At 44.3% G+C, this 122,929-nt stretch overlaps 3 protein-coding genes, 1 non-coding gene and 3 pseudogenes across 10 annotated transcripts; 4 read left to right on the top strand and 3 right to left on the bottom strand.

Moving 5' to 3' along the window:
- Nucleotides 1-6,005: 6,005 nt before the first annotated feature.
- LOC112207229 (small nucleolar RNA U13) lies at nucleotides 6,006-6,109 on the top strand. Its single transcript, XR_002941680.1, has one exon. It is a non-coding gene; the product is annotated as a small nucleolar RNA U13 (small nucleolar RNA).
- Nucleotides 6,110-31,777: 25,668 nt separating this feature from the next.
- Nucleotides 31,778-44,074, top strand: SSX1 (SSX family member 1). 5 transcript variants are annotated; one of them, XR_010154771.1, is made up of 9 exons: nucleotides 31,778-32,035; nucleotides 33,837-33,925; nucleotides 34,361-34,475; nucleotides 35,147-35,242; nucleotides 38,393-38,442; nucleotides 40,425-40,545; nucleotides 42,915-43,019; nucleotides 43,203-43,298; nucleotides 43,482-44,074. XR_010154771.1 is itself a non-coding variant. In XM_016944029.2 (8 exons), exons 2-7 carry the CDS (start codon nucleotides 33,857-33,859, stop codon nucleotides 43,013-43,015), a joined length of 552 nt encoding a protein of 183 aa, XP_016799518.1. In that variant the 5' UTR covers nucleotides 31,778-32,035; nucleotides 33,837-33,856; the 3' UTR covers nucleotides 43,016-43,019; nucleotides 43,482-44,074. The 5 variants fall into 5 exon arrangements, 3 of the variants coding, with proteins under 3 accessions (XP_016799518.1, XP_016799520.1, XP_016799519.1); XR_010154772.1 differs by lacking the exon at nucleotides 40,425-40,545; XM_016944029.2 differs by lacking the exon at nucleotides 43,203-43,298.
- A 7,267-nt stretch (nucleotides 44,075-51,341) lies between these two features.
- On the bottom strand, nucleotides 51,342-51,642 carry LOC101058470 (protein S100-A11-like; annotated as a pseudogene).
- Nucleotides 51,643-60,640: 8,998 nt separating this feature from the next.
- Nucleotides 60,641-69,774, bottom strand: LOC737502 (protein SSX2). 3 transcript variants are annotated; one of them, XM_054676804.1, is made up of 8 exons: nucleotides 69,706-69,774; nucleotides 69,155-69,269; nucleotides 68,901-68,996; nucleotides 66,998-67,047; nucleotides 64,915-65,050; nucleotides 62,982-63,068; nucleotides 62,086-62,246; nucleotides 60,641-61,228 (listed from the first exon to the last, which is right to left on the bottom strand). In XM_054676804.1, exons 1-7 carry the CDS (start codon nucleotides 69,772-69,774, stop codon nucleotides 62,146-62,148), a joined length of 654 nt encoding a protein of 217 aa, XP_054532779.1. In that variant the 3' UTR covers nucleotides 60,641-61,228; nucleotides 62,086-62,145. The 3 variants fall into 3 exon arrangements, with proteins under 3 accessions (XP_054532779.1, XP_016799516.1, XP_054532780.1); XM_016944027.2 differs by lacking the exon at nucleotides 60,641-61,228 and having other exon boundaries at nucleotides 62,120-62,246; nucleotides 62,938-63,068; XM_054676805.1 differs by lacking the exons at nucleotides 60,641-61,228; nucleotides 62,982-63,068; nucleotides 64,915-65,050 and having other exon boundaries at nucleotides 62,120-62,246.
- Nucleotides 69,775-71,616: 1,842 nt separating this feature from the next.
- Nucleotides 71,617-73,984, top strand: LOC107970985 (ornithine aminotransferase, mitochondrial-like; annotated as a pseudogene).
- A 14,987-nt stretch (nucleotides 73,985-88,971) lies between these two features.
- LOC100608018 (putative protein SSX9) lies at nucleotides 88,972-96,976 on the bottom strand. Its single transcript, XM_009439029.2, is given in 7 exon segments — nucleotides 88,972-89,072; nucleotides 90,164-90,241; nucleotides 91,740-91,875; nucleotides 93,847-93,896; nucleotides 95,738-95,833; nucleotides 96,355-96,469; nucleotides 96,908-96,976. Coding segments are annotated over 7 exon segments (645 nt in total).
- A 1,211-nt stretch (nucleotides 96,977-98,187) lies between these two features.
- On the top strand, nucleotides 98,188-101,131 carry LOC107972720 (ornithine aminotransferase, mitochondrial-like; annotated as a pseudogene).
- Nucleotides 101,132-122,929: the final 21,798 nt, after the last annotated feature.

Consider the following 122,929-nt stretch of genomic DNA (forward strand, 5'->3'; position numbering starts at 1 on the left):
CAAGAACCCATCTCTACAAATAAAAAAATAATTAGCTGGGTGCAGTGGTACATGCCTGTAATCTCAGCTACTCCAGAAGCTGAGGCAGGAGGATCGCTTGAGCCCAGGACTTCGAGGCTGCAGTGGGCTGATTGTGATACTGCACTTCAGCCTGGGTGACAGAGCAAGACCCCTAAAAAAAAATTTAACAGCCAGCCAGATTCAATATCAAAAAATGGGAGCATTAATGCTAAAATCTATAACTGAGCTCTAGGTTTAATATATAAATCAGAGTGGGAAAACTAATGGTGTTAAGAAACCTGGATTTAATTCACAGATCAGAAGAGGCATTGATGGAGGAAAAATAAAAAGAAGTCAGGTTTGGTTTTCATGCTAGAAATGAGTTGATGATGAAATAGTTAACAGAGACGCCCCAACAAGTGGGGCATTAGGGGTGGAAGCATTAACAGAAGTAGGCATAAAGAGAAAACTGAACAGTCCAGGCACAGTGGCTCACGCCTGTAATCCCAACACTTTGGGAGGCTGAGGCAGATCACTTGAGGTCAGGAGTTTGAGACCAGCCTGGCCAACATGGTGAAACCCCATCTCTATTAAAAATACAAAAATTAGCTAGGCGTGGTGGCACATGCCTGTAATCCTAGGTACTCAGGAGGCTGAGGCATAAGAATCACTTGAAACCGGGAGGGGGAGGTTGCAGTGAGCAGAGATCGCACCACTGCACTCCAGCCTGGGCAACAGAGTGGAACTCCATCTCAAAAAAAAAAAAAAAAAGGAAGAAAGAAAGAGAGAAAACTGAACAGAGAACCAGGTGCAAGGTCAGGCCTGAGTGGCAGTGAAAGTGGAAGAGTTAACACAGGACCAAGATCAAGGCTCAGATCTGAAGGCCATAGATGGCAGAAATGTGACCCAAGGCCTAGATTCAGTGTGGAGAAGAGAGGACACATAATCTGCTGTGTAGCCCTAACTAAAGCCACAATCATGTCTAGACTTCATCAGTGTTATGCAGTAGCTGCTGTGCACTGAATTGTGTTCCCTCAAAATTTGTATGTTGAAGACCTAACACCCTACATGACTGCATGGGAGATACGGCCTATAAGAAGATGATTAAGGTTAATGATGTCAGAAGGTGGAACCCTGATTGGAGACAAGTGTAAGAGACCCAAGAGATTCTCTCTCCGCCATGTGATGACACAGCATGAAGGCAGCCATCGGCAAGCCAGAAAGAGAGGCTTCACCAGAAACCAAACCTTTCTGGAACCTTGATCTTGGACTTTCCAGCCTCCAGAACTGTGAGAAAATAAATTTCTATTGTTTAAGCCATCTAGTCTATGGTATTTTGTTATGGCAACCTAAGCAGACTAATACAGTAGCTATGTACATCTTTAAGATTTCTCTCAAATATGTGGGAAACTATGTATGACAGGACCCCTGGAAGTTAAGAATTTTCATGATGATCAAAGCCCTTCTCAGTAATTTTTTGATGCTTCTCTCTAGACATGTCCACAGGAATTTTTAAAAATAAAATGTTTAGGCAGAGCACAGTGGCTCAGGCCTATAATTCCAACTCTTTGGGAGCCCAGGGCAGGAGGATAGCGTGAGCCCAGGAATTGGAGACCAGCCTGGGCAACCTAGTGAGATCCCATCTCTACAAAAAATGTAAAAATAATAATAATAAAAAATAAAATAATCTTTACAAAAATTTCTGATGCAGTAAGTAATGCCTTTCATGCATACTCCTGGACTCTAGACCCAGAGCTTCTGATCCAATAAGTCAAGGATGAGGTCCAATACTCTGCATTTATTTTAATGCTTTATTTGGAAATAATTTCAAACTTACAGAAAAAGTTGCAAAAATAGTACAAAGAACTCTCATATACCCTTCATCCAGATTCTCCAAATGTGATTATTTTATCCTATTTTATTTACATATATATAACATATATGTACATATATATGGTGCATATTATATATATATACACATAATTTTTTCTGAATCATTTAAATATAAATGTCTGTTGCAGGAAGTCAGGGACCCCAAACGGAGGGACTGGCTGAAGCCATGGCAGAAGAACGTGAATTGTGAAGATTTCATGGACATTTATTAGTTCCCCAAATTAATACTTTTATAATTTCTTATGCCTGTCTTTACTGCAATCTCTAAACATAAATTGTAAAGATTTCATGGACACTTATCACTTCTCCAATCAATACCCTTGTGATTTCCTATGCCTGTCTTTACTTTAACCTCTTAATCCTGTCAGCTGAGGAGGATGTATGTCGCCTCAGGACAATATGATAATTGCGTTAACTGCACAAATTGTACAGCATGTGTGTTTGAGCAATATGAAATGTGGGCACCTTGAAAAAAGAACAGGATAACAGCAATTGTTCGGGGAATAAGAGAGATAACCTTAAACTCTGACTGCCGATGAGCCGGATTGAACAGAGCCATATTTCTCTTCTTTCAAAAGCAAATGGGAGAAATATGGCTGAATTCTTTTTCTCAGCAAGGAACATCCCTGAGAAAGAGAATACGCACCTGGAGATATAGGCCTATGAACGGCCCCCCCCAGGTGCACCTGTCTCTTATGGTCAAGACTGCAGGGGTGAAATAAACCCCAGTCTCCCATAGCACTCCCAGGCTTATTAGGAAGAGGAAATTCCCACCTAATAATTTTGGTCAGACCGGTTGCTCTCAAAACCCTGTCTCCTGATAAGATGTTATCAATGACTATGGTGCCCGAATCTTCATTAGCAATTTTAATTTCACCTTGGTCCTGTGGTCCTGTGATCTCACCCTGCCTCCACTTGCCTTGTGATATTCTATTACCTTGTAAAGTACTTGATGTCTGTGACCCACACCCTATTCATATACTCCCTCCCCTTTTGAAACTCCCTAATAAAAACTTGCTGGTTTAACGGCTTGTGGGGCATCACAGAATCTACCGACATGTGATGTCTCCCCCGGACGCCCAGCTTTAAAATTTCTCTCTTTTGTACTCTGTCCCTTTATTTCTCAAGCTGGCCAATGCTTAAGGAAAATAGAAAAGAACCTATGTGAATATCGGGATAGGTTCCCCAATAAATGTCAGCCTGGCAAGGTGGCTTAGGCCTATAATTGCAGCACTTTGGGAAGTCAAGGTGGGATGATCACTTGAACTAAGGAGTTCGAGACAAGCCTGGGCAACATGGCAAAATCCCATCTCTACCAAAAATACAAAAAATTAGCCAGGTATGGTGGCACACACCTGTGGTCCCAGCTACTCAGGAGGCTGAGGTGGGGGGATTGCTTGAACCTGGGAGGTGGAGGATGCAGTAAGCCGAGATCATGCCTCTGTACTCCAGTCTGGGCAACAGAGTGAGACTCTGTCTCAAAAAACAAACAAACAAACAGAAACAATAAATGTCCCTAAATACTAGTGTGTTTTTGCTAAAGAAAAACAGAGAAAACAGGACATTGCCTTATATAACCACAATATAATAATCAAAGTCAAGAAATTAACATTGATACAGCACAATTATCTAATCTTTAAACCTTTTTGGGCTGGGTGCGGTGGCTTGAGCCTGTAATCCTAGCATTTTGGGAGGCCGAGGTGGGTGGATCACTTGAGGTCGGGAGTTGGAGACCAGCCTGGCCAACGTGGTGAAATCCCATCTCTGCTAAAAATGCAAAACTTAGCTGGGTGTGGTGGTGGGTGCCTGTGATCCCAGCTGCTTGGGAGGCTGAGACAGGAGAATTGCTTGAACCCGGGAAGCAGAGAGGTTGCAGTGAGCCAAGATCATGCCATTGCTCTCCAGGCTGGGTGACAAGAGTGAAACTCTGTCTCAAAAAACAAAAACAAAACAAAAACAAAACCTTTTCAAAATATGCCAATAGTCCCAATAATGTTCTTTACAGCAAAAGACAACTTTTTTTCTGTTCCTGGATCCAGTCTAGATTCTGCTTTGCATTTATCTGTCTCATCTCTTCAGTCTCCCTTAATCTGTCCTTTCTTCATCTTTTATGACATTGGCCTTTTTTGAAGGACATAGGCAGGTTGTTTTGCAGAATGTACCTTGGGTTCATACTGACATCTCTGATTCCAGTTCAAGGTCTCAGGATTATTTTAGCCCTACCTCCTTTCCAGATTTGTAATGCCTTTCTCAGACAGTGAGAAACATGGCTCTCATTATCTCTATTTTACTCATTTGTTCAATCCTCATATACACATAAAGTAGTCTCAGAATTCCTAACCATACCCCTGTGTTAAAAAAAAAATCACTAACTAAATTACAAAATTTGGCTGGGCATGGTGGCTCATGCCTGTAATCCGAGCACTTTGGGAGGCCGAGGTGGGAGGACCACTTGAGCACAAGAGTTAAAGATTAGCCTGGGCAACATAGGGAAACCCCATCACTATTTAAAAAATAAAAATAAAAAAGTACAATATTTGCATACAGTCATTTTTGCTTTTTGTCTTATAGTATCCAGTCAAAATAACTGTTTCCCAAAGTTACTCAGATTAGCTATTTTCTTCCTCACGCCCATTAGCGTGGTTATGTTATTCATTTGTAATATGCTTAGGTTCCTTTGTTTCTATTTATGTTCCATTTTGGGTCCCCCCAAGCCTAGTTTATTTTAATGTATTTATTTTTTCACCTACTTCCTCACTTTTCTATATCTATTTTTGCAATATGTGAAACACTACTATGCTTTTAAAAGAGGCAAAACTATACCAAAAGAATAAAAGTGTTCCTCCCTGCTCATCCCTACTTCCCATCCCCTCCTTTCCACCATGTTCCTACCCATCCCCTTTAGGTAAAAATCTCATTCATTATTGTTTCATGTGCAAGCTCAGGATGAAAGTGTTGGGCCTTGGGAGGTGCATTCCCATGATCCCATGCTCCGGTTCCCTTCTGCAGTAAATGTATCCAAAGGCCTGACCGTGCTTCTTAGATTTCCTGGGTGTAATGTATTGAAGAGGGTGGGGGAATTCACCTGAGCTCATGGTTGTGGGATCACCCAGAAATTGAGGAGTTTCACTATTTTATTTAATTTAGGGTTTAAAAAGGTAAAGTGTGTTCCATATACCTGCAAGAAAACAGCCAGTTTATGGCAAAAACGGTGCTATCTTGAAGCAAATCCACCATCATGATCAACGTTTGACTCCTGCATACCGAAGTGTTCTGCAGTAAGGTTTTTAAACAGTTCCTGCAGTATAGATAACCTTAATAATAAGCTTGTTTAACCTGCCCAGTTTTCTTTCTCTTTTCTTTTCTTTTTTTTCTTTTCTTTCCTTTCTCTCTCTCTTTCTCTCTTTCTCTCTCTCTCTCTTTCCTTCCTTCCTTCCTTTCTTTCTTTCTTTCTTTCTTTCTTTCTTTCTTTCTTTCTTTCTCTCTCTCTCTCTCTCTCTCTCTCTTTCTTTCTTTCTTTCTTTCTCTTCCAGAGTCTCGCTCTGTCACCCAGGCTGGAGTGCAGTGGTGCGATCCTGGCTCACTGCAACCTCTGCCTCTCGGGTTCAAGCAATTCTCCTGCCTCAGCCTCCAGAGTAGCTGGGATTACAGGTGCCTGCCACCCACACCTGGCTAATTTTTACATTTTTAGTAGAGACAGGGTTTCACCATGTTGGCCAGGCTGGTCTCAAACTCTTGACCTCAAGTGATTTGCTCGCCTCGGCCTCCCAGTGTTGGGATTACAGGTGTGAGCCACTGTGCCCGGCCTCCCCAGTTTTCCAGAGTTTTGGCAAGCAAGTCTAAGACCAGACTGGCTGGACGTGTCTTTACTCTAAAAGCATGCTATAGAAAGAATACTTTCTGATGGGTGGGTGTGGGGTTCCACCCTCTTAGAGCTCCCTGAGATGGCTTGCATTCCTAAGTCCCTATTAAATATTCCTTTCTGAGAACTGGGTTTGTCAGTCTTATTCTTCTGCCTTTCAGTTCCCTTGGCCTTTAGGGGTGGGTTTGCATATACCAGCTACTGTGGAACATTTGCTGAGCCAGGCAGGAGCTGAAGAACTAAGAAATTGATCCTTTTGTAGTTCCTAAGCATGATGATTAGGTGTTCATGTGCTTATGTGAGATGTGCCTTTCTCGAACCTTGTTATGACATCAGCACATTATTCATCTGATATGAAAAAAAAAAAAGAAATGGGTAAGGGGAATGAAGCATCTGTGCGTGAAACTCCAGGGTGGCCAGGAACATCTATGTGGGGTGGTGTGACACCTCTGTTAGCTGCTTGTGGACCTCCGCATGAGTAATGGGACATCCCGAAAACTCAAAAGGAGTTATTAACTGAAAGCCATATAGTGCACTGCGATAGGGAAGGGTGGTGGATAACCTATCCAGTGGGCTGGCCACTTCTCTGGGCTGTTCATTTGGCATTGGAGGCCCAGCTAGCAGCAGAGATGAAAATTAAATGGCTGGGGAAGGAATTGCAACAAGAAAAAGACACGTGACTTTTGACTTTTCTCCTTGCATCCAACATAATGAAGAAAATTGACGACCAAGAGAACAAAAATTGAAACCTTAGCATGTAGATAGATTGGTCCGCCTAGGGGGAATGAAATGGAAATGACCAGAAATTAAAGCTGTCATAACTAAGCCTGATTGGGATATGAAAATTTGGAATCCCTGGGAATGTTGTGGAGAGGAATATTTCGATGACATAGAAGTCATAGCTGAAGAGGGGAATGAAGATCTTTGGCAAGCTCGCCCCTCGTGCACAGGAAAGTGAAAGCTGAACAACTCCAGCAAAATTGGAGTTGGCCGATCCAGGAGAATCTCACAATCAGTGTATATCACTCTCACTATCACTATCTCACTGCTACAGAACTCTTAAAGATTGCAAAGACGTTTAAACAACCACCTAAGGAACCACTGACCTCTTAGATGGTCCAATTGTGGGACACAGGGTTTTTCTTTAGCTGGGAATCAAGCAGAGAAAAATGATTAATATCATCACCCACCTGGTCCTGCAGCAATGCCTTCATAACCCAGGAAGAATAGCCTTATGGAATGGATTATTCTAGCTATGAGAGAGGCTTGGCCTAATGAGAAAGATTTACCAGGAGGGACAACCTGCTGGTGGTCAATCAAAGAGGCCCTGGGGCTTCTCTGGGAATTAGGAATGAGGCAAGCCATCTATACCTGGGTTTTCACAGGAACTGATATAGCAGTTTTTACTGCCAGGGTGAAAAATAAATTGCTACAGCACGCATGAAGAGAATGGCAGGGCCCTTTTCTGTCTTTGTTGCGGCCTGGAGTGGAACAAGATGTATATGATGTGGGACAAGGCATTGCAAATTTGGAAAAAACTGAGCAAACCAGGGACAGGGTAAGCTTGGGAACCCGACGAGGGTTAGCAAAAGGGAAAAAGAAAATCCCACAGAAAGAAGGAGGAAAAAAAGGGAAAGGGATAGATAAGAGGCACATGTAAGTAAATGTGGCATGATTTATTGGGAGCAGAAACACCCCAATAAAAAATAGACAAACAACCTAACGCTGTATTAGCAGTCACATAGAGGGAACTACCGCCTAAACAGCAATTTTGTTGCTTCCTTTCTGCCCCTCCTGCAGAAGAGGAAGACTAGACCCCTTCTTGTAATGCCCCAGCCTATCAGGGTGGCTCCCATCCGGGCTCCGAAATTACTAGGGCCGAGGTTAATCCCATGTTTGAACAATAGAGGGCGACCAGAGGCCCCATATTGAGTTCATCACTTACTGGTACTGAGAATTAAGACTATTGCCTTACTAGGGACAGAATGTACTTTAATCCATGGACACATTCAGAAAGACCCTTTGGTCAATGGTCTGCCATTGATGGTTATGGGGGACAAATGATCCCGGTAAAAAGAACTTTAATACATCTCGGTTTGGGGAAAGTGTCCTCTGCCCCATATATGGTGCTTATTTCCTCTATTCCATAAAATATTTTAGGCATGGATATTCTGTTAGGAAAGACTGTAAACTTCAGTGGAAGAATTCAGATTAAAGGTGGGTATAGTACAGGTATTCTCAGGAGAGGTCAAAATGGAAACCCTTACAATTCTCTAGCCCCAGGTAGGTTGTCAACGTTAAACAATACAAATTGCCTGAGGGGCATGCTGTAATAAGTGCAGCTATTGAGGAACTTAAAAGGTACATATTATCTGGCCAACTCAAAGCAAGATTATCAGTTCCATCTGGCCTGCATGCAAACCTGACCAGGCCTGGCTGATGACTGCGGGTTACCAGAAATTGAACAAGGTAACCCTGGCCATACAAGCTGCAGTTTCTTAAATTACTTAGGTAGTCAACCACATCGTGTCTGTCCTGGGTACACATCATGCTGTCTTAGGTTTGGCTAATACCTTTTTCTGCATTCTACTGTCCAAATAATCACAAAACCAATTGCTTTTACCTGGCAGGGTTTCCAGTGGACCTTTCAAGTGCTGCCCTAGGGCTATTTCACACTCCTACAATTCGTCACCCAATGATAGCTAGAGACTTGTCTTTGCTCTCACTCCTGACTTCTCTTTTTTAGTCTTCTTATATTTATAATATGGTGTTAACCTCTGAGATGTTCATGTGTATTATGAAAGTCTGAGGGCATTGTGCAATCATCTTCTGGAACAAGGGTGGGAAATCAACCCTTCAGAAGATCTAGGGCGCAGGGCCTGCAGTGAAGTTTTAGGGGTTACATGGTGGGGTAAGATTCCTTTTATATTGGGTACATTAATGGACAAAATCCAGTAATATCCAACTCTGAAAACAAAAGAGAAATCCAAACATCTGTGGGTCTTTTAGGATATTAGAGAGCATTTGTCCCACCCTTAGCCCAATGTTTGAGGCCACTATATGGACTTACTAGAGAAAGGAAACATTGAGACTGAGACACGTCACAGCAGGGAGCTTTGAACAGGCTAAAGTGCTAGTATAGCAGGTGCAAGCCTCAGGCACCCCTTTAGAGGGAGTAGAGATGACTTTGGATGTTACTGCTACTCCTGTGGGCAGGAGTTGGGCCTTATGGCAACCACGGTATGGTAAATCAATCCCTTTAAGATTTTGGTTGCAATTATGGAAAGGAGCGAAGCCAGATACTGAAAGGAAATTTTCCCTGACCCCTTCACAGGCCTCATGACAGGGGTGCCTCGCTTACTCAGCCCACAGCTCTCAACCCCTTGTGGGATGGGAAGCATGCAGGTGAGCTCGTGTAAGAGCCAGGGAAAGTGCTTTAGGGTGCTGGCAGGAGCAAAACTCTGTGCGTGCCCCAAGGCAGCATCTAAGGAGGATAAAACTCCCGTGGGCCCCCAAAACCCCAGGGCATGCATTACAGTGAGCTCTTTTAGCTTTACTGCCCAAGGATGGCTTAAGTAAGTGTTTAACAGCTCAGTTGACCTTCTGCCTTTTCGTGAGGGCAAAGGGTCAGTGTGACAGCCTTTTTGTATTCCGAGCTCTTGTCCAGCATCCAGGAAAAATCAGATTGCACGAACCAATTGAAGGATAACAAATGCAGGGGATTTTATTGCCGATGGAAGTGGCTCTCAGCAGGAAAGGGAGCTGGAAAGAGGAAGGAGCAGGAGAGTATTCTTCCCCTGAAGTCTGGCCATCTTCAGCCAGACTGTTCTCCAAAGTCCTGCCATCAAGCCATCCCTCTGAAGTCAAACTGCACCTCTCCAATGTTCAGCTGCTTCTTTTCTTCTCTCCTTCTCTGCTCTCTGCCAGTGGAGCCTGGGGTTTTTATATGTACAGGATGGAAAGCATGGTGGGCCAGGGGTGGTTTTGGAAAAGGCAACATTCGAGCAGGAAAACAGGGATGTGAAGTTCTCACTTTGGGCTGCGGTTCCAGGCTTGAAGGTGGGGCCCTCGTCAGGGACTCCACTTCTTCTGCCTAGAATTTATCTGCCTCCTGTCCCTATCAGTACTCTCCCATTGAACAAGTGCTAGCAGTGTATGCTTTACAGAAGGTGGAATAATTAGCAAAGACCCTTCCCATGACTGTGAGAACTGGTCTACCAATCAAGGGATGGATAGAAGGATTATTTAAATCACCCACCTCCGTTTAAATCCCAAACACCTATCTTGAATAAATGGCATGCTTGTTTGCAACAATGAAGTGTCCTGGTAACCAATCCCTTAAGCCGAGAATTGCATGCTGTGTTAGGCTTTGTTATATGTGAGCAACCAAAGGACATCCCTTTGCCCCTTCCTACTCCAGTGCGTGACTCAATAAGCAAAGGAGTGTTATGCATCCCTGATCATGCTTGGTATACAGATGGCTCCAGCAAGGGAGACCCCTGTACTTGGACCGCTGTTGCTATATGACCACAAACTGATACAATCTGGCTTGATATAAGTACCCATCACAGTAGACAGTGGGCTGAGTTGCAAGCTGCTTGGTTAATAATCACACATAAGCCCTGGCCCCTGGCTCTTTGTGCTGATAGCTGGGCTACATTCAAAGGCCTAATTATGTGGCTAGCCCAGTGGCAACAAGAAAAATGGGTGTTTATGCACAAACCCATATAAGGCATGAACATGTGGCAAGACACATAGAGAAGCTGCAACACCTTGCAGCTGATGAAATAGTTGGTATTTCATGTAGTGGTACACAATAGGACTCAGTTCCAGGAAGTATAGAAGCTGACACCCTAAGAACAATTAGAAGCATTGTGCTCTGTCCCAGGCCAATGAATAGAGACCTGTGTACATAACAAAAGTAGTAGTCATAGGAGTGCAAGAGTAGGCTTGGAGATAGCCAAGAAGGCAGGATTGCCCTTAAAATATACTGACCTCCCAATAGCTGTTAAAAATGTTGATATGGTTTGGCTCTGTGTCTGCACCCAAATCTCATGTTGAATTGTAATTCACACATGTCAGGGGAGGTGGCTGGATCATGGGGGCGGTTCCCCTATGCTGTTCTCATGATAGTGAGTGAGTTCTCATGAGATCTGATGGTTTAAAGGTGTTTGGCAGTTCCCTCCTTGCTCTCTTTCTCTCCTGCCACCATGTGAAGAAGGTCCTTGCTTCCCCTTTGCCTTCTGCCATGATTGTAAGTTTGCTGAGGCCTCCCCAGCCACATGGAGCTGTGAGTCAATTAAGCTTCTTTCCTTTACACGTTACGCAGTCTTAGGTAGTTCTTTATAGCAGTGTAGAAACGGACTAATACAAATGTATACCACATTCTTGATTTCATCCACACTATATACCATACCATGCAGGACACACTCATAGGGCTGTCCACCCTATAACAGATCAGCAAATGAATTATATAGGGCTTCTTTTTGTAAGTCAAGACAAAAAGTATGTATTGGCCTGTGTAGATACTGCTACTGAACTGCTGTAAGTTTGTCCTTGTAAGTGAGCTAATCAAGCCAGTACTATTAAAGGTTTAGAGGCTCTCAGTACTATGTATGGATATCTTTGACACATTGACAGTAACCAAAAGACCCATTTTGCTGGACATGATGTGCAGGACTGGGCCAGGGAACACAACAGATCATGGCATTTTCATCTCCCATGTAACCTCCAAACAGCAGGGCTCACTAAAAAGAAAACTGGTCTTCTGAAAGCACAAATTCAGTTTCCTGGGGAGGCTGAGCATGGTGGCTCACACTTGTAATCCCAGCACTTTGGGAGGCTGAGGTGGGAGGATCGCTTGAGGTCAGGAGTTCGAGACTAGCCTGGCCAACATGGCGAAACCCCATCTCTATTTAAAAAAAAAATACAAAAATTAGCTGGCCGTGGTAGCACACACCTGTAATCCCAGCTACTCTGGAGGCTGAGGCAAGAGAATTATTTGAACCTGGGAGGCAGAGGTTGCAGTGAGCCAAGAGCATACCACTGCACTCCAGCCTGGGCAACAGAGCGAGACTCTGTCTCAAAAAAAAAAAAGTTTCCTAGGGAAACCTACAGTATTAATCCGTTCTCACATTGCTACAAAGAAATACCTGAGACTGGGTAACTGGAAAAGAGGATTAATTGGCTCACCGTTCTACAGGCTATGCAGGAAGCACAGCAGCTTCTGCTTTGGGAGAGGCCTCTGAAAGCTTCTGATCATGGTGGAAGGCAAAGGGGGAACAAGCATCTCACATGGCAGGAGCAGGAGCAAAAGAGAGTCAGAGAGGAAGTGCTACACACTTTTAAACAACCTGATCTCACAAGAACTCACGCACTATTGTGAGGATAGTACGAAGGGGGTGGTGCTAAACCATTCATGAGTAATCCACCCCCTTGATCCAATCACCTCCCACCAGGCCCCACCTCCAACATTGGGGATTACAATTTGACATGAGATTTGGTGGAGATACAGATCCAAACCATATCACCTATCACCTACCTTGCTAGAGTGGATGAATGTGTTATCTGCAGGGCTTATGTATTTAACTTCAGCCAAAGCAGGATGCTTGCTCCATATGACTTGTTGGGACCACCGTACCCCAAGCCTACCACTATTTGCATATGGGTAACTGAGAAGACCGCTTTGCTTCCAGACCTGATTGACAACCAGCATATTTTGTGCATAACAACACTGACAGATATACTGTCAGGGGAGAGGACACTGCACTGGGGCTTAGAATGGCAAATACCCCCAGGCTGGATAGGCTATTTCTTGCCATAGATGGGGGAATATCCTCAACAGTTAGAGTGGTTCCCATTGCTCCTATTGAATACTGGACCCATGATCACCCGCTATAAATGGTTAGGGGAAACAGTATTATAAGCGAACTAACACAGGAACAAAAAACCAAATACTGCACGTTCTCACTTGTAAATGGGAGCAAAACATTGAGTACACATGGACACAAAGAAGGGAACAAGAGACACCAGGGCCTACTTGAGAGTGGAGGGAGGGAGGATCGAAACACTACCTATAGGATACTAAGCTTATTGCCTGGGTGATGAAATAATCTGTACGCCAAACCCCTGTGACATGCAATTTACCTATATAAGGAACCTGCACATGTACCTCTGAACCTAAAATAAAAGTTTTTTTAAAAAAAAGAAGCACAAATTCAAACTTTCCTGGAGAAACCTACCTTGCAAAGGTGGATGAATGTGTGATCTGAAGCCCTTATTTCTTTAACTTCAGCCAAAGGGATGAGGTGCCTGCCCCATGTGATAGGTTGGGACCACCATTCCCCAAGCCTACTATTTTTCACATACGGGTAACTGAGAGGACTGCTTTACTTTCAGACCTAGTTGACACCCACCATATTTTCTGCATGAAGACAGTGACAGACATTCTACCAGAGGAGGGGACACTGCACTGGGGCTTAGAATGGCAAATACACCCAGGCTGGATCGGCTATTTCCTGCCAGAGAGGGGGGAATATCCTCAACAGTTAGAGTGGTTTGCATTGATCTTATTGAATACTGGTCCCCGATCACTCGTTATAAATGGTCAGGGGAAGCACATATACCCCATGGCATGGTGGTGAGCTCTCTAATATGGTGTACTCTCAATCAAATTACTTTGACCACGGCTGCTGACACTTCATCCTTGGGCAACATGGTTGGTATATGGCCCCTTTCCCTTTACAAAAGCCAAGAGCTGACTCTATACTAACTACTCTAAATGAATGGACTGGTGTATTCTGACAGATGGAAAATAAATTTCCTTGCAAATACCCACTAAGTTTGTTTCCTTTCATCCTTCGTTGTCATGTTCTGTCAATACTATCACTAGCTGCCACCTATGAAGCAAACCTTTTCCTACAACGGGCCCAAGAGTATGCTGTTGGCTTACAGAAAAACATCTGTTGGGGCCGGGCACAGTGGCTCATACCTGTAATCCCAGCATTTTGGGAGGCTGAGGCAGGTGGATCACTGGAGCTCAGGAGTTTGAGACCAGCCTGGCCAACATGGTGAAACCCCGTCTCTACTAAAAATACAAAAATTAGCCGGGTGTGGTGGCAGGCGCCTGTAATTCCAGCTACTCAGGGGGCTGAGGCAGGAGAATCGCTTGAGCCCAGGAGGCGGAGGTTGCAGTGAGCTGAGATCACGCCACTGCACTCCAACCTGGGCAACAGAGCAAGACTCCATCTCAAAAAAAAAAAGAAAGAAAGAAAAAAAGAAAAACATTGGTTTGGTATGCGGCCTCATGCCACTCTCCCATGCTTCTGGCCTGCCGTGGTGGGTATCTCCTTTCCAAGGATGAGATTGGAGAGACTATATAACACAAATGACCAATTTCTCAGACTGAACCCCTGTGTTGAATGCTGTAGTTGTTACTGGCTTCATAGCTGGCTTCGGTCCTGGGGCACCTGGTGGCAGAAGCTGCTTCTTGGTTTAGGTGTTGTGCTCCTATGTTCCTTACTGTCCTGGTTTTGCCTTTACTGTTGCTGCAGCATTTTCCTCCAATAAAGCCAACGAGCTGCTGCTATAGCTATACAATATCAAGCACCCTCCCTCTAGACCCAGGGACTATCAAGGAACAGGTGGGCACGTGAGATTGCAAGGACCAGTACTGAGGAGTGGAGTGTAGGTATACAGCCTGCTGCGTGGCCAGAGTGATTTCATCTTGAAGGGAAAATATCATGATGACAGATGTTTGACTCCCGCATACCAAGGTATTTGGCAACAAGGTCTTTAAACATTGGCCGTAGCATAGATAATGTCTCATAAAGATGCTTATCTAACCTCTCCAGTGGTCAAGAGTTTCTGCAAGAAAGTGTGAGACATGGCCAGGTGCTCATGTTTTAGCATAAAAATTTGCTATAGAAAGTAAACCTTCTGGAGGACGGGTGTGGGTTCCACCCTCTTGCAGCCACTGGACACATAGCTTCTGTTCAAAGGTCCCCATTAATTGTTTATTTCTGAGAAACTCGATTTGTCAGCCTCTTTCTTTGGCCTCTCAGTGCCCTTGGCCTTTGAGGGTAAGTTTACATAGAACTGCTCACCATGGAACAATACCAATGTGCCCAATATATTGTCTTTCTTTCTAGAGCAATTACTACAACAGTAGGAAATAAAATGTTACGAGGTGTTGTCTTTCTTTCTTTCTTTTTTTCTCTCTTTCTTTCTCTCTTTCTCTCCCTCTCTCTTTCCTTTCTTTCTTTCTTTCCTTCTTTCCTTCTTTCTTTCTTTCTTTCTTTTCTTTCTCTCTTTCTTTCTTTCTCTCTTCTTCATTTCTTCCAACACAGAGTCTCACTTTATTGCTTAGGCTGCAGTGCAGTGCTGTGATCTCGGCTCGCTGCAACTTCCACCTCCTAGGTTCAAGTCGTTCTCCTGCCTCAACCTCCCGAGTAGCTGGGATTATAGGTGCCCACCACCATGTCCAGCCAATCTTTGTATTTTTAGTAGAGACGGTGTTTCACCATGTTGGCCAGGGTGGTCAGGAACTCCTGACCTCAGGCGATCTTCCCGCCTTGGCCTCCCAAAGTGTTGGGATTACAGGTGTGACCTACCATGTCTAGCCTGCTGATCTCTTTCTGATGCATTCTCTCCATCCCCATCTCTCTAAACCCTCTCTAACAGACTCTCAGACTTTCCTCTCCCTCCTATATTCTCTTCCTTTTCTTTTGTCTCTCTCTGCTCCTCACCTCTCGACTAAAGATGTTGGCGGCTGCATCTCTAGCCAATGTCCAAATCCTAATACTACAACAAACATGGCCAGTGACATCTGCCTTTAAGCACTTGTCACAGAGGTCACCTGTGCATCGTCCACTTCCAGCCTCCAAAGAAACAATTCACTACAAACCACTTCTGGAGACGTGGCACCAACTACCAGGGAGGCAGCCAGGGAAGGATGAGGAACTCTCATCATCATATTTCTGCTCGGGACCAAGGTTCCTGAACTGGAAAGGGCCCATCTGCTCAGCCCTCCCCATCACCCCTAACCCCTGCAATGCTGCAGGTTTTCATAAAGTTGTTTTTTTCTCTACTGACATCTACAAGCTTCTCACTTTTGGGAAACAAAGATTGTAAAGGTTTTTTTTTCATAATTAACTAAATTTAATTTAGAGCAAATTTTTTTATTAACTCATGTGTTTTAGTTAGTAAAACACCATCTTGGGCCAGGCATGGTGGCTGTAATCCCAGCAGTTTGGGAGGCCGAGGTGGGCGGATCACCTGAGGTCAGGAGTTCAAGACTAGCCTGGCCGATATGGTAAAACCCCGTCTCTACTAAAAACACAAAATTTAGCCAAGCGTGGTGGCACACGCGTGTAATCCCAGCTACTCGGGAGGCTGAGCCAGGAGAATTGCTTGAACCTGGGAGGCAGAATTCAGTGAGCCGAGTGCAGTGAGTCGAGATCGTGCCACTGCACTCTGGCCTGGGCGACAGAGTGAGACTCTGTCAAAAAAAAAAGAAGGAAAGAAAGGAAGAAAGGAAGGAAGGAAGCAAAGAAGGAAAGAAGGAAGAAAGAAGCAGATAAAAGGCAGAGACAGAGTGGGCCACTTGATGAGGCGGGGATGGAGAGTCGCCTGCCTGAGGCACACCCACCCAACTCACAGGTGAAACTGGAGCGGAATCAATGAGGAACTAAGTCAGGGATCTGGCTACTCTTGCCTCTCTCTAGAGGACCCCTTGCCCTGCCATCAGTCCCACTGAGAACCCTCACTGTGCTTCCTCCAGGACAAATTCACATGTCTAGTGGAATCCATGGAGAGCCCTCCCAAGGCAAAAAGTCAGGAACTGCAGGCTAATGCTTCCCTCCCACTGGACAGGCCTGGGGAAGACTGGGAAGGGGCTAAGGGAAGCAGAGAAACTGCCTTCTCTGCCCAAGAGCAACAGACATATCTGCAGGGCAGGAATGAGGGACCCACATCTGATACACTTGGGACCGGGCTTCAGAAAGTGTCCCCTCCCTATGTTGTTTGTGTCTCAGCAGGTGATTTTGTCCAATCAGCAGATGATTTTGTCCAGCCTTCTTCCCCCAGGTACCAGGAGGTACCAGCTGCACTAGCAGGTTCAAAGGCCTCAGGGGACGACCCTGTGTCCCAGATTTCTGAGCAGATGGCCTAAGCTACTTTGCTTTGCAGCTCTGCAGACTAAAAGGAATTAGCTCCAGAGGCCAGGGACCAATGGGGCTGTGGGAACTTCTGGGCCAAAGGTGGAAGAGCACTTCATGAATTATTCAAGATTTGATAGATAGTGGCATCTGAATTTCGCTACCAGCAGGCAGTGCAGATCTCAACATCCACCTGGAAAAGATGTTGAGCCTGAGCACCAGTGCCACCACCTTTCAAGGATGCTATGCTTGGTGGTCCGGCTGGGTTGGGCTGCTGTCATAGGAACCCAAGTTACACAGCCCCCCTAACACATCAATTTTGCCAGAAGGTTCAGGCCACAGGGCTGGGCCATCATCTGGACATTAATCCGCCAGGTGCTGAGGAAGTTGCTGAGGCAAAGAAAGGAGCAGCAAGGTCACTGCAAGTAGAGGGTGTTTCAGCCAAGGATGCTCATAAATTCCATCCTTTACTCAGCTCACCCTGCCTATCCTTCAGAGGCTCAGCTGAGAAGCTATTCACCTCCACTCCCATTCCTCCAGAGTCTCCGGACTAGCCCAGTTTCACAGAAACGCCCCTTAAAATGGAGAATCTGATTCTACACCATGAATTTATCCTAGCTTGATAAATCAGCTAGAGAGCCTGATTTATTGGCCTAGGAGCACCCAGAACAAACCTGTAATCTGGCAATGACAAGTTTATTAACCCTTTGCAATGAGAGAAACTTCACACCAGAAGGACTATAGAATGTCTCACCAAACAAGGAAAGGATAGAGATTTTATAGGATCTGAGGAAAGAATGAAACTTATGTGAAATTATACAAACCCTGCCATATTGGTCCATGCCATGTTGTCTACCAAGTATATTAACTGTGAGGAGCACATCTGTGTATCTACTTCTGACGCAGAGTTTCTCAACCTCAATGCTATTGACATTTCATGCTGGATAATTCTTTGTTGTGGGGGCTGTCTTGTGCATGGTTGGATGTTTAGCAGCAACCCTGACCTCTATCAACTAGATGCCAGTGTACTCCCAGTCCCAGCTGTGACAAATGAAAATTTCCTAGACATTGCCAAATGTCCCTTGGAAAGCAAAATTACCTCTGGTTGAGAACCACTGCTCTAATAGTTTATCGACAGTGGAAGTGAATACAAAGTAAAAGGTTTTGTGGAATGGCTTTTATTTTTAGGAAAAAAGGTATTAAATGAGGGGCACATTAAAACGACAAATCTGTGGTTAATGGTAAGCTCATTGTTAAAATTAAAAAATAATGTCAGAGGCCAGGCGCAGTGGCTCACTCCTATAATCCTAGAACTTTGGGAGGCCAAGACGGGAGGCCAAGATGGGTGGATTGCCTGAGGTCAGGAGTTTGAGACCAGCGTGGTCAACATGGGGAAACCCCCCATCTCTACTAAAATACAAAAAAATTAGCCAAGTGTGGCAGCGTGCACCTGTAATCCCAGCTACTCGGGAGGCTGAGGCATAAGAATTACTTGAACCCAGGAGGTGGAGGTTGCAGTGAGCCGAGATTGTGCCACCGCCCTCCAGCCTGGGTGACAGAACGAGACCTTGTCTCAAAAAACAAAACAAAACAAACAAACAAACAAATAAACATAGCCAGCCCAGCACAGTGGCTCACACGTGTAATCCCAATACTTTGGGAGGCCAAGACAGGTGGATCACTTGAGGTCAGGAATTTGAGACCAGCCTGGGCAACATGGTAAAACCCTGTCTCTACTAAAAATACAAAAATAAGCCAGATGCAGTGGCACTCACCTGTAGTCCCAGCTACTTGAGAGGCTGAGGCACTAGAATCACTTGAACTTGGGGGCGGAGGTTACAGTGAGCCGAGATCACGCCACTGCACTCCAGCCTGGGCCACAGAGCTAGACCCTTTCTCAAAAAAAAAAAAATAGCATTTACGATATCATAAAAAATGTTAAATATTTAAGGGTAAATTTGACAAAGGATGTGAAAGACCTGTACACTGAAAATTACAGAATTGCTGGGAGAAACTAAGACCTAAATAAATGAAGAGATATACCTTGTTCATAGATTGGAAGAGTCAATATTGTTTAGATGTCAATTCTCCCCAGATTTAATCTATAGGTTTAACACAATATCAATCAGAACTCTACCAAGATTTTTGGTAAAAAAATGGCAAGCTGATTCTAAAATTCATATGGAAATGCAAAAGATCTAGAATAGACAAAACAACTCTTAAAAAAGAAAAACAAAGCTAGAGTGCTTAACACTGTCTGTTAAACTAGTGTTTAACACTGTCTGACCCAATAATTATTATAAAGCTGCAAAGCAAAGTAGCTTAGGCCATCTGCTCAGAAATCTGGGACACAGGGTCGTCCCCTGAGGCCTTTGAACCTGCTAGTGCAGCTGGTACCTCCTGGTACCTGGGGGAAGAGGGCTGGACAAAATCATCTGCTGATTGGACAAAATCACCTGCTGAGACACAAACAACATAGGGAGGGGACACTTTCTGAAGCCCGGTCCCAAGTGTATCAGATGTGGGTCCCTCATTCCTGCCCTGCAGATATGTCTGTTGCTCTTGGGCAGAGAAGGCAGTTTCTCTGCTTCCCTTAGCCCCTTCCCAGTCTTCCCCAGGCCTGTCCAGTGGGAGGGAAGCATTAGCCTGCAGTTCCTGACTTTTTGCCTTGGGAGGGCTCTCCATGGATTCCACTAGACATGTGAATTTGTCCTGGAGGAAGCACAGTGAGGGTTCTCAGTGGGACTGATGGCAGGGCAAGGGGTCCTCTAGAGAGAGGCAAGAGTAGCCAGATCCCTGACTTAGTTCCTCATTGATTCCGCTCCAGTTTCACCTGTGAGTTGGGTGGGTGTGCCTCAGGCAGGCGACTCTCCATCCCCGCCTCATCAAGTGGCCCACTCTGTCTCTGCCTTTTATCTGCTTCTTTCTTCCTTCTTTCCTTCTTTGCTTCCTTCCTTCCTTTCTTCCTTTCTTTCCTTCTTTTTTTTTTGACAGAGTCTCACTCTGTCGCCCAGGCCAGAGTGCAGTGGCACGATCTCGACTCACTGCACTCGGCTCACTGAATTCTGCCTCCCAGGTTCAAGCAATTCTCCTGGCTCAGCCTCCCGAGTAGCTGGGATTACACGCGTGTGCCACCACGCTTGGCTAAATTTTGTGTTTTTAGTAGAGACGGGGTTTTACCATATCGGCCAGGCTAGTCTTGAACTCCTGACCTCAGGTGATCCGCCCACCTCGGCCTCCCAAACTGCTGGGATTACAGCCACCATGCCTGGCCCAAGATGGTGTTTTACTAACTAAAACACATGAGTTAATAAAAAAATTTGCTCTAAATTAAATTTAGTTAATTATGAAAAAAAAACCTTTACAATCTTTGTTTCCCAAAAGTGAGAAGCTTGTAGATGTCAGTAGAGAAAAAAACAACTTTATGAAAACCTGCAGCATTGCAGGGGTTAGGGGTGATGGGGAGGGCTGAGCAGATGGGCCCTTTCCAGTTCAGGAACCTTGGTCCCGAGCAGAAATATGATGATGAGAGTTCCTCATCCTTCCCTGGCTGCCTCCCTGGTAGTTGGTGCCACGTCTCCAGAAGTGGTTTGTAGTGAATTGTTTCTTTGGAGGCTGGAAGTGGACGATGCACAGGTGACCTCTGTGACAAGTGCTTAAAGGCAGATGTCACTGGCCATGTTTGTTGTAGTATTAGGATTTGGACATTGGCTAGAGATGCAGCCGCCAACATCTTTAGTCGAGAGGTGAGGAGCAGAGAGAGACAAAAGAAAAGGAAGAGAATATAGGAGGGAGAGGAAAGTCTGAGAGTCTGTTAGAGAGGGTTTAGAGAGATGGGGATGGAGAGAATGCATCAGAAAGAGATCAGCAGGTCGGGTGCGAATTGAAAAATTGGATTTCATCGAAACTAAAAAATCTGCTGTTTAAAGGACACCGTTAAGAGAATGAAAAAAAAATAAAAAATAAAACAAGCCACATATTAGGAAAAAAAATGTGTAAAGGATGTATCTGTTAAAGGATTTCTATCCACAATATAGAAAAGACTCTCAAAACTCAAGTATAAGAAAGTAACCCAGGGGCCAGGCACGGTGGCTCATACCTACAATCCCAGCACTTTGGGAGGCCGAGGTGGGCAGATCACCTGAGGTCGGGAGTTTGAGACCAGCCTGACCAACATGGAGAAACCCCGTCTCTGCTAAAAATACAAAATTATCCGGGCATGGTGGTGCACGCCTATAATCCCAGCTACTCAGGAGGCTGAGGGAGGAGAATCACTTGAACCCAGGAGGCAGAGTTTGCAGTGAGACGAGATTGTGCCATTGCACTCCAGCCTGGGCAACAAGAGCAAAAATTCTGTCAAAAAAAAAAAAATAGTAACCCAATGAAAAAGCCGAAAAGATATGAGCAGAAAATATGCAGATAGCAAATAAGTACATGAAGAGGTGCTCAACATCATTGTCATTAGGGATATATAAAAATATAATGATATACCACTATACACTCATTAAAATAGCTAAAATTAGGCCAGGAGAGGTGGCTCACACCCATAATCCCAGCACTTCAGGAGGCCAAGGCAGGAGGATCACTTGAGTCAAGGAGTTCAAGATCAGCCTAGAGCAACATGGTGAAATCCCATCTCTACCAAAAATACAGAAATTAGTTGGGCAAGGTGGCTCGTGCCTGTAGTCTCATCTACTTAGGAGGCTGGGATGGGAGAATCGTTTGAATCCAGTAGGGAGTGACCCACTGCACTCCAGCCTGGGTGACAGAGCGAGACTCTGTCTCAAAAAAAAAAAAAATGGCCAACCATAGCAAATGTTGGCATAGATGTGCAGGAGCTGGAATTCTCATATGCAGCTATTAGGAATGTAAAATGGTACAACTGCTTTGGAAACCAGTTTGGTAGTTTCTTTAAAAATTTAAGCATGCACCTAGCATATGAGCCAGCTATTCCACGCTGATTTTTACCTAGGAAGAAAGGAAATACATGTCCATACAAAGACCTGAACAAAAATTTGCCTAGCAACTTTATTTATAATAGCCAAAAACTGGGAAGGACTCAAATGTCCATCAGCAGGTGAATTAATAAATAAATTGGTGTATATTCATACAACATAACAACATAGATGAATCTGAAAATAGTTATGCTGAGCGAAGAAGCCAGGAAAATAAGGGCACAGACTATATGACTCTCTTACATAAAACCCTATTTATTTATTTTTTATTTTTGCGATGGGGTCTCGCTCTGTCGCCCAGGCTGGAGAGCAATGGCGCACTCTCGGCTCACCGCAACCTCCGCCTCCCAGGTTCAAGTGATTCTCATGCCTCAGTCTCCTGAGTAGCTAGGATTACAGGCAGGCACCACCATGCCCGCTAATTTTTGTATTTTTATTACAGACAGGGTTTCACCATGTTGCCCAGGGCGGTCTCAAACTCCTGAGCTCAGCGATCTGCCTGCCTCAGTCTCCCAAAGTGCTGGTATTACAGGCACGAGCCACTGAGCCCGGCCTCTTATTAAAACTTTATAAAATGCAACTTAATTTTTACTGACAGAGAGAAGATTGGTGGTTGCATGGAGATGGGAGAGTGGGGGTGGGGATGGGAGGAAGGGAATCATGGATATGTTTACTATCTTGATTTTAGGGAAATATATATCTATATCAATTGTATACTCTTAATATGCACAGTTTATTGTATGTCGGTTATATCTCAATAAAGTTATTAAAAAAAATCTTTATAGACAGTAACAAAGTCTCTCCAGCAATGGTCTGTTACGCCAGAAATACATACAAGAAAGTCTAAGTTGGCCAGGCGTGGTGGCTCACACCTGTAATCCCAACACTTTCAGAGGCTGAGGAGGGAAGATTCCTTGAGGCCAGGAGTTGAGATGAGCATGGGCAACATAGCAAGACCCTATCTCTACAAAAAATAAAAATTTATGTGAAAAAAAGATGAAAGTCTAAGTTATTGAACCATAAAACCAACAGATATATTTTTCTTTTACTTTTCTTTTTTTTTTTCTTTGAGACAGAGGCTTGCTCTGTGGCCCAGGCTGAGTGCAGTGGCACGACCTCGGCTCACTGCAACCTCTGCCTCCCAGGTTCAAGCAATTCTCCTACCTCAGCCTCCCGAGTAGCTGGGATTACAGGCACCCGCAACCACACCCGGCTAATTTTTATATTTTTAGTAGAGACGGGATTTTACCATGTTGGCCAGGCTGGTCTCAAACTCCTGGCCTCAAACTCCTGGCCTCAAACTCCTGGCGTCAGGTGATCTGCCCACCTCGGCGTCCCAAAGTGCTGGGATTATAGGTGTGAGCCACTGTGCCTGGCATGACAGAGATATTTTTCTGATGTCATGCTCAACAGCAATGGTTCACCTTGAGGAAGATAACACCATCTCCCACATCTTGGGTTTTCCCACTCTTTTCAAGTGATATAGTTGTGATTTGTGCAATATTTCATCAATGTAAAGTTTACTTTTTTTTTTTTTGAGACAGGGTCTTGCTCTGTCGCCTAGACTGGTGTGTAGTGGTGCGATCTCTGCTCACTGCAGCCTCTGCTTCTCGGGTTAAAGCGATTCTCCTGCTTCAGCCTCCCAAGTAGCTGGGACTACAGGCGTGCACCACCACACTGGGCTAATTTTTGTATTTTCAGTAGAGACAGTGCTTCACCATGTTGGCCAGGCTGGTCTCAAACTCCTGACTTCAGGTGATCCACCTGCTTTGGCCTCCCAAAGTGCTGGAATTACAGGTGTGAGCCACCGTGCCTGGCCAAAGTTTACTTCTTAAAAAAAAAAAAAAGAACTGAAAATATACTATGGAGTGAAATAATTTGGGGCTCAATAAACAATATTCTTGGGTAATCATGGGGAACCCCAGGAGCCACATAATGCTGGTCTTTCTTTCTTTTTTTTTTTTTTTTAAGTTGGAGTCTCGCCATGTTGGCCAGGCTGGTACCGAACTCCTGGGCTCAAGTGATCTGCCCACCTTGGCCTCTCAAAGTGCTAGGGGATTACAGGCATGAGCCACCATGCCCAGCTAATGCTGGCCTTTTCATCCACCCAACCTTGGGTCAGAAGGTCCACAGCATCCCAGGGTAGGTCCTGCCCTCACACAGAGATTTGTTGCCACCACCAGTGCAGAGGGTCTTTGCTGTTCTCCGTGAAAAAGTGCTGCACACACAGACCTCCACCATTCTGGTTCCTCACACCACAGTCTGCAGCTCTGACAGTCAGCAAGTCCCTCCATACAGCTGGCCACAGACTTTCCTGCCTGCAGATGTGTCCCTGTCATTTACACGTGTTCTCTGCAGGACTGGCATTTAGAATCTCCTATGGTGGAGAGCAGAGCTGTGGGGAAGGATCAGCCAGACAGGGTCTTTGTCCTTCCTCTATTATTTGTTGACTGTCTGACTTTGGACAAATCTTAGCCTCTGAGTCTATATCTGTGGCATGGGGCAATAAGGCCATCTACATTGCATGTTTCTGGGGAGTATGTTTTACGACTCCCTGTGAACCTGGAACAGAGCAGGCACAGAGTAAATGCGTAGTATTATTCTCATCATGTTTGTGGTTTAACAACAGCTAATTGTTTTTTGATCACTCACAATGTGCCCAGCCCTATGCTAAGTGCTTTGCAAGCACACCTTACAACAGCCCTGTGTAGGAAGTACAATCATTACCTCATTTCAGAGGAGGAATTGGAGGGCTTAGGAGGTCAGGTGACCTGTCCAAGGTCATCAAGTGTTGGGGCTGGGAAGTGAACTCAAGTCTGTGTGACTACAGAGCCCATATCCCTCCTGTATTAGTCTGTTCTCACAGTGCTATAAGGACATACCTGAGATTGGATAATTTATAAAGGAAAGAGGTTTAATTGACTCACAGTTCCACATGGCTGGGGAGGCCTCATAATCATGGTGGAAGGGGAAGGAGAAGCAAAGTCACATCTTATATGGTGGCAGGCAAGAGAGCATGTGCAGGGGAACTCCCCTATATAAAACCATCAGACCTTGTGAGACTTATTCACTATCATGGGACCAGCACAGGATAAACCTGCCCCCTTTGATTCAATTACCTCCCACTGGGTCCCTCCCACAACACATGGGGATTATGGGAGCTACAATTCCAGATGAGATTTGGATGAGGACACAGCCAAACCATATCACTTCCCAATAGGCTGGACTGCTTACCACCCCATGTGGCCTCAAAGAGCTCCAGTCACTCCTTTACGAACCCAATCACTCCAGAACTTTAGAACAAAGTTTCTGAGTTACTCCTTGTAATAGGCTAAATAATGGCTCCCAAAGATATTAGGATTTGATTCCCAGAACCTATAAATATTACCTTATTTGGAAAACGGTTCTTAGCAGATGTGATTGAGTTAAGGATATTGAGATGCAGAGATTATCTTAGATTATCTAGACTATCTGGGTGGATGTATTGGTCAGGGTTCTTCAGAGGACAGAGCCAATAGGATATATGTATATAAAAAGGGAGTTAATTAGGGAGAATTGGCTCACATGATTACAAGGTGAAGTCCCACGATAGGCCGTCTGCAAACTGGGGAAAGAGAGAAGCTAGTTGTGTGGCTCAGTCCAAATCCAAAAGCCTCAAAACTGGAGAAGCTGACAGTACAAGCCCTAGTCTGAGGCCAAAGGTCCAAGAGCCCCTGAGAGGCTGCTGGTGCAAGTTCCAGAGTCCAAAGGTCAACAAACCTGAAGTCTGGTGTCCAAAGGCAGGAGGAGAGGAAGCAGACAGGAAGAGAGAAAGCAAACAGACTCAGCAAGAAAGCTGCTGTTCTTCCACCTGCTTTGTTCTAGCCGCGCTGGCAGTCAATTGCATGGTGCCCATCCACACTGAGGGTGGATCTTCCTCTAACAGTCAAACACTGACTCAAATGTCATCTCTTCTGGCAACACCCTCACAGACACACCCAGAAACAATGCTTCACCAGCCATCTATGCAGCCCTCAATCCAGTCAAGGTGACACCTAATGGTTAATGGTTATTAACCATGGTTAATAACCATGACAGTGGGTTCTAAATGTAATCACGTGTATCCTTATAAAAAAAAGAGACAGAGGGAGATTTGAAGAGCTATACAGAGGAGAAGACAACATGAAGATGGAGGAGAGAGAAATTTGGCCATCAAGATTGGAGTCATTGATATAGTTTGGATGTTTGTCCCCTCCAAATCTCAGGCTGAAATGTGAATCTTGATGGTGGAGGTGGGGCTTAGTGGGAGGTGCTTGGGTCATGGGGGCAGATCCCTCATGACTGGCTTGGTGCCCTCCCCATGGTAATGAGTGAGTTCTCACTCTGTTAGTTCACACGAGAGCTGGTTGTTTAAAAGAGCATGGCATCTCTCTTGCTCCCTCTCTTTGCCATGTGACATGCCTCCTCCCCTTCACCTTTTACCATGATTGGAAGCTTCCTGAAGCCCTCACTAGAAGCAGATGCTGGTGCTATGCTTGCACAGTCTGCAGAACTGTGAGCATCAATAAACCTCTTTTCTTTATAAATTAACCAGTCTCAGTATTCCTTTATAACAATGCAAAATGGACTAATATGGTAATGCCACCAGAAGCCAAGGAATGCCAACAGCCATCAAAAGCTGGAAAAGGCAAGAAAGGATTCTCACCAGGCATATGGTGGCTCACACTTGTAATCCCAGCACTTTGGGAGGTGGAGGTGGGTGGATTGCCTGAGCTCAAGAGTTTGAGACCAGCCTGGGCAACATGGTAAAACCCTGTCTCTACCAAAAATACAAAAAATTAGCCTGATGTGTTTGTGCATGTCTGCGGTCCCAGGTACTCAGGAGGCTGAGGTGGGAAAATCGCTTGAGCCTGGGAGGCAGAGGTTGCAGTGAGCCGTGATTGTGCCACTGCACTCTAACCTGGGTGACAGAGTGAGACCCCCATCTCAAAAAAAATAAACAAAAAAAAATAAAAAAAGAGAAGAAAGTATTCTTCCTAGAGCCTGAGAAGGGAGCATGGCCCTTCTGACACCTTGGTTTTGGCCTAGTAATACTGTTTTCAGACCTGATCTCCAGAACTCCGAGAGAATAAATGTGTGTTGTTTTCTGCCACCAAGTTTGCGGCAATTTGTTACAACAGCCACCGGAAGTTCATACCAATTTTGGCACCTAGAGGGGGAGTGCTGCTGTAGCAAATACCTAAAAATGTGAAAGTGGCTTTAAAATTGAATAATAGGTAGGTAGGTGCCAGAAGAATGTTGAAGAACTTGATAGAAAAAGCCTCGATTTACGTGAACAGACTGTTGGGAGAAATGTAAACATTGAAGGCAATTCTGATGAGGGCTCAGAAAGAAGTGAGGAACATGGGAGAGAAAGCCAATGTCATCTTCGAGAATACATATATCATCATACCATCCTAAGCAGAATGCTGGTAGAAATATAAACATTAAAGTTACCATTAGTGGCCGGTCACTGTGGCTCACGCGTGTAATCCCAGCACTTTGGGAGGCCGAGGCAGGCGGATCACCTGAGATCGGGAGTTCAAGACCAGCCTGACCAACATGGAGAAACACCACCTCTACTAAAAATACAAAAACATTAGCCGGGCATGGTGGTGCATGCCTGTAATCCCAGCTACTTAGGAGGCTGAGGCAGGAGAATCTCTTGAACCAGGGAGGTGGAGGTTGCAGTGAGCCAAGATCATGCCATTGCACTCCAGCCTGGGCAACAAGCGCGAAACTCCATACCCCCCTAAAAAAGGTGCCATTAGTAAGAGCTCAGAAGGAAATGAGGAGTATGTTATCGGAAACTAGAGGAAATGCAATTCTAGTTACATACTGGTAGAAAACTTAACTGAATTGTGTCCTCCAGTTATGTGGAAAATAGAAATTGCAAGCAATGTGTGTTATTTATCTGAAACCCAAACTAAAAAAAAAAAAAGAGAGAGAGAGAGAGAAACAGAGATTGAGAGATTGTAAGCAATGAACTTGGATATTTACCTAAAGAGGTATTGCAAGCAAAGTGTTAAGGGTATGGCCTGATTCCATCTTACTGCTTTTAGTAAAATGTGAGAGGAAAGAGATACACTGAGGAAAAGACTGTTAAGCAAAAAGGATCCAGGACTTGATGATTTGGGAAATTCTCAGCCTATCAAGGTTGCAAAAGACACTAAAATTAGGAGAGGCACTGTCAGGAAGGTATGGGAAGGTATGCTCTAGAGACAATGTCAAGAATGTGGCTATGTTTGCTAGTACTGAGGAGATTAGGCACATGACTCAAGGAGCTCTTCCACTATGCTCAGCCATAGCTGGTAATAGAAATGATATTATCTGGGAAAGATACAGAAGGACCTGCTGATCTAAGGGTGTGAATCACTATGACATACATTCTGAGAGGAGGGCTATGGGAGAGGGGAGAGCTTCAAGCTACAGGGGATTATTCTGAGTCCTTGAAACCAAATGGAATTTGTCCCGCTAGATTTCAAAATGGTTGGGAGCAGTGACTCCTTCCTTTCTTCCAGTTTCTCTCATTTGAAATGGAAATATCTGTAACTATTATCCTACACCTGTCCCGCCACTGTATTTTTGGAACAGATAACTTGCTTTCTAGTGTCACAAATTCACAGCAGGAGAATTTTGCCCCAGGATGTTTCATAACCAGAGTCTCATCCATATCTGTTTTAGATGAGGAGACTTGGTACTTTTGAGCTGATCTTATATGGATAAGATGGACTTCAGCTAATGTTGCACGGTTTGAGACATTTGAGGATTTGGGGATGGGGTGCATGTATTTTGCATGTGGGAGAGATGTGAATACTTGGGGGTCAGAGGGCAGGCTGTGGTAGACTGAACAACGCCCCTCCAAAAGATAGCGATATAGTAACCCCTGGAACCTGTGAGTGTTAGCTTACAACAAAAAATGTGATTATGTTGGCCAGGTATGGTGGCTCACGCCTATAATCCCAGCACTTTGGGAGGCCGAGGCGGGTGGGTCACGAGATCAGGATTTCAAGACCAGCCTGGCCAAGATGGTGAAAACCCATCTCTACTGAAAATACAAAAATTAGTTGGGCATGGTGGCGGGCATCTGTAATCCCAGCTACTCAGGAGGGTGAGGCAGAGGTTGCAGTGAGCCGAGATCACGCCACTGCAATGCAGCCTGGGTGACAGAGTCAGACTCCGTCTCAAAAAAAAAAAAAAAAAGTAATTATGTTAAAAATCCTGAGATGGGGAGATTCTCCTGGATTATCTGGGTGGGCCCTAAATGTAATAATGAGTGCCTTTATCAGATTAAGGCAGGGAGATCTGACACAGACAGAAGAGAAGAAGGCAGTAAGCCTGCCATGGTTTGAACGTCCCCACCAAAACTTGTGTTGAAATTTAATTGCCATTGTTAACAATATTAAGAGGTGGGGCTGTTAGGAAGTGATTAATGCCATTATCATAAGAGTGGATTAGTTATCACGAGATTGGGTTTGTTATAAAAGGGAGCTTAGTCACATTTTCTCTGTCTGTCTCCTGCACTTGCTTTTGCCTTTCATCTTTCCATCATGACACAACCCTCACCAGATGCCAGCGCCATGTTCTTGGACTCCTAGCCTCTAGAACTGTATACCAAATGAACTTCTATCCTTTATAAATTACCCAGTTTGTGGTATTCCATTATAGTAACAGAAAACAAACGAAGGCAATGACCATGGAGGTAGAGATTAGAGTGATGCAGCCATGTATTAGTCCGTTCTCACACTGCTATAAAGAGCTGCCCGAGACTGGGTAATTTATAAAGGAAAGAGATTTAACTGACTCACAGTTCCGCATGGCTGGGGAGGCCTCAGGAAACAATCATGGCCAAAGGTGAAGAGGAAGCAAAGACTTTCTTCGCATGGTAGCAGGAGACAGAAATGCAAGCAGGGGAAATGCCAGACGCTTGTAAAACCATCAGACCTCATGAGAACTCACTGTCACAAAAACAGCATGGGGAAAACCACCCCCGTGGGGATTTGTAATCTGTGGGGATTACAATTCGAGATGAGACTTGGGTGGGGACACAGAGCCAATCCATATCAAGCTACAAGCCAAGAAATGCTGGCAATCACGGGAAGCTGGAAGAGGCAAGGAACAGGTTCTCTCCTAGAGCCTCTGGAGGTGTACAGCCCTGCCGACAACTTGATTTCAACTCAGTGAAACTGATTTCAGATTTCTGGGCTCCAGAATTGTGAGAGAATAAATTGATGTTGTTTATGCCACAAAGTTTGCGGTAATTTGTTACAGCAGTCAGAGGGAATTTGGGGTGATTGTAAGGAGTTATGTAAATTATGTTAAAGAACCTTTGCAGTTGTAAGATGCATTCATTCATTCAACAAATAGCCGAGGCAATATAGAAGAGTAATTAAAAGTACCGACTTTGAGGCCGGGCGTGGGATGGTTCACTCCTGTAATCCCAGTGCTTTGGGAAGCCAAGGCAGGAGGATTGCTTGAGGCCAGCAGTTCCTTCCAGATCAGCGGGGACAACATAGCAAGACCCCATCTCTAAAAAAAAAATTATTTTAATTAAAAATAAATAAATACATAAATAAAAGCACAGACTTTGGACTCAATTCTATCTTGGGGGTGAATCCCAGCTCTGTCACCCACTGACTATGTGACTTTGAGCAGACTGCTTAATTCTCTTGAGCCTCAGTCTCAACATCTGCATACTGGGGATGATAATAGTATTTAACTCCAGAGAAGGTTGTGAAAATTAATGGGAAGATGCACATAAAAGGCTTTGTGCTGGGTTCAAGGGCCATTGCCCTGTTCCTGCCCTAAGAGAGCTTGCTGTAATCCTGGGAGGATCTTAGAGAGATCAGGGCTGTAGATGGAAAGCCCAGAGAGGAATGGGGACTTGTTGGAGGTACTAGGGATGGGGGTAGGGGAAACTTCTTAGACAAATTGACTTATGAGCTCCTTGATGAACACAGTGGGCCCTAATTACATACTCTTTTTAATACTATTATTATAAATATTATTAATATCAATGGGTAAAATATATTTCTGCTTCTTTGGTCTTTTAGAAAAAAACATATATGGAAGTGTAGAAGTGTTTTTTTTTTGTTTAAATTTCTTTTTTAAAAATTTTTTATAGAGATGGGGGTCTCACTATGTATCCCAGATTGTTCTGTAACTCCTGGCCTCAAGTGATCCTTCCACCTCCTGCCTCAGCCTCTCAAAGTGTTGGGATTACAGGCATGAGCCACTGGGACTGGCTCATTGAAATTTTTCTTTCTTTCTCTTTCTCTCTCTCTCTCTTTTTAAAGACAAGATCTCGCTCTGTGGCCCAGGTAGGCAGGAGTAGCCAGATCATGGCTCACTGCAACCTCGTACTCCTGGGCTCAAGCGATCCTCCTACCTCAGCCTCCTGAGTAACAGACTACAGGCACACCACCCCACCTCGCTAATTTTATTTATTTTTTTTGTAGAGAAAAGAGACAGGGTATTGCTCTGTTGCCCAGGGTGGGGTGCAGTGGCATGATCATGGCTCACTGCAACCTCTGCCTCCCAGGTTCAAGTGATCCTCCAGCTGTGGCCTCCCTAAGTGCTGGGATTACAACCGTGAGCCACCGCGCCAGCCCAAATTTCTTACGTCACTACAGAGTTCCTAGGAAAAAATCCCGTACCTGAAAAAGATAGAAACTGACAGGAAGGATTTGAGATGACAACCTGCTTCATATACACTCCTTATTAAAACTGGATAACAATGCACCACCGAGGAGGTGAGGAGGGATAGGAAAAATGAAAAGAGAAAATCAGCACATGCGTACTCTGATTTGGGAAGACGCCAAAGAGAAAATCAGAGCATGCGTACTCTGAACTTGGAGTAGCCAATCCCAGGGGATGCTTTAGGCGGGAAAGTCAGAGTTTCTGCCTCCATTTTGAGAAGGTTCTGTCCCTGGAACCTAGACTGATAGACTCCTCATCAGCTTGGCTTGTCCTGCCTACTGTTCTAACTTCTGATTGGCCAGATGGAGTTCACTAACTGCCCTGATTGGTCCATCATCCTGGAGCAGTGACATTCCAGAATATTTTCTCCTCCTCCAGCCACACTTTGTCACCAACTGCTGCCAACTCGCCACCACTGCTGCCGACCTCGCAACCACTGCTTTGTCTCTGAAGTAGGTTCTCTTTAAGGGACACCCTAGATGGGCTAATCGGGGCAGATAGAAAAGGAGGAAGCCTCTGTAGGGCCGTCAAGTGCTTGGGGTTCCGAAAATCTTGAGGACTGAAAGACAACTAATGCCTTTCAGGACGATCATCATGGAGGATCCTCCCGCCTCGGCCTTGGGTCTACAGGCCTGTATTATCCCACCCCTGTTTTTTTTTTTTTTTTTTTTTTTTAGTAGAGACGGGGATTTGTTATGTTGACCAGGCTGGCCTCAACCGCCTGGGCTCAAGCAATCCTCCCGCCTTGGCCTCGGGACTACAGGCACGAACCACCCCACCCTCACTAATTTTTTTTATTTTTTATTTTTTTAGTACAGACGGTTTTGCTATGTTGGCCAGGCTGGCCTCTGCCGCCTGGGCTTAAGCAATCCTTCCGCCTCAGCCCCGGGACTACAGAAGTGCACCATCCTGCCCACGCTTTTTTTTTTTTTTTTTTTTTTTTTTTTTTTTTAGTAGAAACCAGGTTTCACTATGTTGGCCAGGCTGGCCTCAACCTCCTGGGCTCAAGCGATCCTCACACCTTGGCCTCAGGACTACAGATGTGTGCCATTCCGCCCCTGCTAGTTTTGTTGTTGTTCTTTTTAGTAGAGACAGGGTTTCCTTATGTTGGCCGAAATGGGCTTGACCTCCTCGGCTCAAGTGATCCTCCCACCTCGGCCTCGGAGCTACAGGCAAGAACCACCTCGCTGATGTTATTATTTTTGTTGTTATTATTAGTAGTAGAAATGGGGTTTTGCTATGTTGGCCAGGCTGGCCTCAACCTCCTGAGCTCAAGAGATCCTCTTGCCTCGGCCTCGGAACTACAGGCGAGCACCACCCCGCCCCCACTAATACTTTTTATTTTATTTTATTTTTTTTAGTAGAGGGTTTTTCTAGGTTAGCTAGGCTGGTATCGACCTCGTGGGCTCAAGCGATCCGCCCCCCCTTGGCCAAAGAGCTGAGATGTTACAGGCCTGTGCCACCGCCCCCAGCTAATTTTTTGTGTGGGTTTTTTTTGTTTGTTTTTTTTTTTGTAGAGATGAGGGGTTTGCTATGTTTCCCAGGCTGGTCTCAACCTCCTGGGCTCAAGAGATCTGCACGCCTCGGCCTCCCAAAATGCTGGGATTACAGGCATGAGCCACTGCGCCTGGCCGATTGCTGCAAATTGAAACACCCCACATTTTCTCTAAGTGATGGCAGGCTCTTGTAGTCTCAGAGATTCTAGCTCTCTTCCTTCTAATAATTTACAAATAACCCAGTAATAGCTTCTAAATCTGTTCATATTAGTGAAGGTCATTTCTCTTCAACAGAACAGAACCCCCCATCCCTCTGCCTGATCAGATCCATCACCAGAAAGACCACGTTATGTCTGGGACTCACTTCCCTCCCTTTATTTATTGAGTGGGGGTGTCAGAACGCCCCCATTCAATAAAATTACACAGTCACGTCCCTGCCTCCCCAGCAAGGGTCTGTACATCTTTCAGGGTAAGCCTAGCCCCAGGAAAACTACTAACAACACTAGCCAACCCCCTCCCAAAGACTCAAGGCTGCTAGGAAACCTGTCATCCCCAAGCAATACTTCTCCCAGAGACTCCAGGCTCCCTGTTTTCATCTGACTTCTCTCCATGTCCTTACCCACGGACAGATAAGCCCCGAATGGAGAAATGCAACACCTAATTCCAGGTGACTGAGTGTGGCCAGGCTTCACTGATTTCTCCCTCCATAGGACCAAGGGTCCTGTAGCTAGAAAGTCTCAGACTGTTTCTCTTGCAGGTCAGAGTGCTCCTGGTGCCATGAACGGAGACGACACCTTTGCAAAGAGACCCAGGGATGGTGCTAAAACATCAAAGAAGAGAAGCAAGGTAAGGTGACCTAGAGGGGGCATAGCAGTGGTCCAGGGGACAGAGTAGGGTGACCAGGTTTCTGAGGAAGGGAGGACAGAGGTACTGGGGACAAGGAGCAGGGTCTCAGGGGAGATCTGGACCCTTGGGAGCCTCCCACCTGTGTTCTGTCATCACCTACCATCCCTGGAGACAAGTCTGTGACCTTGCACTATATTTGGTAACTCTCAGTGCATTCTGGAAGGTGGGAAGAGAGCCAGACAGCAGCATTAAAGCCCTAATGTATGCCACGGGAGAAGCTAGGGTAGGTTCCCCATGGTCTCTCAGTTAGCCATGGCATCAACCAGGACGGATTATCATCCTCACTTCCCAGATCCAGCACACAGGAAGCGGCTCCAGCTGAATGGCAGACATACCTAGCTGAGTCACTGACAAATTTTATTTTATTTTTTTTAGGCCTTTGATGATATTGCCACATACTTCTCTAAGAAAGAGTGGAAAAAGATGAAATACTCGGAGAGAATCAGCTATGTGTATATGAAGAGAAACTATAAGGCCATGACTAAACTAGGTAACAGAAAGTTCTAGGAACAGACAAGTCTGGGGATACATGAGCATCCCTTTTCCTGCTTTGGCTACTTCTTAGGCTGCAGAAACTACCCCACATTTTCCTTTTGTGCAGGGAAAAATCGCAAGGCAGCTTCTGGGGGTTCTGCTCTTCTGTATCCTGTCAGAGCTGAGGGCAGGGACTGGCCATAGTGGAGCTTGTACCTGGACCTTGCACTTTTCTCTCCCTTAGGCGTCTGTTCTGATCAGCCCAGCTGTCTCTGTGGCATTGCAGCACACCTCCCACCCTACCTTCCTCCTCTCGGCTTGTCTCTTTCTCTCTCCCTCCCTTTTTTTTTTTTTTTTTTTTGAGTCAGAGTCTCACTCTGTCACCTAGGCTAGAGTGTAGTAGTGCAATCATAGCTCAATGCAGCCTCGAACTCCTGGGCTCAAGCAATCCTTCTGCCCAGCCGATGGAGTAGCTGAGGCTATGAGCACATGCCACCATGCCCAACTAATTTTATTTTATAATTTGTAGATATGGGGGTCTCTCTATGTTACACAGGCTCATCTTGAAATCCTGGCCTCAAACAATCCTCCTGCCTCAGCCTCCCAAAGTGCCGGTACTACAGACATGAGCCACCATGCCAGGCCTAAGTTTGTCCCTTAAGGAATAAACATTTTGCTTCTTTCTAGGTTTCAAAGTCACCCTCCCACCTTTCATGTGTAATAAACAGGCCACAGACTTCCAGGGGAATGATTTTGATAATGACCATAACCGCAGGATTCAGGGTGAGTAGATGGGAAGTGGCTGGAAAGGTCTCCTGAAGCCCAGTTGCTTTTCAGCTCAGCTACCTGGGAAAGATCCTCTGGCATTTGTTCCCTCATACACATCAGGGTTGAGTGAAAAAAAAAATTGCATACAGAAAGTTAACTACAGAGGCCATTCATAAAATTCTAAAACATGCAAAACAGTAATATGTATTTTCATGGATAATAAGTAAATGGTAAATGCATAAAAACATAAATGCGAATAAAAAGGATCAAATTGAGGAGACTGGCTGTAAATGGAGAAGGGTCGGGGGCAGGGATTGGTGAGTGCTGCACAGGCAGCTTCAGTCATGACTTGTTGATAGCGTGTTTTGTTTTGTTTTGTTTCGTTTTGTTTTGTTTTTGTTTCTGTTTTTGTTTTGAACTGGAGATTTGCTCTTGTCGCCCAGGCTGGAGTACAATGGCACAGTCTCAGCCCACTACAACCTCTGCCTCCCGGGTTCAAGCGATTCTCCTGCCTCAGCCTCCTGACTAGCTGGGATTACAGGCGCCCGCCACCATGCCCACCTAATTTTTGTATTTTTAGTAGAGATGGGGTTTCACCATGTTGACCAGGCTGGTCTCAAACTCCTGACCTCAGGTGATCCACCCTCCTCAGCCTCCAAAGTGCTGGGATTACAGGTGTGAGCTACTGCACCCAGGCCGTTTCTAGTGTTTCTAACATTCTAAATAAATAAATCAGATCTAACATAGTCATGGGGTAATGTTGAGATGCGACTGAACTCGATATTATTCCCCATACTTTTCTGTGTGTTTGAAACATTTCTTTTTTAAAAGACATGTTGTTCTTGCTAAACACTGTTTTTTTTTATTATACTTTAAGTTTTAGGGTACATGTGCACAATGTGCAGGTTAGTTACATGTGTATACATGTGCCATGCTGGTGCGCTGCACCCATTAACTCATCATCTAGCATTAGGTATATCTCCCAACGCCATCCCTTCCCCCTCTCCCCACCCCACAACAGTCCCCAGAGTGTGATGTTCCCCTTCCCGTGTCCTTGTGTTCTCATTGTTCAATTCCCACCTATGAGTGAGAATATGCGGTGTTTGGTTTTTTGTTCTTGCAATAGTTTACTGAGAATGATGATTTCCAATTTCATCCATGTCCCTGCAAAGGACATGAACTCATCATTTTTTATGGCTGCATAGTATTCCATGGTGTATATGTGCCACATTTTCTTAATCCAGTCTATCATTGTTGGACATTTGGGTTGGTTCCAAGTCTTTGCTATTGTGAATAGTGCCACAATAAACATACGTGTGCATGTGTCTTTATAGCAGCATGATTTATAGTCCTTTGGGTATATACCCAGTAATGGGATGGCTGGGTCAAATGGTATTTCTAGTTCTAGATCCCTGAGGAATCTCCACACTGACTTCCACAATGGTTGGACTAGTTTACAGTCCCACCAACAGTGTAAAAGTGTTCCTATTTCTCCACATCCTCTCCAGCATCTGTTGTTTCTTGACTTTTTAATGATTGCCATTCTAACTGGTGTGAGATGGTATCTCATTGTGGTTTTGATTTGCATTTCTCTGATGGCCAGTGATGGTGAGCATTTTTTCATGTGTTTTTTGGCTGCATAAATGTCTTCTTTTGAGAAGTGTCTGTTCATGTCCTTTGCCCACTTTTTGATGGGGTTGTTTGTTTTTTTCTTGTAAATTTGTTTGAGTTCATTGTAGATTCTGGATATTAGCCCTTTGTCAGATGAGTAGGTTGCAAAAATTTCCTCCCATTCTGTAGGTTGCCTGTTCACTCTGATGGTAGTTTCTTTTGCTGTGCAGAAGCTCTTTAGTTTAATTAGATCCCATTTGTCAATTTTGGCTTTTGTTGCCATTGCTTTTGGTGTTTTAGACATGAAGTCAGGCAGGAGAAGGAAATAAAGGGTATTCAATTAGGAAAAGAGGAAGTCAAATTGTCCCTGTTTGCAGACGACATGATCGTATACCTAGAAAACCCCATTGTCTCAGCCCAAAATCTCCTTAAGCTGATAAGCAACTTCAGCAAAATCTCAGGATACAAAATCAATGTACAAAAATCACAAGCATTCTTATACACCAACAACAGACAAACAGATAGCTAAACACTGTTAATGAATCAAAGGACAGTTAAGACAATTTTAAAAGTGAAAAAAAAAGAAACTATTAAAAGTGTAGATCCACCAAAAACTTCCAGAGATTGTTTCATTAACAGCATGTAGATATTGGATAAATATCTTAAGAGAGAGGGTGATGAACACATGTAATAAAGATTGCTGTTTCTCCATACTTTATTAAAACCAAATAGTCTTCTCATTCCCAAACAACCCCAATTCTCCATGATGAGCTTGGAAGTGAGTTTGAAAGAGTGATCCCTCATCCAACACACAGCGAGCTTTCCCAATTGTCAGTGAGCGGAGATAACATAGGATGAAAAAAAGACAGGTTCTTGGGTAGAGATCTTTGTGCATTTCAGGAATAGAAAGGGGACATATTTGTTTACTTGCTCTTCTGCTCTGACAATACAATCATAAGACAATGTCAGAGTATCTAAACTGTCTTCAATATCTCTATTACTCCCCAACTAAACAGGCCAGAATCAACCATCTCCCACAATCACTATAAGAGATCTGAAACTCCAGTGCTTGAGTATCTGCCAAGTTTTGACATTAAAGGAGTGTCTTTATACTGAAAATATTTCAGAGCCACTGGACTAAATCATCCATGGTTCATCACACATTTAACAGCTTAATTCACATACCATAAGATTCACCCATTTGAAGTGTACAGTGATTTTTAGTTGTTGCACATCTTGAGTGATTACACTTTACTTCCCAACCAATCAATTTAATTATTTGGGAAAAAGTAAAAGATATGTAATGGAATAAGATGAGACTGTGATGGGATTTAACCCCCATTTGAGAAACCATGAGATGTAAAATTCTGAATTGATGCCACAGATAAATGAACCAACCATGACTAAACATAATTCAGAAGCAAATCTCAAATAACTCCTCAACAATGAGTGGACTCATAACCTCTGCTGCAGAATGCCCTCATGCAACGGAAGTCTCTCCAGAGTTTGGAAATCTTTACCAACAAAGAAAAATTCTGATGTGTTCTCTTTCAGTTGAACATCCTCAGATGACTTTCGGCAGGCTCCACAGAATCATCCCGAAGGTGAGTATCTCTCAAATCTAAAGGACCAGAGAACCTTTTTCCCTTCATGGATGTGAACACTGATAAGACAGGGAGAATATCAAAAACGCCCTCATTGCCTCTTTCTCCCCATGTCTATCACAACAACTTATGTAGCACCGACGGCTTGATAATACTAACAGTTGTGATCCTTAATACTTCTTTTGTTTTCATAGTGATGCCAGATACTATTTTAAGCAGTTCACATGGATTAATTAATTTAATCCATAAGAAGACCTCTATGACATTGTTTCTTTTATTATCTCCAAATAGTAATGAGTCACACACTTCGGTTGTCATCCATATAAAAGCCATGTGACTTGGCACAAATCTTCTAAGTTATCGGAGCTCCAGATTCCTAGTCCATGAAATGGAAGTAAAGAATAATAGTTCATGTTATAGACCATAGTTATCAGCAACATAATAATAAAATGAGGCTATCGGGGTACAGAGATGTTAAAGAATTTTCCTGGGGTGCAGTGGCAGTGGTAGTCTAATCCAGAGCTCCAAGCCATTTAAAGCTCATTCACGTTTGTATTTGTTTATGAAGTTCAGATGTTGCTCACTAGGGCTTTACCCCATAGGGCCTACTGGTGCTTCCATTGAGACACCCACTCTGGCAACAGGAAGGACCAGCTGGCCTCTCCTGTTACCGGGGCCACTCCCATGGCTTAGGAATCGCTTTGACTGTTGGCCCCTCCTTGAGCTTCTTGAGAGCTTTGTCTGCACCTGGGGCATCCGAGAAGCCCCAGTCCCAGCCCAGGGGATCCCTCAGAGGCCCCTGAATGAGTGATTCCGGAAGTGCAGATTCAGCTCTGGTTTAGAAGGTAAAGGGATCTGGGAGTTGGGTTGCCAGTATGGAGAACGAATTCAAAGAAGGATCCAGAAAAGTATTCAATGTTATTATTATTACATTTGAACAATGTTTACAAGCTCAGAGAGGATTTTCCCTTAGCTTATTTTACATGTATTATTCACTATTTCATAAGTGAGGAAGCTGAGTAAAAAGTAGCTTAAGGGCCGGGCGCGGGGGCTCACGACTGTAATCCCAGCAATTTAGGAGGTCGAGGCGGGCAGATTACGAGGTCAAGAGATCAAGACCGTCCTGGCCAACATGGTGAAACCTCATCTCTACTAAAAATACAAAACTTAGCAGGGCGTGGTAGCGCCTGCCTGTAATCCTAGCTACTCGGGAGGCTGAGACAGGGGAATCGCTTGAACCGGGGAGGAGGAGATTTCAGTGAGCCAAGATCGCGCCACTGCACTCTAGCCTGGTGACAGAGCGAGACTTTCTCAAAAAAAAAAAAAAAGAGTAGCTTAATATTGTTGGTCAGTGACACATCCCAGTGTAACCAGAATTGGTATGGGTACCACCTCACTGAATTCCACATTCAATGTTGGTGCCTCGGTAGGGTGGTATGCCAGATCTGGTACTGCTTTATTTGCTGCCTAGATTAATTTCAGCAAACCATTTCTTTACCTCTCCCTTCCCTGTATTCATCTCCCCACACCATCTTTCCCAGCAGTGTTTTGTCCCCTCCCTATGTTTTTACATTTACTCTCCCAGCAGCTGTCTACGAGCTTATATGGGATCCCTTGTATTTTATAGAAGCTCTTCCTTTTGTAGACCTGTGAATTCTTAGAATGCTATTTTTCTCCAAATCTTCTGTGTACTACACTCTCAACTACATGGAGATTTCTGCTGTTTCCATGAATGTCAGTCTTAAAAGAGTGTGAAGATAAGCATTCTAGCCCTGGAAACTGCATTCATTTAGGCCATTCCTTTTGCTTCTAATCTCCCAGGTTTGTCTCATTTAGGCAAGTGTGTAACTCTCCCCGCGTTGTTGAGAACATTCATTAAGGTAATGCATGTGAAGACGCTTTGTAAGCTCTAAAGCACTATAGAAATGTCACTGATACTGTTTATCTGTAACCTTCACATTATAAAAATCATGCCCAAGAAGCCAGCAGAGGACGAAAATGATTCGAAGGCAGTGTCAGAAGCATCTGGCCCACAAAAGGATGGGAAACAACTGCACTCCCCAGGAAAAGCAAATATTTCTGAGAAGATTAATAAGAGATCTGGTAAGAGGAAATGATTTGGGAACAACTTCTCTGGCTTTTCTGGCTATGTTCAGGTGTGTGGACTGGGTGTGTGGCATGGATCCCAGACAAGCCTGGGTCCAGGCTGGGCTGAAGAGCTCGCCCAGCTCCAGATGAGATGTTAGACATGACTTCCAGAGATGCAGACCGGAGTTGTCATCCATATAAAAAACCACGTGACTTGGGACAAGTCTTCCAAATTTTCTCAGCTCCAGATTCCTAGTCCATAAGATGGAAATAAAGAATCATAGTTCATAAATTGTTTGGAGGCATTAAATTAAATCCTGAAGGCCTGATGACATGAAAGGTGCTCAAGCGATTCTATCTTTGATAACCTGGGATCATATCTTACTCAGCTCAATGCCTGTTACCCAATACAGGTGTACTTCAGAGATATTGCAGGTTGGGTTCCAGAGCACCGCAATAAAGTGAGTCACACACATTGTTTTTCGTTTGTTTCGCAGTGCATAAAAACATTATGTTTACACTATAGTGTACTCTACTAAGTGTGCAATAGCATTATGTCTAAAAATGTACATCACTTAATTTTAAAATAATTCATTGTTAAAAAATGCTAACAATCTTCTGAGCCTTCAGTGAGTTACACTCTTCTTGTTGGTGGAGGGTCTTGCCTCGGTGTTGATGGCTGCTGGCTGATCAAGGTGGTGGTTGCTGAAGGGTGGAGTGGCTGTGGCAGTTTCTTAAAAGAACACAACAGTGAAATTTGCCACATGGATTAGCTCTCCCTTTCATGAAAGATTTCTCTGTAGTATGTGATGCTATTCGATAGCATTTAGCCACTTTAGAACTTCTTTCAAAGTTGGAGTCAATCCACTCTAGCTATGAAAGTTTTAGATGGCATCTACTTCCAATAAAAGGCTATTTAATCTATATTGAAAATCTGTTGTTTAGTGTAGCCACATTCATCAGTGATCTTAGCTAGATCTTCTGGATAACTTGCTGCAGCTTCTCCATCAGTGTTTGCTGCTACACCTTGCACTTTTATGTTATGGGGACAGCTTCTTTCCTTAAACCTCACAAACCAACCTCTGCTAGTTTCACACGTTTCTTCACCTCTCTCAGCTTTCATGGGCTTGAAGAGAGTTCAGGTCTTGCTCTGAATTAGACTTTGGCTTAAGGGAATGTTGTGGCTGGTTTCATGTTCTATCCTGATCACTCAAACTTTCTCTATTGCAGCAGTAAGGCTGTTTTGCTTTCTTATTCTTGTGTTCACTGGGTATTAGTATTATTATTTCCTTCAAGAACTTTTCCTTTGCATTATATACTATTCTTTCTTTCAAGAACTTCTCCTTTGCATGCACAGCTTGGCTATTTGGTGCAAGAGGCCTAGCTTTCATCCTGTCTCGGCTTTCAGCATGCCTTCCTCACTAAGCTTAGCCATTTCTAGATTCTGATTTAATGTGAGAGAATGCGACTCTTCCTTTCATTTGAACAGTTAGTGGCCATTTTAGGATTGTTAACTGTCCTAATTTCAGTATCGCTGTATCTCAGGGAATAAGTAGGCCCAAGAAAAGGAAAAGAGATGGGGAAGAGCTCATTGGTGGAGCAGTCAGAATACACACAACATTGATCAATTACGTTCGTTATCTTCTCTAGGTGGAGTTCCTGTTACCCCCAAAACATTGACACACAACAGGGTGACTATAGTCAATAATAACTTAATCGTACATTTAAAAACAATGAAAAGAGTGTAATTGGATTGTTTGTAACACAAGGATAAATGCTTGATGGGATGGATACCCTATTTTCCATGATGTGATTATTACGCATTGCATACGTGTATCAAAATATCTCACGTACCCCATAAGTATATACACCTACTGTGTATCCACAAAAATAAATTATTTTAAAAGACTAAAAAACAACAAAAACAATTGCAATAATAACATCAAAGCTCACTGATCACAGATCACCATAACAGATATAATAATAATGGAAAAGTGTAAAATTGGTGAGAATTCCCCCCAAAAAATTACAGTATCTGCAAAGCACTATAAAAATGAGGTGCCATAAAACAAGGTATGCCTGTGTGCCCTTAACAAATACGTGCTGAATGAAAGGAGGTATCGGTGAATGTTCCCGTAAGTGAAGAGGTTGGTAATCTAAACGTCACAACAGAAGGAGCCAGAAGCTAAAACATTAATTGGTATTTGTCGTGTATTGGTGTGGGTCTAAGGCCTCAGCCTCTCTAAGCCAGAGAATGTGAAAAACTGGATAAAGAAGACCCATGGGCACTTGGGAGGGAGGAGGCATCTCCTTTTTTTGAGAAAACAGAGCCTAACACTCTTCAACGTACCCAACCCTCATCTTCCAACTCTTCTCCATCATAGGACCCAAAAGGGGGAAACATGCCTGGACCCACAGACTGCGTGAGAGAAAGCAGCTGGTGATTTATGAAGAGATCAGCGACCCTGAGGAAGATGACGAGTAACTCCGTAAGTGAACCTTCGGCTCACCCTCCACATCCCTGCAGATGTGCTATTCTGTTATGGTACTGGTATCCCATCTTGTCATTTGTTTCCCAAATCATTCCTTTCTCATAATTTTCTACTGTACAACATTGAGGCTGAATGATGAGATTTCCCATGCTCTTTCTACTCCCTACCCTGTATATCCAGGGATCCTCACCACCCAGGATGCTGTGGGTTCCCAAACCCCAGGTCAGCCCTGATATGTGGCCACACCTTCTTCTAGCCTAGGAATGCATAAACCAGGTGAGGAAGTCACTGTGGCATGAGCAGATGGTTCACTTCGAGGAACCATGGAAGGCGTGTCCAGGTCCTGGGGTAGGGCAGAATCAGAGTGTGCAGGGTCTGCAGGTCAGGAGGAGTTGAGGTTGAGTTATTGGGCAGTGGGAACTCGCTGTCACTTACTTTCCTTCCCTCTTCTCGCCTCAGCCTGGGGGAATACAACACATGCCCTTGATGAGAAGCAGAACGTGCTGACCTTTCACGAACATGGGCATGGCTGCGGATCCCTCGTCATCAGGTGCATAGCAAGTGAAAGCAAGTGTTCACAACAGTGAAAAGTTGAGCGTCATTTTTCTTAGTGTGCCAAGAGTTCGATGTTAGTGTTTCCATTGTATTTTCTTACAGTGTGCCATTCTGTTAGATACTATCCTTATAATTGATGAGCAAGACATACTGAATGCATATTTCGGTTTGTGTATCCATGCACCTACGTCAGAAAACAAGTATTGTCAGGTATTCTCTGCATAGAACAGCGCTATCCTCATCTCTCCCCAGATGTGACTACTGAGGGCAGTTCTGAGTGTTTAATTTCAGACTTTTTCCTCTGCATTTACACACACACACACACACACACGCACGCACACACACCAAGTACCAGTATAAACATCTCCCATCTGCTTTTCCCATTGCCATGCGTCCTGGTCAAGCCCCCCTCACTCTGTTTCCTGTTCAGCATGTACTCCCCTCATCCGATTCCCCTGTATCAGTCACTGACAGTTAATAAACCTTTGCAAACGTTCCCCAGTTGTTTGTTCCTCTCATTATTGTGCACACAGCTTTGTGCACATGTGTGAATATTTCTTTAGAAAGATTCTTAGAAGTGGAATTGATGTGTCAAAGGAGTCATTTATTCAACAAAACCCTAATGAGTGTGTCCTCGTGCTGAGCGCTGTTCTAGGTGCTGGAGAGACATCAGGGAACAAGATGGGGAGATGTTCCTGACCACCATTCCAGAGGAGGATGTTTCCAGTTGTTGGCTTTCTTTGTTTCTTTGTTTGTTTGTTTCTTCTGGAGATGGGGTCTTGCTCTGTCCAGGCAGGAGTGCAGTGGCACGATCATAGCTCAATGCAGCCTTGAACTCCTGGGCTCAAGCGATCCTCCCACCTTGGCCTCCTAAAGTACTAGGATTACAGGCATGAGCCACCGCGCCTGGCCTCCAGTTTTTATTTTGATAGGGACTATACACTTCAGTCCTGGAGCAGGATTCTGAAGCAGGTGGTTGGGCAATTTGGCCTTCGCTCTCTGAACGATTTTCGGGTTCTAGGGCTGGGATGGTCCATTTGGGAGTATGTGGGAAGAGACACAGATGAAATCGTCATCTGGGGAATGCAGAGGAATGAGGGAGATGCGTGCACTGTAGACCCTGTGATGGACAGGGAATACAAGAGTCCACTTAGTCTCCATGTAGGGGAGCAATGGTGGGAAAGTACCCTGGACAGAAGCATGAGACTGCCCATCAAGGGTCTCACCACCCAAGGGCCTGGGGGCTGGGGTGGGGACGATGATTTGGGAATGGGACAGTTCTTTCTCACAGGTACCACTGCACGGTGCAGAGGTGAAACAGTTGTGGGGAAGGGAAGGGCAGAGGGGAGTCTGTTTTAGAACAAACCATTGTGTGTGAATGGAGACATCAAAGCTCCATTCACACACCATGGACTTGAAACACCAGCCCCAGGTGGAAGCAGGATTGGAGCTGTTTTGACCGTCCATAGCCCATCACCTTGGCCTCCTGGTTCTCCCAGCCTTAGAAGGAGCACACTATCATCATTATGCCTATATGACAGATGATAGACAGAGTCCCAGAGAGATGGTCGGTGTCTTGTCACAGGTCCTACAGCTGGCAGGTGCAGGAGGAGCTGAGTTTGGAGCTCACTGACTTCAGAAACATTAAGGAGGACAGGTGTGTGTGGTGGAGGAAGGGAGAATTGAACAAGTCTCGGGTTCTGTCCCCAGTCACAAGGTAGAGGCTGTGGGTTCATTTTCCAAGACAAGGAGCCCTTAGAGATGGAGAGTGCAGGGAGGAAGAGGCAATCGTGGACATAGTGGGGACAGTGGGAGACAGAGATGTGCAGTGTGGGGAGAAGAGGGGCAGGCAAAGAAGCAGGGGATACCCAAGACCAAGTGTGGGCTGTCACAGCCACCAGAGGGAGAGGGTGCCAGGAAGGAGGTTGTGGGCCTCCAGGAGCAACAGAGATTCCCCAGATCTGTGAGCATGCCCTGCCTGGCACTGCGGGAAGAGGTGGCTGCCACCCAGGTCAGTGTGGACGTGCCTCTACCTGTGTCTCAGAGGAAACAAATTCTATTTTATCCTAATATAGTTCTGTATTACACAAATGTAACATTCGGCTACTAGATATCAGGTGCCTTATCCTCCATGCAAACAGAGGAGAGGATACCCAAAAAGAGATACTGAAGGATTTGGTTTTTCTTTCTCCCTGGGATGATGGGATCCATAAGTTGGGTCCCCCAGCCCACAAGACAGGTGCCAGGAAGGGTGACTGGAAGAGTGTGAGTCATGACAGGGAACATTTTTCCTTAGGTTCCTTGGGTATATAAAGCTCCTGACTGTCTATCATGGATAGATAAAGAGTGAACATGGTCCCCTCTCCACAAATGTGTTTCTTTCCTTCATTATTACTGTGAAGTGCCGAAGATACACCAAGTCCTGATACATTACTTTTTTTTTTTTTTTTGAGACAGAGTCTCACTCTGTTGTCCAGGCTGGAATGCAGTGGCGAGATGTCGGCTCCCTGCAACCTCTGCCTACCAGGTTCAAGCGATTCTCCTGCCTCAATCTCCAGAGTCGCTGGGAACACAGGCGCATGCCACCATTCCCAACTAATTTTTTGTATTTTTAGTAGAAACGGGGTTTCACTGTGTCAGCCAGGTTGATCTTCTGGCCTCGTGATCTGATGGCCTCAGCGTCCCAAAGTGCTGGGATTACATGCGTGAGCTAGTGCGCCCAGTGATGCATTACTTTTTTATGTCTGTGTTTTTTTATATTTATTTTTTTATTTTTTTATTTTTTTTGAGACAGGATCGCACTCTGTCTCCCAGGTTGGAGGGCAGTTCTGCAATTTCAGCTCACTGCAGCTTCGATCTCCCAGGCTCAAGGGATTCTCCTACTTCAGCTTACGAACTACCTGGGACTACAGGCACTTGCCACCACACCCAGCTAATTTTTGTATTTTCTGTAGAGACAGGATCCCACTATATTGCCCAGGCTGGTCTCTATCTACTGGCTTCAGGCAATCCTCCTGCCTCAGCCTCCCAAAGTGTTAAGATGACAAGTGTGAGCCACCTCGCCAGGCCTTCGCTTTCTTTAATGAACAATTATCAGAGTTTCATCTTAGAGGCAAAAGTGGCTACTGCCAGCCAATCTGAGTGTTGTGTTGGAGGGGAATCTGGCTGGTTCAGACGTTTCAAATGAACTTTTAAATTAACCTACCTGATGATTACCCTAAGGCCCTTTCTCGCTCCATGTTTTTTTGATTCTGGGTTTGGAGTTTTTCAGAAGCTTTCCTACAAAGAACATCTCCTGACTGGGCGCAGTGACTCACGCTGTATTCCCAGCACTTTGGGAGGCCGAGGCAGGCAGATCACTTGAGGTCAGGAGTTCGAGACCAACCTGGCCTACATTGCAAAAACCCTGCCTCTACCACAAATACAAAAATTAGCCGGCCATGGTGGTGGGCACCGGTGAATTCCAGTTACTGCGGGGGCTGAGGCATGAGAATCACTTGAACCCGGGAGACACACCGTGCAGTGAGCCGAGATCACGCCACTGTACTCCAGCCTGGGCGACAGAGTAAGTCCCTGTCTCAAAAAACAAACAGCATCTCTCGCCTACAGTGATTTGAGCTGTGGTCTTGTCTCCTCGGGTTTCTCTGTCAGTCTGATCCCATCTACTCTATCTCCCAGGAATGCCTCAATATATCTGGTGGACCACTGACACGTTTTCCTATTTTCCTCTACTGTTAAGGATTGACCCTTGAAAACATTTTCTTCCTAGTTTGATGGAACGTTGAGTGGGGCACGGGATCTAGCTGCCATCTTGCTCCAATAATCTGTTATTAGATATTTCATGTATTTTTGTTACAATATAAGTGTAATTTTTATCAATTTGGTTTTCTAAATGGCTATTATTGGCATGTAGAAACCCTATCTATTATTGTTAATAATATTTTGTTACCTGTCTGGGTACAGCTTCCCCTGTATTTTGGCACAAGACTCAATCTATTTTATTCTTCAAAACAAAACTGACAGGCTGAGTGTGGTGGCTCACACCTGTAATCCCAGCACTTAGGGAGGCCGAGGTGTGTGGATCAACTGAGGTCAGGATTTCGAGACCAGCCTGGCCAAGATGGTAAAACCCCATCTCTACTAAAAATACCAAAAAAAAAAAAATTAGCTGGGCATTGGTGGTGCACGCCTGTAGTCCCAGCTACTAGGGCAGCTGAGGCGGGAGGATCATTTGAACTCGGGAGGCGGAGATTGCAGTGAGCCAAGGTGGCACCACTGCACTTCAGCCTCGTGGACAGAAACTCTATCTCTTAATAAAAAGAAAAAGAATAAAAGAAAATTCACTTCACCGGCAATAGATAGTTATGAAAGGATAATTTATGGAAGATTTCATAGGGGAGACTGATGGAAAGAAAGGAAGTATACATTTTACAGAGCTGAGCAGAACTCACTGCAAAAATCACCAGAACTGCCTTTTTCTCCAAAAGTGCTACCCATAAGCTATTCTACTACTGGTTCTTCTAGTCCTTTTCTCTATTCCAAATCCTCAAATTGTCCATTTCCTTATTGGGGTAATTTTCCTCTGCCCAGATCTGGGTCCCCCACCACACTTAACACTGTCTGTGAGGGTGTGAATTCCCATTATTTTAGCTCAGGTTCCCAAGGAAACAGGCTTTGGGCCATACAGGACACCTCTAAACAGACTATACTGAGAAGCCATGCTTGGAACGGTGCATGGGGAGAGGAGAGGAGAGGGAATTTACGTACCTGGTTCTCAATCATGGTTTGTTTGTTTTTTAATTGTTCAAATTTTACCCCATAGGCATGAACTCCCCCACACTTCTAGATTGCATCATCTGCCCCTTTCACAGCTGTCTTGGAAGCCAGATCCCACACTTTGAAGTGTAGTGTTTCATAGAATCCAAAAGTGGTCCTAGAGGCCAGGTGTGGTGGCTCACGCCTGTAATCCCATCACTTTGGGACGCCAAGGCAGGAAGATCATGAGGTCAGGAGTTCGAGTCTAGCCTGGCGAGCATGGTGAAACCCAGTCTCTACTAAAAATACAAAAATTAGCCCGGCATGGTGGCACACACCTGTAATCTCAGCTACTCGGGAGGCTGAGGCAGGAGAATCGCTTGACCCTGGGAAGCAGAGGTTGCAGTGAGCTGAGATCGCACCACGGCACTTCAGCCTGGGCGACGGAGCAAGACTCCATCTGAAAAACAAAACAAAACAAACAAACAAACAATCAAAAAAGTGGTAGCAGAAACCAGAAAGTCCATGTATGTAGCTAATTGGCCTGGTTGTATAGCAGCAGCCAAGGGTGAAAACTAAATACTCCCAGACAAGTTCTAAGTTCACCAAGGAATTGGAGTACCCATCTGTGCTAGTTAATTGCCTTTATCTGAAGGAAAAATAAAACTCATATCTCTATGACAAGCAGGTGCTTAGAGCTTGGAGAAAGGCACCTAGGCAAACTCCCCTGGTGACAGGGAGACTGGGACGTCATCTTCCTCAATGTTCACGTTTCAAAGAGATGGCTCAAGGCCCTGAAGAAAGACCTTTCTAGGGACTGGTCATGGTGGCTCACACCTGTAATTCCAACACTTTGGGAGGCTGAGGCTGGAGTACCACTTGAGGCCTGGAGTTCAAGTCCAAGACATTCCTGGGATATATGGGGCCAGAGGCTTACACATCAAAGGAAGAATTTACCAATACAAATTTTCTGAAGGAAATGCTCTAGGGAAAGGGAAATGGGAAAAGGTCTCTTCTTCCCTTTTGGCAACAGGAAAATCTCAATTTTATGTGTAGTTAACCTTACAATTTCCCCCTTTTGTTATTCTTTTATAGTAACATTACAATTTTCTAATTATCTCCACTGCTGTTTCTATCTTTCTCTGGGTAGTGTACAGCCACATAGATATCCAACAAGTCCATAGTAAGATGCAAAGCAAAGCAATTATCAGGATTATAATAGAATGACTTTTTTTTTCGGGACAGAGTTTCACTCTCGTTGCCCAGGCTGGAATGCAATGGTGCGATCTCAGCTCGCTGCAACCTCTGTCTCCTGAGTTCAAGAGATTTTCCTTCCTCAGCCTCCCAAGTATCTGGGATTACAGGCATGCACCATAAAGCCCAGCTAACTTTGTATTTTTTGTAGAGATGGGGTTTCACCATGTTAGCCAGGATGGACATGAACTCCTCACCCCAGGTGATCCGCCCACCTCGGCCTCCCAAAGTGTGAGGATTACAGACGTGAGCCACCATGCCCAGTCTAGAATGAATTTTTAAATTCAGTATAATACTCACCTCGTCAGGGGGCGGGGCGACCATTCAACACATCATAGTGGTTAATTGTGTCAAAGACAAAATAAATTATAGAGACAAATTCCTAAATCAAATGCTGTATTTGGGAATCACAAAATTGCAATTCAGGGCATATACACGGACTTGGGTGGTCTTCAGTATGTCCAACGAACAAACAGAAGTTGGAAGCTTTATCAGAAAGAAAAATGTTACATATTGTTTTGAAATGAGGCTCACTGGCACTGCAGAAGCTGGTTCATTCGCACAATCAGTTTTAAAATTCCCTCTTTTGATGAAGATCTTTCTTTCAAAACCTCACTGATCAGCCATCTTAAAGTGAGGCTTCATTGTCACTCCATGCCAGGATGGACCTGTGCCGGTTGTCTTTGTCCCATGTCAAGGGAAAGGTAAGGGAGTCTATATCAGGAACATGGGCCACATTTGAACCACAAAGAGGCCAGAAGGAAAAAAAATCAGGCATGATTGTTTGGAGTTCAGCATCTTATTAGTTCCATCTATATTAGCATTCATCGTGAAGCACTAGGCCAACATTATCCTGTTGAGAGAACTGGCTGAACAAATATTAGACAGGCAACAAGAACAGAGCTCAAAGATCATAATACAAAAATAATTAGCAATCTTTTTTTTGTTTGTTTTATTTTATTGCAATGGAGTCTTGCTCTGTCGCCCAGGATGAAGTGCAGTGGCGTGATCCCGGCTCACCGCAACCTCCACCTCCTGGGTTCAAGCAATTCTCCTGTGTCAGCCTCCTGAGTAGCCAGGATTAAAGATGTGTGCCACGAAGCCCTGCTACATATTTTTGTATTTTTAGTAGAGATGTGGTTTCACCGTGTTGGCCAGGCTGGTCTCAAACTCCTGATCTCAAGTGATCTGCCCACCTCAGCCTCCCAAAGTGCTGGGATTACAGGTGTGAGCCACCGTGCCTGGCCCTATAACCAATGTTTTTAATTGTATCCGTCTATAAAGACAGAGCAGATTTTTGTGTGTGTGTTAAAAAAAAAGTGGGCCAGGTGCAATGGCTCACACCTATAATCCCAGAACTTTGGGAGAGTACTTGAGCCCAGGAGTTCAAGATCAGCCTGGGAAACATAACTAGACCCCCATCTCTGAAAAAAAAAAAAGAAAAAGAAAAGAAAGAGAAAAGTAAAGTATGGTTTTATTACTACCTGCATGAGGTGGTAGGTGTGCTTGAGAGAAGAGAAGAGAGGAAAGGAGGGGAGGAGAAGACAGGGCAGAGGAGGGGAGGGGGAGGAGGAGAAGAGGGGAGAGGGAGTGGGAAGCTGCAGGCAGGAAGGAATGGTTTTATTACTACCTGCAGGCAGGGCCTGCATGAGGTGGTAGGTGTGCTGGGCCCAGGGTATGTGTGGGCTGTGAGCAGATGGTGATGGTGAGGCTGGAAGGAAAGGGGGTGGCTTGGAAACCAGGCCCAGGGGATCCTCAGATCTGCTTCTTGGAATGGGCAGCCTTGAGAAAAGAGTCATGGTAAGCCACAGTCATGCCATCCATCAGATGCAGAAATTCTTGGAAATCTAACTGCCCATCACTAGTGAGGTCCAGTTTCTTCATCATGTGGTCAAGGACACTGGGGCCTTCTGGTTCTTCATGAAGGCATCTAGTTCTGTATTCATGAAGCTTGGGAACTCTGTCTTGGAGTGAATGCTATTGTAACCATCCTTTCCAGCCTATTTCTGGAAAACAGCAATCAGGGACTCTCTGTAGGGCTGGAGATTTTTGCCATGTTGGAGTAGAATGAGGCACCAAGAGCAGGTTTTTACTGGACCTGTGTAAATAACCATACTGCCGTAAGAATATTTCCAAATAGTTTCGAATTCTGGAGGAATCGAGCAGAAAGAAAAAGCAAATCTTTCCATCTTAGTTTACAAAAGTACACTTTACCAAATTGTTATAAACTATAGACAGTTTAACAGAGGAAATTTTCTCTTTTTTTTTCATTTTTTGAGAAAGGTTTGTGCCCTGTTGCACAGGCTGGAGTGCAGTGGTGCAAACATGGCTCCCTGCAACCTCTGCATCCTGACTCAAGTGATCCTCCCACCTCGGCCTCCCAAGTAGCTGGGACCACAGGCGCATGCCACCATGCCCAGCTAATTTTTTTTTTTTTGAGACAGGGTTTTGCCATGTTGTCCAGACTTGTCTTGAACTCCTGGGCTCAAGAAATCCTCCTGCCTTGGCTTCCAAAGTGAGCCACCACACCCCACCAGAAAATTTTATTAAATGTGCAAAACCAAACATTTAAGTAAAAAACAAAGCTTTTTTTTCTTAATTTCTTTTAGAAACCAGGTCTCCTATGTTGCCCAGGTTTGTCTTGAAGTCCTGCACTCAAGGGATCCTTCTGTCTTGGCCTCTGAGAATGCTAGGATTACAGGTGTGAGCCACTGTGCCCAGCTGAAGAATAAATAAAGTTTTAAATAAAGGCCATAAAAACATCAGTTATTTAGCCTCATGTAATTTTGTTCTGCTTGATCTTGATGATCAGGTGCATGAACCCATCAGTTTTCATTAGAGTTTTCAAAAATTATTTAGTTCATTTATCTGAAAGTTATTACAAATCTATATTCAATAGTACTTGTTAAAATCTTTTTTATGAATCTGATTCTGGATACATTTAGAGAAGAGTCAACACTGTAGATGATACAGCTTAGAATAGCAATGATTAAGATCTGATCAAAGGTCCATAATTGAAAAAAAATTCAATTATTTCTATTATGTAGAACATTTTAAGATAAGAACCAGAATCATGACTGATAGCATCATACCAGGACCATCAGAGCTCTGTAAAATTTATATGATCTTCAGAACATTAACATCAATAACATATTTATATAAATGTAAACAGCAATTAGTGTATTTTATTATTTGAAATTGCTTTTCATATCATCTAACATATCAAATAAGCCTAATGAGAGACACATTCTTTGAGGCTCTCCGGGGGCCTCACTGGTAAATCTCACTCAATTTTAGGTTAAAAAGACTTAAATTAGAATTTGATTAGTTTGTTCGACAGCAATAGATAAATAAAAAAGAATTGGATTTTGGGGAAGTTTGTCAAAGATGTTAAAAGGCTCAAAACACTTGTTCAAAACAGGATCACGGGTCACTGTGAAATAATAGTCACTCATTTAACCAGAGTTATAGTCAACAGACTTCAAAAGCAATACAGAAAGTTACACAGACTTAAAAACTTAACCCTTTCAAAGCTCAGTTTTCCTAAGCAAGAAGAAACCTAATTAGTAGGCTGGGCGTGTTGGCTCATGCCTGGAATACCAGCACTTTGGGAGGCTGAGGCGGATGGATCACCAGTCCAGAAGTTCAAGACCAAGCTGAGCAACATGGCAAAACCCCTTCTCTACTAAAAGGACAAAAAATTAGCTGGGCATGGTGGCTGGCGCCTGTGGTCCCAGCTACTGGAGGCACAAGAATTGCTTGAACCCAGGAGACGGTGGTTGCAGTGAGTCGAGATCCCCCCTATTGCACTCCAGCCTGGGCGACAGAGAGAGACTCCATCTCAAAACAAAACAAAACAAAACAAAACCCTAGGATCAACAGAAAGGAATGCCTGGGTTAAGATAAAGGATTGTGGAGACCCAAGTTCATATTTGCGGAGGAGGAAGCCTTCTGGTACTAGGCTTCAGAGAGAATAGGTTGTAACATGTTTCTTATTAGACTGAAAGTCTGTGTTGATGTTGATGCCAGAGAGGTATAATGAGGCATGTCTGACCCCCACTTCCTGTCATGGCCTGAAACCGTCTCTCAGGTTAAATTTTAAAAGAGCCCTGGCTGAGGAAGAAGTCCATTCAGATGGTTGTAGGGTGGTGCGGGTTAGGATTTTATTTTTGATTTACAAGTCCTATAAAAGTGCATAAATTTTAAGGAACAAAGTCTCGTGCCTGACGTATGGACCACACAAAGAGTTCTCCAAACTGTCCAATGCCATAACCAGAGACATTTGAACAAGAAATCAGGATGAGAAGTTGATGTTTCCACACTGTAGACAGTTTTTCCCAAGACATCAGAATAAGTCTTCATATCATAATGAGAGTCTTACCCCCTTAATGTCTACATTTGTCACTTGACAGAACCTGACCCCAACTTCTTTCCTTCACTTAGTGGTCCCTTTTATAGAGTTGGCACTCTGCTTTAATTCAACCCAGTCCTAAAATGCTACTCAAAGACTCAAAGACTATAAGAGGTCTCATTCAATTCTCCCATAGATTTTTTATTTGTTTAGCTGGTGGTCCTTAGGCTTGGGATCTTGGTTCAAAACCATTGTACAAACTAAATTTATTATACTATTGCTAATTATAGCTGGGTGTGGTGGCTCGCGCCTGTAATCCCAGCACTTTGGAATGCCAAGGCGGCGGATCACTTGAGGTCATGAGTTCTAGACCAGCCTGGTCAAAATGGTGAAACCCCGTCTCTACTGAAAATACAAAAATTAGCCAGGCGTGGTGGTGAGCGCCTGTAATCCCAGGTACTCAACAGGCTGAGGCAGAAGAATCGTTGTAGGTTGCAGTGAGCCAGGATCATGCCACTGTACTTCATCCTGGGCAACAGAGCAAGAGTCCATTGCAATAAAATAAAATAAAATAAAACAATTGCTAATTATTTTTGTATTATGATCTCTGAGCTCCGTTCTTGTTGCCTGTCTAATATTTGTTCAGCCAGTTCTCCCAACAGGATAACGTTAGCCCATTGGGTCAAGATGATTGCTAATACAGATGGGACAAACAAGATGAAACTTGATGCTGAACTCCAGACAAACCTGCCTGAATTTTTTTTTCCTTCTGGCCTCTTTATGGCTCAAATGTGGCTCGTGTCCCAGATATAGACTCCCTTACCTTTCCCTTGACATGGGATAAAGACAACTGGCACAGGTCCATCCTGGCATGGAGTGACAATGAAGCCTCACTTTAAGATGGCTGATCAGTGAGGTTTTCAAAGAAAGATGTTGATCAAAAGAGGGAATGTGAAAGCTGATTGTGGGAATGAACCAGCTTCTCCAGTGTCAATGAGCCTCATTTCTAAACAATATGCAACATTTTTCTTTCTAATAAAACTTCCAACTTCTGTTTGTTTGTTGGACATACTGAAGACCACCCTAGTCTGTGTGTATGCCCTGAATTGCAATTTTGTGGTTCCCAAATACAGCATTTGATTTAGGAATTTATCTCTATAATTTATTTTGTCTTTGACACAATTAACCACTATGATGTGTTTAAAGGTCGCCCCGTCCCCTGACAAGGTGAGTATTATACTGAATTTAAAAATTCATTCTAGACCGGGCATGGTGGCTCATGTATGTAATCCTCACACTTAGGGAGGCTGAGGTGGGTGGATCACCTGGGGTGAGGAGTTCAAGACCAGCCTGGCTAACATGGTGAAACCCCATCTCTACAAAAAATACAAAATTAGCTGGGTGTGGCGGCACATGCCTGTAATCCCAGCTACTCGGTAGGCTGAGGCAGGAGAATCACTAAACTCAGGAGACAGAGGTTGCAGTGAGCCAAGATTGAGCCATTGCACTCCAGCCTGGGAAACAAGAGAGAAACTCTGTCCCGAAAAAAAAAATCAGTCTATTATAATCTTGATAATTGCTTTGCTGTGCATCTTACTATGGACTTGTTGGATATCTAGGTGGCTGTAAAGTACCCAGAGAAAAATAGAAACAGCAGTGGAGATAATTAGAAAATTGTAGTGTTCCAATAAAACAATAACAAAAGGGGGAAATTGTAAGGGTAACGAAACATAAAATTGATTTTTTCCTGTTGCCAAAAGGGCAAGAAGAGACCTTTCGCCTTTTCAGTTTCTTTAGAGCATTTCCTTGTGAAAATTTGTATTTGTAAATTCTTCCTTTGGTCTGTAAGCCTCTGTCCACCCTACAACCCAGGAATGTCTTGGACTTGAACTCCAGGCCTCAAGTGATCCTCCAGCCTCAGCCTCCCAAAGTGTTGGGATTACAGGCATGAGCCACCATGCCCAGTCCCTAGAAATGTCTTTCTTCAAGGCCTTGGAGCCATCTCTTTGAAATGTGAACATCGAGGAAGATGATTTCGTTGTTTCCCTGTCACCAGGGGAGTTTAGCCTAGGTGACTTGCTCCAAACTGTAAGCACCTGCTTGTCATAGAGATATGAGTTTTATTTTTCCTTCAGATAAGGGCAGTTAACTAGCACAGATGGGTACTCCAAATACTTGGTGAACTTAGGACTTGCCTGGGAATATTTAGTTTTCAACCTTGGCTGTTGCTGTACAACCAGGCCAGTTAGCCACACACCTGAAATTTCTGGTTTCTGCTACGACTTTTTATTGTTTGTTTGGCTTTTTCTTGTTTGTTTGTTTTTGAGAGGGAGTCTCCCTCTGTTGCCCAGGCTGGAGTGCAGTGATGCGATCTCGGCTCATTGCAACATCCGCCTTCCTGGTTCAAATGATACTCCTACCTCAGCTCACGGAGTAGCTGGGATTACAAGCACGGGCCACCATGCTAGGCTAAATTTGGATTTTTAGTAGACAGGGTTTCACCATGCTCACCAGGCTCGTCTTGAACTCCTGACCTCATGATCCACCTGCTTTGGCCTCCCAAAGCGCTAGGATTATAGGATTGAGCCACCACACCTGGCCTCTATGACCACTTTTGGATTGTATGAAACACTACACTTCAAAGTGTGGGATCTGGCTTCCAAGACAGCTGCCAAAGGGGCAGGTGATGCAATCTAGAAGTGTGGGGGAGTTCGTGCCTGTGAGGTAAATCTTGACCAATAAGAAAAAGAACCAGGAGTGAGAGCCAGGTACATAAATTCCTTCTCCTCTCCTTTCCCCATGCACCGGTCCAAGCATACTTTCTCAGTATAGTCTGTCTAGAGGTGTCCTGTATGGCCCAAAGCCTGTTTCCTTGGGAACCTGAGCTAAAGTAATGGGAATTCACACACTCAAAGACAATGGTAAGTGTTGTGGAGGACCCAGATCTGGGCAGAGGAAAATTAACCCAATAAGGAAATGGACAATTTGAGGAGTTGGAATAGAGGGAAGGACTAGAAAAACCAGTAGTAGAATAGCTTATGGATAATATTTTTGGAGAAAAATGCAGTTCTGGTGATTTTTGCAGTGAACTGCCCAGCTCAGTAAAATAGATACTTTCTTTCTTTCCATCAGTCTCCTCTTTGAAATCTTCCATAAATTATCCTTTTATCACTGTCTATTGCCTGTGAAGTGAATTTTCTTTTATTCTTTTTCTTTTTTATTTAGAGATAGAGTCTCTGTCGCCCAGGCTGGAGTGCAGTGGCGCGGTCTCAACTCACTGCAGTCTCTGCCTCCCAAGTTCAAGTGGTCCTCCCGCCTCTGCTGCCCTAGTAGCTGGGACTACAGGCGCTCACCAACAATGCCCAGCTAATTTTTTTTTTTTTGTATTTTTAGTAGAGATGGGGTTTCACCATCTTGGCCAGGTTGGTCTCGAACTCCTGACCTCAGGTGGTCCACCCACCTCGGCCTACCAAAGTGCTGTGATTACAGGCGAGAGCCACTGCGCCCAGCCTGTCAGTTTTCTTTTGGAGAATAAAACAGATTGAGTCTTGTGCCAAAATGCAGAGGAAGCCGCAATCAGACAGGTAACAATATATTATATACAATAATAGATAGGTTTTCTACATACCAATATTAACCATTTAGAAAACCAAATTGAGAAAAAATACACTTATATAGTGACAAATATACATAAAATATCTAAAACCAGATGATTGGAGCAAGATGGCAGATAGATCCCGTGCCCCACTCAACATTCCATTGAACTGGGAAGAAAATGTTTTCAAGGGTCAATTCTTAACAGTAGAGGAAAATAGGAAAGCGTGTCAGCGGTCCACCAGAAATATTGAGGCATTCCTGGGAGATAGAGTAGATGGGATCAGACTGATAGAGAAACCCAAGGAGGCAAGACCACAGCTCAAATCACTGTAGGCGAGAGATGCTGTTTGTTTTTTGAGACAGAGACTTACTCTGTCGCCCAGGCTGGAGTGCAGTGGCGTGATCTCAGCTCACTGCATCCTCTATCTCCCGTGCTCAAGGGATTCTCCTGCCTCCGCCCCTGAAGTAACTGTGATTCACAGGTGCCCACCATCACGGCTGGCTAATTTTTGTATTTTTAGTAGAGATGGGGGTTTCACCATGTAGGCCAGGCTGGTCTCGAACTCCTGACCACAAGTGATCTGCTTGCCTCAGCCGCCCAAAGTGCTGAGATTACAGCATGAGTCACCATGCCCGGCCAAGAGATGCTCTTTGTAACAAAGCCTATGAAAAAATCTAAACCCAGATTCAAAATAACACGGGGCAGGAAAGGGCCTTAGGATAATCATCAGGTAGGTTAATTTAAAAGTTCATTTAAAACATCTGAATCAGCCAGATTCCCCTACAACACCACAGACAGATTGGCTGGCAGTAGCCACTTTTTTCTCTAAGATGAAACGCTGATAATTGTTCATTAAAGAAAATGAAAGCCTGGCGAGGTGGCTCACACTTGTCATCCCAGCCCTTGGGAGGCTGAGGCAGGAGGATTGCCTGAGGCCAGGAGATCGAGATCAGCCTGGGAAACATAGTGGATCCCGTCTCTACAACAAATACAAAAATTAGCTGGGTGTGGTGGCGTTTGTCTGTAATACCCGCTAGTTCGGAAGCTGAAGTGGGAGAATCCCTTGACCCTGGGAGATCGAGACTGCAGTGAGCTGTAATTGCATCACTGTACCCCAGCTTGGGCGACAGACTGCGATCCTTTCTCAAAAAAAACACAAAAAAGTAATGTATCAGAACTTCTTGTAACTTCAGCCCTTCACGGTAATAATGAAGGAGGGAAACACATTTGTGGAGAGGGGACCATGTTCACTCTTTATCTATCCATGATAGACAGATAGTCGGGAGCTTTATATACCCAAGGAACCTAAGGAAAAATGTTCCCTTTCATGATTCACGATCTTCCAGCCACTCTTCCTTGCACCTGTCTGGCGGGCTGGGGGACCCAACTTATGGACCCCATCATCCCAGGGAGAAAGAAATGTTAAATGCTTCAATATCTCTTTTGGGGAATCCTCTCCTCTGTTTGCATGGAGGATAAGGCAATCAATATCTAGCAGCCAAATGTTATATTTGTGTAATACAGAACTATATTAGGATAAAATAGAATTTGTTTCCTCTGAGACACAGGTAGAGGTACGTCCACACTGACCTGGGTGGCAGCCACCCCTTCCTGCAGTGCCAGGCAGGGCATGCTCACAGATCTGGGGAACCTCTGTTGCTCCTGGAGCCCCACAACCTCCTTACTAGCACCCTCTCCCTCTGGTGGCTGTGACAGCCCACACTTGGCCTTGGGTATCCCCTGCTTCTTTGCCTGCCCCTCTTCTGCCCACCCTGCATATCTCTGTCTCCCACTGTACCTGCTGTGACCACAACTGCCTCTCCCTCCCTGCACTCTCTCTGTCCAAGTGATCCTTGTCTTGGGAAAATGAACCGACAGCCTCTACCTTGTGATTGGGGACAGAACCCGGGACTTGTTCAATTCTCCCTCCCTCCACCACACACACTTGTCCTCCTTAATGTTTCTAGAGTCAGTGAACTCCAAACTCAGCTCCTCCTGCACCTGCCAGCTGTAGGACCTGTGACAAGATGACTACCATTTCTCTGGGACTCCATATCTTGTCTATCATATAGGCATAATGATGATAGTGTCCTCCTTCCAAGGCTGGGGAGAACCAGGAGGCCAAGGTGCTGGACCACGAACGGTCAAAACAGCTCCAATCCTGCCTCCACCTGGGGCTGGTGTTTCAAGTCCGTGGTGTGTGAATGGAGCTTTGATGTCTTCATTCACACACAATGGTTTGTTCTAAAATAGACTCCCCTCTGCCCTGCCCTTCCCCACAACTGTTTCCCCTCCACACTGTGCAATGGTACATGTGACAAAGAACTGTCCCATTCCCAAATCATCATCCCCACCCCAGCCCCCAGGCCCTTGGTTGGTGAGACCCTTGATGGGCAGTCTCATGCTTCTGTCCAGGGTACTTTCCCACCATTGCTCCCCTACATGGAGACTAAGTGGACTCTTCTATTCCCTGGCCATCACAGGGTCTACAGTGCACGCATCTTCCTCATTCCTCCACGTTCTCCAGATGATGATTTCATCTGTTGTCTCCTCCCACATACTCCCAAATGGACCGTCCCAGACCTTGAACCCGAAGATCATTCAGAGAGCAAAGGCCAAGATGCCTAACCACATGCTGCAGAATCCTGCTCCAGGACTGAAGTGTGTAGTCTCTATCAAAATAAAAACTGAAGGCCAGGTGCGGTGGCTCACGCCTGTAATCACAGCACTTTAGGAGGCCAAGGTGGGAGGATCGCTTGAGCCCAGGAGTTCAAGGCTGCATTGAGCTATGATCGTGCCACTGCACTGCAGCCTGGACAGAGCAAGACCCAATCTCTAGAAGAAACAAACAAACAAACAAACAACTGGAAACATCCTCCTCTAGAATGGTGGTCAGGAACATCTGCCCGTCTTGTTCCCTGATGTCTCTCCAGCACCTAGAACAGCACTCAGCACGAGGACGCACTCATTAGGGTTTTGTTGAATAAATGACTCCTTTGACACATCAATTCCACTTCTAAGAATCTTTCCTAAAGAAATATTCACACACGTGCACAGAGCTGTGTGCACAATAATGAGAGGAGCAAACAACTGGGGAAAGTTTGCAAAGGTTTATTAACTGGCAGTGACTGCTACAGGGGAATCGGATGAGGGGAGTACATGCTGAACAGGAAACAGAGTGAGGGGGGCTTGACCAGGACGCATGGCAATGGAGAAAAGCAGATGGGAGATGCCTATACTGGTACTTGGTGTGTTTCTGTGTGTGTGTGTGTGTGATGTGGTGTGTGTGTAAATGCAGAGGAGCAAATCGGAAATTAAACACTGAAATCTGCCCTCAGTAGTCACATCTGGGGAGAGAGGAGGGTAATGCTGTTCTATGCAGAGATACCTGACAATACTTGTTTTCTGAGGTAGGTGCATGGATACACAAACCGAAATATGCATTAAGCATGTCTTGCTCATCAATGAAAACGTTAATATCTAACAGAATGGCACACTGTAAGAAAATACAATGGAAACACTAACATCGAACTCTTGGCACACTAAGAAAAATGACGCTCAACTTTTCACTGTTGTGAACACTTGCTTTCACTTGCTATGCACCTGATGACGAGGGGTCCGCAGCCATGCCCATGTTCGTGAAAGGTCAGCACGTTCTGCTTCTCATCATGGGCATATGTCGTATCCCTGAGGCTGAGGCAAGAAGAGAGAAGGAAAGTAAGTGGCAGTGAGTTCCCACCACGTGACAACTCAATCTCAACTCCTCCTGACCTGCAGACCCTGCATACTCCGATTCTGCCCTACCTCAGGACCTGCACACACCTTCCACGGTTCCTCGAAGTGAACCATCTGTTCATGCCACAGTGACTTCTTCGCCTGGGTTATCCATTCCTAGGCTAGAGGAAAGTGTGGCCTGCATATCAGGGCTGACCTGGGGTTTGGGAAGCCACAGCATCCTGGGTAGGGAGGATCCCTGGATATACAGGGTAGGGAGTAGAAAGAGCATGGGAAGGCTGGGCGCAGTGGCTCACGCCTGTAAACCCAGCAATTTGGGAGGCCGAGGCGTGCAGATCCCAATGTCAGGAGTTCAAGAACAGCCTGACTAACATGGTGAAACCCCGTCTCTACTAAAAACACAAAGATTTGCCAGGTGTGGTGGTGCACACCTGTAATCCCAGCTACTCAGAAGGCTGAGCCAGGAGGGAGGCAGAGGTTGCAGTGAGCCAAGATCACGCCACTACACTGCAGCCTAGGTGACAGAGCAAGACTCCCTTTCAAAAAAAAAGAAAAAGAAAGAAAGAGAAAGAAAGAAAGAAAGAAAGAAAGAAAGAAAGAAAGAAAGAAAGAGAAAGAGAGAGAGATAGAAAGAAAGGAAGGAAGGAAAGAAAGAAAGAAAGAAAGAAAGAAAGAAAGAAAGAAAGAAAGAAAGAAAGAAAGAAAAAGAAAGGGCGAGCAGGGGAAATCTCTTCATTCAGCCTCAATGGGGTACCCTAGAAAATTAGGAGAAGGGAATGATTTGGGGAACAAGTGAGAAGATGGGATACCAGTACCATAACAGAATAGCACATCTGCAGGGATGTGGAGGGTGAGCCGAAGGTTCACTTATGGAGTTACTCGTCATCTTCCTCAGGGTCGCTGATCTCTTCATAAATCACCAGCTGCTTTCTCTCACGCAGTCTGTGGGTCCAGGCATGTTTCCCCCTTTTGGGTCCTATGATGGAGAAGAGTTGGAAGATGAGGGTTGGGTAGGACGGAGAGTGTTAGGCTCTGTTTTCTCAAAGAAAAGGAGATGCCCTCCCCACCACCAAGTGCCCGTGGGCCTTCTTTATCCAGTTTTTCACATTCTCTGGCTTCAAGTCTGAAACCTTAGACCCACACCAATACAGGCCAAATGCCAATGAAAGTTTTAGCTTCTGGCTCCTTCTGTTGTGAGGTTTAGATTCCCAACCTCTTCACTTATGGGAACATTCACGCATACCTCCTTTCATGCTGCACGTGTTTGTTAACAGCACACAGGCATACCTTGTTTTATTGCACCTCATTTTCATAGTGCTTCAAAGATACCGCAATATGTTTTTGGAAACTCTAACCAATTTTACACTTTTCCATTGCTATTATATCTGTTATGGTGATCTGTGATCATTGAGCTTTGAGGTTATTACTGCAATTGTTTTTTAGTCTTTTAAAATAATTTTTGTTCTTTATTTTGTGGGTACGCAGTAGGTGTATATTCTTATGGGGTACATGAGATGCTTTGATACAGGCATGCAAATGCGTAATAATCACATCATGGAAAATATGGTATCCATCCCCTCAGCCATTTATCTTTGTGTTACAAACAATCCAATTACACTCTATCTGTTTTTTTAATATACAATTAAGTTATTAGTGACAATAATCACCCTGTTGTGTGTAACTGTTTTGGGGGTAACAGGAGATGACAAACGTAATCGATTAATGTTGTGTGTGTTCTGACTGCTCCACCGATGAGCTCTTCCCCATCTCTCCTCCTTTTCTTGGGCCTCCCTATTTCCTGAGACACAGCAACACCGAAATTAGGACAATGAACAACCCTACAATGGCCACTAAGTGTTCAAATGAAAGGAAGAGTCGTATGTCTCTCACTCTAAATCACAAGCTAGAAATGGCTAAGCTTAGTGAGGAAGCATGCTGAAAGCCAAGACAGGCTGAAAGCTCGGCCTCTTGCACCAAGCAGCCAAGCTGTGAATGCAAAAAAAAAGTTCTTGAAGGAAATAATACTATATAATGCAAAGGAAAAGTTCTTGAAGGAAATAATAATACTAAGACTCCAGTGAAAACACGAATAAGAAATCAAAACTGCCTTACTGCTGAAATAGAGGAAGTTTGGGTGGTCAGGATAGAAGATGAAACCAGCCACAACATTCCCTTAAGCCAAAGTCTAATTCAGAGCAACACCCAAACTCTCTTCTAGTCCATGAAAGCTGAGAGAGGTGAAGAAGCTGCAGGAGAAACGTGTGAAGCTAGCAGAGGTTGGTTCGTGAGGTTTAAGGAAAGAAGCCGTTTCCATAACATAAAAGTGCAAGGTGTAGCAGCAAACACTGATGGAGAAGCTGCAGCAAGTTATCCAGAAGATCTAGCTAAGATCACTGATGAAGGTGGCTACACTAAACAACAGATTTTCAATATAGATTAAATAGCCTTCTATTGGAAGCAGATGCCATCTAAAACTTTCATAGCTAGAGAGGATTGACTCCAACTTTGAAAGAAGTTCTACTGTGGGTAAAATGCTATCCAATAGCATCAAATACTACCGAGAAATCTTTCATGAAAGGGAGAGCTAATCGATGTAATTCATTGTTGTGTTCTTTTAAGAAACTGCCACAGCCACTCCACCTTTCAGCAACCACCACCTTGGTCAGCCAGCAGCCATCAACACCGAGGCAAGACCCTCCACCAGCAAAAAGACTGTGATTCACTGAAAGCTCAGAAGATTGTTAGCATTTTTAACAATGAATTATTTTAAAATTAAGGTATAAATATTTTTAGACATAAAGCTATTGCACACTTAGTACACTACAGTGTAGGGTAAACATACTGGTTTTTTTTTTTTTTTTTTTTTTGAGATGGAGTCTTGCTCTTTCTCCCAGGCCAGACTGCAGTGGCGCTATCTCCGCTCACTGCAAGCTCCGCCTCCCGTGTTCACGCCATGCTCCTGCCTCAGCCTCCTGAGTAGCTGGGATTACAGGCGCCCACCACTGTGCTTGGCTAATTTTTTGTATTTTTAGTAGAGACGGGGTTTCACCATGTTAGCCAAGATGCTCTTGATCTCCTGACCTCGTGATCCACCCGCCTCGGCCTCCCAAAGTGCTGGGATTACAAGTGTGAGCCACTGCGCCTGGACAAGATAATGTTTTTATGCACTGTGAAACCAAACAAAAAAATGTGTGTGACTCTCTTTATTGCAGTGGTCTGTAACCGAACCTGCAATATCTCTGAAATACACCTGTATTGGGTATCAGGCATTGAGCTGAGTAAGATATGATCCCAGGTTATCAAAGATAGAATCGCTTGAGCACCTTTCATGTCATCAGGCCTTCTAGATTTAATTTAATGCCTCCAAACAATTTATGAACTATAATTATTTCCATCTTATGGACTAGGAATCTGGAGCTGAGAAAATTTGGAAGACTTGCCCCAAGTCACGTGGTTTTTTATATGGATGACAACTCCAGTCTGTGTTTCTGGAAATCATGTCTAGCATCTCATCTGAAGCTGGGCGAGCTCCTCAGCCCAGCCTGGACCCAGGCTTGTCTGGGATCCATGCCACACACCCAGTCCACACACCTGAACATAGCCAGGGAAGCCAGAGGGTTGGTTCCCGAATTGCTTCCTCTTACCAGATGTCTTGTTAATCTTCTCAGAGGTACTTGGTTTTCCCGGGGGGCACAGCTGTTTCCCATCTTTTTGTGGGCCAGATGCTTCTGGCACTCCCTTCGAATAATTTCCTTCCTCCGCTGACTTCTTGGGCATGATCTTTATAATGGGAACGTCACAGAGAAACAGAATCAGTGACATTTCTATAGTGCTTTAGAGCTTACAAAGCATCTTCACATGCATTATCTTAATCAATGTTCTCAACAACGCTGGGAGGGTCACATGTGCCTAAATTAGGAGAAACCTGGGAGATTAGATGGGAAATGAATGGCCTAAATGAATGGGGTTTCCAGGGCTAGAATGCTTACCTTCACACTTCTTTTAAGACTGGCATTCTTGCAAACAGCAAAAATCTCCATGTAATTGAGAGTTTCGTATATAGGAGACTTGGAGAAAAATAACATTCTAAGAATTCACAAGGTCTACAAAAGGAAGACCTTCTATAAAGTACAAGGGGTCCCACATAAGCTTGTAGACACCTTCTGGGAGAGTAAATGTAAAAACATAGGGAGACGACAAAACACTGCTGGGAAAGATGGTGTGGGGAGATGAATACAGGGACGGGAGAGGTAAAGAAATGGTTTGCTGAAGTTAATCTAGGCAGCAAAGAAAGCAGTACCAGATCTGGCATACCACCCTACCGAGGCACCAATTGAATGTGGAATTCAGTGAGGTGGTACCCATACCAATTCTGGTTGCATTGGGATGTGTCACTGACCAACAATCTTAAGCTACTTTTTTTTTTTTTTTTTTTTTTTGAGACACAGTCTTGCTCTCTTGCCAGGCTGGAGTGCACTGGCGCCATCTTGGCTCACTGCAACATCCAACTCCTGCGTTCAAGTGATTCTCCTTCTTCAGCCTCCAGAGTAGCTGGGACTACAGGCAGGCGTTACCACGCCCCGCCAAGTTTTGTATTTTTAGTAGAGATGAGGTTTCACCATGTTGGGCAGGATGGTCTCGATCTCTTGACCTCGTGATCTGCCCGCCTCAGCCTCCTACATTGCTGGGATTATAGTCGCGAACCACCGCTCCCGGCTCTTAAGCTACTTTTTATTCAGCTTCCTCACTTATGAAATAGTGAAAGATACATGTAAAATAGGCTAAGGGAAAGTCCTCTCTGAGCTTATAAACGCTGTTTATGTGGTAATAATAACAATTAATACCTTTCATGATCCATCTTCGAATTCGGTCTCCACACTGGCAACCCAACTCCCAGATTCCTTTACCCTCTAAACCAGAGTTGAATCTGCAGTTGTGGGGTCACTCACTCAGGGGCCTCTGAGGGATCCCATGGGCTGGGACTGGGGCTTCCCGGATGCCCCAGATGCAGACAGGCTCACAGTAGGGAGGGGCCAACAGTCAAATCGATTCCTAAGCCATGTGAGTTGCCCCAGTAACAGAGCAGAGGCCAGCTGGTCCTTCCTGTTGCGAGAGTGGGTGTCTCAATGGAAGCACCAGCAGGCCCTATGGGGTGAAGCCCTTGTGAGCAACATCTGAACTTCATAAATAAATGCAAACGTGAATGAGCTTTAAATGGCTTGGAGCTCTGGATTAGACTACCACTGCCACTGTGCCTCAGGAAAATTCTTTAACATCTCTGTACCCCGATAGCCTCATTTTATTATTATGTTACTGATAACTATGATTCTTTACTTCCATTTCATGGACCAGGAATTTGGAGCTCAGAGGACACAGAAGATTTGTGCTAAGTCACATGGCTTTCATGTGGATGACAACTGAAGTGTATGACTGGTTATTATTTGGAGATAATAATAGAAACAATGTCATAGAGGTCTTCTTAACGATTAAATAAATTAATCCATGTGAACTGCTCAAAACAGTGTCTGGCATCACTATGAAAACAAAAGAAGTATTATCGATCACAACTGTTAATATTATCAAGCCATCGGTGCTACATCAGGTTTTGTGATAGACACGGGAGAAGGAGGCAATGAGGGCATTTTTTATATTCTCCCACTCTTACCAGTGTTCGAATCCGTGGAGGGACAAAGGTTCTCTGGTCCTTTAGATTTGAGAGATACTCACCTTCGGGAAGATTCCCTGGAGCCTGCCGAAAGTCATCTGAGGATGTTCAACTGAAAGAGAATACATCAGAATTTTTCTTTTTGGTAAAGATTTCCAAACTCTAGAGAGACTTCTGTAGCATCAGGCTATTCTGCAACAGAGTGTTATGAGTCCACTCATTGTTGAGGAGTTATTTCAGATTTGCTTCTGAATTACGTTTTGTAATGGTTGGTGCATTTATCTGTGGCATCAATTCAGAATTTTCCATCTCATGGTTTATCACATGGGGACTAAACCCCATCACAGTCTCATCTTATTCCATTACATATCTTTTACTTATTCTCAAATAATTAAATTGATTGGTTGGGAATCTGAACTGTATCCACTCAAGATGTGCAATAACTAAAAATCATTGCACACTTAAAATGGGTGAATCTTACGGTATGTGAATTAAGCTGTTAAATGTGTGATGAACCATGGATGATTTAGTCCAGTGGCTCTGAAATATCTTCAGTATAAAGACATTCCTTTAATGTCAAAAACTTGGCAGACACTCAAGCACTGGATTTTCAGATCTCTTATAGTGATTGTGGGAGATAGTAGAACCTGGCCTGTTTAGATGGGGAGTAATAGGTCTATTGGAGACAGTTTGGACATTCTGACCTTGTCTTGTAATGGTATTGTCAGAGCAGAAGAGCAAGTAAATACATATGTCCCCTTTATATTCCTGAAATGTACAAAGATCTCTATGCAAGAACTTGTCTTTCTTCGCCCTATGTTATCTCTGCTCTCTGACAAGTGGGGAAGCTCTCTGTGTTTTCGATGAGGGATCACTCTTTCAAACTCTCTTCCAAGCTCATCACAGAGAATCAGGGTTCTTTGGGAATGAGAAGACTATTTGGTTTTGATAAAATACAGAGAAACAGCGATCTTTATTACATAATGTGTTCATCACCCTCACTCCTAAGATACCTATCCAATACCTACATGCTGTTAATGAAACAAACTCTGGAAGTTTTTGGCGGATCTACAGTTTTAACACTTTCTTTCTTTCTTTTTTTCTTTTTTTCACTTGTAGCATTTTTTTAGCAGTCCTTTGATTCATTAACGGTGCTTAGGAAGAACAACATGTCATTTAAAAAAGAAATATTTCAAACACACAGAAAAGTATGGGGAATAATACTGAGTCCAGTCGGATCTCAACATTACCCCACAGCTATGTTAGGTCTGATTTATTTATTCAGAATATTAGAAAAACTACAAACAGGCCGGGCGTGGTAGCTCACACTTGTAATCCCAGCACTTTGGGAGGCTGAGGTGGGTGGATCACCTGAGGTCAGGAAGTTTGAGACCAGCCTGGCCAACATGGTGAAACCCCGTCTCTACCATAAATTAAAAAATGAGCTGGGCGTGGGGGCACGTGCCTGTAACCGCAGCTACTCGGGAGGCTGAGGCAGGAGAATCACTTGAACCCAGGAGGTGAAAGTTGGAGTGAGCTGAGATTGCCTTATTGCACTCCACCCTGGCCGAGAAGAGTGAAACTCCATCTCAAACACAAAAACAAACAAAACACACTATCGACAAGTCACAGCTGAAGCTGTGTGTGCAGCACTCAGGAATCCCTGCCCTCCCTCCCTCCTCCACTTACAGCCAGTCACCTTAATTTGATGGCTTTTTATTCACATTCATGTTTGTATACATTTACCATTTACTTATTATCCATAAAAATATATATATTCTTCTTTTGCATGTTTTAAAATTTTATATGAATGGCCTCTGTAGTTAACTTTCTGTATGCAACTTTTTTTTCACTCAGCCCTTATGTGTATGAGGGAACAAACGGCTGAGGATCTTTCCCAGGTAGCTGAGCTGAAAAGCAGTTGGGCTTGATGAGACCCTATCCAGCCCCTTCCCATCTACTCACCCTGATGCCCACGGTTATAGTCATTATCAAAATCATTCCCCTGGAAGTCTGCGGCCCATTTATTACACATGAAAGGTGGGAGGGTGGCCTTGAAACCTAGAAAGAAGCAAAATGTTTATTCCTTAAGAGACAAGCTTGGGCCTGGTATGGTGGCTCATGTCTGTAATACTTTCTGCAGCCTAAGAAGTAGCCAGAGCTGGAAAAGGGATGCTCATGTGTCCCCAGACTTGTCTGTTCCTAGAACTTTCTGTTACCTAGTTTAGTCATGGCCTCATACTTTCTCTTCATATACACATAGAGGATTTTCTCTGAGGCTTTCATCTTTTCCCACTCTTCCTTGGAGAAGTATTTGGCAATATCATCGAAGGCCTACAAAAAAAAAAAAAGGAATTCTGGCAGTGACTCAGCTAGGCATGTCTGCCATTCAGCTGGAGCCACTTCCTGCGTGCTAGATCTGGGAAGTGGGGATGATAATCCTTCCTGGTTGATGCCACGGCTAACTGACAGAACATGGGGGACCTACCCTAGCTTCTCCCCTGCCACACAGTAGAGCTTTAATGCTGCTGGCTGGCTCTCTTCCCACCATCCAGAATGGACTGAGAGTCACCAAATGTAGTGCAAGGTCAGAGACTTGTCTCCAGGGATGCTAGATGATGACAGAGCGAGGGTGGGAGGCTCCCAAGGGTCCAGATCTCCCCTGAGACCCTGCTCCTTGTCCCCAGTACCTCTGTCCTCCCCTCCTCAGAAACCTGGTCATCCCACACTGTCCCTGGGCCACTACTGTATCTCCTCCAGGTCACCTCACCTTTTGTATCTTCTCTGGTATTTGAGCATCAACCCTGGGTCTCCTTGCAAAGGCGTCGTCTCCATTCATGGCACCAGGAGCAGTCTGACCTGCAAGAGAAACTGCCTGAGACTTTCCAGGCTCAAGACCTTTGGTCCCGTGGAGGGAGAAATCAGTGAAGTCCGGCCACACTCAGTCACCTCGAATCTGGTGCTGCATTTCTCCATCCGGGGCTTATCTGTCCCTGAGTAAGGACATGGGGAGAAATCAGATGAAAACAGGGAACCAGGGGTCTCTGGGAGAAGTATTGATAGGGGATGACAGGTTTCCTATGGGCAAAGCAGCCTTGAGTCTTTGGGAGGGGGTTGGCTAATGTTGTTAGTAGTTTCCCTGGGGCCAGGCTTACCCTGAAAGATGTACGGACCCTTGTTGGGGAGGCAGGGACGTGACTGTGCAATTTTATTGAGTGGGGGCGTTCTGACACCCCCACTCAATAAATAAAGGAAGGGATGTGAGTCCCAGACATAACGTGGTCTCTCTGGTGATGGATCTGATCAGGCAGAAGGATGGGGGTTTCTGTTCTGTTGAAGAGAAATGAGCATCGCTACTATGAATGAATTTAGAGGCTATTACTGGGTGATTTTTAAATTATTAGAAGGAAGAGAGCTAGAATTTCTGAGCCTACAAGAGCCTACCAACACTTAGAGAGAATGTGGGGGCGTTTCAAGATGTAGCATTCAGCCAGGCGCAGTGACTCACACCTGTAATCCCAGCACTTTGGGAGGCCGAGGCGTGCAGATCGCTTGAGCCCAGGAGGTCGAGATCAGGCTGGGAAACAGAGGAAAACTCCCGTGTCTACAAAAAATTAGCTGGGGGTGGTGGCGCAGGCCTGTACCATCCCAGCACTTTGGGAGGCCAAGGTGGGCAGATTGCTTGAGCCCAGGAGCTTGAGACCAGCCTGGCCAACATAGCAAAACCATCTCTACTAAAAAAACAAAAAAAAAGAAAGAAAAAAAAGAAGAAACACCTTAGCAGAAGCGGGGTGGCCTGTGCCTGTAGTCTCAAGGCCTAGGTGAGAGGATCACTTGAGCCCAGGAGGAAAGATTTGAGTGAGCTTTTTTTTTTTCTGATACATAGTCTTGCTCTGTTGCCCAGGCTGGGGTGCAATGGCATGATCTTGGCTCACTGCAACCTCTGCCTCGTGGGTTCAAGCAATCCACCAGCTGTGGCCTCCAAAAGTGCAGGGATTACAAGCGTGAGCCACTGTGCCCAGCCCAAATTTCTTAAGTTACTACAGAGTTCCCAGGAAAAATCCCATACCTGAAAAAGTTAGAAACTGACAAGAAGGATTTGAGATGGCGACCTGCCTCACATACACTCCTTATTAAAACTAGATAACAAATGCACCGCAGAGGAGAGGAGGGGTAGGAAGAATGGAAAAAGAAAATCAGTGTATGCTCACTCTGATTTTGGAAGAATCAAAAGAGAAAATCAGAGCGTGTGTACTCTGCGGAAGAATGGGAAGAGAGAGAAAGGCAGAGCATGCGTACTCTGAACTTAAAGTAGCCAATCCCGGGGGATGCTTTAGGCGGGAAAATCAGAGTCTCCGCCCCCAGTTTGAGAAGGTTCTGTCCCTGGTGGCGGGACTGATAGACGCCACATCAGCTTCGTTCCTCCCGCCTACTGTTCTGACTTCTGATTGGCCAGATGAAGTTCACTAACTGCCCTGATTGGTCCATCATCCTTGGGCAGTGACATTGCACAATATTGTCTCCTCCTCCAGCCACACTTTGTTGCCATTGCGACAGAGTCAGGAGATTTTGATCTCTCCAAAGACCTCCCCTGGATCTTGTGTTAAACATCTGGATTCTAGTCTGAACAGCCAGAAGAAAAAAATAGTCGGATCTGTGATTTTTCTACTTGAAAGACACAATGTTTTCCAAACTAGCACATTTGCAGAGCTTTGCTGTACTTAGTCGTGGCTTTCATTCTTCAGTGGCTTCTATATCTGTTGCAACTGAAAAAACAGTACAAGGCCCTCCAACCTCTGCTTACATTTTTGAAAGGGAATCTAAGTGTGGTGTGCACAATTACCATCCTTTACCTGTAGCCCTGGAGAGACGAAAATGTATTTACTTATGGGATATGATTGTGGTATTGGTTACATCCACCTTGGCCAATCCTCCCGCCTCGGTCTCGCAACTACAGGCATGAACCACCCCACCCCCACTCATATTTTTTGGTTTTTGATTTTTTAATAGAGACGGTTTCGCTATGTTGGTCAGGCTGGTCTCGACGTCCTGGACTCAAGGGATCCTCCTGCTGCAGCCTTGGGACTACAGGCGTGCACCAACCTGCCCATGATTTTTTTTTTTTAAATAGAAACCATGTTTCGCTATGTTAACCAGGCTGGCCTCAACGTCCTGGGTTCAAGGGCTCCTTCTGCCACTTCCTCAGGACTACTGGTATGTGCCACCCGGCCCATGCTTTATTTATTTGTTTGTTTGTTTGTTTCATTTTTAGTAGAAACCGGATTTTGCTATGTTGCCCAGGCTGGTCTCAATCTCCTGGACTCAAGTGACGTTTTTACCTCGGCCTCAGGACTACAGGCGTGTGCCATTCTGCCCTGCTCATTTTTATTTTATTTATTTATTTTTTTATTTTCTTTTTTTTTCGGAGAGGCAGGCTTTCGCTATGTTGGTCAGGCTGGTATCGACCTCCTGGGCTCAAGCAATCCTCCCACTTTGGCCCGGGACCTGCAGGGGTGAGCCACCCCGCCCACGCTATTTTTTTGTTGTTCTTCTTAGTAGAAATGGGGTTTCGCTATGTTGCCCAGGCTGGCCTCGACCTCCTGGACTCAAGCAATCCTCCCCCATCGGCCTTGGGACTACAGGCTCACACCACCTAGCCCCCACTAATATTTTTAATTTTTCTAGTAGAGACAGTTTTGCTATGTTGTCCAGGCTGTTCTCTACCTCCTGGGCTCAAGTGATCCTCCGGCCTCGGCCTTGGGTCTACAGGCATGCACCACCCTGCCTTTTGCTGTTTTTCCCAGGCTGGTCCTGAACTCCTGGGCTCACTCAATGATTTGAACCCAGGAATCGGAGGTTGCATTGAGCTGAGATCACACCACTGCACTCCAGCTTGGGCGACAGAGCAAGACTGTCAAATAAATAAATACACGAAAGAAAGGAAAGGAAAAAGGAAAGGAGGAGGAAAGGAAAAAGGAAAGGAAAGGAAAAAGGGAAGGGAAGGGAGGGGAGGGGAGGGGAGGGGAGGGGAAGGGAAGGGAAGGGAAGGGAAGGGAAGGGAAGGGAAGGGAAGGGAAGGGAAGGGAAGGGCGACCAGCTGACTCTCCATAAGAACAGTAAGCTTTGTGGTATTTTAAGTTATCCTCGTCCCGTCTCGTGCTCCTAGCTTGGTTCTGTTCATTGCTGATGAAATACAGATAGGATTGGCCAGAACTGGTAGATGGCTGGCTGTTGATCATGAAAATGTCAGACCTGATATAGACCTGCTTGGAAAGGCCCTTTCTGGGGGCTGACACTCTTGTGTCTGCAGTGCTGTGGGACGATGACATAATGCTGACCATTAAGCCAGGGGAACGTGGGTCCACATACGGTGGCAATCCACTAGGCTGCTGAGTGGCCACCGCAGTCCTTGAGGTTTTAGAAGAAGAAAACCTTGCTGAAAATGCAAGGTTTTTATCTCAAGGGTATTATCTTGAGAAATGAACCCATGAAGCTACCTTCTGATGCTGTGACTGCCGTAAGAGGAAAATGATTATTTTATGTATTCATTTATTTATTTTTTTGAGTCAGAGGTTCACTCTGGTTGCCCAGGCTGCAGTGCAATGCCACGATCTTGGCTCACTGCAACCTCCGCCTCCTGGGTTCAAGCCATTCTCCTGCCTCAGCCTCCTGAGTAGCTGGGATTACAGGCATGTGCCCCTATTCCCAGCTAATTTTTGAATTTTTAGTAGAGATGGGGTTTCACCATGTTGGTCAGGCTGGTCTCGAACTCCAGAACTCAGGTGATGCACCCGCCTCAGCCTCCCAAAATGTTGGGATTACAGGCGTGATCCACTCTACCCAGGAGGAAAATAATTATTAATTTCTATTGTTATTAAAGAAACCAAAGATTGTGATGCTTGGAAGGTATGTCTACAACTTCCAGATTATGGGCTTCTGGCCAAGCCAACCCATGGTGACATCATCAGGTTTCGCCTCTGCTGGTGGTCAAGGAGGGTGAGATTCGAGAGTCCAGTGAAATCAATAACAAGACCATCTTGTCATTCTGAGGGTAGCAGCTGTTTTCACTGGTCCCTGGGAGCCGGCTGGAGACAGGTGGTCCTGTAAAAGCTCTGCTCTTAATGCGGGCACATTCCACTCCCATGTGTCTTCAAAACCTTTTTCTGGAATATATGTGTTTTTCAGTTGATACAAAAATCTATGTTTTTCTCAGTTGATATATAATAGAACAACATTTTTGAACCGCCTTTTGCTTTGTAACATAAGTAAGAGAATGTAAAGGCATCTCTATTCAGTGAAAGTATTTTGATGTGCAGAACATGGCCGGGTGCAGTGGTTCATGCTTGTAATCCCAGCATTTTGGGAGGGCGAGGTGGGCAGATCACTTGAGGTCAGGAATTTGAGACCAGCCTGGCCAACATGGAGAAACCCAGTCTCTACTAAAAATACAAAAATTAGCTAGGAGAGTTGGTGGGTGCCTGTAGTCCTAGCTACATGGGAGGCCGAGAAAGGAGAATCACTTGAACCTGGGAGGCAGATGTTGCAGTGAGCTGAGATCGTGCCACTTCACTCCACCCTAGGTGACAGACTGAGAATCCCCTTGGGAAATAAAAAAAAAGGAAAACAAGGTACAGAACATTTCCATCACCACAATGCTATCCCTTGTGCTACTCATTTTTAGTAATACTCACTCTTCTCCCATCCACCACCCCTAACCCCTGGCAACCTCTAATCTGTTTTTCATTTCCACAATTTTGTCTTTTCTAGAATGTTGTACAAATGAAATCTTGTAGTATATAACGTTTTAGGGGCTTATTTCACTCAGCATAATTCCATGGAGATTCCTCCAAGATATTAATATTTATGTATCAATAGTTCATTGTTGCTGTTGTTGAGACAGAGCCTCACTCTGTCGCCCAGGCTGGAGTCCAGTGGCATGATCTCGGCTCACTGCAACCTCTGCCTCCTGGGTTCAAGTGATTTTCCTGCCTCAGCCTCCCAAGTAGCTGTGACTACAGGCGTGCGCCACCACACCCTGGTAATTTTTGTATTAGTAGTAGAAACGCGGTTTCAACATATTGGCAAGTCTGGTTTCGAACTCCCGATGTCGTGATCCACCCGCCTCGGCCTCCCAAAGTGCTGGGATTACCTATGGGAGACACTGGGGCCAGTAAATAGTTCATTTTTATTACTGAGTAGTATTCCATGGTATGGATGTACCACAGTTCTACCATTCGCTTATTGCAGGACATATTGATTATTTCCAGCTTTTGGCTATTACAAGTAAAGCTGCTATGAACAATTATGTACAGGTTTCTGGATGGACATACATTTTAATTTCTCTGAAGTGTAATTGTTGAATTGTATGGTAATTGCATGTTTAGTCTTATAAGAAACTACCAAACTGCTTTCCAGAGTGGCTGTAAGATTTTACCTTCCCAGCAGCACTAAATGAACTGTCCAGTTTCTCTGCATCCTTGTCACCATTTGGTGACTATGTTGTCACTATGTCTTTTATTTTAGCTATTGTAATAAGTGTGTAGTGATACCTCATTGTGGTCTTAATTTGCATCCAATGAAGCAAATGAGTGTTGAACATCTTTTCATGTGCTTATTTGCTTATTCCTTCTTCAGTGAAATGTATGTTCACATCTTTTCATGATTTTCTAATTGGATTATTTGTTTATATTTTTTACCATTGAGGTTTATTCTTCTTCTTATTATTATTATTTTTCTTGAGAAAGAGTCTCACTCTGTTACCCAGGCTGGGGTGCAGTGGAATGATCTTGGCTCACTCCAACCTCCACCTCCCAGGTTCAAGTGATTCTCATGCCTCAGCCTCCCGAGTAGCTGGGATTACAGGCAGGCATCATCATGCCTGTCTAATTTTTTATTTTCAGTACAGATGGTTTTTTTGCCATGTTGCCCAGGCTGGTCTCGAACTCCTGGCCTCAAGGGATCTGCCCTCCATCGACCTCGACCTTTCAATGTGCTGGGATTACAAGCCTGAGCCACCATGCTCAGCCTACCGGTGAGTTTTGAGAGTAGTATACATATCCATTATATATTCTGGATGTGAGTCCTTTCTTAGATATGTGGTTTGCAAACATTTCCCCCAGGTCATACCCTTTTTTTCATCATTTTAACAAGATTTCTTGTGGAGCAAAACTTTTAAATGGGATGCAATCCAATTTATTTGTTTTCCTTATGGATTATGCTTTTTGAACTGTTCACTATGCCCTAGATCTCAGATGTTTCTCCTGTGCTTTCTTGTAAAAGTCTTTTTTTAGTTTTATATTTTAGATTTAAGTCTATGATCATAGACTTGAGGTTTTTTTTTTTTTTTTTTGTATAAAGGTAAGAAGATTAGGCCTTTTTTTTTTTTTTTTTTTTTTTTTGGCCTGTGGATATGAAACTGCTCCAGCACCATTTATTAAGCAGACAATCCTTCCTTATTTTGTCTCTTCGTAAAAAAAATCAGTGTGGGGCTATTTCTAGGTTCTCTATTTTGTTCCCGTGATCTATGTGTCTATCCTTCTCCCAATACTACACAGTCTTGATTCCTGTAGCTATATAAGAAGTATTGAAATATGGTAGAGCCATTCCTCCCACCTTATTCTTCTTTTCCAAAAATTGTCTTAGCTACATATATATATTGTGAGATGCAGTCTCACTTGTGTTGCCCAAGCTGGAGTGCAGTGGGGTGATCTCGGCTCACTACAACCTCTGGTTCAAGTGATTCTCCTGTCTCAGCCTCCCAAGTAGCTGGGATTTCAGCTGTGTGCCACCACGCCTGGCTAATTTTTGTATTTTTAGTAGAGGGGGGGTTTCGCCATGTTGGCCAGGCTGGTCTTTAACTCCTGACCTCAAGCAATCCACCCGTATCGGCTTCCCAAAGTGCTGGGATTACAGGCGTGAGCAACCGTGCTCGGCATTGTCTAAGCTATTGAAAATTTGTTACAGCAGCAATCAAGAATGAATACACACAGAAACATTTAATAGCGAAACAAAATAGAAGGTCAAGAAACAGACTAATCTGTATGCAAACTTCAGCATGCATTTCCAAACAGTGGGCAAAAGATGATGGGTTGTATAATATATGACTGCTTGACAAGCGTCTATCCATTTGAAAAAATAAAGATTAAATCCTTACTTTGAAGCACATAAAATAATAAATTCTAAAAATTCAGTGACTTAAATGTGAAAACGTGAAATCATAAAGAACTAGATGAAAATTTAGGAAAATATTACAGTGTAAGACACCTTGAGTTGGCATAGGCACTTCCTGACATTACACCAAGGCTATAAACAATGAATCTGACATAAAGATGTAAAAATTAAAGTATCATCTAATTCAAAAGACACCATAAACAACTGTTTAAAAAGGCAAATGTTGGGGAAATTGGTGAAGCATCCCCAATAAATTAAGAGTAACCATCTCTAATATACAACAAAGCTTTTGCCTATCTATAAGAGAAACTGGAACAACCCAATGAAAAAATGTGTTCAGGCATGGCACTACTTCACCGTATAGCAGAAAAGGATTATGAAATAGAAAGTACGAAAGAAAAATAATAAAGGAAATGGAGAATAGAACCCAAAAGTTTCAACATTCATCCAATAGAAGCTCCAGAGATAGGCCAGGCGCAGTGGCTCACGCCTGTAATCCCAGCACTTTGGGAGGCCGAGGTGGGCGGATCACCTGAGGTCACGAGTTTGAGGCCATCCTGGCCAATGTGGTGAAACCCCATCTCCACTAAAAATACAAAAATTAGCCAGGCATGGTGGCACATGCCTGTAATCCTAGCTACTAGCGGTGCTGAGGCAGGAGAATCACTTGGACCTGGTAGGCAGAGGTTGCAGTGAGCTGAGATCATGCCACTGCACTCCAACCTGGGCAACAGAGCAAGACTCCGACTCAAAAAAAAAAAAAAAAAGAAAAGAAAGAAAAAAGAAAGGAAAAGAAAAGAAAAAAAAAGAAGTTCCAGAGATAGAAAATAGAAAGACTGGGTCGGGCGCCATGGCTCACACCTGTAATCCCAACACTTTGGGAGGACAAGGCAGGCAGATCACCTGAGGTCAGGAGTTAGAGACCAGCCTGGCCAACATGGTGAAACCTCATCTCAACTGCAAATACAAAAATTAGCCCGGTGTGGTTGTGCACGCCTGTAACCCCAGCTACTCAGCAGGTTGGGGCAGGAGAATCACTTGAACCTGGGAGGCGGAGGTTGCAGTGAGGTGAGATCACACCATTGCACTTCAGCCTGGGCAACAACAGTGAAACTGTCTAAAAATAAATAAATAAATAAATAAAAATAAAAGGCCGGGCATGGTGGCTCACACCTGTAATCCCAGCACCTTGGGAGGCTGATGCAGGCAGCTCGCCTGTGATCAGGAGTTGGAGACCAGCCTGGCCAACATGGTGAAGCCCCGTCTCTACAAAAATACAAAAATTAGTCAGGCATAGTGTCACACGCCTGTGGTCCCAGCTACTCAAGGGACTGAGGCAGGAAAATTGCTTGGACTCAGGAGGAGGCAGAGGTGCAGTGAGTCAAGATCGAGTCACTGCACTCCAGCCTGGGCGAAAGAGCAAGACTCCATCTCCATATAAAAAAAAAAAAAAGAATAAATGTCGAAACACATCTAATAGTAGCCTTATAAGAGAAGAATATAGTCATTAAAAAGGAGAGTGTACTTAAACAAGTAATGAGTGAGAATTTCTCAGATTTAGACAAATGTCTTAAGATTTAAAGGGATCTTCGTACACACACAGATACACACACACAGGAACAGTGAAATGAAAAATTGTGAAAGACAAAGAAAAAATATTTTTTAAATGATCTGAGAGAAACAGTAGGTTACTTACAAAGGAAAAATATTTAAACCTTCATCAGGCCTCTCAAACACCACACTGGAGGCAAGGATACAATAGTGTAATAACTCCAAACTGTTGAACGAAAGGAATTTGCTTTCTTTTTTTTTTGAGACAGAGTCTCGCTTTGTCACCCAGGCTCGAGTGCAGTGGCATGATCTCGGCTCACTGTAACCTCTGCCTCCCAGTTTCAAGCGATTCTCCTCAGCCTCCTGAGTAGCTGGGGCTACAGGCACACACCACCACACCTGGCTAATTTTTGTACTTTTAGTGCAAAGTTAGTAGAGATGGGGTTTCGCCATGTTGGCCAGGCTGATCTCGAACTCCTGACCTGAGGTGATCTGCCTGCCTTGGCCTCCCAATGTGCTGGGATTATAGGGGTAAGCCACTGCACCCAGCGAAAGAAAGGAATTTTTATATTTGGTGGAGTAAGGCAATGTCAGGCATATAACACTTCAGGAGATTGAAGACACAGGGAAATGTTAAAGCAAACAAGTATTTATTGCAATTGTTAAAGACTGTAAGGAAGGGCCATCTGCAGTGGCTCATGCCTGTAATCCCAGCACTTTGGGAGTCCAAGGCAAGAGGATTCGTTGAGCCCAGGAATTCAAGACCAGCCTGGGCAACATGGCGAAACCCCGTCTCTAGAAAAAAATACAAAAATTAGACAGGCACATCAAGTTCCTGGGTCTGTAGAGAATTAAAAAAAAAGATAGCTGGATTTGGTAGTGTGTACCTATAGTCCCAGCTACTCGGGAGGCTGGGACAGGAAGATTGCTTGAGCCCTGGAGTTTGAGGCTGCAGTGAGCTAGGATTGTGTCACTGCACTCCAGCCTGAGAGACAGAGTGAGACTTTGTCTCTGAAAATAAAAAAAAAGATCGTAAGGACGACTTTACTCAGAGCGGGAACTACTCTGATAGGCACAGGGACAACTGCAATGGGGTCTTGCGGTGGGAGAGTGATATTGGGATCGACTTCAACTCCACCAAGGACAAGTGGGGATTTGTAGTCAGGGAGTAGGAGCCAGGGGTCAGAAGATGGGAAATTACTTGGAGGAAAACTCAGGTGTGCAGGGGGATTCTGGATAAACTGATTTGACAGGATTTTGGTGAAACAGGCTAAATGGGCAGAGTCCCTGGATGAAGGACAGAGCCCGAGGTTGGGACCTAGTCAGAAACAGGACTCAGAGGAGCCCGATTCAAGTTTGGTCAAAGGAGAGTGTCTCTGTGTGAAAGCATAAGCAAGAAAGTCAACAGCAGTAAAATGAATGGATCACAAAGGAGAATTTTTGTGCATTGCTAAGCAGGACTCTGCTTTAACCATTGTGAAAGTTGATTATGTGAAGTGAGTCATTCTTAGTTGTTTTTTAAGTTCTTATTTGCAGAGGAAGCCTTCAGGTACTATGCTTCAGAGAGAATAGGTTGTAACTTTTTGTTTGTTTGGTGTTTTTTGAGACAGAGTCACTATGTTGCCAGGCTAGAGTGCAGTGGCTCCTTCTCCGCTCACTGCAGCCTCCGGGTTCAAGCAATTCTCCTGACTGAGCCTCCTGAGTAGCTGAGACTACAGGCCCATGCCACCATGCCAGGCTACTTTTTTGCATTTTTAGTAGAGACCGGATTTCACTGTGTTAGCCAGGATGGTGTGGATCTCCTGACCTCGTGATCCGCAAGTCCTGGTGATCCAACAAGTCTGTGTTGATGTTGATGCCAGAGAGATATAATGAGGCATTCCTGACCTACACTTCCTGTCATGGCCTGAAACCGTCTCTCAGGTTAAATTTTAAAAGAGCCCTGGCTTAGGAGGACGTCCATTCAGATGGTGGGGGGCAGGGGGCTGAGGATTTTACTTTTGATTTATAAGTCTTATAAGATAAAAGTGCATAAATTTTAAGGAACAAGTCTCGTGCCTGATGTATGGACCACACAAAAAGTTCACCAAACTGTCCAATGCCATAACCAGAGACATTCCAAAGACAAATCAGGGTGAGGAGATGATATTTCCACACTGTAGACAGATTTTCCGAAGACATCAGAATAAGTCTTCATATCATAATGAGACTCTTATCCCCTTAATGTCTACATTTTTCACTTGACAGAACCTGACCCACAAATTCTTTCCTTCACCTAGTGGTCCCTTTTATAGAGTTGGCACTCTGCTTTAATTCAACCCAGTCCTAAAATGCTACTCAAAGACTACAAGAGGTCTCATTCACTTCCCCCATAGTCTTTTAATTTGTTTAGCTGGTGTTTACCTCAGTCTTGGGATCTTGGTTCAAAACCATTGTACAAACTAAATTTATTATACTATTCCTAATTATAGCTGGGTGCGGTGGCTCGCGCCTGTAATCCCAGCACTTTGGGATGCCAAGGAGGGCGGATCACTTGAGATCAGGAGTGCGAGACCAGCCTGGCCAACATGGTGAAACCCTGTCTCTACTGAAAATACAAAAATTAGCCAGGCATGGTTGTGAGCAAATGTAATCCCAGCTACTTGGGAGGCTGAGGCAGGAGAATCTCTTGAACTCAGGAGATGGAGGTTGCATTGAGCCGGGATCACGCCACTGCACTTCAGCCTGGGAGACAAAGCAAGAATCCATCAAAATAAAATAAAATAAAACAATTGCTACTTATTTTGATATTATGATCTTTGAGATCCATTCTTGTTGCCTGTCTAATATTTGTTAAGCCAGTTCTCCTAACAGGATAATGTTAGCCCAGTGAGTCAAGATGATTGCTAATGCAGATGGGACTAATAACATGGAACTTGATGCTGAACTCCAGGCAAACCTGGCATGGAGTGACAATGAAGCCTCACTTTAAGATGGTTGATCAGTGAGGTTTTGAAAGAAAGGTGTTGTTGAAAAGAGGGAATGTGAAAGCTGATTGTGCGAATGAACCAGCTTCTCCAGTGCCAATGCGACTCATTTCAAAACAATATGTAACACTTTTCTTTCTAATAAAACTTCCAGCTCCTCTGTGTTCGTTGGACATACTGAAGACCACCCCAGTTCTTGTATATGCCCTGGATTGCAATTTTGTGATTCCCAAATACAGCATTTGATTTAGGATTTGTCTCTATAATTTATTTTGACTTTAACACAATTAACCAGTATGATGTGTTTAAAGGTCGCCCCGTCCCCTGACAAGGTGAGTATTATACTGAATTTAAAAATTCATTCTAGACCAGGCATGGTGGCTCATGTCTGTAATCCTAACACTTTGGGAGGCCGAGGTGGGTGGATCACCTGGGGTGAGGAGTTCAAAACCAGCCTGGCTAAAATGGTGAAACCCCATATCTACAAAAAATACAAAATTAGCTGGGCCTGGTGGCGCATGCCTGTAATCCCAGCTACTTGGGAGGCTGAGGCAGGAGAATCGCTTGAACTCAGGAGACAGAGGTTGCAGTGAGCCGACATCGCACCGTTGCACTCCAGCCTGGGCAACAAGAGAGAAACTCTGTCCCGAAAAAAAAAAAAAGCATTCTATTATAATCTTGATAATTGCTTTGCTGTGCATTTTACTATGGACTTGTTGGATATTTAGGTGGCTGTAAACTATGCAGAGAAAGTTAGAAACAGCAGTGGAGATAATTAGAAAATTGTAGTGTTACTATAAAAGAATAAGAAAAGGGGGAAATTGTCAGGGTAACGAAACATAAAATTGAATTTTTCCTGTTGCCTAAAGGGAAGAAGAAACCTTTCTCCATTTCACCTTCCTTAGAGCATTTCCTTGAGAAAATTTGTATTTGTAAATTCTTCCTTTGATCTGTAAGCCTCTGTCCACCCTATAACCCAGGAATGTCTTGAACTTGAACTCCAGGCCTCAAGTGATCCTCCAGCCTCAGCCTCCCAAAGTGTTGGGATTACAGGCATGAGCCACCACGCCCAGTCCCTAGAAATGTCTTTCTTCAAGGCCTTGGAGCCATCTCTTTGAAATGTGAACATCGAGGAAGATGATTTCCTTGTTTCCCTGTCACCAGGGGAGTTTAGCCTAGGTGACTTGCTCCAAACTGTAAGCACCTGCTTGTCATAGAGATATGAGTTTTATTTTTCCTTCAGATAAGGGCAGTTAACTAGCACAGATGGGTACTCCAAATACTTGGTGAACTTAGGACTTGCCTGGGAATATTTAGTTTTCATCCTTGGCTGTTGCTGTACAACCAGGCCAGTTAGCCACACACCTGAAATTTCTGGTTTCTGCTACGACTTTTTATTGTTTGTTTGGCTTTTTCTTGTTTGTTTGTTTTTGAGAGGGAGTCTCCCTCTGTTGCCCAGGCTGGAGTGCATTGGTGCAATCCCAGCTCATTGCAACCTCTGCCGCCCAGGGTCCAGCGATTCTCCTTTCTCAGCCTCCCGAGTAGCTGGGATTACATGTGTGTACCATCATGCCCAACTAATTTCTGTATTTTTAGTAGAGACGGGGTTTCACCATACTGGCCAGGATGGTCTCGAACTCCTGACCTCATGATCCGCCTGTCTTGGCCTCCCACAGTGCTGGGATTACAGGCGTGAGCCACCACGCCTGGCCTCTGCTAACACTTTTGGATTGTATGAAACACTACACTTCAAAGTGTGGGATCTAGCTTCCTAGACAGCTGTCAAAGGGGCAGTTGATGCAATCTAGAAGTGTAGGGGAGTTCGCACCTGTGGGGTAAATTTTGACCAATAAGAAAAGGAACTAGGAGTGAGAGTCAGGAACATAATTCCCTCTCCTCTCCTCTCCTCTCCCCATGCACCATTCCAGGAGGCATTGTTTCTCAGTATAGTCTGTCTAAAGGTGTCCTGTATGGCCCAAAGCCTGTTTCCTTGGGAACCTGAGCTAAAACAATGGGCATTCAAACACTCGAAGACAGTGTTAAGTGTTGTGGAGGACCCAGGTCTGGGCAGGGGAAAATTATCCCAATAAGAAAATTGACAATTTGAGGATGTGGAATAGAGGGAAGGACTAGAAGAACCAGTAGTAGTATAGCTTATGGGTACTATTTTTGGAGAAAAAGGCAGTTCTGGTGATTGTTCCAGTGAATTGCTCAGCTCTGTTTTATATATATATATATATATATATATATATATATATATATATATATATACATACATACATATACATATATATATATCCTTTCTTTCCATCATTCTCCCCTATGAAATCATCCATAAAGTATCCTTTTATAACTATCTGTTGCCTGTGAAGTGAATTTTCTTTTTTTCTTTATCTTTTTTATTTAGAGATAGAGTCTCTGTCGCCCGGGCTGGAGTGCAGTGGTGCGATCTCGACTCACTGCAATCTCCGCCTCCCGAGTTCAAATGATCCTCCCGCCTCAGCTGCCCTAGTAGCTGGGACTACAGGCGTGCACCACCAATGCCCAGCTAATTTTTTAATTTTATTGTATTTTTAGTACAGAAGGGGGTTCACCATCTCGCCCAGGCTGGTCTCGAACTCAGTTGATCCACCCGCCTCAGTCTCCCAAAGTGCTGGGATTACAGGCGTGAGCCACCGCACCCAGCCTGTCACTTTCTTTTGGAGAATAAAACATATTGAGTCTTGTGCCAAAATGCAGGGGAAGCTGCACCCAGACAGGTAACAAAACATTATATATATATAGATAGGTTTTCTACATACCAATATTAACCATTTAGAAAACCAAATTGAGAAAAAATACACTTATATAGTGACAAATATACATAAAATATCTAAAACCAGATGATTGGAGCAAGATGGCAGATAGATCCCGTGCCCCACTCAACATTCCATTGACCTGGGAAGAAAATGTTTTCAAGGGTCAATTCTTAACAGTAGAGGAAAATAGGAAAGCGTGTCAGTGGTCCACCAGAAATATTGAGGCATTCCTGGGAGATAGAGTAGATGGGATCAGACTGATAGAGAAACCCAAGGAGACAAGACCACAGCTCAAATCACTGTAGGCGAGAGATGCTGTTTGAGACAGATACTTACTCTGTCGCCCAGGCTGGAGTGCAGTGGCATGATCTCGGCTCACTGCACACTCTATCTCCCAGGTTCAAAGGATTCTCCTGCTTCACTCCCCACTGTATCTGGAATTCACAGGAGCCTGCCACCACCGCCAGCTGATTTTTGTATTTTTATTAGAGATGGGGGTTTCACCCTGTTGGCCAGGCTGGTCTCCAACTCCTGACCTCAAGTGATCTGCCTGCCTCGGCCTCCCAAAGGGCTGACATTACAGCGTGGGACACCGCGCCCGGCCAGGAGATGATCTTTGTAACAAAGCCTCTGAAAAACTCCAAACCCTGAATCAAAAAAACACGGAGCTGGAAAGGGCCTTAGGATAATCATCAGGTAGGTTAATTTAAAAGTTCGTTAGAAACGTCTGAATCAGCCAGATTCCCCTCCAACACCACACTCAGATTGGCTGGCAGTAGCCACTTTTGTCTCTAAGATGAAACTCTGATAATTGTTCATTAAAGAAAGTGAAGGCCTGGAGAGGTGGCTCACACTTGTCGTCCCAGCACTTTGGGAGGCTGAGGCAGGAGGATTGCCTGAGGCCAGGGTATCCAGACCAGCCTGGGCAACATAGTGGATGCCGTCTCTATAAAAAAATACAAAAACTAGCTGGGTGTGGTGGCGTGTGCCTGTAGTCCCAGCTAGATCAGAAGCTGAAGTGGGAGAATCCCTTGAGCCTGGGAGATCCAGGCTGCAGTGAGCTGTGCTTGCATCACTGCGTTCCAGCCTCAGCGACAGACTGCGATCCTGTCTCAAAAAAAAAAAGTAATGTATCATGACTTGGTGTAACTTCAGCCCTTTACAGTAATAAACAAGGAGGGAAACACATTTGTGGAGAGGGGACCATGTTCACTCTTTATCCATGATAGACAGATAGTCCGGAGCTTTATATACCCATGGAACCTAAGGAAAAATGTTCCCCTTCATGACTCACAATCTTCCAGCCACCCTTCCTTGTATCTGTCTTGTGGGCTCCGGGAACCACCTTATGGATCCCATCATCCCAGGGAGAAAGAAAAATCAAATCCTTCATTATCTCTTTTGGGGTATGCTCTCCTCTAGTTGCATGGAGTTTAAGGCACTCAATATCAAATAGCCGAATGTTACATTTGTGTAATACAGAACTATATTGGGATAAAACAGAATTTGTTTCCTCTGAGACACAGGTAGAGGCAGGTCCACACTGACCTGGGTGGCAGCCACCTCTTCCTGAAGTCCCAGGCAGGGCATGCTCACAGATCTGGGGAATCTCTTGCTCCTGGAGCCCCACAACCTCCTTCCTGGCACCCTCTCCCTCTGGTGGCTGTGACAGCCCACACTTGGCCTTGGGTCTCCCCTGCTTCTTTGCCTGCCCCTCTTCTGCCCACCCTGCATATCTCTGTCTCCCACTGTCCCTGCTGTGACCACGACTGCCTCTCCCTCCCTGCACTCTCTCTCTCCTAGGGCTCCTTGTCTTGGGAAAATGAACCCACAACCTCTACCTTGTGACTGGGGACAGAAGCCGGGGCTTGTTCAATTCTCCCTCCCTCCACCACACACACCTGCCCTCCTTAATGTTTCTGAAGTCAGTGAGCTCCAAACTCAGCTCCTCCTGCACCTGCCAGCTGTAGGACCTGTGACAAGACGCCTGCCATCTCTCTGGGACTCCGTCTCTCATCTGTCATATAGGCATAATGATGATAGTGTCCTCCTTCTAAGGCTGGGAGAACCAGGAGGCCAAGGTGATGGGCCACCAACCGGCAAAACAGCTCCAATCCTGCTTCCATCTGGGGCTGGTGTTTCAAGTCCATGGTGTGTGAATGGAACTTTGATGTCTTCATTCATACACAATGCTTTGTTCTAAAATAGACTCCCCTCTGCCCTTCCCTTCCCCACAACTGTTTCACCTCTGCACCATGCAATGGTGCATGTGAGAAAGAACTGTCCCATTCCCAAATCATCGTCCCCACCCCAGCCCCCAGGCCCTTGGGTGGTGAGACCCTTGATGGGCGCTCTCATGCTTCTGTCCAGGAGACTTTCCCACCAGTTGCTCCCCTGCATGGAGACTAAGTGGACTCCTCTATTCCCTGTCCATCACAGGGTCTACAGTGCACGCATCTGCCTGATTCCTCCACGTTCCTCAGATGACAATTTCATCTATGTCTCCTCCCACATCCACCCAAATGGACCCTTCCAGACCTTGAAACCGAAAATTATTCAGAGAGAAAAGGCCAAGATGCCCAACCACCTGCTGCAGAATCCTGCTCCAGGACTGAAGTGTATAGTCTGTATCAAAATAAAAACTGGAGGCCAGGTGCTGCGGCTCACGCCTGTAATCCCAGCACTTTAGGAGACCAAGGTGGGAGGATCGCTTTGGCACAGGAGGTTAACACCAGCCTGGGTAACATAGAGAGATTTTCTTGACAAAACCTTAAAAAAATTAGTGGGTCATGATGGTGCATTCCTGTAGTCACAGCTTCTCTGGAGGCTGAGGTGGGAGGATCACTTGAGCCCACAAGTTCAAGGCTGCATTGAGCTATGATCATGCCACTGCACTCTAGCCTGGGAAGCGCAAGATCGCTTCTCTAGCAAAAATAAACAAAGAAACTCAACAACTGGAAACATCCTCCTCTGGAATGGGGGTCAGGAACATCTGTCTGCCTTGTTCCTTGATGTCTCTCCAGCACCTAGAACAACGTCCAGCACGAGAACACACTCATTAGTGTTTTGTTGAATAAATGACTCCTTTGACACAGCAATTCCACTTCTAAGAATCTTTCCTAAAGAAATATTCACACACGTGCAGAGACCTGTGCGCACATTAATGAGAGGAGCAAACAACTGGGGAACGTTTGCAAAGGTGTATTAACTGTCAGTGACTGATACGGGGAATCAGGAGGGGAGTACATGCTGAACACGAAACAGATTTGAGGGGGGCTTGACCAGGACGCATGGCAATGGGGAAAAGCAGATGGGAGATGCTTATACTGGTACTTGGTGTGTGTGTGTGTGTCTGTGTGTGTGTGTGTGTGTGTGTAAATGCAGAGGAGAAAATCGGAAATTAAACACTCAGAACTGCCCTCAGTAGTCACATCTGGGGAGAGAGGAGGGTAGTGCTGTTCTATGGAGAGAATACCTGACTATACTTGTTTTCTGAGGTAGGTGCATGGATACACAAACCGAAATACACATTAAGCATGTCTTGCTCATCAATGAAAACATTAATATCTAACAGAATGGCACACTGTAACAAAATACAACAGAAACACTAACATCGAACTCTTGGCACACTAAAAAATGACGCTCAACTTTTCACTGTTGTGAACACTTGCTTTCACTTGCTATGCACCTGATGACGAGGGGTCCACAGCCATGCCCACGTTCGTGAAAGGTCACCACATTCTGCTTCTCATCATGGGCATGTGTCGTATCCCCGAGGCTGAGGCAAGAGAGAAGGAAAGTAAGTGGCAGTGAGTTCCCACCACATGACAACTCAATCTCAACTCCTCCTGACCTGCAGACCCTGCACACTCCGATTCTGCCCTCTCAGGACCTGCACACACCTTCCATGGTTCCTCGAAGTGAACCATCTGCTCATGCCACAGTGACTTCTTCGCCTGGGTTATCCATTCCTAGGCTAGAGGAAGGTGTGGCCCACATACAGGGCTGACCTGGAGTTTGGGAACACACAGCATCCTGGGTAGGGAGCATCCTTGGATATACAGGGTAGGGAGTAAAAAGAGCTTGCGAAGACCAGGCGCAGTGGCTCACGCCTGTAATCCCAGCACTTTGGGAGGCCGAGGCGGGTGGATCACAAGGTCAGGAGACCGAGACCATCCTGGCTAACACGGTGAAACCCCGTCTCTACCAAAAATACAAAAAAAATTACCGGGAGTGGTGGCGGGCCCTTGTAGTCCCAGCTACTGGAGAGGCTGAGGCAGGAGAATGGCGTGAACCCGTGAGGCGGAGCTTGCAGTACGCGGAGATCATGCTGCTGCACTGCAGCCTGGGCCACAAAGGGAGAATCTGTCAACAACAACAACAACAAAAAACAACATGGGAAATCTCATCATTCAGCCTCAACGCTGTACACTAGAAAATTATGAGAAAGGAATGATTTGGGGAATAAGTGACAAGATAGGATACCAGTATCATAACAGAATAGCACATCTGCAGGGATGTGGGGGATGAGCAGGAGGTTCACTTACGGAGTTACTCGTTGTCTTCCTCAGGGTCGCTGATCTCTTCATAAATCACCAGCTGCTTTCTCTCACTCAGTCTGTGGGTCCAGGCATGTTTCCCCCTTTTGGGTCCTATGATGGAGAATAGTTGGAAAATGAGGGTGGAGAGTGTTAGGCTCTGTTTTCTCAAAAAAAGGAGATGCCTCCCCGCTCCCAAGTGCCCATGGGCCTTCTTTATCCAGTTTTTCACATTCTCTGGCTTAGAGAGGCTGAGACCTTAGGCCCACACCAATACAGGCCAAATGCCGATTAAAGTTTTAGCTTCTGGCTCCTTCTGTTGTGGGGTTTAGATTCCCAACCTCTTCACTTATGGGAACATTCACGCATACCTCCTTTCATTCAGCACGTGTTTTTATTGAGGGCACGGAGGCATACTTTTTTCTAATCGCACAACATTTTCATAGTGCTTCACAGATGCTGCAATTTTTTTTTTGGAAACTCTCATCAATTTTACACTTTTCCATTATTATTATATCTGTTATGGTGATCTGTGATCAGTGAGCTTTGATATTATTACTGCAATTGTTTTTGTTGTTTTTCAGTCTTTTAAAATAATTTTAAATTTTTAATTTTTTATTTTTATTTTATTTTATTTTATTTGAGACGAAGTCTCGCTCTGTCACCCAGACTGGAGTGCAGTGGAGCAATCTCAGCTCACTGCAACCTCTGCTTCTCCAGTTCAAGCAATTCTCCTGCCTCAGCCTCCCAAGTAGCTGGGACTACAGGAGCATGTCACCACGCCTGGCTAATATTTTCTATTTTTAGTAGAGACAGGGTTTCACTGTATTAGCCAGGATGGTCTTGATCTCCCAACTTCACGATCGGCCTGCCTCAGCCTCCCAAAGTGCTGGGATTACAGGCGTGAGCCACAGTGCCCGTCCGTGTTTTTTATTTTTGTGCGTACACAGTAGGTGTATATGCTTATGGGGTACGTGAGATGTTTTGATACACGCATGCCATGCGTAATAATCACATAATGGAAAATAGGGTATCCATCCCCTCAACCATTTATCCTTGTGTTACAAACAATCCAATTACACTCTTCTAGTTTTTTTAAAATGTACAATTAAGTTATTATTGACTATAATCACCCTGTTCTGTGTAATTGTTTGGGGGGTGGGTACCAGGAACTGCACCCATAGAATATGACAAACTGAATCGACCAATGTTGTGTGTGTTCTGACTGCTCCACCGATGAGCTGTTCCGCGTCTCTCTTCCTTTTCTTGGGCCTCCCTATTTCCTGAGACACAGCAACACTGAAATGAGGATTATTAACAACCTTACAATGGCCGTTAAGGGTTCAAATGAAAGGAAGAGTCGCATGCCTCTCACTCTAAATCACAAGCTAGAAATGGCTAAGCTTAGTGAGGAAGCATGCTGAAAGCCAAGACAGGCTGAAAGCTAGGCCTATTGCGCCAAACAGCCAAGCTGTGAATGCAAAGGAAAAGTTCTTGAAGGAAATAATAACACTAATACTCCAGTGAACACACGATAAGAAAGCAAAACTGCCTTACTGCTCAAATAGAGAAAGTTTGAGTGGTCAGGATATTTGACGAAACCAGCCACAACATTCCCTTAAGCCAAAGTCTAATTCACAGGGAGACCCGAACTCTCTTCCAGTCCATGAAAGCTGAGAGAAGTGAAGAAGCTGCAGGAGAAACGTGTGAAGCTAGCAGAGGTTGGTTCATGAGGTTTAAGGAAAGAAGCCATCTCCATAACTTAAAAGTGCAAGGCGAAGCAGGAAACCCTGATGGAGAAGCTGCAGGAAGTTATCCAGAAGATCTAGCTAAGGTCACTGATGAAGATGGCTACACCAAACAACAGATTTTCAATGTAGATAAAATAGCCTTCTATTGGAAGGAGATGCCTTCTAGGACTTTCATAGCTAGAGAGGATTGACTCCAACTTTGAAAGAATTCTACTGTGGGTAAAATGCTATCCAATAGCATCACACACTACAGAGAAATCCTTCATGAAATGGAGAGCTAATCGATGTGGCAAATTTCACTGCTGTGTTCTTTTAAGAAACTGCCACAGCCACTCCACCCTTCAGCAACCACCACCTTGATCAGCCAACAGCCATCAACACCCAGGCAAGACCCTCCACCAGCAAAAAGAGTGAGTCACTGAAGACTCAGAAGATTATTAGCATTTTTAACAATGAATTATTTTAAAATAAAGGTACGTACATTTTTAGACATAACGCTACTGCACTCCTAGTAGACTGCAGTATAGTGTAAGCATAATGTTTTTATGCACTGCCAAACCAAAAAAACAATGTGTGTGACTCACATTATTGCAGTGGTCTGGGACTGAATCTGCAATATCTCTGAAGTACACCTGTACTGGGTATCAGGCATTGAGCTGAGTAAGATATGATCCCAGGTTATCAAAGATAGAATCGCTTGAGCACCTTTCATATCATCAGGCCTTCTAGATTAAATACAATACTTCCAAACAATTTATGAACTATGATTCTTTATTTCCATCTTATGGACTAGGAATCTGGAACTGAGAAAATTTGGAAGACTTGCCCCAAGTCACGTGGTTTTTTATATGGATGACAACTCCAGTCTGTATCTCTGGAAGTCCAGTCAAACATCTCATCTGGAGCTGGGTGAGCTCCTCAGCCCAGTCTGCACCCAGGCTTGTCTGGGATCCATGCCACACACCCAGTCCACACACCTGAACATAGCCAGGGAAGTCAGAGGGGTTGTTCCCAAATTGTTTCCTCTTACCAGATGCCTTGTTAATCTTCTCAGAGGTAGTTCGTTTTCCCGGGGGGCACAGCTGTTTCCCATTGTTCTGTGAGCCAGATGCTTCTGGCACTTACTTCGAATCATTTCCTACCTCTGCTGGCTTCTTGGGCATGATCTTTATAATGTGAAGGTCACAGATAAACAGTATCGGTGACATTTCTACAGTGCTTTAGAGCTTACAAAGGGTCTTCACATGCATTACCTTAATGAATGTTCTCAACAACGCGGGGAGAGTTACACTTGCCTAAATGAGACAAACCTGGGAGATTAGAAGCAAAAGGAATGGCCTAAATGAATGCAGTTTCCAGGGCTAGAATGCTTATCTTCACACTCTTTTAAGACTGACATTCGTGGAAACAGCAGAAATCTCCATGTAGTTGAGAGTGTAGTACACAGAAGATTTGGAGAAAAATAGCATTCTAAGAATTCACAGGTCTACAAAAGGAAGAGCTTCTGTAAAATACAAGGGATCTCATATAAGCTCTTAGCTGCTGGGAGAGTAAATGTAAAAACATAGAGAGGGGACAAAACACTGCTGGGAAAGATGTTGTGGGGAGATGAATACAGGGACGGGAGAGGTAAAGAAATGGTTTGCTGAAATTAATCTAGGCAGCAAAGAAAGCAGTACCAGATCTGGCATACCACCCTACCGAGGCACCAATTGAATGTGGAATTCAGTGAGGTGGTACCCATACCAATTCTGGTTGCATTGGGATGTGTCACTGACCAACAATCTTAAGCTACTTTTTTTTTTTTTTTTTTTTTTGAGACACAGTCTTGCTCTCTTGCCAGGCTGGAGTGCACTGGCGCCATCTTGGCTCACTGCAACATCCAACTCCTGCGTTCAAGTGATTCTCCTTCCTCAGCCTCCAGAGTAGCTGGGACTACAGGCAGGTGCTACCACACCCCGCTAAGTTTTGTATTTTTAGTAGAGACGAGGTTTCACCATGTTGGGCAGGATGGTCTTGATCTCTTGACCTAGTGATCCATCTACCTCAGCCTCCCAAAGTGCTGAGATTACAGTCGCGAGCCACCGCGCCCTGCTCTTAATCTACTTTTTATTCAGCTTCCTCACTTATGAAATAGTGAACAATACATGTAAAATAGTCTACGGGAAAGTCCTCTCTGAGCTTGTAGACACTGTTTAAAGGTAGTAATAATAACAATTAATACCTTTCATGATCCGTCTTTGAATTCGGTCTCCACACTGGCAACCCAACTCCCAGATCCCTTTATCCTCTAAACCAGAGTTGGATCTGCAGTTGTGGGATCACTCATTCAGGGGCCTTCGAGGGAACCCCTGGGCTGGGATGGGGGCTTCCGGGACGCCCCAGGTGCAGACAAGGTCCTCAAGGAGCTCACAGTAGGGAGGGGCCAACAGTCAAACCTATTCCTAAGCCACGGGAGTGGCCCCGGTAACAGGAGAGGCCAGCTGGTCCTTCCTGTTGCGAGAGTGGGTGTCTCAATGGAAGCACCAGCAGGCCCTATGGGGTAAAGCCCTAGTGAGCAACATCTGAACTTCATAAACAAATGCAAACGTGAATGAGCTTTAAATGGCTTGGAGCTCTGGATCAGACTACCACTGCCACTGTGCCCCAGGAAAATTCTTTAACATCTCTGTACAATGATAGCCTCATTTTATTATTATGTTGCTGATAACTATGATCTAAAACATGAACTATGATTCTTTACTTCCATTTCATGGACCAGGAATCTGGAGCTCAGAGAACTCAGAAGATTTGTGCCAAGTCACATGGCTTTTATGTGGATGACAACCGAAGTGTGTGACTCGTTATTATTTGGAGATAATAATAGAAACAACATCATAGAGGTCTTCTTAAGGATTAAATAAATTCATCCATGTGAACTGCTTAAAATAGTATCTGGCATCACTATGAAAACAAAAGATGTATTGAGGATCACAACTGTTAGTGTTATCAAGCTGTTGGTGCTACATCAGGTGTTGTGATAGATATGGGGAGAAGGAGGCAGTGAGGGCATTTTTTATATTCTCCCACTCTTACCAGTGTTCCCATCTGTGGAGGGACAAAGGTTCTCTGGTCCTTTAGATTTGAGAGATACTCACCTTCGGGAAGATTCCCTGGAGCCTGCCGAAAGTCATCTGAGGACGTTCAACTGCAAGAGAATACATCAGAATTTTTCCTTGTTGGTAAAGATTTCCAAACTCTATAGAGACTTCTGTAGCATCAGGGTATTCTGCAGCAGAGGCTTCTGAGTCCACTCATTGTTGAGGAGTTATTTCAGATTTGCTTCTGAATTATGTTTAGTAATGGTTGATTCATTTATCTGTGGCATCCATTCAGAATTTTCCATCTCACAGTTTATCAAATGTGGACTAAACCCCATCACAGTCTCATCTTATTACTTTACATATCTTTTACTTTTTTCCAAATAATTAAATTGATTGGTTAAGAATCTGAACTGTATCCACTCAAGATGTGCAACAACTGAAAATCATTGTACACTTAAAATGGGTGAATCTTATGGTATGTGAATTAAGCTGTTAAATGTGTGATGAACCATGGATGATTTAGTCCAGTGGCTCTGAAATATTTTCAGTATAAAGACACTTCTTTAATGTCAAAATCTTGGCAGACACTCAAGCCCTGGATTTTCAGATCTCTTGTAGTGATCATGGGAGATTGTAGAATCTGGCCTTTTTAGTTGGGGAGTAATAGGTCTATTGGAGATAGTTTGGACATTCTGACCTTGTCTTATAATTGTGTTGTCAGAGCAGAAGAGCAAGGAAACACATATGCCCCCTTTATATTACTGAAATGTACAAAGATCTCTACCCAAGAACCTGTCTTTTTTTCACCCTATGTTATCTCTGCTCTCTGACAAGTGGGAAAGCTCTCTGTGTGTTGGATGAGGGATCACTCTTTCAAACTCACTCCCGAGCTCATCACAGAGAATCAGGGTTCTTTGGGAATGAGAAGACTATTTGGTTTTGATAAAATACAGAGAAACAACGATATTTATTACGTAATGTGTTCATCAACCTCACTCCTAAGATACCTTTCCAATACCTACATGCTGTTAATGAAACAAACTCTGGAAGTTTTTGGCGGATCTACACTAGTAACATTTTCTTTCTTTTTTTTTCTCTTGTAACATTATTTTAACAGTCCTTTGATTCATTAACAGTGCTTAGGAAGAACAACATGTCGTTTAAAAAAGAAATATTTCAAACACACAGAAAAGTATGGGGAATAATATTGAGTCCAGTCGGATCTCAACATTACCCCACAGCTATGTTAGGTTTGATTTATTTATTCAGAATATTAGAAAAACTACAAACAGGCCGGGCGTGGTAGCTCACACTTGTAATCCCAGCACTTTGGGAGGCTGAGGTGGGTGGATCACCTGAGATCAGGAAGTTTGAGACCAGCCTGGCCAACATGGTAAAACCCCGTCTCTACCAAAAATAAAAAATGAGCTGGGTGTGGGGGCGGGCAACTGTAACCCCAGCTACTCCGGAGGCTGAGGCAGGAGAATCACTTGAACCCAGGAGGTGAAAGTTGGAGTGAGCTGAGATTGCCTTATTGCACTCCACCCTGGCCGAGAAGAGTGAAACTCCATCTCAAAAACAAAAACAAACAAAACACACTATCGACAAGTCACAGCTGAAGCTGTGTGTGCAGCACTCAGGAATCCCTGCCCTCCCTCCCTCCTCCACTTACAGCCAGTCACCTTAATTTGATGGCTTTTTATTCACATTCATGTTTGTATACATTTACCATTTATTTATTATCTATAAAAATATATATACTTGTTTTTCATGTTTTAAAATGTTACATGAATGGCCTCTGTAGTTAACTTTCTGCATGCAATTTTTTTTCACTCAGCCCTGATGTGTATGAGGGAACAAATGCCTGAGGATCTTTCCCAGGTAGCTGAGCTGAAAAGCAATTGGGCTTGATGAGACCCTTTCCAGCCCCTTCCCATCTACTCACCCTGATTCCTGTGGTTACGGTCATTATCAAAATCATTCCCCTGGAGGTCTGTGGCCCCTGTATTACGCATGAAAGGTGGGAGGGTAGCCTTGAAACCTAGAAAGAAGCAAAATGTTTATTCCTAAGAGACAAGCTTTGACCTGCCACGGTGGCTCATATCTGTAGTACCAGTGCTTTGGGAGGCTGAGGCTGGAGTATCGCTTGAGGCCAGGAGTTCAAGGCTGCAGTGAGCTATGATTGCACTACTGCACTCTAGCCTAGGTGACAGACTGAGACTCTGACTCAAAAAAAAAGAAAAAAAAAGAAAGAGAGATACAAGCCGAGAGAAGGAAGGTAGTGTGGAGGTGCCGGGATGCCACAGAGACACTTGGACTCATCAGAACAGAAGCCTAAGGGAGAGAAACGTGCAGGATCCAGGTATGAGCTCCACTGTGGCCAGTCCCTGCCCTCAGCCCTGACAGGATACAGAAGAGCAGAACACCCAGAAGCTGCCTTGCGATTTTTCCCTGCACAAAAGGAAAATGTGGGGTACTTTCTGCAGCCTAAGAAGTAGCCAAAGCAGGAAAAGGGATGCTCATGTGTCCCCAGACTTGTCTGTACCTAGAACTTTCTGTTACCTAGTTTAGTCATGGCCTCATACTTTCTCTTCATATACACATAGCTGATTTTCTCCGAGGATTTCATCTTTTCCCACTCTTTCTTAGAGAAGTATTTGGCAATATCATCGAAGGCCTAGGAAAAGATAAAAAAGGAATTTTGTCAATGACTCAGCTAGACATGTCTGCCATTCAGCTGGAGCCGCTTCCTGTGTGCTGGATCTGGGAAGTGGGGATGATAATCCGTCCTGGTTGATGCCATGGCTAACTGACAGAACATGAGGGACCTTTCCTAGCTTCACCCCTGCCACACAGTAGGGCTTTAATGCTGCTGACTGGCTCTCTTCCCACTTTCCAGAATGGACTGAGATTCACCAAATGTAGTGCACGGTCACAGACTTGTCTCCAAGGATGCTAGTTGATGACAGAGCGAGGATGGGAGGCTCTCAAGGGTCCAGATCTCCCCCAAGACCCTGCTCCTTGTCTCCAGTATCTCTGTCCTCCCCTCCTCAGAAACTTGGTCACCCCACACTGTCCCCTGGGCCACTACTTTGCCCCCTCCAGGTCACCTCACCTTTTGTATCTTCTCTGGTATTTGAGCACCAGCCTTAGGTCTCCTTGCAAAGGCGTCGTCTCTGTTCATGGCACCGGGAGCAGTCTGACCTGCAAGAGAAACAGACCGAGTCTTTCCAGCCACAGCAGCTTTAGTCTTGTGGAGGAAGAAATCTGTGAAAGCCGGCCACCCTCAGTCACCTGGAATCAGGTGCTTCATTTCTCCATCCGGGGCTTATCTGTCCCTGAGTAAGGATATGGGGAGAAATCAGATGAAAACAGGGAACCAGGGGTCTCTGGGAGAAGTATTGATTTGGGATGACAGGCTTCCTGTGGGCAAAGCAGCCTTGAGTCTTTGGGAGGGGGTTGGCTAATGTTGTTAGTAGTTTCCCTGGGGCCAGGCTTACCCTGAAAGATGTACAGACCCTTTTTGGGAAGGCAGAGATGTGACTGTGTAATTTTATTCAGTGGGGGCATGCTGACACCCACACTCAATAAAAAAAGGAAGGGAAGTGAGTCCCAGAGATAACATGGTCTCTCTGGTGATGGATCTGATCAGGCAGAGGGATGGGGGGTTCTGTTCTGTTGAAGAGAAATGAGCATGGCTAATATGAACGGATTTAGAAGCTATTACTGGGTGATTTGTAAATTATTAGAAGAAGAGAGCTAGAATTTCTGAGACTACAAGAGCCCGCCATCACTTAGAGAGAATGTGGAGCATTTCAAGATGCAGCAATCAGCCAGGTGTAGTGGCTCACGCCTGTAATCCCAGCACTTTGGGAGGACAAGGAGGGCGGGTCGCTTGAGTCCATGAGGTTGAGACCAGCCTGGCCAACATACCGAAACCATCTCTACTAAAACAACAACAACAAAACACACACACACACACACATTAACAGAAGCGGAGTGGTGTGCGCCTGTAGTCCCAAGGCCTACGTGAGAGGATCACTTGATCCCAGGAGGAAAGATTTGAGTGAGTTTGTTTGTTTGTTTGTTTGTTTTGAGTCATGGTCTCTCTCTGTTGCCCAGGCTGGGATGCAGTGGTGTGATCATGGCTCACTGCAACCTCCGCCTCGTGGGTTCAAGTGATCCACCAGCTGTGGCCTCCAAAACTGGAGTTACAAGCGTGAGCCACCGTACCCGGCCCAAATTTGTTAAGTTACTAGAGTTCCCAGGAAAAATCCCATACCTGAAAAAGTTAGAAACTGACAGGAAGGATTTGAGATGGCGACCTGCCTCACATACACTCCTTATTAAAACTAGATAACAAATGCACCGCGGAGGAGGGGAGGGGTAGGAAGAATGGAAAAAGAAAATCAGCACATGCTTACTCTGATTTTGGAAGAATCGAAAGAGAAAATCAGACCGTGCGTACTCTGAGTATGGAAGAATCGAAAGAGAGAGAAAGTCAGAGCATGCATACTCTGAACTTAAAGTAGCCAATCCCGGGGGATGCTTTAGGCGGGAAAATCAGAGTCTCCACCCCCAGTTAGAAAGTTCTGTCCCTGGAGGCTGGACTGATATACGCCACATCGGCTTTGCTTATCCCGCCTACTGTTCTGACTTCTGATTGGCCAGTTGGAGTTCACCGACTGCCCTGATTGGTCTATCATCCTTGCGCAGTGACATTGCACAATATTGTCTCCTCCTCCAGCCACACTTTGTTGCCACTGGGACAAAGTGGGTGGTCCTCAGGCGCCGTCAGATTTTGAAATCTCTGAAGACCATGCCTGGATCTCGGGTTAAAAATCTGGATTCTAGTCTGAAGAGCGAGAAGAAAAAAATAGTCGGATCTGTGATTTTTCTACTTGAAAGACACAATGTTTTCCAGACTAGCACATTTGCAGAGCTTTGCTGTACTTAGTCGTGGCTTTCATTCTTCAGTGGCTTCTATATCTGTTGCCACTGAAAAAACAGTCCAAGGCCCTCCAACCGCTGATTACATTTTTGAAAGGGAATCTAAGTGTGGTGTGCTCAATTACCATCCTTACCTGTAGCCCTGGAGAGACGAAAATGTATTTACTTACGGGATGTGATTGTGGTATTGGTTACATCCGCCTTGGCCAATCTTCCCGCCTCGGTCTCGCGACTACAGGCGGGAACCACCCCACCCCCACTAATATTTTTTGTTTTTTGATTTTTTAAAAGAGACAGTTTCGCTATGTTGGTCAGGCTGGTCTCGACGTCCTGGGCTCAAGCGATCCTCCCGCCTCAGCCTCGGGACTACAGGCATGCACCACCTTGCCCAGGCTTTTTTTTTTTTTTTTTAAGTAGAAACCATGTTTCGCTATGTTGACCAGACTGGCCTCAACCTCCTGGGCTCAAGGGATCCTTCCACCACAGCCTCGGGACTACAGCCATGCACCACCCGGCCCACGCTTTATTTATTTATTTATTTTTTAGTGGAAACCAGGTTTCGCTATGTTGGCCTGGGCTCAAGGGATCCTCCCGCCTTGGCCTGGGGACTACAAGCATGCACCACCCTGCCCACCCTATTTTTTTTTTTTTTTTTTTTTTTTTTTTTTTTTTTTTTGCTTCTTTGTTTGTTTCTTTCTTTAGTAGAAACCGGGTTTCGCTATGTTGCCCAGGCTGGCCTCAATCTCCTGGGCTCAAATGATGCTTTCACCTCGGCCTCAGGAATACAGGAGTGTGCCATTCTCCCTGCTCATTTTAATTTTATTTATTTATTTATAGGAAAGACAGGCTTTCGCTTTGTTGACCAGGCTGGTATTGACCTCCTGGGCTCAAGCAGTCCTCCCACCTTGGCCTCGGAACTACAGGGGTGAGCCATCCCACCCACGCAGTTTTTTTGTTGTTCTTGTTGTTAGTAGAAATGGGGTTTCGCTATGTTGGCCAGGCTGGCCTCGACCTCCCGGGCTCAAGCAATCCTCCCGCCTCAGCCTGGTGACTACAGGCTCACACCACCCCACCACCACTAATATTTTTAATTTCTCTAGTAGAGACAGTTTTGCTATGTTGTCCTGGCTGGTCCCTACCTCCTGGGCTCAAGCGATGCTCCCGCTTCGGCCTTGGGACTACAGGCATGCACCACCCTGCCTTTTGCTATTTTTCCCAGGCTGGTCTTGACCTTCTGGGCTCACTCAATGATTTGAACCTGGGAAGCCGAGGTTGCATTGAGCTGAGATCACACCACTGCACTCCAGCTTGGGCAACAGAGCAAGACTGTCAAATAAATAAATACATCCATACATGAAAGAAAGAAGAAAGAAAAGAAAGAAAGAAAAAGAAGGAAGGAAGGAAGGAAAGAAAGAAAGAAAGAAACCAGCTGAATCTCCGTAAGAACAGTGAGCTTTGTGGTATATTAACTTACCCTCATCCCATCTCGTGCTCCCAGCTTGGTTCTGTTCATTGCTGATGAAATACACATAGGATTGGCCAGAACTGGTAGATGGCTAGTTATTGATCATGAAAATGTCAGACCTGATATAGTCCTCCTTGGAAAGGCCTTTTCTGGGGGCTGATACTCTGTGTCTGCAGTGCTGTGGGACGATGACATAATGCTGAGCATTAAGCCAGGGGAACATGGGTCCACATACGGTGGCAATCCACTAGGCTGCCGAGTGGCCATCGCAGCCCTTGAGGTTTTAGAAGAAAATCTTGCTGAAAATACAGAAAAAAATGGGTATTCTCTTGAGAAATGAACCCATGAAGCTACCTTCTGATGCTGTAACTGCCGTAAGAGGAAAACAATTATTGTGTGTGTGTATGTATGTATGTATGTATGTATGTATGTATGCATGTATTTAGAGTCAGAGGTTCACTCTGGTTGCCCAGGATGCAATGGTGTGATCTTGGCTCACTGCAACCTCTGCCTGCTGGGTTCTAGCTATTCTCCTGCCTCAGCCTCCTGAGTAGCTGGGATTACAGGCACGTGCCACTATGCCCAGCTAATTTTCATATTTTTAGTAGAGACTGGGTTTCACCATGTTGGCCACGCTGGTCTTGAACTCCTGACCTCAGGTGATGCACCCACCTCGGCCTCCCAAAATGTTGGGATTACAGACGTGAGCCACTGTGCCTGGGAGGAAAATAATTATTAATTTCTATTGTTATTAAAGAAACCAAAGATTGTGATGCTTGGAAGGTGTGTCTACGACTTCAAGATTATCCACTTCTGGCCAAGCCAACCCATGGCGACATCATCAGGTTTCGCCTCCGCTGGTGGTGAAGGGGGATGAGATTCGAGTCCAGTGAAATCATTAACAAGGCCATCTTGTCGTTCTGAGGGTAGCAGCTGTTTTCAGTGGTCCCCAGGAGCCGGCTGGAGACAGGTGGTCTTGTAAAAGCTCTGCTTTTAATGCAGGCACATTCCACTCCGTGTGTCTTCAAAACCTTTTTGTGGAGTATCTATTTTTTTCAGTTAATACATAGTAGAACAACGTTTATGAAGCTGCTGTTTGCTTTGTAACGTAAGTAAGAGCATACAATGGCATCTATGTTCTGTGAAAGTGTTTTGATGTGTTGTGTACTTTCTAAGGTTAAACGTATCTATATACACGGACAGCGTTTAAATTACATCCTTCAGTATACTTTATATATGTTTTTATAATTTCCTTGCTGGTATAAATGCTTTGTATTTGAAAAAGTTGTCTCTAGGGAATTACATAAAAGACTTCACCTTATAAAGTCGAATCATTGTTATCATTAAATTTTAGGAAGGATGAATGGTTAAGCATGTATAAAATACTAATATTAAGTAAACTTCATGTTGGCCAACACCAGGATGTATTCTATGGATGTCATTATTTTCAATTAAGAATTAGTGTTTAACATTCCTAAATTGTTTTGAGTGCTTGATTATAATTTGTTTAAAAATGTTTAATATTTCTTTAAATTTAAAATAAAGCTTGTATTTCAGAAGAAAAAAAAAGATACAGAACATGCCTGGGTGCAGTGGTTCACGCTTGTAATCCCAGCACTTTGGGAGGGCGAGGTGGGCAGATTACTTGAGATCAGGAGTTCAAGACCAGCCTGGCCAACATGGAGAACCCCGTCTCTACTAAAGATACAAAAATTAGCCGGGCATGGTGGCACACGCCTGTATTCCCAGCTACATGGGTGGCTGAGACAGGAGAATCTCTTGAACCCGGGAGGCAGAGGTTGCAGTGAGCCAAGATCATGCCACTGCACTACAGCCTAGGTGACAGAGTGAGAATCCCTCTCAGAAAAAAAAAAAAAATAGGTACAGAACATTTCCATCATCACAATGCTATCCCTCGTGCTACTCATTTTTAGTAATACTCACTCTCATCCCATCCACCATCCCTAACCCCTGGCAACCACTAATCTGTTTTTCATTTCTATAATTTTGTCTTTTCTACAATGCTGTACAAATGAAATCTTATAGTATATAACGTTTTAGGGACTTATTTCACTCAGCATAATTCCATGGAGATTCCTCCAAGATATTGATATTTGTGTATCAATAGTTCATTGCTGTTGTTGTTGTTGTTGTTGTTGTTGTTGAGACGGAGTCTCACTCTGTCGCCCAGGCTGGAGTGCAGTGTCTCGGCTCACTGCAACCTCTGCCACCCAGGTTCAAGCAGTTTTCTAGCTTCAGCCTCCCAAGTAGCTGTGACTACAGGTGCGTGCCACCACGCCTGGGTAATTTTTGTATTACTAGCAGAGATGGGGTTTCAACATATTGGCAAGGCTGGTCTTGAACTCCTGACGTCATGATCCACCCGCCTCAGCCTCCCAAAGTGCTGTGATAACAGGGTGAGACACTGTGCCAGGCCAGTAGTTCATTTTTATTACTGAGTAGTATTCCATAGGATGGATGTCCCACAGTTTGACCATTCACTTATTGTAGGACATATTGATTATTTCCAGCTACTGGCTATTACAAGTAAAGCTGCTATGAACAATTATGTACAAGTTTCTGTATGGACATACATTTTAATTTCTCTGAAGTGTAATTGTTGAATTGTATGGTCATTGCATGTTTAGTTTTATAAGAAACTACCAAACTGCTTTCCAGAGTGGCTGTAAGATTTTACCTTCCCAGCAGCACTTAATGAGGTGTCCAGTTTCTCTGCATCCTCATCACCATTTGGTGTTGTCACTATGTCTTTTATTTTAGCTATTGTAATAAGTGTGTAGTGATGCCTCACTGTGGTGTTATTCTGCATCTAGTGAAGCAAATGAGTGTTGAACATCTTTTCATGTGCTTATTTGCTTATTTCCTCTTCAGTGAAATGTATGCTCATATCTTTTCATAATTTTCTAATTGGATTATTTGGGTTTTTTTTTTACCTTTGAGTTATTATTATTTTTTTTTTTTTAAGGCAGAGTCTCTCTCTGTTACCCAGGCTGGAGTGCAGTGGCATGATCTTGGCTCACTCCAACCTCCGCCTTCCAGGTTCAAGCAATTCTCGTGCCTCAGCCTCCCGAGTAGCTGGGATTACAGGCACGCATCATCATGCCTGTCTAATTTTTGTATTTCAGTAGAGATGTGTTTTTTGCCATGTTGCCCAGGCTGGTCTTGAACTCCTGGCCTCAAGGGATCTGCCCTCCGTCGACCTCGACCTTTCAAAGTGCTAGGATTACAAGTGTGAGCCACCAAACTCAGCCTACCGTTGAGTTTTGAGAGTAGTATACATATCCATTACATATTCTGGATGTGAGTCCTTTCTTGGATATGTGGTTTGCAAACATTCTCTCCCAGATCATACCCTGTTTTTTCATCCTTTTAACAAGATTTCTTGCAGAGCACAAGTTTTAAATTGGATGAAATCTAATTTTTTTTCCTTATTGATTATGCTTTTTGAACCATTCACTGTGCCCTAGATCTCAGACGTTTCTCCTATATTTTCTTGTAAAAGTTTTCTTTTAGTTTTATAGTTTAGATTTAAATCTGTGATGCACTTGAGTTACTTTTTTGTATAAAGGTAAGAAAATTAGGTCATTTTTTTTTTTTTGGCCTATGTCTACAACATCTCCAGCACCATTTGTTAAGCAGACAATCCTTCCTTCTTTTTGTCTCTTGGTAAAAAATCAGTGTGGGGCTATTTCTAGGTTCTCTATTTTGTTCCAGTGATCTATGTGTCTACTCTTCTCCCAGTACTACATAGTCTTAATTCCTGTAGCTATATAAGAAGTATTGAAATATGAAAGAGCCATTCCTCCCATCTTATTCTTCTTTTTCAAAAATTGTCTTAGCTATATAAATATTTTTTGAGACGGAGTCTCACTTGTGTCGCCCAAGCTGGAGATCAGTGGGGTGATCTTGGCTCACTGCAGCCTCCACCTCCCATGTTCAAGTGATTCTCCTGCCTCAGCGCCTCGAGTAGCTGGGATATCAGGCACTCACCACCACACCCAGCTAATTTTTGTATTTTTAGTAGAGATGGTGTTTTGTCATGTTGGCCAGGCTGGTCTCAAACTGACCTGAAGCGATCCGCCCATCTCCGCCTTCCAAAGTGCTGGGATTACAGGCGTGAGACACCACTCCCAGCATTGTCTTAGCTATTGACAATTTGTTACAGCAACAATCAAAAATGAATATACTTAGAAACAGATTAGTGTAACAAAATAGAAAGTCAAGAAACAGACTAATTTATATACCAACTTCAGCATGCATTTCCAAACAAACAGTGGGCAAAAGATGGGTTGTATAATAAAGGATTGTTGACAAGTGTCTATCCATTTGAAAAAATAAAGATGAAATCCTTACGCTGAACCACATAAAATAATAAATTCTAAAAGTTCGGAGACATAAATGTGAAAACGTGAAGTCATAAAGAACTAGATGAAAATTCAGGAAAATATTATAGTGTAAGACATCTTGAATTGGCATAAGCAATTCCTGACATTACACCAAGGATATAAACAATCTGACATAGTTAAAGATGTAAAAATTAAAGTATCATCTAAGTCAAAAGACACCATAAACAACTGTTTAAAAAGGCAAATTTTAGGCTGGGCGCGGTGGCTCACGCCTGTAATCCCAGCACTTTAGGGGGCTGAGGAGGGCGGATCACGAGGTCAGGAGATCAACACCATCCTGGCTACCATGATGAAACCTCGTCTCTAATACAAATACAAAAAATTAGCCAGGCCTGGTAGCACATGCCTGTAGTCTCAGCTACTCGGGAACCTGAGGCAGGAGAATCACTTGAACACGGGAGGCAGAGGTTGTAAATTTAAGAGGAAGCAGAAGATTTCAATAAGGAAAGGTGAGGAGAAAAATACTAGAATTTATTGAAAAGTGTAAAGTTTAGATTGTAAATTAAAAAAATTATAGTCTTGAACTAAATTTGCAGGTATTATAAACATGGAAGATGGGAGGAGGGACAGAAAAGAAAAGAGAAGTTCTTTTGGTGTTCAACGAATGGATACAGATACTAATGAATGATAGAATGGTAGAATGGTTAAAAACACGAGCATTTTATTTTGTTTTATTTTAGACAGGGCCTCGCTCTGATGCCCAGGCTAGAGTTCCTTAGCACAATCTTGGCTCACTGCAGCCCCAGCCTCCTCTGCTCAAGTGATCCTCCTGCCTCAGCCTCCCATGTAGCTGGGACTTCAGGTATGAACCACCACCCCTGGCTAATTAATTTTTTTTGGTAGAGATAGGGTCTTGCTATGTTGCCCAGGCTGACCTTGAACTCTTGTCCTCAAGCAATCCTCCCACCTCTACCTCTCAAAGTGGTGGGATTACAGGAGTGAGTCACTATGCTCAGTTAATGCTAGTATTTTAGAGTACAAACTCTGGAGCCAGACAGCTTGGGTGCAGTTTCTGGCTTCTCAACTTATTAAGCTATGTGACCTTGTGTAAGTCATATAACCTTTCTGTGTCTCAGGCTACTCAAGAGTAAACTGGGGATAACCACACTATCTAGCTCATTTGATTGCTATGATTAAATGGGTAAGTACGTGTAAAGCACTTAGAATAGCGCCTGTCATGTGGTTAAGTTAGTATATATCTTTTAGTTGTTGTTGGTAATGACTTCAAATTACTTTTAAAATGTAAAAGCATATCTGGTTCAAGAAGAAGATGGTGAACCAGGAATAGCTGCTGGCTTCCTTCCCAAACCAAATCTTGCAGATGCCACAGAGGAGGTGGGAAGTGGTTGGAGTTCAGAACAGTTCCTGTAACAAAACCCTTGATGGTTTGGCCCCACTGGGGGATGAGACGGCTTAGAGTGGGAAAAGGTCAGAGGCCACAGACGGAGGATCAGCCCAGGTGGAGCTTTCTAAGTTGCATTCTTGTTTTCTCCTTGTTTTCTGGATGGCTCATTACCTGTTGTGTAAACATATAGAGCAGACACTTGGCAGGGCTGGCCTAGTGCTAGCCCAAAGTGGCATGATAACATTAAGGAATAGGGGGCTTGGAAAGCTCCTTAAAAAAGTGCAGACTCATCAAAGCTGGCCAGTAACTGAACATTCCTTTCCTACCTCTCCCTCTGCCCTCTGAGCTAGGCAATTACAACCAATATCACCCACCCATAGACTCCCTCCACTCTGTAAGGCAGAAATCCTGTAAGCGTCTCTGGGGGCTCATAGGCTAGGGACTGGAAAGAAGAATTGGCTCAGCTCAGCTCCAGAGGCTCTATATCCTACGACCTATCAATCCAGAAACCCTGAAACTCATGTGGAGTGTCTGGACTTACACATCTTCCCAGGGACAAAGAGTTATATAGAAAAACTATCAGATAGGTCAGGCGCGGTGGCTCATGCCTGTAATCTCAGCACTTTGGAAGGCCAAGGCAGGGGGATAACCTGAGGTCAGGAGTTCGAGAACAGCCTGGCCAACACGGTGAAACTCTGTCTCTTCCAAAAGTACAAAAATTAGCCCGATGTGGTGGTGTGCACTGGTAGCCCCAGCTACTCGGGAGGCTGAGGCAGTAGAATCGTTTGAACCCGAGAGTCGGAGGTTATAGTGAGCCAGGATTATGCCACTGCACTCCAGCCTGAGTGACAAAGTGAGACTCTGTCTCAAAAAAAAAATTCCTTTCTTTCAACACTTTGGAGTTATTACACCATTGTATCCTTGCCTCCAGTGTGGTGTTTGAGAGACCCGATGTCAGTTTAATTATTTTTCCTCTGTAAGTAACCTGCTATTTCTCTCTGATCATTTTAAAAATACTTTTTCTTTCTTTCACAATTTTACATTTCACTGATCCTGTGTGTGTGTGTACTTACAATACCTTTAAATCTTAAGTTATTTTTCTAAATCTGAGAAATTCTCTTTCATTACTTATTTAAGTACACTCTCCTGTTTAATGACTGTATTCTCTTCTTATAAGGCTACTATTAGATGTGTTTTGACATTTATTCTTTTATCCTCCCTATTAATTAACTTTTATTTCATTTACTTCATCTGTATCCATTACCGATTAGTTTTATTAATTCTTTAGACTCATTTCCTCAGGTCAGCAATTGCCTTTTCAATTATATCCGTTTTAATATCCAACCTATTTCACTGAATTATTTATTTGAGCATTTAATGTTTTCATATCCAATCTATCCAATAGGTTATTTATTTTTTTATTTATTTATGATGGAGTCTTGCTCTGTTGCCCAGGCTGGAGTACAGTGGCGCGATCTTGGCTCAATGCACCTTGCCTCCCGAGTTCAAGCAATTCTCCTGCCTCAGTAGATAATTTAAAAAAAAAAAAAAAAGCTGCATTTGGTGGTGTGTACCTGTAGTCCCAGCCACTCAGGAGGCTGGGGCAGGAAGATTGCTTGGGCCCTGGAGTTTGAGGCTGCAGTGAGCTAGGATTGGGTCACTGCACTCTAGCCTGAGTGACAAAGTGAGACTTTGTCTCTGAAAATTAAAAAAAAAAAAGATCGTAGGCACGATTTTACTCAGAAGGGGGAGTACTATGAGATGTACACGGGCCACTGCAATGGGTTTTTGTGGTAGGAGAGATATTGGGATCGACTTGGACTCCACCAAGGACAAGTGGGGATTTATAGTCAAGAGTAGGGTTGGGGGGAGCGGGATCAGAAGATGGGAAATTACTTGGAGGAGACATCAGGTGCAGGCGGATTCTGGCTAAACAGACTTGACAGGAATTTTGCTGAAACAGGCTTAATGGGCAGAGTCCCTGGATGGGGAGGTGTGAGCCACCTCACCTGACCAACAGGCTTTGTTTAATATGTCAGTTTTCATAAGTAATCTAGGTATAATTGTTAAAAATGAATAAACGAGGTAAATGTGAGATACATGTTTATAAATGAACTTTTCATATAATTGGAAATCTTTTTTTCTTGCTCTTATCATACGAAGATGAAATATTAAAGTTGTGTTATGTTAGATTAAGTAATAGGTACTCACTAAATATTGGGATCATTTCCAACTAAGAAAACAGCTGAAACAAATCGCTAAACTTAAATACAAGTTTGTTCTTGGCCCTTAAGTTTTATAAAACACAAAAGATATTTGGATCCGTTAATAAAACGCCCTGTTCTACATTGAAAATTGTTCTGGCTGGGCGTGGTGGCTCACCCCTGTAATCCCAGCACTTTAGGGGGCCGAGGAGGGCGGATCACGAGGTCAGGAGATCAACACCATCCTGGCTAACACAGTGAAACCCCGTCTCTACTAAAAATACAAAAAAATTAGCCAGGCGTAGTGGCACGCGCCTGTAGTCTCAGCTACTCAGGAGGCTCAGGCAAGAGAATCGCTTGAACTTGGGAGCCGGAGGTTGAAGTGAGCGGAGAAGGAGCCACTGCACTCTAGCCTGGTGACATAGCGAGACTCTATCTCAAAAAAAAAAAAAAAAAGTTACAACCTGTTCTCTCTGAAGCGTAGTACCTGAAGGCTTCCTCTGCAAATAAGAATTTAAAAAAAACTAAGAACGACTCACTTCACATAATCAACTTTCACAATGGTTAAAGCAGAGTCCTGCTTAGCAATGCACAAAAATTCTCCTTTGTGATCCATTCATTTTACTGCTGTTGACTTTCTTGCTTATGCTTTCAGACAGAGTCACTCTCCTTTGACCAAACTTGAGTCGGGCTCCTCTGAGTCCTGTTTCTGACTAGGTCTCAACCTCGGGCTCTGTCTTTCATCCAGGAACTCTGCCCATTTAGCCTGTTTCAGCAAAAATCCTGTCAAGTCAGTTTATCCAGAATCCCCCTGCACCTGAGTTTTCCTCTAAGTAATTTCCCATCTTCTGACCCCCGGCTCCTACTCCCTGACTACAAATCCCCACTTGTCCTTGGTGGAGTTGAAGTCGATCCCAATATCACTCTCCCACTGCAAGACCCCATTGCGGTGGTTCCTATACCTATCACAGAAGTCCCCGCTCTGAGTAAAATCGTCCTTACGATCTTTTTTTTTATTTTCAGAGACAAAGTCTCACTCTGTAACTCAGGCTAGAGTGCAGTGACCCAATCCTAGCTCACTGTAGCCTCAAACTCCAAGGCCCAAGCAATCTTCCTGCCCCAGCCTCCGGAGTAGCTGGGACTAGAGGTAAGCACCACCAAATCCAGCTATCTTTTTTTTTAATTCTCTGCAGACCCAGGAACTTGATATGCCCGTCTAATTTTTATATTTTTTGTAGAGAGGGGATTTTGCCACATTGCCCAGGTTGGTCTTGAATTCCTGGGCTCAACCAATCCTCTTGCCTTGGGCTCCCAACATGCTGGGATTACAGGCATGAGCCACTGCAGCTGGCCCTTCCTTACAGTCTCTAATAAGTGCAATAAATACTTGTTTGCTTTAACATTTCCCTATGTCTTCGGTCTCCTGAAGTGTTATATGCCTGACATTGCCGTACTCCACCAAATATAGAAATTCCTTTCTTTCGCTGGGTGCAGTGGCTTACCCCTATAATCCCAGCATATCGGGAGGCCAAGGTGGGCAGATCACCTCAGGTCAGGAGTTCGAGATCAGCCTGGCCAACATGGTGAAACCCCTTCTCTACTAAAACTACAAAAATTAGCCGGGTGTGGTGGTGTGTGCCTGTAGCCCCAGCTACTCAGAAGGCTGCGGAGGATAATCGCTTGAAACTGGGAGGCAGATCATGCCACTGCACTCCAGCCTGAGTTACAAAGCAAGACTCTGTCTCAAAAAAAAAAAATCGTTTCGTTCAACACTTTGGAGTTATTACACTATTGTATCCTTGCCTCCAGTGTGGTGTTTGAGAGACCCAATGAAGGTTTAAATATTTTTCCTTTGTATGTAACCTGCTATTTCTCTCAGATCATTTAAAAAATATTTTTCTTTGTCTTTCACAATTTTTTATTTCACTGTTCCTGTGTGTGTATGTGCGTGTGTATGATGACCCCTTTAAATCTTAAGACATTTGTCTAAATCTGAGAAATTCTCATTCATTACTTTTTAAAGTACACTCTCCTTTTTAATGACTATATTCTGTTTTCATAAGGCTACTATTAGATGTGTTTCAACATTTATTCTTCTATCCTCCCTATTAGTTAACTTTCCTTTCATTTACTTCATCTATATCCATTACCGATTACTTTTATGAATTCTTTAGACTCACTTCCTCAGCTCAGTAATTGCTTTTTCAACTATATCCATTTTAATATCCAACCTATTTCACTGAATTATTTATTCGAGCAATTAATGTTTTCATATCCAATCTATCCAATAGGTTTTCTTTTTATTTATTTATTTGAGATGGAGTCTTGTTCTTTCACCCAGGCTGGAGTGCAGTGACTCCATCTTGGCTCACTGCAGCTCTGTCTCCTGAGTCCAAGCAATTCTCCTGCCTCAGCCCCTTGAGTAGCTGGGACCACAGGCGTGTGACACTATGCCAGGTGAATTTTGCATTTTTAGTAGAGACGGGGTTTCACCATGTTGACCAGGCTGGTCTCGAAATCCTGACCTCAGGTGAGCCGCCCGCCTCAGCCTCTCAAAATGCTGGGATTACAGGTGTGAGCCACTGTGCCCGGTCTTTTTTTTTTTTTTTTTTTTTTTTTTACAGTTTCACTATTGTTGCCCAGGCTGAAGTGCAATGGTGTGGTCTCACCTCACTGCAACCTTCACCTCCCAGGTTCAAGTGAGTCTCCTGCCCCAGCCTCCTGAGTAGCTGGGGTTATAGGCATGCACCACGACACACAGCTAATTTTAGTAGAGATGAGGTTTCGCCATGTTGGCCAGGCTGGTTTCAAACTCCTGACCTCAGGTTATCCTCCCGCCTCTGCCTTCCAAAGTACTGGGATTACAGGTGTGAGCCACCGCGTCTGGCCTATCCGATAGTTTTTCTATATAACTCTTTTTTCCTGGGAAGGTGTGTCAGCCCAGACACTCCACGTGAGTTTCAGGGTTTCTGGATTGATAGATCGTAGGATACGGAGCCTCTAGAGCTGAGCTGAGCCAATTCTTCTTCCAGTCCCTAGCCTATGAGCCCCCAGAGACCCTTACAGGATTTCTGCCTTATAGTGTGGAGGGAGTCTACAGGTGGATGATATTGGTTGTAATCACCCAGCTCAGAGGGCAGAGGGACAGGTAGGAAAGGAATATTCAGTTACTGGCCAGCTTTGATGAGTCTGCACTTTTTCTAGGAGCTTCCCAAGCCCCTTATTCTTTAATGTTATCAGGCCACTTTGGGCTAGCACTAGGCCAGCCCTGCCAAGTTTCTGCTCTGTATGTTTACAGAACAGGTAATAAGCCTTCTAGAAAATAAGGAGAAAACAAGAATGCAACTTAGAAAGCTCCACCTGGGCTGATCCTCCATCTGTGGCCTCTGACCTTTTCCCACTCTAAGCCATCTCATCCTCCAGTGGGGCTAAACCATCAAGGGTTTTGTTATTGGGAACTGTTCTGAACTCCAACCACTTCCCACCTCTTCTGTGGCATCTGGCATCTGCAGGGTTGGGTTTGGGAAGGAAGCCAGCAGCTATTGCTAGTTCACCATCTTCTTCTTGAACCAGATATGCCTTTACATTTTAAAAGTAATTTGAAGTCATTACTAACAACAACTAAAAGATATATACCACTTAACCACATGACAGGCACTATTCTAAGTGCTTTACATGTATTTGCCCATTTAATCATAGCAATCAAATGAGCTAGTGTGGTTATCCCCAGTTTACTCTTGAGTAGCCTGAGACACAGAAAGATTATATGACTTACACAAGGTCACATAGCTTAATAAGTTGAGAAGCCAGAAACTGCACCCAAGCTGTCTGGCTCCAGAGTTTGTACTCTAAAATACTAGCGTTAACTGGGCACAGTGACTCACTCCCATAATCCCACCACTTTGAGAGGCTGAGGTGGGAGGATTGCTCGAGGTCCAGAGTTCAAGGTCAGCCTGGGCAACATAGCCAGACCCTGTCTCTACCAAAAAAAAATTTTTTTTAGTTACCCAGGCATGGTGGTGCACACCTGTAGTCCCAGCTACATGGGAGGCTGAGGCAGGAGGGTCACTTGAGCTAAGGAGGCTGGGGCTGCAGTGAGCCATGATTGTGCAATGGAACTCTAGCCTGGGCATCGGAGTGAGGCCCTGTCTAAAATAAAACAAAATTTAATGCTAGCGCCTTTTACCATTCTACCGTTCTATCATTCATAAACATCTGTATACATTCCTTGAACACCAAAAGAACTTCTCTTTTTTTTCCTGTCCTTCCTCCCATCTTCCGTGTTTATAATACCTGGAATTTTATTTCAAGGCTATAATTTTTTAAGTTTACAATCAAAACTTTTCACTTTTTAATAAATTTTACTGGTTTTCTTCTCATCATTGCTTATTGAAATCACCTCCTTCCTCTTAAATTTACTTTTCTCTTCTCATAGACCTGTATACCAATAATGATTTCTGAAGGGTACATGTGTCATGAATTTTCTGAAATATTTTTTCCCTCATTCTGGATTATCCTGGCTGTATATAGATATCTAGGTTCAACTTTTTTTGTTTGTTTTTGTTTTGTTTTGTTTTTTGAGACAGTGTCTGGCTCTGTCACCCAGGCTGGAATGCAGTGGCACCATCTCGGCTCACAGCAATCTCCACCTCCCGGACTCAGCTGGGACTATAGGCACGTGGCACCACACCTGGCTACTTGTTGTATTTTTTGTAGAGATGGGTTTTGCCTTGTTGGCCAGGCTGGTCTCAATCTCCTGAGCTCAAGCTGTCCTCCCATCTTGGCCTACCAAAGTGCTGGGACTACAGGCGTGAGCCACTGTGCCTGGCCCAAAGTTATTTTTAATCAGCTCCTTGAAAAACTTCTCCATTGCATTCTCTTTTCTCTCTTTCTCTCTGGGGCCTTTCAGGACTTTATCTTTATCCTAGAAATTTTACTCCTAGGGAGTGTGTGTGTATATATGTGTGCGTGTGTGTGTGAGCGTGTGTGTGTGTGTGTGTGTGCGCGCCTGTGTGTTAATCAGGTTCAGAACTAGGTGACTTTTTTCAGTTTGAAGATTCATGTGTTTGTTCAGTTGAGAAAATTCTAGAACATTATTTCTTCAAGTACCGCCTTCTCTACAGTCTTTCTATTCTTTTTTTTTTTTTTTTTTTTCCTTTTTGAGTCGGAGTTTTGCTCTGTCATCCAGGCTGGAGTGCAGTGGTACAATCTCAGCTCACTGCAACCTCTGCCTCCTGGGTTCAAGTGATTCTCCTGCCTCAGGCTTCTACATAGTTGGGATTTCAGGCGCCCACCACCACACCGGGCTAATTTTTGTATTTTCAGTAGAGACGGGGTTTCGCCATGTTGGCCAGTCTGGTCTCAAACTCCTGACCTTAGGTGATGTGCCTGCCTCAGCCTCCAAAGGGCTGGGATTACAAGCGTGAGCCACGGCACCTGGTCCAGTCTTTCTATTCTCTACCTCTGCAACTTCTATTGGATGAACGTTGAAACTTCTGGGCTCTATCCTCCATTTCCTTTACTATTTTCATTTCATACTTTCTATTTCATAATCCTTTTCTCCTATACGGTGAAGTAGTGCCATGCCTGAACACATTTTTTCATTGGGTTGTTCCAGTTTCTCTTACTGATATGCAAAAGCTTTGTTGTATATTAGAGATGGTTACTGTTAATTTATTGAGGATGCTTCACCAATTTCCCAAACATTTGCCTTTTTAAACAGTTTTGTGGTGTTTTTTGAATTAGATGATACTTTAATTTTTACATCGTTATGTCAGATTCATTGTTCATAGCCTTAGTGTAATATCAGGAAGTGCCTATGACACCTCAAGATGTCTTACACTGTAATATTTTCCTAAATTTTCATCTAGTTCTTTATGACTTCACATTTTCACGTTTAAGTAACTGATTTTTTAGAATTTATTATTTTATGTGGTTTAAAGTAAGGATTTAATCTTTATTTTTTCAAATAGATAGACACTTGTCAAGCAATCATTTATTATACAATCCATCATCTTTTGCCCACTGTTTGAAAATGCATGCTGAAATTTGCGTATAGATTAGTCTGTTTCTTGACTTTCTATTTTGTTTCACTAATAAATGTTTCTATGTGCATTCATTTTTTATTGCAGCTGTAACAAATTTTCAATAGCTTAGACAACGCTAGGTACAGTGGCTCAGGCCTATAATCCCAGCACTTTTTGGAAATCCTTACCAACAAAGAAAAATTCTGATGTATTATCTTTCAGTTGAATGTCCTCAGATGACTTTCGGCAAACTCTAGAGAATCTTCCCGAAGGTGAGTATCTCTCAAATCTAAATGGCCAGAGAACCTTTGTCCCTCCATGGATGCGAAAACTGGTAAGAGTGGGAGAATATCAAAAATGCCCTCACTGTCTCTTTTTCCCATGTCTATCACAACACCTGATGTAGCATTGACGGCTTGATAACACTGACAGTTGTAATCCTTAATACTTCTTTTGTTTTCATAGTGATGCCAGATATTCTAAGCAGGTTACATGGATTAATTTATTTAATCCTTAAGAATACGTCTATGACGTTGTTTCTGTTATTATCTCCAAAGAATAACAAGTCACACACTTTGGTTGTCATCCATATAAAAGCCATGTAACTTGGCGCAAATCTTCTAAGTTCTCTGAGCTCCAGATTCCTGGTCCATGAAATGGAAGTAAAGAATCATAGTTTATGTTTTAGATCATAGTTATCAGCAGCATAATAATAAAATGAGGCTATCGTGGTACAGAGATGTTAAAGAGTTTTCCTGGGGCACAGTGTCAGTGGTAGTCTAATCCAGAGCTCCAAGCCATTTAAAGCTCATTCACGTTTGCATTTGTTTATGAAGTTCAGATGTTGCTCACTAGGGCTTTACCCCATAGGGCCTGCTGGTGCTTCCATTGAGACACCCACTCTCGCAACAGGAAGGACCAGCTGGCCTCTGATCCGTTACTAGAGCCACTCCCATGGCTTAGGAATCGGTTTGACTGTTGGCCCCTCCCTACTGTGAGCTCCTTGAGGGCTTTGTCTATACCTGGTGCATCTAAGAAGCCCCAGTCCCAGCCCAGGGGATTCCTTGGAGGCTCCTGAATGAGTGACTCCACAAGTACATATTAAACTCCGGTTTAGAGGGTAAAGGAATCTGGGATTGGGTTGCCAGTATGGAGGCCAAATTCAAAGAAGGATCATGAAAGGTATTAATTGTTATTATTACTACATTTAAACAGGGTTTATAAGCTCAGAGAGGACTTTCCCTTAGCCTATTTTACATGTATTGTTCACTATTTCATAATTGAGGAAGCTGAATAAGTGTAGCTTAAGACTGTTGGTCAGTGACCCACCCCAATGCAGCAAGAATTGATATGGGTACCACCTCACTGAATTCCACATTCAATGTTGATGCCTCAGTAGGGTGGTATGCCAGATCTGGTACTGCTTTCTTTGCTGCCTGGATTAATTTCAGCAAACCATTAATTTCAGCAAACCATTTCTTTCCCTCTCCCTTCCCTGTATTCATCTCCCCACACCATCTTTCCCAGCAGTGTTTTGTCCCCTCCCTATGTTTTTACATTTACCCTCCCAGCAGCTGTCTACGAGCTTATATGGGATCCCTTGTATTTTATAGAAGCTCTTCCTTTTGTAGACCTGTGAATTCTTAGAATGCTATGCTCCAAATCTTCTGTATACCACACTCCCAATTACATGGAGATTTTTGCTGTTTGCAAGAATGTGAGTCTTAAAAGAGTGTGAAGATAACCAATCTAACCCTGGAAACCCCATTCATTTAGGCCAATCCTTTCCCTTCTAACCTCCCCTCCCAGGTTTCTCCTAATTTAGGCAAGTGTAACTCTCCCAGCATTGTTGAGAACATTGATTAAGGTAATGCATGTGAAGACTCTTTGTAAGCTCTAAAGCACTATAGAAATGTCACCGATACTGTTTATCTGTGACCTTCATATTATAAAGATCATGCCCAAGAAGCCAGCAGAGGAAGGGAATGATTAGAAGGGAGTGCCAGAACCATCTGCCCTACAAAACGATCCGAAGCAGCTGTGCCCCCCGGGAAAAGCAAATACCTCTGAGAAGATTCACAAGAGATCTGGTAAGAGGAAACAATTCGGGAACAAACCCTCTGGCTTTCCTGGCTATGTTCAGGTGTGTGGATTGGGTGTGTGGCACGGACCCCAGACAAGCCTGGGTCCCGGCTGGGCTGAGGAGCTCGCCCAGCTCCAGAAGAGATGTCAGACATGACTTCCAGAGACACAGAGTGGAGTTGTCATCCATATAAAAACCACGTGACTTGGGGCAAGTCTTTCAAATTTTCTCAGCTCCAGATTCCCAGTCTATGCGATGGAAATAAAGAATCATAGTTCACAAATTGTTTGGAGGCATTAAATTTAATCTAGAAGGCCTGATGATATGAAAGGTGCTCAAGCAATTCTATCTGTAATTACCTGGGATCATATCTTACGCAGCTCAATGCCTGATAACCAATCAGGTGTACTTCAGAGATATTGCAGGTTCTGTTCCAGACCACTGCAATAAAGTGAGTCACACTTTTTTTGTTATTGTCATTTCACGGTGCATAAAAACTTTATGTTTACACTATCCTGTAGTCTATTAAATGTGCAATAGCATTGTCTAAAAATTTACATACCTTAATTTTAAAATAATTCATTTATAAAAAATGCTAACAATCTTCTGAGCCTTCAGTGAGTCACACTCTTTTTGCTGGTGGAGGGTCTTGCCTCGGTGTTGATGGCTGCTGGCTGATCTAGGTGGTGGTTGCTGAAGGGTGGAGTGGCTGTGGCAGTTTCTTAAAAGAACACAGCAATGAAATTTGCCACATTGATTAGCTCTCCCTTTCATGAAAGATTTCCCTGTAGTATGTGATGCTATTGGATAGCATTTTACCCACAGTAGAACTTCTTTCAAAGTTGGAGTCAATGCTCTCTAGCTATGAAAGTCCTAGATGGCATCTCCTTCCAATAGAAGGCTATTTAATCTATATTGAAAATCTGTTGTTTCGTGTAGCCACCTTCATCAGTGATCTTAGCTAGATCTCCTGGATAACTTGCTGCAGCTTCTCCATCAGGGTTTGCTGCTTCACCTTGCACTTTTATGTTATGGAGATGGCTTCTTTCCTTAAACCTCACGAACCAACTTCTACTAGCTTCACGTGTTTCTCCTGCAGCTTCTTCACCTCTCTCAGCTTTCATGGTCGTGAAGAGAGTTCAGGTCTTTCTCTGAATTAGACTTTGGCTTAAGGGAATGTTGTGGCTGGTTTCATGTTCTGTCCTGACCACGCAATCTTCCTCTATTTCAGCAGTAAGGCTGCTTTACTTTCTTATTCGTATGTTCACTGGAGTATTAGTATCATTATTTCCTTCAAGACCTTTCCTTTGCATTATATACTATTATTTCCTTCAAGAACTTTTCCTTTGCAATCACAGCTTGGCTGTTTGGTGGAAGAGGCCGATCTTTCAGCCTGTCTTGGCTTTCAGCATGCTTCCTCACTAAGCTTAGCCATTTCCAGCTTGTGATTTAGAGTGAGAGACATGCGACTCTTCCCTTCCTTTGAACACTTAGTGGCCATTGTAGGGTTGTTCATTGTCCTAATTTCAGTATTGCTGTGTCTCAAGAAATAAGGAGGACCAAGAAAAGGAAGGTAGGCAGGGAAGAGCTCATCGGTGGAGCAGTCAGAACACACACAACATTGATCAATTAAGTTTGTCATCCTCTGTGGGTGCAGTTCCTGTTACCCCTAAAACAATTACCCACAACAGGGTGATTATTATCAATAATTACTTAATTGTACATTTAAAAAAACTAAAAGAGTGTAAATGAATTGTTTGTAACACAAGGATAAATGGCTGAGGGGATGGATACCCTATTTTCCATGATGTGATTATTATGCATTGCATGCGTGTATCAAAACATCTCACGTACCCTGTAAGTATATACACCTACTGTGTACCCACAAAAATAAAAAAAAATATTTTAAAAGACTAAAGAACAACAAAAAAATTGCAATCATAATATCAAAGCTCATTGATCACAGATCACTATAACAGATATAATAATAATGGAAAAGTGTAAAATTGGTGAGAATTTCAAAAAAAAAGTACAGTATCTGCGAAGCAGGATAAAAATGAGGTGCCATAAAACAAGGTTTGCCTTGTGCCCTTAACAAATACGTGCAGCATGAAAGGAGGTATGGGTGAGTGTTCCCATAAGTGAAGAGGTTGGGAATCTAAACCTGACAACGGAAGGAGCCAGAAGCTAAAACTTTAATTGGTATTTGTCGTGTATTGGTGTGGATCTAAGGCCTCAGCCTCTCTAAGCCAGAGAATGTGAAAAACTGGATAAAGAAGGCCCATGGGCACTTGGTGGTGGGGAGGCATCTCCTTTTTTGAGAAAACAGAGCCTAACACTCTCCAACCCACCCAACCCTCACTTTCCAACTATTCTCCATCATAGGACCCAAAAGGGGGAAACATGCCTGGACCCACAGACTGCGCGAGAGAAAGCAGCTGGTGATTTATGAAGAGATCAGCGACCCTGAGGAAGATGACGAGTAACTCCGTAAGTGAACCTTCCACTCATCCCCCACATCCCTGCAGATGTGCTATTCTGTTATGATACTGGTATCCCATCTTCTCACTTGCTCCCCAAATAATTCCCTTTTCTAGGGTACAGCATTGAGGCTGAATGATGAGATTTCCCATTCTCTTTCTTTCTTTTCTTTCTTTCTTTCTGTCTTTTTTTTTTTTTTTTTTTTTTTGGAGGGATTCTTGCTCTGTCGCCCAGGCTGGATGTGGTGGCCCGATTTCGCCTCACTGCAACTTCCGCATCCCGGTTCAAGCAATTTTCTTGCCTCAGCAACCTGAGTAGCTGGGATTACACGTGTGCACCCCACACACCCGGCTAATTTTTGTATTTTTAGTAGAGATGAACTTTCACCATGTTGGTCAAGCTGGTCTCGAACTCCTGACCTCGGATCCACCTGCCTCAGTCTCCCAAAGTGCTGGATTTACAGGTGTGAGCCACCGCACCCGGCCGATTTCCCATGCTCTTTCTACTCCCTGCCCTGTATATCCACAGATGCTCCCTATCCAGGATGCTGTGGGTTCCCAAACCCCAGGTCAGCCCTGATATGCGGGCCACACCTTCCTCTAGCCTAGGAATGGATAAACCAGGTGAGGAAGTCACTGTAGCATGAGCAGATGGTTCACTTCGAGGAACCGTGGAAGGCGTGTGCAGGCCCTGAGGTAGGGCAGAATCAGAGTGTGCAGGGTCTGCAGGTCAGGAGGAGTTGAGATTGATTTGTCAAGTGGTGGGAACTCACTGCCACTTTCTTTCCTTCTCTCTTCTTGCCTCAGCCTCGGGGATATGACACATGCCCATGATGAGAAGCAGAATGTGGTGACCTTTCACGAACATGGGCGTGGCTGCGAACCCCTCATCATAAGGTGCATAGCAAGTGAAAGCAAGTGTTCACAACCATGAAAAGTTGAGTGTCATTTTTCTTAGTGTGCCAAGAGTTCGATGTTAGCGTTTCCGTTGTACTTTCTTACAGTGTGCCATTCTGTTAGATATTAACATTTTCACTGTTCAGCAATACATGCTTAATGCATATTTCGGTTTGTGTATCCATGCACCTACCTTAGAAAACAAGTATAGTCAGGTATTCTCTCCACAGAACAGCACTACCCTCCTCTCTCCCCAGATGTGACTGCTGAGGGGAGGTCTGAGTGTTTAATTTCAGATGTTTTCCTCTGCATTTACACACCCCACACACACACACACACACCAAGTAACACTATAAGCACCTCCCATCTGCTTGTACTCCCCTCATCCGATTCCCCTCTATCAGTCACTGACAGTTAATAAACATTTGCAAACGTTCCCCAGTTGTTTGCTCCTCTCATTATTGTGCACACAGCTCTCTGCATGTGTATGAATATTTCTTTAGGAAAGATTCTTAGAAGTGGAATTGCTGTGTCAAACGAGTCACTTATTCAACAAAAAACTAATGAGTGCATACTCGTGCTGAGCGCTGTTCTAGGTGCTGGAGAGACATCAGGGAACAAGGCAGACAGATGTTTCTTACCCCCATTCTAGAGGAGGATGTTTCCCGTTGTTGGGTTTCTTGGTTTGTTTGTTTGTTTCTTCTAGAGATGGGGTCTTGCTCTATCCACGCTAGAGTGCAGTGGCATGATTATAGCTCAATGCAGCCTTGAACTCCTGGGCTCAGGTGATCCTCCCACAGCAGCCTCCAGAGTAGCTGTGACTACAGGCATGCACCATCACGCCCCGCTGATTTTTTTAGGTTTTGTCTAGAGAGTCTCACTATGTTACCCAGGCTGGTCTCCAACTCCTGGGCTCAAGCAATCCTCCCACCTTGGCGTCCTAATATATTGGGATTACAGGCGTAAGCCACTGCACCTGGCCTTCAGTTTTTATTTTGATAGAGACTATACACTTCAGTCCTGGAGCAGGATTCTGCAGCAGGTGGTTGGGCATCTTGGCCTTCGCTCTCTGAACCATTTTCGGGTTCTAGGGCTAGGACGGTCCATTTGGGAGTATGTGGGAGGAGACACAGATGAAATCGTCATCTGAGGAATGTGGAGGGATGAGGAAGATGCGTGCACTGTAGACCCTGTGATGGCCAGGGAATAGAAGAGTCCACTTAGTCTCCATGCAAAGGATCAATGGTGGAAAAGTCTCCTGAACAGAAGCATGAGACTGCCCATCAAGGGTCTCACCAACCAAGGGCCTGGGGGCTGGGGTGGGGACGATGATTTGGGAATGGGACAGTTCTTTCTCACATATATCACTGCACGGTGCGGAGGTGGAACAGTTGTGGGGAAGGAAGGGCAGAGGGGAGTCCGTTTTAGAACAAACCAGTGTGTGTGAATGAAGACATTAAACCTCCAGTCACACACAACAGACTTGAAACACCAGCCCCAGGTGGAAGCAGGATTGGAGCTGTTTTGACCGTCCATAGCCCATCACCTTGGCCTCCTGGTTCTCCCCAGCCTTAGAAGGAGCACACTATCATCATTATGCCTATATGATAGATGATAGACAGAGTCCCAGAGAGATGGTAGGCGTCTTGTCACAGGTCCTACAGCTGGCAGGTGCAGGAGGGGCTGAGTTTGGAGCTCACTGACTTCAGAAACATTAAGGAGGAAAGGTGTGTGTGGTGGAGGGAGGGAGAATTGAACAAACTCTGGGTTCTGTCCCCAGTTGCAAGGTAGAGGTTGTGGGTTCATTTTCCAAGACAAGGAGCCCTTAGAGATGGAGAGTGCAGGGAGGAAGAGGCAATCGTGGACATAGTGGGGACAGTGGGAGACAGAGATGTGCAGCCTGGGCAGAAGAAGGGCAGGCAAAGAAGCAGGGGATACCCAAGGCCAAGTGTGGGCTGTCACAGCCACCAGAGGGAGAGGGTGCCAGGAAGGAGGTTGTGGGGCTCCAGGAGAAACAGAGGTTCCCCAGATCTGTGAGCATGCCCTGCCTGGCACTGCAGGAAGAGGTGGCTGCCACCCAGGTCAGTGTGGACGTACCTCCACCTGTGTCTCAGAGGAAACAAATTCTATTTTATCCCAATATAGTTCTGTATTACACAAATGTAATATTCCGATACTAGAAATTGAGTGCCTTATCCTCCATGCAAATAGAGGAGAGGATACCCTAAAGGAGATACTGAAGGATTTGATTTTTCTTTCTCCCTGGGAAGATGGGATCCATAAGTGGGGTCCCCCAGCCCACAAGACAAGTGCAAGGAAGGGTGGCTGGAAGATTGTGAGTTATGACAGGGAATATTTTTCCTTAGGTTCCATGGGTATATAAAGCTCCCAACTATCTGTCTATCATGGATAGATAAAGAGTGAACATGGTCCCCTCTCCACAAATGTGTTTCTCTCCTTCACTATTGCAGTGAAGGTCTGAAGTTCCGTCAAGTTCTGATACATTACTTTTATTATTATTTTTCGTTTTTTTCTTTTTTCTGAGACAGAATGTCACTCTGTCGCCCAGGCTGGAGTGCAGTGGCGAGATCTCCCACTGCACTTCCCAGTTCGAAGGAATGTTGAGTAGGGCACAGGATCTATCTGCCATCTTGCTCCAATCATCTGGTTTTAGATATTTTATGTACCTTTGTCACTATATACGTGTAATTTTTCTCAATTAGGATTTCTAAATGATTATTATTGGTATGCAGAAAACCTATCTATTACTCTATATAATATTTTGTTACCTGTCTGGGTGCAGTTTCCCCTGCCTTTTGGCACAAGACTCAATCTGTTTTATTCTCAAAAAAAAAAAAAAAACTGATAGTCTGGGTGTGGTGGCTCATGCCTGTAATCCCAGCACTTTGGTAGGCTGAGGTGTGTAGATCACCTGAGGTCAGGAGTTCGAGACCAATGTGGCCAAGATGGTGAAACCGCATCTCTACGAAATATACAAAATAAAAAAAAAATTAGCCACGCCTGGTGGCGCATGCCTGTATTCCCAGCTACTAGGGCAGCTGAGACGGGAAGATCACTTGAACTCGGGAGGCAGAGATTGCAGTGAGCCGAGGTGGCATCACTGCACTCCAGCCTGGGTGACAGACATTCTATCTCTAAATAAAAAGAAAAAGAAAAAAGAAAAATCACTTCACAGGCAATAGATAGTTATAAAAGGATACTTTATGGAAGATTTCATAGAGGAGACTGATGGAAAGAAA

Source organism: Pan troglodytes, chromosome X, assembly GCF_028858775.2.
Source record: "Pan troglodytes isolate AG18354 chromosome X, NHGRI_mPanTro3-v2.0_pri, whole genome shotgun sequence".
NCBI classification, from domain to species: domain Eukaryota; kingdom Metazoa; phylum Chordata; class Mammalia; order Primates; family Hominidae; genus Pan; species Pan troglodytes.

Coding starts and splice junctions, on each gene's coding strand:
- SSX1 (XM_016944029.2), top strand. CDS start 33,857: ATGAACGGAGACGACACCTTTGCAAAGAGACCCAGGGATGGTGCTAAA. Junction 33,926..34,360: donor CATCAAAGAAGAGAAGCAAG/GTAAGGTGACCT, acceptor TATTTTTTTTAG/GCCTTTGATGATATTGCCAC. Junction 38,443..40,424: donor TCCACAGAATCATCCCGAAG/GTGAGTATCTCT, acceptor ATGCCCAAGAAG/CCAGCAGAGGACGAAAATGA.
- LOC737502 (XM_016944027.2), bottom strand. CDS start 69,774: ATGAATGGAGACGACGCCTTTGCAAGGAGACCCAGGGTTGATGCTCAA. Junction 67,048..68,900: donor CTATAACCGTGGGCATCAGG/GTGAGTAGATGG, acceptor ATTCTCTTTCAG/TTGAACATCCTCAGATGACT. Junction 65,051..66,997: donor TCCAGGGAATCTTCCCGAAG/GTGAGTATCTCT, acceptor CCCATTATAAAG/ATCATGCCCAAGAAGTCAGC.